The 144,179-nt window shown below is 34.1% G+C and overlaps 5 protein-coding genes and 2 long non-coding RNA genes across 18 annotated transcripts; 2 read left to right on the forward strand and 5 right to left on the reverse strand.

Annotated features, from left to right (window-relative positions):
* Nucleotides 1–4,629: 4,629 nt before the first annotated feature.
* LOC128209173 (uncharacterized) lies at nt 4,630–6,214 on the reverse strand. The gene is made up of 2 exons (XR_008256947.1): nt 5,970–6,214; nt 4,630–5,245 (listed from the first exon to the last, which is right to left on the reverse strand). It is a non-coding gene; the product is annotated as an uncharacterized LOC128209173 (long non-coding RNA).
* A 1,078-nt stretch (nt 6,215–7,292) lies between these two features.
* LOC128209174 (uncharacterized) lies at nt 7,293–10,315 on the reverse strand. Of its 2 annotated transcripts, none has more exons than XR_008256949.1 (3): nt 10,221–10,315; nt 8,802–8,872; nt 7,293–8,136 (listed from the first exon to the last, which is right to left on the reverse strand). It is a non-coding gene; the product is annotated as an uncharacterized LOC128209174 (long non-coding RNA). The 2 variants fall into 2 exon arrangements; XR_008256948.1 differs by lacking the exon at nt 10,221–10,315 and adding an exon at nt 9,319–9,502.
* Nucleotides 10,316–17,078: 6,763 nt separating this feature from the next.
* On the reverse strand, nt 17,079–68,312 carry LOC128210022 (kinesin light chain-like). 10 transcript variants are annotated; one of them, XM_052914325.1, is made up of 22 exons: nt 64,611–64,636; nt 64,266–64,316; nt 55,334–55,577; nt 54,388–54,618; nt 52,940–53,033; nt 52,370–52,598; nt 51,055–51,142; nt 48,137–48,238; nt 47,311–47,394; nt 43,561–43,650; nt 41,961–42,060; nt 41,414–41,463; nt 40,017–40,084; nt 39,534–39,548; nt 38,468–38,494; nt 36,489–36,597; nt 36,267–36,281; nt 34,796–34,990; nt 33,164–33,276; nt 28,867–28,927; nt 22,112–22,236; nt 17,079–21,318 (listed from the first exon to the last, which is right to left on the reverse strand). In XM_052914325.1, the coding sequence occupies exons 1-22, from the start codon at nt 64,619–64,621 to the stop codon at nt 21,291–21,293; spliced, it is 2,130 nt and encodes a 709-aa protein (XP_052770285.1). In that variant the 5' UTR covers nt 64,622–64,636; the 3' UTR covers nt 17,079–21,290. The 10 variants fall into 10 exon arrangements, with proteins under 10 accessions (XP_052770285.1, XP_052770289.1, XP_052770280.1 ...); XM_052914326.1 differs by lacking the exons at nt 17,079–21,318; nt 22,112–22,236; nt 28,867–28,927; nt 64,266–64,316; nt 64,611–64,636 and adding exons at nt 28,962–30,668; nt 67,319–67,368; nt 68,186–68,311; XM_052914329.1 differs by lacking the exons at nt 17,079–21,318; nt 22,112–22,236; nt 28,867–28,927; nt 64,266–64,316; nt 64,611–64,636 and adding exons at nt 28,961–30,668; nt 68,186–68,312.
* On the forward strand, nt 65,110–66,226 carry LOC128210024 (uncharacterized). Its single transcript, XM_052914330.1, has 2 exons — nt 65,110–65,638; nt 65,820–66,226. The coding sequence occupies exons 1-2, from the start codon at nt 65,380–65,382 to the stop codon at nt 66,026–66,028; spliced, it is 468 nt and encodes a 155-aa protein (XP_052770290.1). The 5' UTR covers nt 65,110–65,379; the 3' UTR covers nt 66,029–66,226.
* Nucleotides 68,313–73,891: 5,579 nt separating the features above from the next.
* Nucleotides 73,892–83,303, reverse strand: LOC128208902 (eukaryotic translation initiation factor 5-like). Its single transcript, XM_052912595.1, has 11 exons — nt 83,006–83,303; nt 81,958–82,204; nt 80,860–80,941; nt 79,968–80,140; nt 78,394–78,510; nt 77,629–77,811; nt 77,176–77,340; nt 76,319–76,480; nt 75,641–75,808; nt 75,239–75,361; nt 73,892–74,905 (listed from the first exon to the last, which is right to left on the reverse strand). The coding sequence occupies exons 2-11, from the start codon at nt 82,030–82,032 to the stop codon at nt 74,768–74,770; spliced, it is 1,386 nt and encodes a 461-aa protein (XP_052768555.1). The 5' UTR covers nt 82,033–82,204; nt 83,006–83,303; the 3' UTR covers nt 73,892–74,767.
* A 5,528-nt stretch (nt 83,304–88,831) lies between these two features.
* On the forward strand, nt 88,832–115,512 carry LOC128208850 (transmembrane protein 179-like). Of its 2 annotated transcripts, none has more exons than XM_052912490.1 (5): nt 88,832–88,992; nt 94,807–95,003; nt 97,677–97,811; nt 105,745–105,838; nt 108,781–115,512. In XM_052912490.1, the coding sequence occupies exons 1-5, from the start codon at nt 88,894–88,896 to the stop codon at nt 108,946–108,948; spliced, it is 693 nt and encodes a 230-aa protein (XP_052768450.1). In that variant the 5' UTR covers nt 88,832–88,893; the 3' UTR covers nt 108,949–115,512. The 2 variants fall into 2 exon arrangements, with proteins under 2 accessions (XP_052768450.1, XP_052768451.1); XM_052912491.1 differs by having other exon boundaries at nt 108,678–108,922.
* Nucleotides 115,513–121,735: 6,223 nt separating this feature from the next.
* On the reverse strand, nt 121,736–134,410 carry LOC128208854 (hephaestin-like protein). The gene is made up of 14 exons (XM_052912500.1): nt 134,160–134,410; nt 131,588–131,835; nt 129,804–130,016; nt 129,366–129,508; nt 129,023–129,207; nt 128,706–128,812; nt 128,345–128,492; nt 127,536–127,816; nt 127,140–127,360; nt 126,302–126,452; nt 125,824–126,036; nt 124,965–125,181; nt 123,245–124,170; nt 121,736–123,002 (listed from the first exon to the last, which is right to left on the reverse strand). The coding sequence occupies exons 1-13, from the start codon at nt 134,300–134,302 to the stop codon at nt 123,273–123,275; spliced, it is 3,168 nt and encodes a 1,055-aa protein (XP_052768460.1). The 5' UTR covers nt 134,303–134,410; the 3' UTR covers nt 121,736–123,002; nt 123,245–123,272.
* Between the last annotated feature and the right edge of the window lie 9,769 nt (nt 134,411–144,179).

Raw genomic sequence — 144,179 nt, forward strand, 5'->3', positions numbered from 1 at the left:
AAATAACGAAAATGCAGTTGTAGGTTGCTATTGACCATTTAATGACCCCTAATAGTATTATGTCAGTAGGCTAAAGATCAAGGTCAACAATCTTATGAAAACTTTTTGTGTTCTTAGTTGCCCTTGATTAGAAGATGACTCCAAATGTTTCGAAATCAGCTGTCAAAGGTCAAGGTTAATAGTCCAATGAAAACCTTGTCCGCACAATAACATAGAAACCGTTTAACCTAAGACAATAAAACTTCTGTGTTAGTTTGCCCCTAAAAAGTAAATGACCGCTTTGGTTTTTAAGCTCTGACGGTCAAAGGTTTTTATTGAGGTAATTCAGTAGATGCTTTTATAAACCATTTAGTTATTCAACAAAGTACATCTGACTTCCAAAATGATATTCAACAGGAAGTAGTTTCTCTGATGACCCCATTCATTTGAAGCACCCTTGCCTCAGTACGGATCAATGTGCATGTATCTTGGCTAACCAATCACATTGGGTTTCTTAAACTGTTACCAGCTGTTACAACATCTACATCTACAAGTTACATCGTCATAGGTACACGATGTGTGATTATTGGTCGGAGAAATAAGAAAAGTAATATAAATTGGAAAAAAAAGCTTAAAAGAAAGAAAATAAGGTCTACACTTTAACATTATGTCCAAAAGGTCGAAGTTAACTTTCATTGTGTACTGCAGAGGACAGTATGATAAGGCTGCAGAAGTACTGTCTCAGTGTTGAGGGACCAACAGAGTGACAGTGCTGTATACATAATGGAGGAAAACATATAGTATCAAGCACTGAGTTTAGGAACAAGTTGATAATCTGCCCAACAACCACTGAGGTGCAAAGGAAATACAGTATTAAGTGTAAAACCTTCACAAAAAGAAATTAACCGCATCCCACATCATCTTGCTTATGAAATGTTCAGAATTGTTAAGGCTCAATATAGACTACTTTAAAACAGGTGGAAGAAAAATGTTTTCCCACCTCAGATAAGTAGATCCAAAAATTTAACCATGCTAGAAATTCTTATCTTGCCCACGGGCAATTATAAAACAAGTACCCGTATGAAACTCATTTTATTGTCATCACACAATTACCTCCTTTGTTGAAGACTGTCGTCTGTAGCATCATGGAAACCTTTTTTGTGGCAATATTTAGAATGCTAATTAATTATTTCTCGCTTCAAATGGCACCATAAAAATGTTTTCACGCACCATTCAAAAATAATGCTGGACTCGCCTAAGAACTTTTTAAAGACCGATTCGACTATTTACATAATCTGAATCACGGCGCGCATATCAATGACAACCACGAATTATCACATATCTATACGCTTTTATTTTCACTTGGCACAAAAAAGTTCCAGCGAAAAAAAATACACTTTAACTCTATTTTGTGGGAAAGAAAGCATCTAGGGAGAGACCATAGCCGCTCGTACAAAATAGGTTCATCTCAACCCTCGCACAGAGTGTTTTGCGGAAACTCGGTAAACCTCGATTCCGCAAAACACTCGACGCTCGGGTTAAGATGAACCTATCTTACACTCTCGGCCATGGAAGGTACTTATAGGTTACCGACTGTATCGCATTCATGTACTACCTACAACATCTCACCTACAGAGAGCTACACCAGCATGGGAAAGCACAAACAAATCTTGCAAAACCCACATGAGAACACGATGGGGAAAAAGTGGCCAGTTATGAAGAGGTCTAGTAATTCAATTTAGCTGACTCAAAGTAATACCATTTGGATTGCAAGAAGCATTTAGATTAAACAAATTTTGCTGTCAACCAAAGAGAAATTGTTGAAAAATATCTTCAAGTGTATGATAGTTCCATACAGTTTATGACAGGAATGTTGCAATTGGTGACTTACAAGCATGAATCTTAATGGTGCGGAAGGCGACTTTGTTAACAGATCCTTTTTACTTTCAGGTACAATCAAAGTCCAGAATATCATTTATTCCAATTAATGAACTTAATAACCGTTACCACTGGTAAAAAACAAAATGAACAAAATGCCGTAATGTATTTCCGTAAATGTTTACAGCAAGAAACCTTGGTGTAAGGATTGTAATACAATTCCATTGGTGGCAACATTATTTCAATGAAAGACATGCTAGTATAACACACACAAACTTCATAGAAATGACTTGAGTTTGCTCGTGGTGCAGTTAGTATGAAGAGTACGGAATTGAATACAAAAAATACCCCAAATTATATAAATAGCAGCCATAATGGAATAACACCTTAAACATAATAACATCAGAAATTTTGCATTAAGTTTCTAAAGAAGAAAATACCTGTTGTACAAAACTCTCGCCTTTTTATATTTTAAAGGTAAGCTTTCCATATGCAAGGAAATTTAAAGTTCAATTGTTTCAAAGTAATTTCAACACAAACTATTAAAGACAAGTTGATCCATATGGTATGAGTCATTTCGAGTGACCAATTTGACCGATGGTCAGTCTTGGATCGGAATGGCCGGTGGGCAAGTTGGTCTGAGCTTGCCGTACGACCCGAACACTCAAATTACCAAAGGGTCTTCTGCCCTCCTGAATCTGGATACGTTTATATTCAAGTATAAATTATAGTTTGCATAAATTTGCTATGTAGTTTGAAGATTCGAGAATCGCTGTGATTGATTGTTCAACCCCATTGTCTTTAGAAAGCTTTGCCTCATTTCAATCGTATACACTTACTGAATGCGTTGTTGGTCAAAACTATTTACCTGAGGTCGGAGAAGGACTATAGTTTACTTGGTTGTTCCCCGGCCGAGAGCAAGTGGTTTTGAATATTGACCGATAAACCTTTCAATAAGTGTTTCATAGCATGACGTTAGTAACTATTGTTTTCGTATTGTAAAAAATAATTCTACAAATGATATGCCATTCAGCTGCTTAAAGTGTACCGGGCACTGGCAAATAGTACTGTATCTTATATCTCTGATTGACTTCCCCGTGTTACAAAGCAAAATGTTAAAAACACGATTCATACCATGAAGAAAAAAAACGTACGGACCGCCAAATATACATAAATTGAAGTAATTGAAGAGCGCTTGAAATAATAAAAGACCCTAATTCAATTAAAGAGAGCTCCAGTCGAATTAATGATAACATCAATAAAAATAGAGATATCTCCAGATCATTTGGAAAGCTCTACATTTTAATTAAAGATATTACAAAACACCTGAATAACGCTCTTTGAATAATTGAATTAGAGCTATCTCGAAATCAATAAGGGACATGTCATTAAATTGGAGATATCTTCAAATCAATTTGTTTGTGTTGTTTCAAACAAAGCCAAAAAAATATAAATATTATAATTTAGCTATACATCTAATTGCTACTTATCGTGTCTTTAGGTTCTATATTTAGATGTAACCTTAAACTAAAATGTATACCAATGTATATTCAAACAATTCAACAATCAGGCAACCATTCAATAATCAGGGCTACTTAAAACTGTCAAAATACAGGGTAAATGCCAACTGCTTATTATCAAACTACAGAAAGGTTCCAATATATACATATATCTGATTTGGCCAAATAAATAAGTTTTTGGAGAAATGTCAACGCACGTTGTAGTTGTAAGCAGTTGAAGGAGTCATATTAAGCTTCACAGATGGACCTCAATCGTAACAACTCGGCCATCTCCGGCAAGCTTCGAGATAGACCTCGTAAATAGTAGTAAGGATATACGAAAGTGCGATGCGGCTGCCGGCGATTAACACCGTTTTCAATCCGCGTAAAGAAGGCCCATTGTAACAACAAGGAAATGGATTGTGTTAAATTAAATGTGCTTGTTTAAGAGAAAATATTTATTGTAACCTCAAAGAATGTTCGTTTTATGAATATTTAGATGTTTCCTTATAGTTGAAGCACTCTATTTCCTCTAGAAAAATCGTGAGCACACAGAAAATGTACGTGACAGTCATTGAAATGATCTAACGGTTCATGGCATGCATGAATCATTACATCGGATTAAATGCATGCATGGACTAAATGTCAACATTTTCTCAACAGTTATAGGAATACCCTATTAAATGTAAGTTTTAAGTCATACTTTGCCGTGTTATTTTTCACACCATGCCTTGCCATTAAAACAACATTACTATTCTGTAAAATCATTGATTGCCTTGTGCAGAGTTTTGTGGGTTGTGGTAGGATGGGTGCAGGGATGATAACAGGGCCAAGTTGCCAATCCTGAAAATGTCTGCGTGGGGTTCAGGGGGCCCCTAAAGGCCCCCGATGGGTCCAGGGCAAAGCCCTGGTGGGGGGGACAAGGGGGGCAAAGCCCCCCGAAGCTTTCAGTATTTCAGAGTTTCTAATACCCTTTTTTGTCTTAGAATAGTGTTCAAGGAGTTCACCTTTCGGTTTGGTAGATATAATTATGTCCAACAGGAGACTTCCGCAATCAGAACAATTATCAGGAATCTTAGCAGTGAAGTTAAACACCTTTGTCTTTGAACAAAGTTAAATTTACTTTTTTACCTTAAATCACAGGCATAAGACATGTACCTGACATTTTGGTTCAGTTGTCCACTTCCCATAAAACACAACTGGCTATGATCAAATGCCTGTGTATGAATAGTCTATACTGTGGGATGTTTAATAAATAATAATGAATAACATATCAAATATCAAACTTGCAAATGTTTATTGTAAAGTGTTATTTATTCAAATTTTATATATCAGATATAAGAATATTTATTCCATTATCTGCACATTTGATGAGAATATAATATTATTAATTATTATATATTATACTAATTATTATTCGGAATTCCTAGTAATATCCAAATGGGACTGTAAATGCTTTGGCAGGGTAACCGTTGTGGACATGGCGGGCTGTGTCACCATCAATGTCTATGAGGTGAGGGACAAGTTGACGTATTCTGGTCTCCAAGCCGGATTTTTTCTCCTCATGATGTTACAGGTGTCCAGTAGCACACACCGAATATCACTTAACTCCTCAACAAGTTCATCATTGAAATGGCTTGCCTCTCCGGAAGTCATCTTATATGATGCTGTACACCTTTGAAGTTTTAATTCGCTGAGAGCTTTTGTATCTTTGGCAAGTGTCTTAAGTAAGACTCACTACATGTGCTACCAGGGGTATGGAAGGTCATGTTCAGCCATAAATCCAAGAATCATGGCATCTGAATTGAATTGTCGGTCATTGACAGGAACAACCGGATGCACTGGCTGAGGTGTCTGTTCATCCCTGACTTTTGGAACCATCAACATACCTGGAAATACAAATTACAACTATAGAAATTAAATCTCACTCAAACTGGGTCCTCAAGAAGATTTGTTGAACTGTCTCAAATAGAAAATAAACTGATTGCTCTTACTTAATATATATTACTACTACAAAATATTAATTCATTTTTTCTTTAAATTTTAAACAACCCAATTTTATCTATCTATCTATCTCAATTTAATGTCAACCCCTCTTCCGAGTGTTACTGACATGAACGGTGTGCACCGGCTTGTTAGTGAAAAAAATAAAACACTGATGAGGCAAATCACATCAGAAAATTGAGAACTAGGGTATAAAAGAGAACACAATTTAAGTATCATGATAAAAAGTGATTGGTGAACTGGTAAAAGGATAAAAACACTGCTCGCTTATCGAATGCTTAATGGTTGTTACAGCCACCTTGAATGTGTCAGGGGTGGGGATAGTGATTTTTTTTTAACCTTCCATTATGGTCAACAGCCACTTCTTATTGAGAACAATGCTTCAAATATAATGAGAACAATAAAGAAACGGTTTACATCGTAAACTTCAATCGGCTAAATAAAAATTGTAAAATAAAAATCATTTATTATAACAAAATCCGAATCGGGATGTCCGAAATATTGCTACATCAGTACATGCGCAAAAAGCCATTCTCAGTTTTAACACATTCTATTAACTTTAAAAGTAACGTTTCGGCAATTTCTCTTAAAACTAAATAGCAAATATACCTTTTAATCGACGAATCGATGTTTTTAGAAGTTGTGGTCGTGTTTTTCCAATACTCGTTTATTAATCTTCGTCGTCTGTCATATCCGGATACGAACCATCCGGATACTGTTTTCTTGTCCGATCGGTAATTTCCGTAATAACCCGACGCTATCTTAACCAATCATATAGCTCGATTGGCAAGACGTGACTATGTTCGTTAATTTCCGGATTTACACTTCCGGAAAACTCACCTTTCGTACCCATATTGTTCGAACATAGCTCGAATCGCTCCCTGTACCCCTCCCTCCCTAGAAAAAACTCAACGGATTTACATATATCTCAAAATCGATCCGTGAGGCCTTAAATCCGGAATTCCGGATTAATCCGGAATTTTATCATCCCTGTGGGTGTGAGCTTGGCACCCAGTCAGCTTTACCAGCTGAAATCTACGCATGCCTTTACTTTAGCATTATTGGGTTTGGGCTGCAGATTTTTTTTGTGTAAACAGTTCTGTGGGGTTGGGGTGGGGCGGTGACTATCCACGCAGTTAGTCATTCTAAAATGCCGTCCAGGCTTTTTTTTAATGATGGTTAGCCTGGACAGGCTAACCATCATTAAAAAACAAGCCTGGACGGCATTTTAGAATGACTATCCACGCAGTAAGCTCAATTGTTAGAGTACCAGCACAACGTTCATGTGGATATGCACCAGACAATTGTAACCATGCCCCCCCCCAGGTCTGGGGAATAGTGGGGACTTTGACTTTCAATACAGCCAACCCCGGCTAAAATCCCCACCCTGCGCGGACGATCCAATGGCAAAATCCCTGCCAAATGCCCACACACCCCATGGACTCTAGGTAAGGTCCATTCCCCTCTATATTTTAAGCGAAGATAAAACCACCGCATTCACCCAGCACTGCAGGGCCACCTGATAGGTAAAAAAAATGCCCATTTCCCCAGGTTAACCCCAGTATTCCCCCGGACCTGGGGTGGGGGGGGGGGAGGAGGTTACAATTGACTGGTGCACTAAGTTGACAGAACTTGTCTTAAAATTGTATTTGTTCAAGGCAGATCATGCTTCAATTTACCTCCTAAGCTGTGGATAAACCCACTCATTGGAAGTTTCCTTACACATTATATTTGTCTTAATCTATATAATTATTAGTCTCAATATCTTTGAGTAAATTGTCATTTTTTATCAAAAACAACAACACCAAAAGAGTAACTGATAAGATACTCAACTGATTTATTTTTTTGTAAATAAAAGCCTTAAACAAATATTTAGCCAGGTTACTAAGCTTTTCAGCAATGTATACCAGACTTTTTTTAATAATACTTAAATCTATTTTGAATAATTAGCCTTTAGATCACTCTTCACCAAATGACACTTTTATGTCCAACTCCATAAAATGCAAACAAGAATAATTACAGTTTAGATCAACATGTCTCTTAATTTTATTTTTAATATTAGTCAAGTAATAACAGAGCCATCTGTATGCAATCCAATGTAAAATTAATGATAAATTAGGTTTTGCTCCCATTTTTACTTTCATTTCTGTGCCAAGCCCTTTTAAGTGCATTGAGTCTTTTGGTAGACTTCACAATATTTCTGGCGTTTAATCCCCATATATGGCTTTAAGTTGCCATACAAATTTAAGTCTTCGTATCTTGGAGGTCTTTAACTCACAACCTTGAATTTGGGGCTTATCCTCTAGACCACTTTCACCTTTTCACATTTTAAAGAGCCCAGTTTACAATATGGCATTAGCAAGGATGTGCTCTATAAACAGATTTTCTGAAGTCTTAAAAATTGAACTGAACAAAATAGTTCTCCTTTATTTGGTCTGCCGATGCCATCTGTTTCTGTTTTTGTAGTTATCTTCCCTCCATAATATAGGAAAACCACTTAAAGCGTATATAAATCCTTTATCATTTTACCCTTTTAAAATATATGTTCGGATTTATTTAATAATCACGGACCAACAGATGACTTTTATCTTCAACTTCAACATCAGTATGTAAGTCATCAAATATTTGAGATGACAAGATGTTCCACTGAACGCTTTGTTTCCATCTTGCACAATTTTTTCCAAGGAAGGCGTTGCAGTTGTGTTAAGATGATTGCCATGCATTGCAGGTCAATCCTCATTCAATGGCAATTTTGATTACATTTGGATTCCAGTGCCTGAAATAGAAAACAGAAAATACAACAATAATAAGAATTATATTTTCAGATCAATTATTTTAAACGCCTGTACAACAACAGAAAAGTATTCACAAAACATTAAGTGCAACACCAATTTAAAGCTGCATCCTCACAGTTTTACTGTTCTGACACCTTTTTTATTTTTGTCTTTAAACGAGCCAATTGGCAATTATTGAGCAAATGTATGGAAACCAGTGATATTAGACTGCTGACATAATATCAGATCACAGTCTTTCATATACAAGTTTGAAAATTTGGTAAAAATTCCTCCAACTAGTCATATAAGGTCACACATAATAGAACAGATTTCAATTTTTTGGAAAATATTTTTTTGCTATTGCTTTAAGCCGTATGATTAATTATATGTGTAAATTTAATTTAATTACTCCTTTGGGCTTTTGAAGAATGACCAAGAAGAACTGTCAATCTGTGAGGGAGCAGCTTTTAGCTCTGGACTGCTGGTTAATTAAAAAATATGAAATGAAATTGTTATCATGTTTAAATTCATCCACAATGTTGATATTTTAATATTGTCAATCCTTGTTGGTTAATTGTACAAACATGCAGGTACTTTTGGGCTTAAACCAATAGGATACTTGACTGTTAAATTATTGTCCGAATTTCGAAAATAGCACAACCATTACCTCATCTGCCTTTTTTCATTAGAACAAGCCGGGAATCAGAGTCAGCTGCACCCCTGGTTACATACTCTTCTCTGAAAATGACAATAAGATTAAAATTTAAATGTCTGCATTTCATTGGCACAGTAAAAATGTCAGCATCTTTCAATGTTTCTGCATCACCACCATTGGTGGATATCAAAGAATTTAGTCTTGAAAGAAATGTGTGCTGGTTTATGCGTTCAAACTCATTTTGTTAAACCAATAGAATGAAGATCTAATTTATTTAGAGAACTATATTAGTTAACAGGGCCGAGGTTAGTCTAAAATAATAGACGTGTTATACGGGATTCTTCCAATCCCTAACGTCTAAACGGGAATGTGCAAAAAACGGGGGTGTTTTAAAAATATTGAAATTGTTTTAAGTGAAGTATTTTATGGTTGATATTGATCATAAAGAGTTATATTTATATTTTACCATGTGAGTGAAATGTTATTTTGCACTAAACAAGCATTTCATGCATTAAAACAAGTTGTTTACCTTTCCAATAAAACGAAAGTTGACCGACACTGACAACAATTATGCGAAGGGGAACAACTCGTTACAATCGTAAGAACTCGGCCTCCTCCGACAAAGCTTCGAGAAAGACCTCGTTATACAATCGTAACAACTCGGCCATGGCCGAAATGTTCCGAGCGATTTAAAACTGTGCCCTGAAGCCTTGCAGGTGCCCTTCATGTATATATCGTTATGTTTTGACAGAATGAAATGAAGAAAAGCCGTCAAACTCATAATTATTAGTTGGATATTAATTTTTTTGTGTACGGAACTAATATAAAATAACATTATCTGGTAATAATTCTTGTTTTTATGATATTTTATAGACGCTATATGCTTTAACCCGGAATCCTGATCGGAACAACTACCCACTTTTGATACTAAACAATTTGTACGTGAAGGATTTGCCATATCAAAAATCTAAAAAAAATCCGTCAACGTACAATTATTTGGACTAGGCCGAGGTATTCAATTGTGCCATTACATTAAGTTGTTCGCTACCAACACTCACGGACATATAAACCATACATCCTTGGTTAAAAGAATGTAAATTTTAATTATAAGACATTAAAGTTAATGATATGAAATGTATGAGATAAATACACTGAGAAAGAAAGTCTAACCTATTATCGATCTAAGTAAAGTCAAATTCAGACTTATTTGTTATTAAAAAAAAAAAATAGAGTATTTGTTTTCTTAATTTTTGCCACTGATCACTGGAGCTTCAAAATTGTTATTTACTAAATTAGAATCTGTCAAATTAAAGAAGACTTTACCCCACCCACTAAGAATTAATGACATTTCCAATTAGTTTCTCATTAGGGCTCTTTTAAAACTATTTTTATATTTTATTAAAATACAATAAGTATAAAAATAACACTTACACACAAATAAGTGGTAAAAGTTGGCTCCTCATTCTGTCTTTGGACTAACATATCTCTTGGTTGTTTGAACATCTTCGTGGTCGGCCATGATGGACTATTTTCTTACGACCCGTATTATCATTCGGAACTCCTCGGCCATTTTTTTCAAAAACAACCTCGGATGTATTTGGACGGTTTACATACTCAAAAAGTGGTACGTTTAAGTCCGCTGCAAGTAGATCGCGTAGTAATTTTATTTAGAAGTTAAACTTTGTGACATTACTCTTGGGATTCTTAATTATGTTTGCAATAATACAATTCAATGGCAATAAATTTAAACTTAGATCAATAAATACATCTCTAAAACACTATATTTAATTAATGATATAATTCAAAATTTTACGAACTACTTCAACTGATGTACCTGCATACATCCGAGGTTGTTTTCGATAAAATGGCCGAGGAGCTCCGAATGCCCGTATTATATCCGGGAGCAAGACAAATCGGCCCCTTACCAAATCGGGCCCTAAGACATTTCGGCCCTGCCATTTCGTCCCCTTAATTAAAATGACTCGAGACGTTTCGGCCCCTAAGTGATTTTCAACAGAGACATTTCGGCCCCTTAATTTTATTTTATTTTTTATCTTGAGTATAAAGAAAAACATTGTAGGTCGTCTTATAAATGTAAATGAGATCTGTAAATAAGCTGTAAATAAAATCTTTAATTTTACAAATAAACAAATATGCATGAAAAACATTGATATGACTGATATTGATATTAATATTAAAAAATATAATAAAAATCTAAAGAACTATTAACCCTGATTTTTAATATAAAATGTTAGAAAATCTAAGAAAGTTTATTTGTTATAACTGTTATTATTAATTGATCATTAAAGACTTCAAAGAAAATTTGTCTTTGAACCATGCGTTCTTTTTTGCAAGGCAAACTGTTAGTGTTGTGGGTGTAAAAAAGACATTCAAAGACGTGTGAATGAATAATTGTCTTTAATTTGTTAATGTTATTTACAGTTGATTAAAGACGATTTGAGTAATATAAACAATGTAAGTATATATATTAAATCGTTTCTAAAAGTGGGTACCATTTGTTTTAAACGTGTTGCGTTTTTTTTTAAAATGCCTTTACGTTTCAACTATTAATTTGTTATCTATGTGGTATACTATTGCTCCAGAATAATCATTAATCATTAGTGTTGACAATTTGTGTTTTATCTATACATTATAAGGAAATAATGTTTGTTTTATAAATATAAATTGCAAACAAGATACAACTTGATAGTTCAAATGCATTTTATAAAGAGTAAAACAATATATCCGTAATAAAAAAGTGAAACAATATTCTGTTTGAGGTGCGAAAAGATAATTGGTATTAATCTTTAAGTGTGAGAATTAGCGGTTGGGAAAGTCAGAACAAACCTTGTAGACGTATTTATAAGCTTCTAAACACAAAGTGTCACAATTCCAACGCCTGATACCTCTGTGGAATGTGACAATTCGCCATAAGACCGTCTGTCTAAAAACACCGTTTAAGCCAGTATGGTTTTGCATACGTTTTCAATATAAGATTAATAATAGTTATTTTCATCCTTACCTGATTTGAATATAAATAACTGAATTTTATAAAATTCATAACTTATGTCGAGAGCGTTACAGAGACATCAACGCCAGGATCATGGATGAGTGGGACTCATACGATTCGCATAATGTCACCTGCGAGGAGTTCCTGAAAAATGTTGGTGCCATCTACGGCGAGCGATAGGTGTTTGGTCAAGACTGACGTTAGACAATGGACATGTCATTATACATAATATTAGCAACATAGTTATGTATAATATTTAAATATATATATAAAAAAATGAAGTTTAAACATTTCTTCTTCAACTCTATTTCGTTTTATGAAATATCTCGTGAATAAAATTTTACATGTTTTCAAGTGTACATATAGTTTCTTTAAAACTATTTTTATCTATATCTTATTATGCATGTATATAGCTTTGTCTATTAAAATAAAAAAAAATGAAATTACATGTTTTTTACTTATATTTAGAAATAAAATAAAAATATGTTTTCAAGTGTACAGATATTTTCTTGAAATCTTTTTTTATCTATGCCTTTGTATGCATGTATATAGCTTTGTCTATTAAAATAAAAAAGTGAAATTACATGTTTTTTTACTAATACAATGTATTTAGAAATAAAAAAAATAAAATAAAAATAAGGGCCGAAACGTCTCGGTAATCAGGGGCCGAAACGTCTACGAGATGGGGACGATTTGGTAAGGGGCCGAAAAGGTAACCGTTTGAGCTAGGGGCCGATTTGGTAAGGGGCCGATTTGTCTGGTGGCGTGAGACCACAGTTATTTTTACTATATGTTTCATATAGACACTAACCTGGCTTTTGACTTTATACACACCCCAATTGAAAAACAAGGACATGGCATCTCTAGAACAATTCAAGACACAAAATATAATCACAAGAAAACACCATGTTGACCATTGACCCGACTGTCAAAATTGAGTTCAAATACATAACCCTTCCGCCAGGGAGTCAATCGGCTACAAACAACTAATTTTCAGACTTTCACAAGCTATGATTTTTCCAATATTTACATTGAAAACTATCAATTTCTGCAATAGAGTGTCAAATTCAGTCAAGTTCTCTGCAAAAAGAACATTTTTTGCTTCTTTTTCATTCAATTTTAATAAAATATTGATACTTGAACACAAGCACTCTTTGTTTCTGTATTCACATCCGGATCACATCCGGATCTTGGTCAACGGGGGCAACGGGGGGGGGGGGGGGGGGCAGATAACTGTGGTCTTGAGCCTGGTAGCCTTATATCCGAGGCCATATCTTGATACTAGCCGAGGAGTTCCGATTGAGATGGACCTATGATTCTACAATGTTTATCTTTAAATAAGCAATAATACTTTCAAAAACAAACTTTAAGACAGTAAATTGTCGGCAATAAAGTGCAAGGTTTAAATACTGATGGTTTTAGTGATTTGACATAATCTGTAAAATAGAGGAAAAGTGACTTATTGCAATTAAAAAAAAAAACGTTAATAAAGGTATATGACTTGACGTCACAGATGGCCATGAACGGCCATTTCAGCACGGGAGAGAAAATGTAATATGCAGAAAGGCACAAATGAACTTCCTCTTTTGGAGTATATAGTAGTGCCACAGCTTTTCGCATAAATATTGATGATAAGTTACATGTATTAACATTCTGCAAGTAAAACTACAACGTAATTCTGATTTAAAAATTAGGATTTATTATGTAAAAACAACAACAACACATTATTGAACAATATTTTAAAGCGTATGTATAGTGATCCAAGCAAAACTGATTTATACGAATTGACAAATATTAAAAAGACCAAGCCATGGATAGTGATAGGGAGAGTGAGAGACAGTTTTCCCTGAGATTGTCACATATGATGAATGATATCGGGGTCAACAGCTTTGTAATTGCCAGGAGGAGGAGATCAAATCAGAGAAGGGAGACTATGAACAATGTTTATAATTTGCTGAAAGAAGTGAATGAGACTAGTTACATAATCGGCAGTCAGAGTGAGGCCACATTAACGCCTGGGATGGAATCTGATACAGACCTCTTGTATTGTGATAACAGTGCGCATGTGACCCTTGACTGGTGTCACTGGCAATATGGGAAACCTAATATTCTGGTGTTAAAGAATGAGCTCACTCCTCCACAACACTGCTACTTGCAGCGACTCAGAGGTGACTATCCACTTTCAGCACAAGAAACAGTAGGTCCTGATGATGTGCAGGTTGGGGAGGGGGAGGTAATAGTAGCGAACACTTGGATTGAACAACAAGAATGGATTAGAAAGCTAAGTTAATCTGGTGAAATTATTCGACATGGCCCATCAATGTCATATGATGAAAAATATGACAGTGTCCGAGCATATCATTGTCACCAGCTGCCTGATGAATGTAAGTTCATGTTCAACAGGCCACGTCCCGGACACTGGCCTAGACCCGAAGCACTAGCCAGGGCAAGGGAGACTGGAGTCTTCCTAGTGCCACAGGGCTACACTGAGCGCCCAGAGCAATTAACATGTAGATCTAAAGCATTTATGGTTCCGTCAAATTTAAAGAGTTACCCTTTTTCAAAATGGCAGTGGAGATTTTCAACTTCATTGATGGAACGACTTTTAATGTTTGATTTTAGCCCTGTTCAAGTGAAAGTCTATACCCTTACCAAAATAATGAGGAAAACATTTCTTAAACCTGTGTTTGGAGACAGATTCAGCACTTTTCATATCAAAACTGCGATGATGTTTACAATAGAAAACTATCCTTCAGAAATATGGAGGGAAGACAACTTGGTACAATGCGTGTTTCTTCTTCTGGCGACACTGAAAAGATGGTTGAAACAAAAGTACTGTCCCCATTTTACAATATCTGGAGCAAATATTTTTGTGGGAAAGTTACACAATTGGGAACTTCCTAAACTATGCCACCTTGTTTCTATTATCTTTACCACTGATATGCATTGCTTGTTTTACACACGAATGGACAATATTAATCTGAGACTGCTGCAGTGCCAAATACACGATTTTATACCATGTCAGAATATAAGTACTGAAGCCCAAACATCCAGAAATATTATTCAGGACATGATACATGACGAAATAAGTGGGTTTAATTTCCATCTGGATAATTTGATGAACTGTCAATCAGTTGATGACATTTTTAGTCACTTGTTTATTCTTCAGGGTATGTCTGATTCCCAAAGTGACCTTGAACAGGATGTTGTAGCTCGGTTGATCCCATTTTTGTGCAGCACCGTTGCCTCAATCCTTGCCTCAAGATGTATCTTCTTTGGACTACCAATTACACAATATGTGTTCAACTGGTACCAGCTGTCACTGGACTCTGACCGTATATCCAGTAGGTTGAAGTTTGCATCCATGTTATACTGCAGAGGGCATTATGAGGACGCTGAAAAAGTACTAACATACTGTGAAGGACTTCTGGGACCTGAAGTATGGCAGTTTTGTAAACATTATGGAAGGAAATTTCGGGAACCGAGTGCTGAGTTTAGGAACAATCTGATGATTTGCCCAACGACAGAGGTGCACACAAAGTACACGATGGTGTGTATAACTTTCACAGCTAAAGAAATATACTGCATGCCACATCATCTGGTTTATGAAATGTTCAAAATTATTAAAGATGAAGACAGACATCACGAAGACCAGTGGAAGTACAACGCCGTCACTGACTGTATACCATTCCTCTACTACCTACAACATCTAACCTACACGGAGCTACACCAGCCCATAAGAGCACAAACAGCACTACATAACCTATATGAGTATGCGACGGTAACACCACAAGGTCACATTGACACAACCTTTAACATGTTGGGTCACTGCTTTGAACTTCAGAACAGGCTGGACATTGCTTGGATTTGCTACAACAACAGACCTGAAATCTTTGGCAGAGATAATATTTCCAACTGGCATGCAGCCAGAATACTCTATAAGTTCTTACATTCTTGAAACCAGTTGTCATGAGGTTGACATCTTTAAAAGGAAGAAGTAGCTGAATTCATTTTTATCAATAAAGACAATCAAGTACAAAAACTCTGAAATGATGCATATATGATATGTCAAATTGTTTGAAAATTGACTAATATATATTTGATCTGGTAATTGTTAAGGGTATTACTCAGTTTTTTTGTGAAAAACAGAATATGGGAGAATATGAGTATTAAAATGTTTTGCTAATAAAAACCAACAACAACACTACATGGAACATTTATATTTAACTCTGAACTTTAAAAAAAATACCTTGTATGTTTTATACAGTACTATTTACTCCAACGTTATCGTTTTTACCTTCTCATCTATCTGTGTGAAATAAAAACAAAATATTGATTTTTTGTTTCGTTTAATTTGATGCCTCGAACAACCCAAACTGGAACTATCACATTTGAGTGTTCCATTTTCCATGTTGTAACTTTTATTCACACTAAAAATAAAGTTCATAACGAGCATTTAATCCAAGAATATTTTTTGACGAAGAGAAAATTGGACCTCGACTTTTGACCTTTATATGATTTAAATTTATGCAATGTTTTGTTTTATTAAAACTCCCAGAATGGACGATCAAAATTTTGACCAATGACTTATGTGACCTCCGGTTAATTCAAAATCCCACTATGCTTTGCCAGGTAACCTGTTATACTAATCAAAATACAAGCACTTTTGAAAAATGATCTTGAAGTGTGACCTTGACTTTTGGTCTTACGACCTTCACAATCTCATTATTCTAAGCTTTCGAGTTCGCTCCAATTTCTTAGCAATAATCACTGGTATGCACAAAACATGATCATGATCAAGCTTCAGCAAATGACTTTGATATTTGTTCAGATCTTCACCGAGCATTTTTTATATTCAGGTTGTCTGGTGAACACTAAAGATTGAGGCTCTTGTTCGGATTAAGCGTGATTCTTTCTATTTCTCCGATGTATAAATGTCGGAACAATTTGTTCATACCACTATCACCGAAAGCGACAATGTAGTGAATATACATGTTGTAGACTATTTCTTGGAAGTTGGCCATTTTCCCCCTCGGCTTGCGCGTTCTTTATAAGACTATAGGTGTTTGAGCCATCACGAATCATATTAACTGTGCAAAAAAGTCAAAGATCATCTGTGTTCAACTCATCCAAGTTGGATTTAATTGAATGCGTTTGAACTTCGATCCAGACTAGTCATGGGGAATGCTTTACTGCACGGCTCCTACTTTTGGTTATATACATTCTTAAACTATTGAAAGGGTGTTGCTGTTATTGGGCATAAATCAAAGCTACGCAAATGGAGTTTGTATATTTTAATTGGATATTCAATAAATAACATAGGCACAACACGAACCCTCATACTTAGCTTATAACCTTTTTGCTTTATTATTCCATACATACACAAATAAATCCATAATATCATTGTCGGTTATCCAACAAGAAAAGTATTTGAAATATTACTTAATAATGTTAAAAGTTAACAATATTTTAACCAACATGAAATTGATGCATTATTTATTTTTAATTTATCTAATAAGTTGTATAATTCAAGATAAAAGTAACACAGTCTACAGAAATATACCCATCACTGAATTTATGAGTATGAAGTAAGTCTTAACATAGATTATGGCTGTAAAAACAATGTTTACAATCAGATTACTTAAAAAATACACACACTTTCAACAGTATTTCCATCCATTGACTTGGTTGCAGTTTGAAAAGATTCTAATGCCACGCAATATATAAAGCTGACTAGCATTTCAAGGAGTCCAGCTTCGATAAACCAATAACTACTACAGCAAACCAGGCCCTGCCCTACACAACCTTTGAAAGTATTATAAAGTTAAATTGAACTGTGCAGTTACTTTACCAAATGCATCAAGTTAGTTTTTTATGTAACAACTGGTGGGTGTTAATCAAAAGCAATTTATGAAACATCCTCATGTTCATTGTTTACATTTATGAAACATCCTCATGTTCATTGTTTACATTTATGAAACATCCTCATGTTCATTGTTTACATTTACGAAACATCCTCATGTTCATTGTTTACATTTATGAAACATCCTCATGTTCATTGTTTACATTTATGAAACATCCTCATGTTCATTGTTTACATTAATGAGACATCCTCATGTTCATTGTTTACATAACTTTTTCAATGCAATCAATGCCATTCATAATATTGCAAAGAAACAAAACATGACTTTGCATATCTAAATCTAATTATCTTTGTTTAGGAGTATCAACACAATCTTTTAAGTCTGATTCTACAGATATTTCAGGTAAAATATAGCACTTTATCAACTACAAATTTAGATACACATGCAAATTGTACAGATTTGCCTTTGTTGTAAAAATTATCTGTAAGAGGCAATAAACTCAATATTGTAATAGAAGGCAACAGCCTTGCATTTAGCCTTCAGATTGCTTTTCTGATTGGATAAAGGGATTCAATCACAAATATTGATTTATTCAAAGTCTAATTAAAAGTCTTCAAAAACTCTACAAACCAAAGAAACAAAACAAATAACATTAACAATTTAGTCTAGATATTTTGTTATTTTGTTAACTTGTAAACATAATGTACTAAAATATGGCAATTTCAACAAGTGAACAAATATGATTTAGCGAAATAATAAACATTGACCATCAAGTTGAACATGTGTAAGAATTTATTACAACAGCACATAGAAAAGTGCCTATTATTCCATGCATAAACATTTCTCTGTATATCAATGGATTGAAATGACCGTAAACTGATCAGGTTTTGAACTTTATTTTCATGATATATAAATAAATAAACTAATTGCACATTAACGACAGACATCCTTCGTATGCATCTATACCAAGACAAAAACATCCTTGTTCAAAACGAGTATCTAACAAAAGTTGTGAAGAATTACATACCCAACATATTGCGATTTTACATTTATAATATTTAATATTTACAAGTATAATTTACACTGAAATATAACTGAAAAAAAATGCATACTATTTGAAAGAATGGTTGTCGTACAAAATCACAAAATGGCAAGCTGAATTAAAAAAGCTTAATATACACGCTCACCATAAGGCATTGAATATCTTCAACTAAGCATCAAAATATTACCACATAATGTTCACTGTTTAATTTACAGCAGTGAGAAAGCATGGTGATGAATGAATTACCAACATCAATATGAAATGGAGATCAGAATCCCGAAAATAATGATGGAATATGACTGTGAAACAAACATTTATAGAGATGTTGTGTATAAAAACAATGAAGATAATTGTTTGTCGCTTCAGTTTATCAAATTTGTGTTTTTATTGTTTGAAATTGTAAAAAATCAAGTTATATTTCTATACACCACTAAAAAGAAAAAGAAAATCACTTATGTATATTTTTCATTTTACCGGATGAAATCAATCTCTTCATAAACTGATCTAAAATTCCACAGATGTTTAACCCTTTATTAGCTTATTATGTTCTTCTTTTAAAAGTTTTTGATGACAAGCTTCAACTTATACATTGTGAAAATACATGTTCATGTGTAAATGTATTATTGATGTATACTCTTAAAACTGATGTATAAACAGCTTAAATGTTCCAGTGAACTTGACCTAAACATGATTCAACATGGGACTTATTCAACTGCTTGAGACTTGCATAATCTCATTCCTTCCAAGTCATTAAAATTGTCTATAATGCTTGATGATTAAATAACATTAATAAAAATATCCTTAAATATGAGCAAAGAAAATAAATTATGGTTCTGTGGCTTGTGCTTTATCTGTAATGACAATGCAGTCTGCACAAAAGTTTAATATATATATATATATATAACAGTTTTGAACCCATAATTAAATTAAGAACCCTGCTGTATTCATTTAGCTGGGCCACAGCAATACCATTTTCTGCTCATTTTTTTTTCAAATATCAAAGAAGAGAGATAATTGTCCATATTCAAGAACCTAGTGTGTAACCAACCACCAGGTTATCAATTAACCAGCGGCAAACACAATCATTTCACTATGTGGAGATCATTAGGCTGAGGCTTTTAAGTTCATCCATAGTATGATGCAACAATGTGCTTATATTCATTTACAAAATATATAACCCTATGGTTGGTCAACTGATTGTTTGATTGACAAGTGGCGGCTGGTCAATTTTATAAACATTTATGTTTGTCTAGCATTTAGAAGGCAATATTTTAAACTAGAACTGACTGATGTTATTGTGTAATCTCTCTGTCATTAAAACATGGTAAACAACCTGCAATCCAAATGGCTCTTTGAAGGTAGCCAACTATACAACCATATTAAACTGAATTAAGCTGATTTAAAGCAATGTCATTTGGATTGCAAATGTTCGACTATCTAACAAAACATTGTATCGTTTTTAACTGTTTTTAAGTTGTTTTATCACAGCAAGTAAGGACTCAGCAATTCCATTTTCTATGCTCATTTAAGTGTTAAACTTAAAAAGTTCAAGTAACCTTTATGTGTGTTAGACAACCATTTATTTGTTTATATATAACTCACAACGCATGAGCAGCAAAAAGCTATAATATATCTAATAGTAAATTTAATTTAATCAGGAAACATGACAGCATCATTTCCTGTTCCTAAAAATAGAATGAGGACAAAGAGAGACATGTCATCCAATTTAAACAATCTGCAAACCAAATGATTCTTTGAACGTAGCTAACATTAAATCCATCATCATCCCATTACCATATGAAGATGTCTAGTAATACAATTCAGCTGACTCAAAGCAATACCATTTGGAACACAGAAAGAAAATTCAATTTCAAATATAACAAAAATATTGCTGAAAAGACGCTCTGTAGTTTCATGCAAGTCCCAAGCAGTTTTTGACAGGAATGTTGCCATTGGTGACTTACAAGCATGAATCGTTGTGTTGTGGTAAGTGACCTTGTACACAAATCCCTTTTACTGTCAAGTATAATCAAAGTCTAGAAAAATTGGTTTTATGTTATTACAAGGTCATTTACCATAACATAATTCTAATGAATGAAATGTCAGAATAATTAACACACAATAATTTCATGGAAATGACTTGACTTCGCTCGTGACACAGTTAGGTTGAACAATATGGAATTGTATACCAAAACCAGTACAACCAACTTTTTAGTTTGTCTCTAAATTACTACAATTATATAAATATGAGTCATAATGGAATAACACCTTAAACATAATTACATCAGCACTTTATCCCAACCAGCACTTTTGCATTAAGTTTTTTAAAGAAAATATCTGTTGTCTAAAACTTTCACTTTTTTAAAGATAAGCTTTCCATATATATGCAAGGAAGCTTGAAAATTAACTGTTTCAGTGTGCTTAAAACACCACAAAGTAATTAAAAGAAGTTGATCCAGATGGTCAGTTCGGCTGTACTGCTCCTGGTACAGTCATCACAAGTGACCAGTTTGACTGTTGGTCAGTCTTGGATCAGAATGGCCGGTGGGCAAGTTGGTCTGAACTCGCCGTACGACCCCGAACACTCAAATCACCAAAGGATCTTCTGCTCTCCTGAAAATAGATAAGTTTATATTTAAGTATAAACTACTACTACTACTACTACTACTACTACTACTACTATGGTAGCTTATAAGATCCTGCTTTTCCAGCAGTTTCTCCCTCGCATCAAAATTTCAAACACCAAAATTAAGCATAGTTTTCATGTAAAAATAACTAGCTTAACAGAAAATATCATTGCATAAAGGTTTTGTAAAAAATACTAAGCCAGTTTCAAATGAATTAAACTAATCCAAAAATTTGAACAGAATGGTTGCAATTCTATGCACCTGAGCCATCAGGAAATATATATGACTAGCCTCGCAAGAAAACAATGGACCTTACTTTGGAACAAAATCACATCAGTTGGTTTCAACATAGGAACATGACATTAAAGAAGGCATGTTATGTATAAATAGTCCACCTCATCTAAAAGTTGCAAAAGTAGACATTGCAGGCCAAACAGAGTAGAGTATAATATGTCAAGAAATATAGACAAAGAGTTTGGAACATCATCATGACAACCACCAAATCAAACAAAGTGTAATACACCCTGCCACCAATAAGTGTATAAATTATAATATATATGCCAGAATGGTGTTCAATTGAGTATGTCACCCGCGGAATGATACATAAGATGTATATGATGTCACTGATGTGTATAATACATCCTGCAATCCATGCTGATATAACATACTATGAGGGAGTGATGGGAACCAGTTTGCCTACAACCATGTCGTTGAATCTGTCCCCTAAAGGGCAAGCCATGCCACCGCCCAAGCAGGAGGGGAGACAAACTCCATCCTACCTGGACTGTGGGTCATTGGAGCCAGTGAGGGGGCTGAGGTGCTTGAAAGTGCGCGAGCGGTGCACCACCTCCCAGTCCCCCCAGGAAGAGACACGCACCAACTCACCAGCATCTGGCACTCCGCTCTGTTTGCCAGGAAATCAAAGATAAGGTCAAATACAGAGATTTAACATATACCCGGATTCATAAGTGGTGAATCAGTGGTTTAGTGGTAAGACACTGGACTATCAACCCAGGGGTCGCTAATTTGATCTACCGCCTCTCCACTAATAATACATAAGTTCTCTGGAAGACATCAAACAGCAGTGCCCATATGACAGTGATCTACGCAAGCAAACATTAAAGAACAATAGTAGCTCTAACCAGGGTAACATTTTGCCTTTGCATTATGCCTCACAACTTTACAGGACTCATTCTTTCACTTGCACAGCCCATGCCAATAGACCAGTGGCATCATATACAAAATTTATCTCAACGCCCTCAATCGCGACTCTTATTAACATCATACCATTCTCAGGTGTTTTATTTGAAATCGAATAGCTTGTCCAAAGTAACAGGGTTCGAATTTAGCACTCACACACTCGCAAAATACAAGCCAAAATTGAAAAAAGTTGAATTTAAAGACACTCGCAAGAGTCCAAAATTTGCAGAAAATATGCAATACTCGAAAAAGATATGAACATAATCGGTGATCAATTCCTGCAAAGTAGATATAAAACTAATTTTAGAAATGCCTACTATCGTTTTCCGACAATCACACATAAACTGTTGATGTAGATTAACGTAGGTTATGCGCACAGGCAGGTACTTGTTACTATGTGGTAGGTACTCGTTACTATGTATTTTTGTTGACTGGTCTTTCATTTCCATTTTTGGCGGTGTTACTTAGCGATAATAGTATCGCGATACAGTCTGTATAATGATGACAAGCAAAAAGATAAAAGTTTTTTTACGCGTGTTGATTTTAAAATCGCTGAAGGCTAAAGGCAATGATCAATCAGTTCCAAAAAAGAAGCCAAAATGAAATAATCCGTCCATTAAAACTGATTCGATGTGGAAGAGGGAGTTGAACATTAAATTGACCCTCAACACAGATGACGAAAGGAACGTTTTCAAAATATTGTGCACAGACCAATACTTTACTGGCCTAATCAGACTCAGTACTAATGTCAGTGTTACATGTATGATGATAACATTTAATGTAAAAAGATCAAAAGGGATTTGCAGCTTATAAAAAATATGAATGTAAATCTAACCTACTTAAATGGAAAAAAAACAGAGGTACCAAAAACACTAATTTTTTAGGCCTTAGAAATATTAGTCAAAACAAACAAAGCCAAACAAAGATTTTCCAATAAACTGCAGGAATGCCACCATATGTCTCTTGTTCATAAACTTCTTGGAATATCCATTGCCTTAATCATGTAACAAATGATCATGAACTAAATATATATGACAAACAGTTCCAACAAAACAACATACAGTTTAATACATAGTCAACAGAACACTAAAATAGTTTTATGTACATTGAAGATATTTGAAAAAACAACAATACCTTAAAAGTCTATAGTTTATTTGTCTCTACAGAAAATAATATTACAATAATTATTATTGGATATATTTGTATGATTGGAACAGTAACGAGGATTTGGACAAGAGGAATTTTGTGGAGGATATCTCCATGTCTGGGGAAGAGGTTCTAATGAATGTTTAACAAGGAATAGGAGCTATGTGGTTAAGTTAGTGCATAGAAGTATGACACGACTGTGTAGTTGAAGATTATTACATGTATATAACAATATTTACATATGAAGAAGTTTGGAGGTATTCAGTTTAGGTGTAGCAAAAACAAGTTTTTTTCAAGTTCCCCGATATGCCCTTATTTTTGGAAATTATCCCTATTTTTTTATTACCAGGAGATTATCTATTCTTGACCGGTTAGCGCACTTGCTTCTGACCTAGGGGATATGAGTTTGATTCCCAGCCTGGGTGCATGTGAGTTGGGTTTGTGGTCACCAAGCCAGACAAGTGGGTTCCTTTTGGTACTCTGGTTTTCATCCACAAAACAAGACCAAATTAGGCTATCGCATAACATCGTGCCAACAAAATGTTTTTCCCTTGTAAAAGAATTTTCTGTTGTTTCTTGCATGGGAAAGCTTATCCAAGTACCCAGATGTTAGAGTTATTTTCAGTGTGAAAATAATGTAAAGACACAATTTCACTAGGTTTCTAATTTATGACCTACCCACTCTATATTATTTGTCATTGATGTTGGAAACAAACATTTTATTTCTTTGACCTTATAAACAGTAGTGTCAATATAGAGAATATTTCTTTGACACTTTTTTTTATTTGGGATAATATTAATTTTATGTGATTGCCTTTTGGTGTGTATATAAAATTGCCTTCTATGAAAAACATGTCATTAATGTACTTGGGTAGGACATTTCTGACCTTTGAACTGACTCCAGGGAGCTCCCTGAAATGTAGCTTGGCTCTGGGCCCTGGCTATAAAAGTCTGTCTCCCCATTTATCCGAAATTGCAGTTGTTTTCATTGATTTAGAACTATTAGAAGTATCATTTTGTCTCAAAATATGTAAGAGGAGAACCCAGTACATTATCTTCTAAGCCTGTTGGTTAAACTTTTTCGTTGTTTTGAAAATAAGTAAAATTAGCTCAAGCCCAGAAGTCCTGTACTTGTAAAATACCTCCTAGAATTGCATGAATACTATTGTTTGACATAAATAACAATTAGAATGTTCCATATTTACACCAGTCTGTGGTCCTACAGATCAGATGATTTTAACAATTAAGATAGATGTGCAGATGCAGTTGAAAGGGAAGCAAGTAGCTGCAGTAGCGAACCATGGCAAACATGGTGTATAAAGGGGAAATGAAACTTTTCTCTTCTTTGGTTTCACCAGAAATACATTCATCTTTATTCTGGTACAAAGAGGTCAAAATAAGCACAAGCCTTAAAGCCATGAATTGGTTTTTAATGATTTATGGGCATCCTCAAATTCTAGAAGGACTTGTTGAGTTTTTTTTTACATCATTGAAGCAGGAGGGGAGAGAAAGTCCTACCTGGACTATGAGTCATTGGAGCCAGTAAGGGGGCTGAGGTGCTTGAAAGTGCGTGAGTGGTGCACCACCTCCCAGTCCCCCATAGAAGAGACACGCACCAACTCACCGGCCTCTGGCACTCCGCTCTGTTTGCCAGGAAATCAAAGATATGGTCAAATACAGAGATTTAACATATACCCAGACTCATTTGTGGTGACTCAGTGGTTTAGTGGTAAGACACTTGACTGTCAACCCAGGGGTCGCAAGTTAGATCCCCCACCTCACCACTTAATATAGAGACTTCTGCGACTTCTGGAGAACATCAAATAGTGGTGCAATGTGACCATGATATACACAAGTGAACATTAAAGAACAACAGTAGCTCTAATAACCAGGGTAACATTTTGTCTTTGCATTATGCCTCACAACTTAACAAGACTCGTACTTTCACATTCACCCATACCAATGGATAGACCAGTGGTGTCATAAACAAAATGTATCTCAACCCCAACACTCTCTACTCTATAGACATCATTAACTTCTCAGGTGTTTTATTTGAAACGGGATAGCTTGTCCGAAGTAATGGTTTAATGTTTGCTTCGTTTCAAGACTTCCTGCAAATACTATCCATAACTATCATTCCCAGTCAAAAAACAACAACATGTCCTCCTTAAAACCTACAATATTTTCTGTGTAACCTAAGCAGATTTTATATATTTATATATACATAATCTTCATGTTTTTAAAAAATGGCATGTCAAGAGCGAGAATAATCTATTTAGAGACTTAAATAAAACTGCAGATAAAATAGTTGCTTCCCCTAGGCCACTCCTTTTTTATTTTTTGATTTACAAGAATTTTTGGAAAAAATGTCCACCGGGTGGTCGAAAAAAAAAAAGGAAAAAAGTCACAAAACATACTCTTAAAGGGTGAAAATCAGAGAACAACATAAAAACGTTAAAAATCATTTACCTGACATTTTTAATTTTTTTTACTGCTATTAATGCATGTTTTAATACAGTCAAAAGTTTCAAAGTTCTAATTAAACACACAGTTTAAATCTTACATACTGTGCATATAAAACATCAATGAAATTGACTATAAAACATGTTTACATGTATAAACTACATTTTTTATCAAAGATACAGTGAATATCACTCAGCAAGACATTTGTTTAGCTTTAAGGGTATGCTAAAGCAAAAGTGAATGCAGAACACTTAAAAACTGACAAATATTAAATTGAAAAAAAGAAAGGAGAAGGCGAATTTTACGCATTAAAAAACACAAACAGTGCACTGTATTAAAACAATACATTACATTTTCTAAATATTGTTTCAGTTTTTTCAATATTGGAAAAAGTCAATAAAGTGAAATAATTACCAATTTTATAAATAAGGATGTAACATTTTATGAAGACATTTGAGCTTTAATATTGTGAAAACAATTCCTGAAAAACTAAAAACCAAACTAGACCTAGATTTGAGTTTTACCGTGCGGGGTCCTAGTTTTGTGTAGCCCGATCCATGCTAAGTCCGGATATTTTCGGACAGGGATATTTACCATGGGATGTTCACCAAATCCATTTCAAATTCAAATCTTGCAGCAAATTACCACATCAGTACATAAAAATCACATAGCAAAATAATAAATCTAGCATGTGACTTAACTTTATGTACCAATGATAGCAACAGAGAAATCCATAATAATATTATATATCAGATTTTTTCATCTTCTCCCAACTCCACTATTCTGTGTATACATGCGTTCACAGGGCATCTATACTTCATGCTTGTTTATTTTCATTTTAAAGAGTATTCCTTGGTTACAACAACAAATCTCATTTATAGTGAAATATCAAGTTCATTTCAAATTGAAATGGACTTATTCAAGATAGTTTTCCGTGTTGTTTTATCTAAAATGTCATTGATACATGTGTTCAACTCTTTCATTGTTTTTACTCTACTATTAATCCAAACATGAATAAACATGTAATCTAGATTAAACACAAGCTTTACACTGACTCAATGACAAGTATTTTCAAACCACTTTGTGATTTAAAATCCATAAACACCACCAACCGAACTTGTGAAACTAGGTCACTTTTTTATCTATAAACAACAATATTTTCATGACCTAAATTGGAGGGGAAAAACAACAACCACGTGTCAGTTATTGTTTGTGTCGGCTGTTGAATTTGCCAATGTTTATTGCTATTGTTATTTTAAAAACTCCTGCATATCTTAATTAATTATTTCATACAAAGAATGACTGCTATCGCCAATTCCGCCATTGCCAATGGCGCTGCCATTACAGTTGACTGGCTCACATGCTAGTACTATAAATTGGAGAATACGAATACGGAACAACAAACCAGTCAAGATCTTCTGCATTCGTACTCATATATGTTCGTTTTTCTTTCATTTCGCACCAAAATCAATACGTTCGTAAAAATAATTTTGAAAAAAAAGTGAAATTCATTTTTTATTTTTTTTGTAGTTTTCGGAAAATTAGACCCGCCGGTTTTGTAAACCAATTTATATAAAAGTAGTGGCCCTAGGACTTTATTAATAAACATTCAATACTTAAATCATGCAGGGCGTTTTGACTGTCACATGGCCAGATTATGTGAGCTTCTTTTATTTGCAGAAGAACAGGTTCATTGGTGTTAGACCCTGGAGTTGGAGGTTAGGGGCGATAACGTACGCAAATGGTTTTCGATTTTTACAGCCATGTTTGAGGTTCTTGTACACCATTTCACTAAAGAACTACAGAGAACAGGACTGGTTTATCTATGTAAGACAGACTTTTAGATTCTACCTTTGTATTCAATTATTACTACATAAGGTATGTATTGTTACTGGTCTTGTTTAAGTGTGGACTGTTTTAATCATTCTATTTAAGAAATATAACTCACCACTGAGGGCCATATGACATTATAAGGACCGGCCAGTCAGCCAACGAAGGTGCTAACGCGGACCGGCCAAAAACATATGGACCGCTGACGTCATAAAAACTGGATTTTTATTAAAAAACATTGATATACGGACTGATTAACGTTATGTGTGTACGCAAAGAAGGGACACATTTATGTTAGGTATAATATAATGCAATTATATATACTGGACATGGTTGATTCATATGCACTATATAAAACATAAAACGTGTAGGAGACTTTTTGTTTAGTGTTGTCACACTATCTAACAATCATGGATCTTAGAACCCACTCCCGATCTTACAGCCATAAATTATATTGAATGCTTCATATTTCCATTAGGAAGACCTGTAAAATCTACACAACAACTTGTAAACTCATTCTGGAAAGGATAGTAACAAATCGCAAGCCAAAGAAGACAAACAATGAAATACCCAGCTACTTCGAACATGGCAACACTAAACTTGAAGTATTATATAGATGAGCATGCCTAACAACAACAGTGGTCGAAATTAAAACAAGCCAACAAGCCCTGCACTGGTAAAATGAATTTTATATAGCAGGGCTTGTTTAAAAATTTGAGGCCAAGCAATAGTACAAGAATTCAGGCTTGTTCATCTAAAAGTTAAATTTCGATGACTGCAACAACAGTTACTGTAACATTTTACGTTAATTTCCATCATAAGTAAATTTAGGTTAAATCGCCATGGTAAAATGACCACTATTTTTTTAATTGTTTGTTATTCCTGGTGTACTTACATGTAACTTATCGTCTTTACTGTTTGTGTTGAGCACTGACATGGAGCTTGCCCTTTTCATGCTGAAATGAGAATAAGATGCAATTAAGGTGAGTGAGTACTCAAGGGGAAAAGGTACCAAAAATTGTCATTCCATATTAGGTCGTGTGACAACTACGGTCTGTTCTATTGGCTGGAATAAATTGTAACGTTAGGCCTAGAAAAATTGTCATTCCATATTAGGTCGTGTGACAGCTACAGTCTGTTCTATTGGCTGGAATAAATCTGGACATTAGGCCTAGAAAAATCGTTTGTTTCAGGGTACCTCACCAACCATGCTTTTTTACTGCAGACTATTTCTAGCAGACTGACCTTAGTTTTTAACACTGTCTACCAATTTTTGTTTTCTAAACATAGATAAAAACAAATTCATAAAAGGTCAAAAGGAATTTGCAGCTTATAAAAAATATGAATGTAAATCTAACCTACTTAAATGAAAAAAACAGAGGTACCAAACAACTATTTTTTTAGGCCTTAGAAATATTATTAAGAACAAACAAAGCCAAACAAAGATTTTCCAATAAACTGCAGGAATGCCACCATATGTCTCTTGTTCATAAACTTCTTGGAATATCCATTGCCTTAATCATGTAACAAATGATAATCAACTTGATATATATGACAAATAAACAGTTCCAACAAAACAACATACAGTTTAATACATAGTTAACAGAACATTAAAATAGTTCTATATACAATGAAAACAATATTAGAAAAACAACAATAACTTTATAGTTTATTTATTTCTACAGAAAATAATTTTACAATAATTATTATTGGCTAAATTTGTATGATTAAAACAGTAACAGGGATTTGAACAAGAGGAATTCTGTGGAGGATGTCTGCATTTCTGGGAAAGAGCTTCTTAATGAATGTGTAAGAAGGGGAAGGAGCAATATGGTTATTAAGTGCATAAAAGTATGACACGACTGTGTAGTTGAAGATGATTACATGTGTATAACAATATTTACATGTGAAGCTATTTGGTGGGATTCGGTTTAGGTGTAGCAAAAACAAATGTTTGTTTCCAGTTCCGCGATATGCACTTATTTTTGGAACTCATCTCTATTTTTTATCACCAGGAGACACTTTATATATGTTATTGATTGTCCGGTAAGGGCAGTGGTTAGCGCACTCGCTTCTGACCTAGGTGGCACAGGTTCGATTCCCAGCCTGGGTGCATGTTAGTTTGGTTTGAAGTCACCAAGCCAGACAAGTGGGTTTCCTTCTGGTACTCCGGTTTCCCCCACAACACAAGACCACACTCTCGCGTAAAATTGTGCCAACGATAGTGATTAATATAATGTTGTAACAACTTGTTTCACAATCGTTATAAAATAAATAACTGGCAGTTAAATGTTTTTTTCCTTTGTGGTAAATTTTTGTGCTGTTTCTTGCATGGGCAAGCGCATCAATGTACCAAGACATTAGAGCTATTTTCAGTGTGAAAATGATATGAAGACACAATTTCACTAGGTTTCTATCTGACCTACCTACTCTATGTCATTTGTCATTGATGTTGGAAACAAACATTTTATTTTTTTGGCCTTATAAACAGTAGTGTCAATATAGAGGATATTTCTTTGACATTTTCTTTTATTTGGGTTAATAATTGTGTGATTGCATTTTGGTGTGAATATAAGATTGATTTTTATGCAAAACTGGTCATAAATGTGGGACATTTCTGACCTTTGAACTGACCCCAGTGACCTCCCTGACATGTAGCTTGGCTCTGGGCCCTGGCTATAAAAGTCTGTCTCCCCACTAGAAAACCATTTATCCAAAATTACAGTTGTTATCAGTAGAACCCAGTACATTGTCCTATAAGCCAGTTTGTTCAGCTTATTTGTTGTTTTGAAAATAAGTCAAATTAGCACAAGCCCAGAAGCCCTGTACTGGTTAATTACTTCATAGGCTTCTGGATTTTAATATTATTTGGTAACTTTTCAAATGTTTCATATTTACACCAGTCTGTAGTCCTACAGAACGTATGTTTTCAACAATGAAGATTGATGTGCAGATGCAGTTGAAAGGGAAGCGAGTAGCTGCAGTAGTGAACCATGGCAAACATGGTGTATAAGTAGGGAAACAAAACTGTTCTCTCTTGTTTTCACCAGAAAAACATGATCTTTTTCTGGTACCAAAGTGGTCAAAATTTGCACAAGCCTTAAAGCCCTGCGCTGGTCAATGATTTCTGGGCTTGCTCAAATTCTGACTTTTATTTAGCAGGGCTTGTTGAGTTTTTTTATGTCAAGTACTACTGAAAGAATTTGGGTGACAAGTACAACAATTCTTGTAGAGAGTCACATGTATTTCATTTAAATCACAAACCATGCAAGTTTTGGATTTTCTTATACACCATGTTTTAAGTGAACCCCGTATACAGGTCAAATAGGGCTGTATATCATTGGCTTTACCCCCTGTTTTGGCCAGCCATTGGTTCCATTTCAACTTCTCTAACACTGAAACTGTTAGGTTGTTTTTATTGTGTAATGATGACTCTAATATATAATGCATACTCGATAACACACTGGTGTATAGTAGAGAATTCAATCAAGGGATTAAGTGTATGTAAAATGCATTTCAAACCAAAATACATGAAAACATCTAATTCTCATGGAAGTTAGAAGATGTTCAAGATTAATAAGGAATGATCATACATATTTAATGCTATAACTTGGTTATCATGTTAACAACTAACAACTAATGAAGTATCAAGAAGATAATGAACAAACACACACATGAGAGTACAGAACTATTCAGTAACCCACTGTAACTTTATAGTTAAAACATCAACAAGTCTATAGTTTCCTACACAAGAATAGGTCAGATAAGACATCAGTTTATGGTCGCCTACACAATAATAGGTCAGACAAGACATTAGTCCCACACAAGAATAGGTCAGATAAGACATCAGTCATTGGTTTCCTACACAAGAATATGTCAGATAAGATATCAGTCTATGGTTTCCAACACAAGAATAGGTCCGATAAGACATCAGTCTATGGTTTCCAACACAAGAATAGGTCAGATAAGACATCAGTCATTGGTTTCCAACACAAGAATAGGTCAGATAAGACATCAGTCTATGGTTTCCAACACAAGAATAGGTCAGATAAGACATCAGTCTATGGTTTCCTACACAAGAATAGGTCAGATAAGACATCAGTCATTGGTTTCCTACACAAGAATAGGTCAGATAAGACATCAGTCTATGGTTTCCTACACAAGAATAGGTCAGATAAGACATCAGGCAATGGTTTACACAAGAATAGGTCAGACAAGACATTAGTCATTGGTTTCCTACACAATAATAGGTCAGATAAGACTTCAGTCTATGGTATCCAACACAGGAATATGTCAGATAAGACATCAGTCCATGGTTTCCTACACAGGAATATGTCAGATAAGACATCAGTCCATGGTTTTCTACACAAGAACAGGTCAGATAAGACATCAGTCTATGGTTTCCTACACAAGAATAGGTCAGATAAGACATCAGTCTATGGTTTCCTACACAGGAATATTTCAGATAAGACATCAGTCCATGGTTTCCTACACAAGAACAGGTCAGATAAGACATCAGTCTATGGTTTCCTACACAAGAATAGGTCAGATAAGACATCAGTCTATGGTTTCCAACACAAGAATAGGTCAGATAAGACATCAGTCCATGGTTTCCAACACAAGAATAGGTCAGATAAGACATCAGTCTATGGTTTCCAACACAAGAATAGGTCAGATAAGACATCAGTAATTGGTTTCCTACACAATAATAGGTCAGATAAGACATCAGTCTATGGTTTCCTACACAAGAACAGGTCAGATAAGACATCAGTCCATGGTTTCCAACACAAGAATAGGTCCGATAAGACATCAGTCTATGGTTTCCAACACAAGAATAGGTCAGATAAGACATCAGTCTATGGTTTCCAACACAAGAATAGGTCAGATAAGACATCAGTCTATGGTTCCCTACACAAGAACAGGTCAGATAAGACATCAGTCTAAGGTTCCCAACACAAGAATAGGTCAGATAAGACATCAGTCTATGGTTACCAACACAAGAATAGGTCAGATAAGACATCAGTCTATGGTTCCCAACAAGAATAGGTCAGATAAGACATCAGTCATTGGTTTTCTACACAAGAATAGGTCAGATAAGACATCAGTTTATGGTTTCCTACACAAGAATAGGTCAGATAAGACATAAAACAACAGTCTATTGTATCCTATGAAGTGTAGAAGACGTCCCTTACCTTCCGTTATCTGGATCCGCCTTTCCTTTAAGTTTCTGGACCAATTTAGCACTACTTCTTCGTATAGAAGCTCGTAATTTGGACAATGAGCCACTCCGTTTTAGCTTTCCGGGCTAGAGGATTTTTTATAACATTGTTTCACTTAATAGACAATTAAACTTTATTTGTTGAACATATTTAAAATATTACTGTTTGTTTCATGATTTTGCGAGTATATAATTGAAAGAAATTTATTTCAGGAGCTCTACACCTTATTTTTTACTTTATTTTTTTAAGTTATTGGTTAGATTATTAAAAATGAAAACTTAAATAATGATAATTTCCAAATAAATATAATGGCACAAAAATAACCTTTGATAGACCCGTATGTTATTCAAACATGCAATTCCTATAATCCCAAAAGTTTTGTTTCCCAAAAATTTGCCCTTAATAAAACGTTCCAAATTTTGTTTCCGAAAAATATTTGGGTCTGAATATATATATACATATAGCACAACATTCAATGACAATATAAAGCTTGCAAACATTTCTCTTTCCCAAAGAATAGATATTTTAAAATCAAAATGCTTCAATGCAGCTACAATCAACCAAAATCATTCTCAACTGCTATAAAAACAATAAAAAGAAATTTAGAAAAATATATCTATGGTAACCAACAACCTAACCCTAGTTAGCAGCAAATTAAAGGAAAATAAATAAGAATACAGCAAAGTGAACGCAAACACTCGACTGCTTTTGGTTTCAGTTGAAAAAAGGGGCATAACTAAACATTGGTTTAAGCCAGAGTTGTTGGCCTTGGTTCACGTGTCTTTTCTCTCAGGCAACAGGTGTACCAAATTTCATTTGAATAACTTGATTTTTTTTTATTTATGGCCTTAATTAAAGTTTTGAACACCGAGGACATCGACAATGACACCAAGGCTATGGCAAAACCTAGACTTTTTATTAAGATAAGCTAAAAATGAACCATTCTCTGTGTTTACATTAACTTGATATCCATGTAATGAAACAACCAAATTTGCAAGATGGTGTTTCAGTGTGGTTAAAGAAGGTTAAAACACACATTATGAGCTTTGAAATTGATTATATGACGTAAAATGCAAGGAGATGCTTGGAAAGAGAAATGCTTACAATTTTCGAGAATCATTCCAACACCTTGCTTGCCAAACATATTCAAAAATCTAACCTGACAAAATATTCATTTTTTGTTAAACTTCTTTGTTTACTGGATGATAAATCTATTTGATAATACAACTGACCTCATTACCTTTCTAAAATATCTTTATTGATTATTAACGGTAAAATAAAATTCATTAATGTAAATGTTATTCACGGGAGCAGCGTTCACTAAACTACAAATTGAAAGCAAAATAGATTTTGCTAATGGTAAATTGCTAAAGGAGTAAGAAATCAAACAGCTATTTTTCCCATCGCCCTTCTCTAAAATAAGCTCTCTGTTGTTTTATGGTTCTGACAAGCATGCACACAAACAAAGGTTTTGATTGGCTACACAGCAGAGTGAAATTGACCAATGATGAGCTCAGCTCTCAGGTTGCTCCTCCCACTGCAATCTGATTGGCTAGCAAGTGTGTTGGAATGGTCCCTGATTGGTTGTGCTGTATGTATACTCACCAGGTCAGACAACCAGTGTTTATCAATACTCACATCGTCCCCTTCCCCATAACCGCGCTCGTACAAATTGTCTGACGAGTCGCGGCGGACACGGTTTTGACTATTTGACCGTCGTTGGTAATCCCTATTGTTTTCTTTTGCAAACTCGCTCCCCAAAACTTCGGCCACTTTGCTCTGTCTTACAACGTCTATAGCCTGATGAGGAAACCAAAATGTGGCGTATAAGCCGCCTAACAAAACTAAGATGGTTATGTCGAAATAAGGAATCCATCAGAATTGAACTTAAGATCAAAATTAATATATATTTGAGCAAGAGCGATGGGATGCAGACATGCAAGCATACACCATGTAACATTTATATATGTTAACATTCATTTGATATACTCACAATTGTATTGTAAAACAAACTCATTTATTCAGATATTTTATTCAATGAAAGAAGATTTAGTCATTGATGAGTTATTATATGTACTTTTTTTATTATTCAGCTCAGGTGCAAGGGGGAACCAGTGAACAGTTGGAGCGGCTCATTGCGGAAATTACAGCAATTGTTAGGGTGGAACAGTAGGATGTAAATATCGTTGATATTCTGATATTTGGGGTGAACAGGGTATGTACATGTACATTTTAGTAACTTGTGATATAGGTGAATATATTATTGAACGCAGGGCATTTTTTCTGAGTATCCCACAAATGAAAATACATACACAGGTATGAAGCAGTTTTATTTTTATATTTTTTACCCATATAACTCACATTGCTTCCAATCTTAAATAAATATCATATCTTTCTACCATAAGCTAAGCCCATAGGGACCAAAAGCTCTGTACACTGTCAAAGTCAACACAAACTCGTAACAAACAAACTAACTAAAAATAGACAGTTACCCAGACATGTTATGCATCACAATACTATCAATATTCTTCCATTCGACTAAATAAAATATTAAGAAAAATTGCAGCAATATTCTGCAAAAATATTACATGATGAAATAAATCAAGAATTTTTTTTTTTTTTGTATCTAAAAATGCATAACACGCCTGGATCTATGTGAAACAAGAAGTCCCGTAACCTATATAATGCACAAATCTAAAGAGTAATCTCCCCTATTATTACAATTAACTTTTATCCTTATACAGAATACATCTTACACCTATGATATATGATATCAAAACCTGTAATTACAAATTCTATAAAATACTTATTTACTTAAAAGTTATAAATGTTTAGTGATAAACCGTAAGGCAACACTCTCATTTAAATTTTTACCCAAAAGTATACAAAACTTCAAAGCACTTTTACAAAGAGGGTGAAAAAGTTTGTGATGCTAAATATCCACAAAATATCACATCAAGATGGCCTCATTTACTTGTTTTATTCTGAAAATATATACTAGGTTAAAAAGCATAACTATCAATCTCGTTGGTTTCATTTCAGAAAAGGATGCAAGCACTACATTATTTTTACTTACACTATATCCAAGTCGCTATGGTAATGTGATACAAAAGAAATATGAGCATAACAAACTGAAAAAGTTCAACATTTTCTGAAAAAACTGTTAACAAAAATGTCTTTACTTAATCAAAATATTTATTAAACATCCTTCCTGAATAAACTGATATTTCAAGCGGCCAGACTTGATGTGAATGAGGGTGTTAAAAAAGGGTGAGATAAAGAATCACTCGGGACTCACGTTTTTCTTGGATCTAACGGCCCACTCTTCGAGCATATCGGCGGCAGTACACTTTCCTTGTCGGCGATATAACGCTCCAAGGTTCTTCAGTGTTGTAGTAACTGTTGGGCTGTAATGTAGAAAGGGGGGTATTAGTTAGTGATGTTCCGATGATCGATTATAATCGAAAATCGATTGGTTGGGCCTGAAATCGGCGACAATCGATAGTATTTAGTTATAATCGATTATCAAAAAAAAAAAAAAAAAAAAAAAAAATTGTAAGTGTTCAGACGTTATCTTTAACAAAATGGCTGATGAAAGCCACAATGAGAAAGGAAATGAACTTTTTTTTTATACAACAACACTTAATAACTTCAATCATAGACATAAGGTATATGCATATATTAAGAGTTTAATACTGTACATGAATAAAACTACAACTCAGGTACTATCTAGTATTTTGAAAACTGATTGTACTATCGATAATCGGTTACTTGAGTGGAACCGATCATCGATAGTAAAATTGCAACCGATTCCCAACACTAGTATTAGTTCACTTGGTATGGATTCTCCATTTGGAGCAGTTACCTGCGTTGTTAACCTGGCACTCGGTTTCACATTAAAACTTACTAAGTTTCTAAGAACATATATTTTGAGAGTTGTAAATTGTATTTTAATAACCATAAAACCTGAAAAGCCTAAGATAATTTTGTGATACCATGTGTCTAGTTTTTTTTAAATAATTTGAAACTGATCAGCATTCTTATCAGTTGCTAACTTAACTTAAAGCTACTATTTGTATAACCACTTTTAAATCACAAAGCGAGACTTATAATAAGCATTAATGAGATATTTTCACAGATGAATACTACGATTATTAAAATGTTAGAAAATGTATACAAGTTAATTTTCTGAGTATGTGAATTACTATGTATGGATACACTTCAGAGAACAAAAGCTTTCTCTATCTAATAGAATGTAATGAAACATTTTGTGCCAATCTTAATAGTAAAGAAGAGCGGAGTAAGCGAAGCGAACGAGCTCTTATCTTAGTCATTAACATGTTACACAATTGGTTTTAAACTGGCTAAGAGTAGATGAATTTTAGTGTTTTCTGCAAATTATGACGGCCCGCAATTCTAATAAAAGGCCCAAAGGCAATGTCATTGGCTTGAAATGTAGGTCATAATCTAGGTCATAAATTACAGTAAAACATTGCCTTTTAATACAAGGATTCAAAATTAAGCATTTCAAAGGGAAAGATCTATCTATGGTATATTTAACATAACTATATGTACCCTAAATCCATGAGTTTTATGTGTAAGCCTATTCCAAACACAAGTTGCAAATAATTTACAACAGGTAGCAGCAAGCGAAGACCTTGAACATAACAGTATTGTCTCACAAAAAGGTCGCAAAATGTATCAACTTATGTACTGTAGAACACTGTGCAAATTATAATAAGATCAAACACAGTTGCTTTCACATATCCCAACCAAATTATGACACTATATCTAACATATAATAAGTTAAGCAAAAGAGTTACACGATCTGTATATGGGAGAGGAGTAAATAAAATGAAGAAAAGTTATTGTCATAGCCTAATTAACACTGTTCTTGGTATTCAAAAACTATAACCTTGGCCATAACTCGAGACCATTCAAGATATTCAAGTGGAACTTGGTACACATATTGCCAGAGACAATAAATACTGTAAGTAAAGCCAATAATTCTGGCTTTATCAATTGTTGAGTTATCTCCCTTTTTCAACTGCAAAACAACAGATGAGATGAGTTGACATTCAATCCAATGAGCTCTTGTTTCAAATTAGTTTCAGTTTAATGGGAGACGTCTGTGAACCGCCATTTCAGCTCGGTCAATTCATCAAAGCCTTCACAAAGTATTCTTCCTATTGCTTGCCAGATAAACTTCCTCCATCTGGTCACGGATTATCAAAGAATTAATGAGGGAGGTGGTTACTTTTTATATGAAAAGCTTACGCAGTCGAGGTTGGAGGCGTAGCGTTGCTGTAAAGTACATGCACAACATTCAGCAAGTGCTCAAATAATGCTTATCATTAGGAAAATATATTGAGCTAATGCTGTTGTTTTTGATATCATAAACCCGACTTTAACGATTGTTATATCCTCTATTGCTTTAATACAATGTATACCTTACCAGTTACTTCTAACAATCTCAAATCACTTCATATAGATATACTAAAGCATACTGGATTGATTTTACACATAGCTGTTAAATTGATATGAATCACATCTCTACTCTCTAGTTTGTTTAATCAATAAGGATCCTCTGAAATTTGATCTTTCATCCTCTTATAAATGTGAGAGTTTTCATTGACCAATTAATCTAATAGTCGAATCAAAACAGCTCTATTTCACTTATATCTTTAAGTTAAATCTAAGATGTTTATTGAATACAGGCAACCAATGGGGTCCCTTGTAAACGGCTAGATCAACAATCACTTGAACAGCCATCGATCATACAAAGGTTTTCCCACTTCTTTATATATTTATATGACGATCTTCTGTCAGAAATAAACGTTTCTTAGCATATCAAGAAGGCCATGCCAAATTTATTCTATGTTAAGCATCCGATTCTATTTTCAAAACCTACGTACCCAGCAGGAACCCCCCCCCCCCAAAAGTGTCCTAGAAAAACAAATCTTATTCTCTTTCCAAGAAATTGCCCTTCATAAAGTGTCATAGAAAAACAAATCTTATTCTCTTTCCAAGAAATTGCCCTTCATAAAGTGTCATAGAAAAACAAATCTTATTCTCTTTCCAAGAAATTGCCCTTCATTAAAGACCTTATCGATGAAAATGACAAAGAAAGAACCATAAGTGTTTGCAAGTCCATACATGACATACAATATAATTCTTGTTATTTTAAGCTCTAGAAAAATCATAATTCACTGCTTTCTTGAGATTTGGGAAAAGGTAATATTTTTTTATTCCGAAGACTTGACACCTTTAATGCCCAATTAAATACTTAACATAGGATCAATTTGGCATATCGTAAGCAAACTAAAATTTCATTTTCACTCACTTATTTCCAAAAGAGCTAAAGCCAACAGATGAAGAAGAATGTAAGACTAAACATTCACACACATTTATCTGATTGAATCTATCATCAATTTGCAAATATTGATGTGCAAAAATCCCAGTTGGATTAATTTTTTAAGTTCTGATTCTATTTGAACTGACAATCATTTTCCTTCATGAACATTGAAAGATATCTACACATAAAATGTAAATAAGCTTCATCATGGACACAAAAACGTTCAGTAGCGAGACAGTTTGAAAATGAAAATCCCTGTACTATGCCAGGGGTCAAGGTGGGCCAACTAAGGCCCGTTGAGTTTCCATGGCAGCATGTTGGTTGGGAACACTGGGGTTATAGGCTCCTGGTTTTGAAGCATTTTAAGAGTCTTATATTGCATTTAAACAGACCTGTACTTGTTGTTTAAGAGTCAAAAAGTTGCTAATGGTTAATGGTTATAACTAGATCATTTATCATTGTAGTTCTTACCTATCCACTTTTGTAGTCTTGTGCCACGCCCCGTATTCTGGCGCAGTCTGACCGTCCTTCAATTTCCCCTGAAAAAGATATATAATTTTGAATAATGAAAATGAGCTGATATTGTTATTCAATATCTTAACAACATTTCAATCTGGTTGGTACCGAACATTCAAGAGCTGTCGTAGGACAGCGCATCGGACTATTCACCTGGTATTGGACTTATATGTGATAATGACAATTTGCCCTTAAAGTTTAAATGGACAACGACGCAGTGGTGAGTAGCAAAAAAACTTACACATTTTTTTTATTATTGGGATGACACAACATTTCAGTGTTAAACAATGAGAGAGCATTAGTCATCTTGTATTTCTTATTTTTTTTGGCACGGTCGTTCCCAAGACTGTTCACAATTTCATCCTTTCTCAGCTGTAAATTCCAGCCCAGTATCATGTTATAATCAATGTTTGGCACACAATGTTCATGATCAACCATCCCCAAAAAAACCTTGATGTTTGTGCAGATATTGGCTCTCTATCTGATGAATAATAGATAACATCTATGTATATCTCAGACAAGTCTACATGAAATTACTTCATATGATGTAAGAAAAACACAATAAATGCAAGGCCACAGTGGGAAGTCTATTCTGCTTTTAGCTTAACCACACAGAGTATATTACATCTATGTTTAACCCAAGACCAGTACACAAACAATTACTGAATTATCTGCAACTAAAGCAATTGTCTGCACTATAGTTTTAAGCTAAAAGAATCATGTTTCCAGACAATTTCTGGGTAGAACCAGTGCTGATCGATGTCTATTTTGAGCCATCATGAGTAAGACCCCCTTGTGGGATTTGAACCCATATCTTGGGTGAGAGACTGACACCTAAACCACTAGGTTATCCTTACGTTCCACAAAAAAGGAGATTTTTTGCTGAAACACTGAGAGAAAAAGTTAAAACCCTCCAGGCGCTATGGATCTATATCTATATTTGTATTTAGCAGACAAAAAATCTATGTAAACAATGCGATCTGTGAATGTGTAAACCTCTGTCCCAAGTTTCTCAAGTAAAATCCCTTATACAGTCATCGAAAATAAGACTTTTGGATGAACAAGCTGGAATTCCCTTAAAATTTTTAACAAGCCCTGCTATATAAAATTCAGAATTTTAGCAAACCCGGAAGACATTTCACCAGTGCAGGGCTTGCGGGCTTGTGTTAATTTCCACCACTACTTATTAACAGGATCAAGCTAAACTCACTATTTTTGTGTTGGTATCAATTATGATTATTTTACAAATATAAAATATGATGCTAAAGCCTGTATTGATTTATTTATATCAAGGAATTTTAGCCAGGGTGTGTAAGAAATTCCTAGGGGAAGAATAATATATATAAATATACCTTGTTTTCTTCCCTTTCTTCCGCTTGCATCCATATTGGCTTATTGTCCCCTGAAAGATGTTTAAAACATACAATTAAGAATATTGACCAATGTGTATTTACAGCAATAAAGAAATAATGCAAAGTTCAAAATACAGCATAAAGGTTGGGAGTGGAAAGGGGGCAAGTAAATTCCCCTAAAAAAAAAAAAAAAAAAAATAATTTTGAAGTACAAAATGCAGCATAACGGGTGGGAGTGGAAAGGGGGCGAGGAAAACTTTTTTTTTTTTTTTTTAAAGAACAAAATGCAGCATAACGGTTGTGATTATAGGGGAGCAGGATTTTTCCATATTTGAAGAGTTCACTGCATTGCAACAAGTCATTGAACATATCAAATCCAGGGATTTCTCTAAGGCAGTAAATCTTGAGTCCCTGACACAATTTTTTTTAAAGGACTCCTAAGGCAGTTAATCCTGAGTCCCTGACACAATTATCAAGGACCCATTTTAGACTTACAGTGCAACGCTGGAATTCCAAAAATACTCTCTTTTTCTTTCTAAGGTCTTACCTCCCACTTTTCCGAATTCTTTTTCATGTGCTCGTGTTAAGACTTCTTTATATAGGACTTCTGCTTGTTTATATTTCCCTTGCTTTAAAAATGCTGATGCCTAAAATGAATATACAAGGCATGGTTATGACGTTTTCATTTCAACAGGTTAGCGCAACGTTTAAGCATAACAAAGATATCAGTGTGTGTATATCACGTGATAAATTGCGTCATAAATGCTACGTCGGAAGGCAATATTTTGCTTAAAATGAAAACAAAGATGACTTTACGATTTCTTCACCATTTTAAATGAAACATAACCCAGTCTACGCTGCTTACAGAACCCCCCTTCTATATTTTACCAGGGTTTGATTGAGTGTTTAGTTTCCTAAAACACTTCGACAAACCTTTTCACAATACAGCCGTCTGACGGAGCACTGTCAAAACATTATTTTTAAAACAGGTTTGGTTAAGTGCCTGAAGAAATTAATTACCTTATCAAATTTTGGTAATACAACGAAGGCGGGGCTCTTTAATCCACATAGACTGCCCTTTTTGTCATTTTAAATGGCGTAGAATAAGAAGTTATCTTTGTTTTAAGTTTTTATTTTAAGCAAAATGTTGCCTTCTGATATAGCACAGATGACATAATTTATCACATGGTATACACACACTGGATATTAAAGTGATTTAAGTGCGTCATAATATTTTAAGGCTTCATTTATAGTTTCGATGTCAATTATATAAATAATCTTGAATAAATTACTATTAAAATATGGAATTAAAAGAATCAAATTCACTTATTAACATAACTGAACTTATAAATTAAATTGAATTGAAATATATCCAATATTTAATTTAAGCAAAAGCAGAAACTAAATGCCATGGGAACTAGCAAAAACATAGTTAAAGATGGCCTTAATTGAAGAGTCACAACACAGACACGTATTAATAAGCATTCAGTTCACAAACAAGATTGTTGCAGAGCAAATGCTAACGCGAATCTATTTATTTTTTTCTCAGTCAAACAAGGGACATAACTCAACAATTATTAAAGCCAAAGTTAGGGGCCTTGGGTACCATTTGTGTATTTTCCATGGCAATATGTAAACTGAGCAATATTTGAACATCTTGAATTGTTTTTTAATTAAAGGTTAAAGCTGCAGACTCACAGAAAGAGCGTTTTGACAACTTTATTTTTTGTCTTGGAACGAGCCAATTTTTGCGTAAATGTTTGGATACAAGTCAGCTGACAAAAGATCAGATCGCAGTTTTTTATAATTACATTTGAAAAGCGGTGTTTCGTAGCTTAAAGCTTTACTAACTCTTTAAGAAAAATGATTTTTCTACAGTTTTCTGTATAACTGAGAGCTATTCTATTGCGAGTTATCTTTTATGACTGCATTAAAAGCATTGATCCCAAAATAAGCTGATTCTGAGACAAAAACTTAAAAAAAATGTCAATCTCTGAGAATGCAGCTTGAAGCCCAACATTTAAGTCTTTGCACAACGACACCAACACGGACAACAACACCAACGCTATTACAATAACTGATTTTTATTCTTTGATTATTAAACAGACATGCTTATAACAAAAAGTCATCTTACAAGTTGTTCTTACCAAATTATTTTTAGTTTTCGCTACATTAGCATCATCAGGGCCTAATTCTTTCTGGTATATTTTTAACGCACGAGTGTAATATTTTTCTACCTGTAAAAACGGAAAATAAAAGTAGCATGCACCACGACACCAATAATAAAGCTATATATGATTACGACAAATATACATATGGCGCCACATAACTAGCCCAGGACTGACAGAAATATCCATTTCCAATTCAATCTCCTTTGCGAGGCCATTAAGGAAAATGAGGATCAATTTTGGCGTTTGACCAAAAGATAATCAATATTCTAGCAAAAACAACTTGGCAGAGCAAATAAGGTGGGATCTTATCTCGGACGATAACAATAAAAAGCCAATACTGTGCCCGACAATGATATTCCTTCCCGATATTAACATTTTTTTTATATTATCTACATGACCGAGTGCTTAACTAGCAAACTGAAAAAGCAAAATGCTCAGCTAAAATTAAACGATGCGAAATGTAAAAACAAAAAATTAATATCCATACACACCAACAATGTGAAATGAAATGAAATATTAAAACCATTGGGAAAGGTGGCATGCCTTTCTGCCTCAAGTGGTTGGAAGTTTATCTAAATAAATTTCCAAAGCTCAATCTGGACCAAGTTCTAGCTTGCTAAAAACTTTTATCAACTTTAAGTATATATAGAATACAACCTACATTTTTAGCCAATGAAATTGTGAATAGGCAATCATAAAGTAATAGACTTTAATGATTTAGAATTTCAACTTTCCCTGGTGTTTAAGTATGCCTACTGCGACTCATCCAATATACGCTCCCTGCGTCATTGACAATGAGTCAGCTGATGAAGTTGTATTCTAAGTCAGTTAGATGACCTGAAGTAATATCTTCATGATAAAGAAGGGCTCGTTCGCCACTCCACCCATTCTTCATCATTAAGAACTTACTTCATGACATCTAACTATTACCTAGAAGAGCAATTTGTATTACCTGGTACTACTTTTTAGATAAAGAATAAAAATAATGGAAAATGTCTTTTATCTCGTTTAACTACTGAATAGTTTGGATATTAGTTATTAATACTGCAAATAGGACTTTTAGTAGAACGATTAAGAGCCTAAAAGGTTTCATAATTAATCAATACACTTGAGACATCTAGGCATGAATGCATTCAAAACTATGCAAGGAATGTCAATACAAATCAACGAAGCTACATGTATGTGGCACCAGATGTACGCAATATACAATGTCCGAGTCTTACCAGATTGTTTTTTGTCTTAGCGACATTTGGGTCGTCTGGCCCGAGTTTGGACTCGTAAATTTCTAACGCTCTTTGGTAGTATTGCTCTACCTGAGCACAGCAGCAGTACATATACACATAAACATTTTTACTCATGTAATATTAACACTTAAAATATCCAATGTACAATTAGGCTTATATTTTAATCAAGCCATTGGTGATCATGTTACATTTTGATGACTAGTGACCCAATATAATTTTGCTATCATTGAAAGGTATATGTTGATGTTGTTGTTGAGCTTATTAAGGTCTGTCTTTGCCCTATAATGGCTGCATTATGGCTTGACCCTTTCTCATAGCCAAGTTTGACTTAAAAAAAATTTGAATCCAAAGGGGGAGTTTTGCCTGCACTGATTGATGGAATATTTACCAAAGGAGAAATATTGTACCCAAAATGCCACGAGACCAGCGATGAAAGACATCTCCAGTGGTTCTACAGCTCAGAATTTTGGATATGGTTTCATTTCTCTGGTCTTAACTAGTTGTAATTTAGAAATTTGATATTCCATGTATCTTAAAAAACATGAAAGGTATTTGAATGCTGATAATGGATATGTACAAGAGCAGTCACAAACTGCCATATCCCCCGCTATATTAAGAACAGTATCAACTTCTGACAAAGGATTAAAATAAACATAGTGCACAGACAGAATGTAACCCTGGTTAGAGCTACCCTGGTTCTTTAACATTCACCCGTATATAGCACTATCACACAGGACCCCCATTTAATGTTCCTCCCGGAACACATTAGTATTCTTCTTAGTAGCGCGGCAGGGAATCGAACCTGTGACCCCTGGATTGACAGTAAAGTGTGTTACCACCAGACCATGGATCCGCCACCGCAATCTTTCAAGGCCAAAAATGTTTGTAATATTTTAAAGGTATAATTTTTCTCACATTCTTTCCCTACTCATAAAACCTTTCAAATGATAACAAACTAATATGAGGTTGCCAGGAATCCCAATTCACATAATTGTACATTCTATACCTTAATTAATTTTTAACAACTTTTACTTTAGAAGTATTTTACTATTTCTATACAATAAAGAAATAAACAACACATTGTAAAAATAAGAAATATGCAAATTATCCCAATGACATGACGTCAAACCAGCCCGCTATTTACACATTTATACATGTAACTGTTAAACCAATGGAGCGATTTACTAGTCACATGATGGGAACCACCCTGATATAAATATTTATAACTGTTTGACCAATGGAGAGATTTACTAGTCACATGATGGGAACTACCCTGATATAAATATTTATAACTGTTTGACCAATGGAGCGATTTACTAGTCACATGATGGGAACTACCCTGATATAAATAATCATAACCATTAAACCAATAGAGATTAACTAGTCACGTGATGGGAACCACCCTGATATAAATATTTATAACTGTTTGACCAATGGAGAGATTTACTAGTCACATGATGGGAACCACCCTGATATAAATATTTATAACTGTTTGACCAATGGAGCGATTTACTAGTCACATGATGGGAACCACCCTGATATAAATAATCATAACCATTAAACCAATAGAGATTTACTAGTCACGTGATGGGAACCACCCTGATATAAATATTTATAACTGTTTGACCAATGGAGCGATTTACTAGTCACATGATGGGAACCACCCTGATATAAATAATCATAACCATTAAACCAATAGAGATTTACTAGTCACGTGATGGGAACCACCCTGATATAAATATTTATAACTGTTTGACCAATGGAGAGATTTACTAGTCACATGATGGGAACCACCCTGATATAAATAATCATAACCATTAAACCAATTGAGATTTTACTAGTCACGTGATGGGAACCACCCTGATATAAATATTTATAACTGTTTGACCAATGGAGAGATTTTACTAGTCACGTGATGGGAACCACCCTGATATAAATATTTATAACTGTTTGACCAATGGAGAGATTTACTCGTCACATGATGGGAACCACCCTGATATAAATAATCATAACCATTAAACCAATAGAGATTTACTAGTCACATGATGGGAACCACCCTGATATAAATAATCATAACCATTAAACCAATAGAGATTTACTAGTCACGTGATGGGAACCACCCTGATATAAATGTGCATAGCTATTTAACCAATGCAGAGATTTACTAGTCACATGATAACATAACAAAAACATAAACCGATGTATGTGATTTAATATTATTTGTAAGTAGGAAATTATTGTGGTTGATATCTGATTTGAACGCCATATCAATGATCAAATTCTCAAATCTAAATACTTGTTGTAAATTTGATCAATTAAACATAAACATATGCCTAAAAAGTGAATATGCACTATCCTTTTTCATATTATCTTTGTTTTGTTTCTTTATAAAGTTACTAAGCAACTGGAGTTTGTTTTTTTCGTAGATTAATGATTGTATCATGTTTCATCAAGTAACCATGGCAACGGAATAATGAATTACCTCTTCATATTTCCCTTGATTCTGGCACAACAATGCTAAATTATTTAGTTGCTTGGCAACGTCAGGATGGTCTGCTCCTAAAACCTGATAAAACAAAAAACACAGACAATTGTTAGAATTAATGACAGTTTAACATTTCTCTTATATATTCATATTTACAAAATTAATGAAGACCAATTTGGAAACAGGCCCACAGAAAAATTAACCAGACACTCACAATTCTTACAAAATTACGTAATATTATTTTTTAAGGAGTTAACAAATGTGTCATTCAACGGTTCCATAAAATTAAGAAGAGGTAAGGGAAATTATAAGAAAAATATTGAAGTTATAAAATTTTAAGTATCAAGCATCGTCGGCAACCACAGTTCTTTTTCAGTTACACTCATTACATACAGTTGGAGAATTGTCAGACAAAATCTCGTACTAATGAATATGCATGAGGCAGGGGAGACAACTCTTCTTCCAATAAAACCGTAAGTTACAATTAAAAACATGTCAGTAACCCTATATTGTCAGTTGTCCCCACAGGCGAGTGGTCTAGAAAGCTGTTTTAAAAATTGGGGTCATCTCACAATTACAAGTTCAACTCCAGCTTGTGCCAGAATACTTTTTCTACAGGAAAACTTAAGTAAAAGTGTCTGTGCATATTTCTGAGCTGGTTCTTGGTGGAAACAATGTAACTGCTTCATTAATTATTCATGTTTATGAGATTTTTCTAGCCAAATCAACCATGGTAAACAGCGAAATATAGCACAGTAGAGTATCAAGGGTATTGGACGATGTGTATTAAGCTGTATAAACACATAATTCAAGCCCAACCTACCTTTTCTCTTATTTCTAGTGCACGTTTACAGAGAGGCTCAGCCTCCTTGTATTTTCCACGTTTACCATATAACACAGCTAGATTATTTAATGTGGCAGCCACCTGAAATAGCAAAGTAAACCATAGTTATAGCTACGGACCTCACATTAAACATGAAGCATCAACTGGCATCTTTGATTCTAAGACATTTCATATGACATTCCTCAAAAAATGTATCCCAAACTCAATAATAATGTTACATATTTTAGTTTTACACTCAAATGATATTAATTAACATTAATTATGAGAAAAAATACAAGAGCTCCGCTGAGCAAATGCCAATGCTCGTCTATTTGTTTTCTGTTTTGTTTTGTTTTTAAATTGGCATAACTCAACACTTATATAAGAGTTATAGGCTTTGCTAGACATGTAAGTATTGTCTCTGGCAAAAAACGTACCAAGTTTGATTTGAATATTATGAATGGGTTTTGAGTTATGGTCAAGGGTAAAGTGTTGGCTTGCCAATGCCACCAATGCTATGACAATACCCAGGGTTCTCAATAAGGTTCGGTTGAACCGTCTCAAATAGTAAAGTAACCGACCAGCTTCTACTTATTCTACTTAAAATTAATTTAGTTTTTCAAATTTGAACCGGCCCAATTGTCATTTGAACCGTCCATTTTGGCCGGCAGCCGGTTCTTATTCAAAACACTGAATGCCTCAACATTTTTTTCTACGAATAAAAGATGAGGCAAGCTAATAAAGGATTTCTTTTATACAGCTCAGTTATTCTTTCATATCAAACATTATAGTATAATCCTTATTACATATTCTCTATATTATCTTTTTTTTCGAATAACATTTCTTCTTCTTAAAGGCTCCCTTATCTACATAAACATGCCAATATGAGAAATACATCTACAATCAAAAGCAACATAACCCGCATGATATAAATGACAATCCTAAAGAAATGTCAAATTAATTTTTGGTGGATCCATGAAAATGGCTACAATGAAACTCTTTCCAACAGTAAAACACATTACTGAGAAAACTTGCATGTACAGAAATTTATGTGACTTAAAGTTGCATTTTCACAAATTGACTGTTATGACAACTTTTTTTTTTTTTGTCTTAAGAGTCAGTAAATGTTTGCGTAAATGTCTGGAAACCAGAGATATAAAACAACTGATGAATGATCAGATCACAGGTTTTCATATTTACGTTTTAATAAAATTGATTTTTTTAAGCCAAAAAAACTAATTTTTCATTAAGACATCAAACATTAATTTTCGATAGTAATTATGACAACTGTGATCTAATGTTTTGTCAGCAGGCTTATATCACTAGTTTCAAGACATTCCCCCAGATTTGCTCATTCAAAGACAAAAAAATAAAAAAAGTTGTTAAAACGGTTAATCTGTGAGAGCGCAGCTTTAATTGTTAAGGAAATAAACACCCAAATACAGTTCATGCATACATGTATTTTCAAAATAAACAAAACTTTGACCACAACAATTGAAAAGAAAACCAAAAGAATACCGGTATGTTGAAAATAAATGACATGAAAATCAGCCAAAAAAACTTCATGCTGTACAAACAAATGTCTTTGTTACAAAGTTGTGTCCAATATTATTTAACAAAAGCAAATTTTAATTTTTTACAAATAATTTGTTTTTTCTCTTAAATATTAAGTTTTTTGGAAAAAAATCTTGGAATTTTACAAATTTGCATAATTTGGGGTTTACAGCATAAAATAGAGCATCATGCCAGAATACAACATGCAACTGTTTGTGCTACATAAAAATAATGGACAAAAATAATTAAACTTTCAAGTATTCAAACGGATGCCTCTCCCTCGCAATATAATTAGCTAAACAACTTAAAAAGCTTTAAATACACCAAAAGAAACAAAATCTGACATTGAATTTTTTTGTTTGTCAAATAAAGACAGGAGCTCTGTAGAAACAGATGTTTAGACATAAATGTGTCAAAAGTCATCTGACAGACCAGAAGAACCTAAAATCCAAATATCTAAACAAACAAAAAGCTTTATCAGCCAAATGAAACAAAATTGAGATTTAAAATCTAAGATTGGCAACCACAAAATATAAATTAATAAAAACAAGGGCCATAACTCTGAAGAACATGCAATTGGGTGTGTAGCACAAACATGGTTGTATAACTCACAGCCGGATGGTCGGGTCCTAGCGTTTTCTCGCGGATGCCTAGGGCATCATTTAACAAATTAGCTGCTTCCTTATACTTTCCCTGGTCTCTGAAATATTTTGCACTTGACTATGATAATTCTTAATCATAATATTTCATTACAATCTCCAAGTACAGAAAACTGACCCAGGTCAAAAGTAGCGAAAGGTTTGCTGACTTTTTTTCTTAGTTTCATTTAGCAAGGTTTTTGTAAAAAAATCTGCTTTTGACCAAGGCAGACAGTTTTCTGCATTTGATAATAGGAATGCATTAAATATGGGCTGGATGCTTATAAGCTATCTCTTTCTCTTAAAAGAAAGATCCTTCAGATCTGTTTTGAATACCCCGCATCAAAAATCAAAAGAGAAGAGCTGCTTGCGCATGTCAAAGCTCATCTGTTGTTGCTTTTTTTCAGCTAAACAAAAGGGCGTAATCTGATAATTATTAAAATAATGGTTATGGACCTTGTTATAGATGTAAGGTCTCTGGCAACATGTGTACCAAGTTTCATTTGAATTTCTTTCAAAGTAATTGGTTTGAAGGTTTGAAGTAATTGCCAGAATACAATGTCGATGATGATGCTGACGAGACCAAGGTTATGACAAATACTTTGGAAAAACAAATCTTCTAAAATATGCAAGCTTTTATTCTGCTGATAAGCCCAGCCTCCAGCCCTTATTCTGTAGCATTCCTCAATGTTCAGCACACATTTTTCACACATTAACAACACTCACTGCAGGATGGTCTCTCCCCAGAGTTTTCTCGCGGATTTTGAGAGCATCGTTCAGTAGATTACCCGCTTCTTTGTATTTTCCCTGGTCCCTACATACAGCATATGCAACATACATTTCAGATGAAAAATATCTCAATGTTAAAGGACTAATTGCATTTTTTTGTGTGTTTATACTGTACGAACCCAGAAGGGGATGCGAGCTAATAAAAGAAATGTGCTAGCGGTTCTTTGGGAATTTTCAAGCATGTGCATACATGCCATATACCCCCGCGTGGTGGAAAAATCCTCCGGAATTTCGACAAATCCCCTGGTCCCCCGCCAGGGGATCCATATCCCCTGGATTTTAAAAACTTTCTCAAGGTTGACAGTGGAAAGCATCCATTATATTATGAGTGTGAAATTCCATGAAGGACCATAAAAACTAAGTCCAAAAATTATAGTAATTGGAGTGTATTTCTGTATTTATTCTTATATTATAAATGCAGATATTGCTCAAAATTTCACCGCGTAAAAATCCCCTGGTGTAATATCAAACTCCCCTGGAATTCAGACTAAAATCCCCTAGGAAGTCTCTCAGAAATATGGCACGTGTGCATGTGTGACTGCGTTCACACGGCATGAACACACAAAAAATGTGACCGATCCTTAAGTTTAGATCTAAAATAAGTATTCTTCACAATTAAAATTTATTAATATCTTCTGCAGCTGTGTATCTATTGTTAAAGAATGGTTATCGACAAAATATGTTCATATAAAAGACTTTCCATAATTGAAATGTCATAAACAATTGGTTAAATGACATCGCACTAATCCAATTAGATGGAAAAACTGAAAATGACATTAAAACCTCTTGAGGTTCATTCAATATCAACGTCAGGATTTCTCTACTCAATACACTAGAGGAATAAAAATATAATGTTATTTTTCAATCAACTAGATTGATTTTATTCCAGATTCAGTTGACATTACTAATTACACACAGCCCTGCATTCTATTTGTTGTTAATAATCATGGTCGTCAATAATAAAGACAACTTCACTTTATTAATAGTAACTCAAAAACTATCTTTTTTTTATTGGAAAGTAAAGATGAATAGATAGGATTTTATAAAATGATTGTCTCAAATCAAACATGACATATTTCAAAGCTGTATCACTATTATTATAATGGCAATTAATACCGCTCCAAATCTTGCAATTTTGTTAAACCCACATTGCTTAAAGCAGTAATAAAATGAGATGTCGTATGATGGGAATATAATAAAAACTTCATACTAACATGTTAGCAGACGAGTATGAAAACCCCTTCTTCCATACCTGTATACAAGAGCTAGAATGTTCAACATAGTAGCCACGTCCGGATGATCGTGACCACTTGTCTTCTCCAAATCTTCAAGCGCCTGTTTACACAGGGGCACAGCTACCTCGTAACGACCCTGTGAGGCATACTGGATGACTAGATTGTGGAGTGTACGTAGTCGCGCTGGAATCTCGTACCCTCCGCTTGCAGCCTGCGCCATGGCACTGGGCTGGGAAGGAGACAGGGCTGAAATACAAACAAATTGTTGGTAAATGAGGCAATTAAATATATATCAATGATAAAAAGGGAGACGAAGACAACAGCAATTGAACAAGGGTTGTTTGAACAATAGAAAGAAGGTGGCATTTCTTAGAGGTATATTTATTCTGAAACATTTTATTTTTTGCACAGAATAATTCATGAAAACTCAATCATGTTCCTAGCTTTAATCTTAATTCATAACATAAATCAGTTCAGCTCAATTTAACCCTTGAATACTTGAAGAACCTTCAATAAGACGAATTTTCATATTTTTACATTTTTAAACTATATATACGACAATAATCTACCCTTATCTAGCCACGTACCTTCTGGGTTGTTAGGCTCGTCATCATCCTCTGGGAAGCCGAGGTCGAGGTTCTGTGACGTGCTTGATTCAGACTGGTCTTTGCTCTCTTCAGTCTGTGAAATGGAAAAAATATATGTATATATATTAAGGAGTTTGAATTTTGCAAATTGTGGGAGTTTTTCTAAATAACTGGAATTTTGCAAATCAGATGTCATCTTCCAGAAGCACCCATCATTTCTCCAGTAAAGGTAACCATGAACCTGACCTTTGGCCTACGGAATCCAAAATGAGAATAGGTCATTAACTCATTTACCGTCTATGACAAATCTGTATATCTAGTTTGAAGACTTCACAACAAATCATAAAATCCCTATGTGTCTTTGATGCCTTCCAGGCAACACAAAAATCAGATAGACATTATTTATTATTTATTTACCGGGCACAGTCTGGAGGGTGCCAGGGTACGATTTTAGTACATGGTTTTCAAACAATACAGCAGTTTCACATCTGGTGCTTTTCTGTTTTTTAATTGGCCTTGGAACCTGCTTGTTAAAGTGATTAAAAGGGATATTTGTTCTCAATGTGTTTTTTTTTCATTTGTGATGTTCCCCACCTTTGTGACTTAGCTCACATAATCAGACAGCCTTTTCATCATTTCATTTTGCAAATGATAAAGTAACTTCTGAACTGTACTTGCTTTTGTTTCAGATAATATGGTTCCTTTGTGAAACTTTTAAATAGGGAAGAAACTGTGTATTTACTATTCAATCTCAAGTTCATTTTGCAGCATGAAATGTAAATAAAGATACCAGATAGAAATTGACAATCTGGTACCCAGGTTAAAACTTTCAACACATCTATTGCCATAATGATGTTTTTTTCAAAGCATTAATACCTAAAAGGGATATTTGTTCTCAATGTGTTTTTTTTTCATTTGTGATGTTCCCCACCTTTGTGACTTAGCTCACATAATCAGACAGCCTTTTCATCATTTCATTTTGCAAATGATAAAGTAACTTCTGAACTGTACTTGCTTTTGTTTCAGATAATTTGGTTCCTTTGTGAAACTTTTAAATAGGGAAGAAACTGTGTATTTACTATTCTATCTGAAGTTCATTTTGCAGCATGAAATGTAAATAAAGATACCAGCTAGAAATTGACAATCTGGTACCCAGGTTAAAACTTTCAACCCATCCATTGCCATAATGATGTTTTTTCAAAGCATTTATACCTACTGACTGTGTTTCATTTGTGTCATATCCTCATGCAAAACCCATCAATTGGGTGTAACGTGACATGTGTCATATCATTGATACCCATTGAACGAGTTTCATTTGTGTCGTATCTGCATTACCTATCATTTGAGTGTCACATGTGTCACATCATTTAAACACACTAGGTTCATCTGTGTCATATCATCAATACCAAACAATTGAGTTTCATTTGATTGATATCATAAATACCCACCGATTGAGATTCATTTGTGTCATATTTTTTCATCTCGTTCATAAACTCTAGATGTTTTTTCTCCTCCTCCAGAATGGCCACCCTTTGTTCACTAAGCTGCAGTTTCTGCTGGGTGGCGTCTAGTTCGTCTCGTAACCAGCCGTTCTCCTGACACAAGCGACGGACCTTCGCACGTAGCTTCTGTTTTTCTGCCTCCACATGCTCATGGTGTTGGGCTAGAGACATCATGACCTGTGTTTACCAAATTAGACGGATATAAAATATGTCTTGAATATTTTACACATGTGCATATTGTAACAAGTAAGAATGGAATAAGTTTCATGAGAATATCTTGAAGAAGTTTTTGAGTTATGGCCTTGGTTAAAGTTTCTGCATCGGCATCATGACCTGCTTTTATTAAATAAGAAAGATAAAATGTGTGTCTTGAATATTGTTTATACAAAACAAGTGTGTATTGTAACATGTAACATTTGTACAAAGTTTCATGAGAAAGGCTTGAAGTGAAAGATTTTGTATTTAAGCCAAGGTTCAAGTTTTTGCACGTAGATGACAACTTCAAGTCTATGGCAGTAACTTGATTTCTTCTTTGAACTAATGTTTAGCTAATAAAATTTTTGAAGCAAGTTTTTTTTATCAAAATTCATATTGATTTAAAGTATCATATCACAAAATAGCATGTGTTGTTCATAAGTAGCTGAAACTATATCTCTTAAGACCTTGTAATTTTTTTGACATTTTGAAGCAATTCACCCCTTTTCAGTCATCGAAATTAGACATTTGGATGAACAAGCCCAATTTTGTACACTAGTGCTTGGCATCAAATCTTTCATCAAACCTTACCATACAAAATCAAGAATTTGAGCAAGCTCAGATAGCATTTTACCAGTGCAGGCCTTGTCAGCTTTTGCTATTTCTATCACTGCTTTCTACCCATTCAAAACCTTACCTGAGCTTCACTAAGACCCAGCTCAATGGTCTCGAGGGATTTCTTGAGGATGTTTGTCTTCTCCTCCATGAGGTTTGTGTCTCCCTTCTCCTGCTTCACGGACTTGAGGGAGGTAAGCAGGCCGCTGAGGATCTGCTGGTGCTCGTTTTTCAGGGTGTCCAGACCCTGAATCACCGTCTTGGTGTTCGCCATGATGTCCTCTTGGGAGAGAGACGACATCTTCCCAATCTCCTCTATACGTTTACTGTAAAGGAGAAGAGAAAACATTCTATAAATTTTGTTATAATTTCAATAGAGGAAATGTTTTATACAGCTTAGCAGATTTGACATATGCAGCAGTGCTTTTAAGACAAATTGCTTGAACAAATCAGAAGCGAAGTGACAGGCCATCAAGAAAAGCAATTTCTCTTAACAGATCAATTTTCAAGATTCTTTATCATATTTTACCAGGACAAATCTGAACAACCATGAATCAGACAAAATTTATTTTAAGAAGGCTATATTTGCTTGCGGCTGGTTCTTATTGAAAAAACTGATGCAACTGTTCATTAGCAGTTACCGTGGAATTGATTATGAAATTCACACCAATATCTTATTCATAACAAGAGCTGTCACAGAGACAGCGCGCTCGACTATTCCGCCACTTTTCAGTGTAAGGATTGAAAAAATTTGGCGAAACATGCATGGATCACTGTTAGATTAGATTTCAATGCAATACATGATGTGCGGAGATATTAACATAAATGTGGTTACATGCAAAATTTTAACCAGAATTTTTAAGTGTAATAATAAACGGCCATTATTTGCAAAACACAGTTATCTAACTTGATTATTCAAATAGGTTGGGTGGTTGAATACCATTGTATAAAGTCTCAATGCAATACATCAAGTAGTTGCTGAGATATTATCCTCCTATGTGTGCTAACATGCAAGACCTTAACAAGAATTTCTAAGTCGCATAATAAAGGGGCAACAATTATATAATATGAAAGATAGAGTTATCTTACTTGATTAAATAAGAAGGTTCAATAGTTGGGACCCTGTGTGTAAAGTTTCAATGCAATACATGATGTATTTGCTGAAGCATTGACTTTAAAGTGGTTACTTGCAAAACCTTAACCAGAATTTCCATGTTAAATAAAAAGGGGCCATTATTTGAATTTAATGCAAACTTGAGTTATCTTACTTGGTTATTTAAGCAGATTGGATGGTTGAGTACCATTTTTTAAAGTCTCAATGCAACTCATCCAATAGTTGCTGAGATGTTAACCTATGTGTGCTTACATGCAAAACCTTCACCAGAATTTCTAAGTCAAATAATAAAGGCCTATTATTGGCATTAAATGCAAAGTAGAGTTATCAAACTTGGTTAATTAAGTAGTTTGGATGGTTGAGTACCATTGTATAAAGTCTCAATGCAATACCTCAAGTAGTTGCTGAGATATTAACCTATGTGTGCTTGCACGCAAAACCTTAACCAAGGGGTGACGCCGACGCTTGGGTGAGTAGTATTAAGCTCTCCTTATTCTTCGAATAGTCGAGCTAAAAACTCAAGTAAGCAAAAAATATTTCTAAAAGAAAACTCACAACTTAAAGTCAGTATTCAATATAAACTTTATCCTTAGACTTTGACGTGCCTCAGTGATTCCATTCAGCCTTTTGGTCAGTGAGCTAAATATACACGCCAATCAAAATACTTCTAATTGAAACTGTAAGTTCAATGTAAGGTGTTTATTGAATACAGACCGTGGATTATTATTTTAGATCTTTTAAATGTGCCCAATATCTTAGACTCAAGAGAATCTTATGACATTTCACAGAACTTTTTTAATCATAGAATGTCGTTTTACCATTAACTACATTATCAGGGCTTTATCTATAGTAGGCACGGGTCCGACTAACGGACCGGGTCCGACTAACGGACCCATCCCCCCCCCCCAAAAAAAAATATATATATATATATCTTCAGAAAAAAATCCCAATCAAAAGTAACAGAAATCATTGATTTCCATCACATTCAGAGATCAGTATGAAATATTATCTGTCATGATTTATTGCAATAGATATTTACACCCCAAGGATTGATATTTCAGTTGTTTCAGGTCTTTTGAAAGGGAAAAGAAACTAATATTTAATAATTTCCTCATTTGAAGGATACTGAAAAGCTTGTTCTTTTAACTGTAAAATTTCCCAATTTAGGCATATTTCGTGACGCAAATTTTCACAAAATGTCTAGGGTCTTTTTCCCAAAATGGGTGGAAAAGGCCCTGATTATAAATGGCTAATGTCTGATACCAGAATTATTTGAAACAGTACAAATCATACATCTACAAAACCTTTAATTGAATTTGTTAGTACATGTTACTTACCAAAATTTCTTCTTTGTTTACAATATATGTTAATTTCACCATTATTGTGAAAATATCAATACAAAAACATTGAAATTAAAAGTCAGTTCTAATTTGAACTTACTAAGTTTTTTACCTGTCAATAAACTTCTGCCCTTAGGAACAATAAATATCACACTTGATTATTTCTCTGACATTTACACAGTCTTAGTCATTGCAATTATATGAGACATTCATGTTGCACTTTACTCCAATTGAAGATTGAAATTTAAAGGGACATTGTCCAAAGTTTTGTGTTAGAAATGAGGTTTTTTTTTTAATTTGTTGAAATTGAGTTAAATATAACTTACTTTTATGAATAAACACAAAAAAGCAACTGACAGATGCCCATTCAAAAACAGAATTTTGTAATTTTATCCTGCTCTAAACATCATTCAATTCACAATAGCATTTCTAACATTTTTAGCAAGGTAGAGCATTTTATTTCATTTCTTTTTAACTTTTAAAGATGTTTTATCATTGAATCAAGCATTTTCCTCACATTTTATTAAAAAAAACCATAACAATGTATGACCCTATTAATAGGAATGAATCCCTTTAACATTCTGAAAGCAACATTGTACACAGTATTCCAAAATGCTTAGCTGGGCCTGAATTTGACTTTATTTGAAGTATGACAAAACTTGTCTATCATCACTTCAATATTATCTGCCATCAGGCCCGAATTTTCTTCACATAATCTTCAGCTTAACACTGGTTTTATTATCTGTCTTCATTAAAGCCAGATATTATCTGCTTCAACATGATTTTTTAAACAATTTAACAGCTAATTGATTATATTTAAAATTAAGTGTCATTCAATGTTAAACAAGTCTTAGAACTTATAACAGTTCTACCAAAACTAAAATAGTGTGCTTAGCTTGATACTGTCATAAGAAAATTAAGATTGTTCAAGAAATAAAAATCAAGAGTTATTATAAGATGCAGTGATTAAGGCCTGTGTTTAGATAAGATGCTCATAATTTATAATGCTCTCAGATTCGAAAAAGAGAGCTCTGCAGCTGTTAGCCATTTCCTACCCTATAAACCCTAAAATATGAGAACACATTTTACAAGACAGCTTTACATGATGAAAATATGTTCTGCAACCTACAGGAGCCATGTCCATCAATACATTTCTTATTCAAACATTTCCGAGCATGTCCGACCTCTTGCAGCTGAATCATACAGGAGAATCAATACCATCTAGTTGTTTTAAGCCCAAAACGTGTTGCATATAACTAACAACAGAGTATTACTCACAGTTTGTAGATCCTGGCAGTTTCTGATTCAATCATGGCTAACACAGAAGTTCTGTTATCCATTCCATAAAAATCCTTACTAAGATCACAGATTTACTAACATAACTGTTCCAGTAAAATATGCACTCTGAATCAACAAGAGAAATCCAATTTAAGCTGGGAAGGGAGTCTGCCTAGAAATCAATACCCATGTTCACTGTAAAGACTCCCAACTCACTTACTCACACACTCTGAGAGCTTCCAGAAAGAATATTCACTTAACCGGCATTAAGTACATGTGCAATACCAATAAACGCTTTTTTGTAATCTTGAATGGAAGTTGTGTTAACAACTTAACACTGGGCAATATGCGTAATTAAAGCAAGCTGATGCCCCTATATAGGAAAAATGGACATATCCGATTATGGATATTTCCAATATGGGCAAATCTATCGGGAGACTGGTATGGGGAGACAATATTGATTACGTGATATGGTGCCAGAAATCAATAGCAACAAACCAATAATTCCCATGCATCGGAAATAACTGAGGGTTCTTGACATCCATATTGGGCGAAAAAAATCGAACATTGCTACAGTCAATGTTCCAAAACAACATCTATTAATAATGGCAGTTCACGAGGAAACTATTTTGAATAGTTAATGCTTACTTTAAAAAGAATGAATATTAATCATTTTTGTATTGTTTACACTTATTTAATTCATCTTGATTGTGGAAATAAGCTGATACGAGTTATTCACACACTTAAGTGTCCAACTAGAAAAGGCCAGAAAAAGTGCACCTGTTGAACCCCCCCCCAAAAAACACTTGGGCGAGTGCTAAGATCTTCTATATCAGAATTAGTTCAAACCAATACCAGTAGAACTTTCTCATCCTCACAATAAGGGTGAGATAAAGCATTCTACCTTTTTGAATGCTATTTCAGAATCAGTTCAAACTCTTTCAACTTTCTTTATCATACGACCAACACCCCTGCACAGACAGATTATTGTGAAGATATATTACTTTTACTTACTAACGATTAAAAAGCCTATTGACTTATTCCTATTGACTATTTTTGAGACTAATTTCTCAGAAAGAGTAAAAGTGCTGGAGCCTTTACTTCAGATGACCATTTCATCATACTAAAACCAAATCAGGAACACAGAAAGTGAAAATGCCAATGCTCGCACTCAGGGTATAACTAAAAAAATATTTTTCGCCACAAGGAGTCAACAATGATTTGCTACATATGCAAAATGCACATCTGAATTATTTGTTTCATATTCATGTACTTAGTTTTACAAGAATATCATATTTTTGAGATATGGCTAAAGGTTGGACAGTTATACTATAACTTCACAGCACTATACATGACACAAATAGGGTTTTGGCAAGGCAGTTTTAGTACGGGCATGTCCCCCTGCCCTGTTTTGGTCACCCCGCCCCACACACACCCCCAACCCCTAAGCCGTTATGAGACCAACATGTGCATGCCTTTGCCATACCGAAACTGATAAGGCCTAAAAAAAAAATACATTTGGTTCGGGTTACCCGACCCTACCTACGGAATAGGCGCCGACCCTACCGTTTTTATAGTCAGTTTGAAAAAAAATGAAAAACAAAAAAAAAAAAAAAAAAAAAAAAAAAAAAAAAATCTCGTTTTTTTTTAAATTGCTTTTTAATATTAAGTTTAAACCTTAAATGCTTATACAGAAGATAGCTTTAACACCATTCTCCAATGATGAAAATTATTTTCTTATATAAAACCTAATAAAAAAAATAAATAAAAAAAAATAAAAAGCCTACCTACCCTACCTATTTTTTTTAAGGATGTAACCCTAACCACACAATTTTTTTTTTTAGGCCTTACTTATGATTAATAATCAAATATTTATTTAAGAAATCTTATAATAAGTTATTGTACACACATAAATGTATACCAACAAACTTTAAAAAAACATGTTTGGCAACTATGTGTTTTTTTTCCCCCATTAGCAACTTGTTCTTTTTCTGCAGCTGCCTCCCTTCCCTCGCCCTTTTTATAAACTGGCAAAAAGTCTTAGACACGTATCTACAACAACTTGTCAACCTTAATCTTGGCAATAAGGTGAGTTAATAAAAAGAATACCAGTGTCTCCCTTTCCTAGCACTACCTGGCATTTGAGGTTAGTTTTTGGAAATTTTGAGCACTGGCCCAAACCCATGATAGTCAGTTGTCGGTTATGAATTGGAGTGGTCACTTGGTATGTCAGAAAAAAGAGGGCTATTTGACGAGATTGGTTACATATCACATGCATATTTCAGTGTGTTTTTCACCTTTCTTGAATGGGGCCAAAGCCCTACAATTTTGAAAAAAGTGACACAAAACTATGAAAAAGACAGATTATTAAAACTTAGCTAGAAATGAGATTTGTTCGTTGAAGAAAAATAAAATACAAATCCTTTTCACAGGAAACAAAATGCAAACATGAAAGCAGAAGTTATTTGAAAGAATGACTATTATAAATACACGAGATAATGAATGCAGGAAACCTCAAATTCTGTCCCCGGCCCCCCTCCCCTGAAATATTGAAACATCTTACATGATATCAGTTTTTTTTACCAGACACTTAACTGGCAGGAACGCATTTATAATCCAAACTGTTCCCAGAGTTCTTGGTAATATTTTTCTCAAAGCACTTAAACATGCATTTTAAAACAGAAGGCCCGAGGAGTAAACACAAACACTGGTCTATTTTGTTCTCTCTCAGTCAAGCAAGGGGCATAATTAGGCAATTAATAAAGCAAGAGTTATGGGCCTTGCCATACATACATGATTGTGTGTATTGCCTCTAGCCATATGTGTACCAAGTTTCATTTAAATATCTTGACTAAATTTTAAGATTTATGAATGTTTTTCGAAAATGATGCCAATTACATTGATGTTGTCGTCTACGACACCAATACTTAACAATACCCTAACATTTTTTATTCAGCACAACATAAGAGCTTAAAACATATACCTTCACTTTCAGTGTCAAACAAAAATCAACCATTAACATAATCTAGACCTACCAACCTCTGAACTTTAAAGATCATACCATGCTGTAACCTTACAACCACAGATGTACAATAAACGTAAAACTTCACCAAAAAAATCAAGAAATCAATTGTCAACATTTAAACAAATATGAACAGTACCCTGTCATAATTGATGAGGTATTCCAAATTAATCTTCAAGTAAATTGTTTTCACTTCGCGGGGCATTGCCGACTCATCCAGCGACAAGGCACCAGACATTATTGATCACAGACCTAACAGCATCCTTGCTAGGCATGCAAACATCAATGGAACATCAGGTGACAAGGCAAGATACATTGAACACATTGAAGAAAGGTACCTTTAAATCTGCACTCTCACAAATTGACTGTCTTTACAACTTTTTATCTTTTTTGTCATGTAATTAGCCAATTATTGCAATAATGTCTGGACACCAGTGGTATAAGACTGCTGAGAAAAAGATCAGATCAAAGTTTCAAAATTTACATTAAAAAGTTTTATGTCAAAAATCTCATTTTGCATTAAGCATTAATAACGCTTTTAGCCATTAACATTATTTCAAAAGTAAATACGAAAACTGCGATCTGCTCTTTTGTCAGCAGTCTTATATTAAAGTCCAACATTAAAGCAAAAATTGGCTATTTCCAAGACAAATGTTTTTAAAATTTGTCAAAACGTTCAATCTTTGAGAGTACAGCTTTAAAGGGACTCGTTCACAGATTTGGTGTCAGCAACACAATTTTTTAAGCTTCATTGAAAGTAAGCTTTTTAACTTACTTTTATGAACAAATATCAAACAGCCAGAATGGCAGGTACTCCTTTGAACAGAATTTTGTAAATCCAAGCCTAAAACTATGTTACGTAAAGTTTTTTTTGCAAAATAGCGCATATCCTGTAACATTTTGAAATAATTATTAACAAATGAACTCTCAGTCATGGAGATGAAACATTGAACGAACAAGTCTGAATTCTTATAATATTGCTTGGCATCAAACTTTAACAAGCCCAGCTATATAAAATTCAGGAATTGAACAAGCCTGGAGGTCATTTTACCAATGGAAAACTTGCGAGCTTGGGTTTAAATTTCGACCATGGTTACAATTAACTGGTGCAATTTATATGTATATATATGTATGAAACAAAGTGCTATCTACATACATATATGTGACACAGGGCATGGGATTATTTCATATCTTTCGAGTGAGGGTTGTATTGATGAATGTACAGTGTGTGCATGTTTCTGATTTTCAGTAACCAGAATATAATAAAATCTTCAATTTAAATTACACATATTTTATGAGCTCATGAACAATGCAATGAGAATTTATGAACCACATATTTTATGAGCTCATGAACAATGCAATGATAATTTATGAACCACATATTTTATGAGCTCATGAACAATGCAATGAGAATTTATGAACATTAAGTCTTCTCGAGTATCTAGATAAAAACACACTGATCCATCTATTTAGTCTACTGGAATATCTGGATAAAAACACAGATCAATCTACCAATATGACAGGCCTTTAGCCCTTTATTTTAGGCAATTTTTAAGCATTTACACATACAAATGGGAAAATTCAATGTGTGCACCTTTTTTCAATTTGGAAGTAGCTGAATTACTTACGGCCCCTTATAAAGAAGGTGAAAAGGCCCTGTGTAATGACTATGAAATGTGAAGATGTGCAAGAGTTTATAAATATGAAAGAATTTGTAACATGTTGTGTTCAAACTTCATACAGTCTGTGCCTCTGAAAAGAATTCTAAGATCACAGGTCAAAATTATATTTATAGATCCTTCAGTATTGTTCAGTATATTTAGTCATTTTGAAACATTAATTAAGTATGCAACTGGGTTTTATTGTTTGCATGCTCTGTGATTTTATTAATATCTTAAATGTGCATGAGTTGTTAAATATAGTGTATGCAAATCTGTTTTCATTCAAAATATGATTAATGAATTAATTACAAAATTTAATGCATAAAATGCAAAATCAATTTAGACTATAAGAAATTTAAAGCTGGAAGATAACTTGCAAAACCAACCATGCACACTATAGGACTTTCTGTGCTGAATAATCCTTAAATAAAATCTTTCTTTTTTATTGTGAATTAATGGCATGTTGAACTTAAAATATGTTTTGGGTTCCTTTCTAACTTTGTGCGAAAGGTATGTATACGAAAGGTATGTATACGTGTTACAAAAAGTTTACATATAGGATATCTACAGAATACAGAGGTGGGTATATGTTTCCTAACCTCTCCACCATCTTCCCGGACACATCACCATCAGTATCTAACCCTCCATCACTAGAAAACATGCATAGAATATCAACACTTTTATCTCGTTTATGAGGAAAACCTTTGTCAAAAAATTGATGGTCCTCCTCCATTTTTTATATGACAAACATGCATAACAAATCACAATAGGTCGCATTTCTTTAATACTACTTTTAGCCAAAATCAAAACAAACTTGCTCAAGGGATCTTATCTCTTACTTTTCGTTACTGTATTGGCTGAGTAACTGAGGAATGTTTAAGCATTACAAGAAGGTTATGTATAGAGTATCTACAGAATACAGAGGTGGGTATATGTTTCCTAACCTCTCCTCCATCTTCCCGGACACATCACCATCAGTATCTAACCCTCCATCGCTATAAAACATGCATACATTATAAACACTATTATCTCATTTATGAGACCAACCTTTATCACAAAATTAGTGTTCCTCTTCCAATTTTGATTTGACAAAATTACTTGCATAACAGGGCTCATCCTACCAGGCGACTTAGGCGATTAAGTCGCCCTGCCCGCGGCAACTTCGCTATTTTCTAAGATCAAAGCGAAGTCAACTTCGCCGACTTTTTCAAAGATCAAAAAGTCGATATCGCTAAGAACTAACGCTTGTCAAAACAGAGCGACTCCGCCTCCCGCCTGTCAGCTCGATTGACAAACAGCCAATCGTGTTAAACCTAGTAAATATGCTCCATTGACTTCAGCCAATGAGAACGCTTGTTTTATTCAATCGAGGCACGTGTTTGCACCATTGACTTTGTGTACATGTGCTACGTCATCGATGTAATAAAATTGTAAGGGATTAATTTTTACACTTGCCGATGTTTGTAAATGTCAATTAGTGCCAATTAGGATTTATACTTTATGACAATAGCGGTTTAAACGATGTGCACTGATGACAAATGAACTTAATTGGATGTGATTATCGCGAAGTTAGCGAGAAGGGCAAGCGCAAATCACAGTTCCAGGTTTGTTGTTTTTTTTATTTCAGAAATGCTTCCATTATTTTTTTTTCTTCGAACGGTTCACATCAATATTCTATATACGAGATATTTTGGATTCTGTTGAATAGTAATCATGCTTTCTACGTGGCTTCTGCGGGATTCCCCAGGCCTGAAACGTAAAGCTGACGGTGTTGAAAGTGATGACATGATCGACAGTTCAAATAAGAAATCATTCAAAAAGTCAAATTATCAAAATAATTTCAGTTGGTACAACGAAGATGCAGATAAAAATTGGCACTGCGAAGTTTGTAGAGGTGCTAAGTTGGACAACGCCTACGCCCGTGGACATGACCAACCAGCAAAAACAACCAATCATCAGAGACATGGCTGGTGTAAGTATTTATTAAAACAATAGAAGCATTGCTTAGTCCGCAGATAAATCAATTCAAAGTGGTATTAATTTTAAGGTGTCTGGCTTAATATATTTTAAAACATGTTGTAATATATGCCCAAATTATTTTAAATGACAGCTGAAAATGATGAGATACTGTGAAATATTTTGTGTATTTTCAGCAAATCAGCACAAGGCCACCTTGGAAAAGACAGTTCTGAGTTCCCAGGAACCCATGAAGAAAATTGTACTGGCCAAACTGTCCAAGGATGACAAGCTTGGGGTCAAGCTCCTTAAGACTGCCTACCACCTGGCCAAGCGGGAGCTTCCCAAGGTGGAATTTCAGTACCACCTCCAGCTTGCTGGGGCCATAGGTGCTGATCTCGGCTGACCTTTAGACCTACATTGTGTAGACTGATCAAGTGTATAGTGCTTCTTGTTTTGAGAACTAGGATGTGATGATATATTGACTACTTTTTTGTTTTTTACAATTGATGTCATGTTGTTTGATTTCAGCTAGTTTTGTTTGTATTTATTAGCTTATTTTATTTATTTATCATGTATTTAAATTCAGATATATATTTATGTGTGCATGATAGGTTTGCATGTAATAAAATGTTTGAAACTTGACTTTTTTTTTTTAAAGATATATACAACAAATTAATCTAACTAAAAACCAGTATGACTATTTTAAAACACCTATTTAATTGCATAGAAAAGTTGTCCAGGGCACACCAGAACCCACCATTTGACATTTAAAATCTCAAAATTTTCCGACCTGCAAGAGGGGGAAACCCCCTCCCGCACCCTCCCCCTTTCTCACTTCTCCCTAAATTTTCTGTCTAGGATGAGCCCTGCATAACAAACTTTCATAGGCCACATTTCTTTAAATTTACTTTTAGCCAAAATCAAAACAAACTTGCTCAAGGGACCTTCTCTGTTACTTTTCATTCCTGTATTTATTGGCTGAGTGACTGAGGTATGTGTAAGCATTACAAGAAGGTTACATATAGGATATCTACAGAATACAGAGGTGGGTATATGTTTCTTAACCTCTCCACCATCTTCCCGGACACATCACCATCAGTATCTAACCCTCCATCGCTATAAAACATGCATGCAATATCAACACTATAATCTCATTTACGAGGGAACCTTTATCACAAAATTAGTGTTCCTCTTCCAATTTTGATTTGACAAAATTACATGCATAACAAACCACCATAGGCCACATATATCTTTAAAATTACTTTCAACCAAAATCAAAACAAACTTGCTCAAGGGATCTTATCCGTTATGCACTAGTCAATTGTAACCACTGCCCCCCCCCCCAGGTCCGGGGAATAGCAGGAACTTTCGGCCCAGCCAACCCCGGGTAAAATCCCCCCCCCCCTGCAGCAAAGAGAAGATGGTAAATCCCTGCCAAATGCCCCCGCACCCCAGGGACCTTAGGTTTGGCTGTATTTTTGCGAAGACAAAACTGCCGCATTCACCTGGCACTGCGGGGCCACCTGGAAGGTAAAAACACGGCCCATTTTCCTGGCTATCCTCGGTATACCCCCAGATATGGGGGGGAGGGGGGGGCGTGGTTACAATTGACTGGTGCATTACTTTTCGTTACTGTTTTTGCTGACTTTCTCATGTAAGTCTTAAGCTTTTGAATTTTAGAGTTAATGGCTACCTGTCTGCTATTTTTCCAGACACCTCTCCGTCCGTCTCCATCTCTCCAGCCTATAAAACAATAAACATCATGCAAACATTCACATTCATGCAATTTTGTGCCAGTCAAAGCTGATGGATCAAGAAAATTTTAATGGATTCATTCTTAAAACTTGTATGCACATGTAACTCTGAGTATTAAAAAAAATTGTTTAAGAACAGCAATTTTATCATCTTGATCCCAGGTTTACAACCATTTCACTGATATGCACAACATATTTTGTTCAATACGGTATTCTCAAACAAATAACAATAGTCAGCATTAAAAAAATGGTACTGTAAGTATTGAATATGTCACAGTTGTATGGTGCTTTGGTTAGAACATTAGATCAGTCAGTAGAGCTCTGTTTAAGTGTTCTGACTGTTGTGGGTTCAAGTCTGCACCTTGTTGTACACTTTGCATACTATTTATTATCCACTAATTGTGGGGGTGGATTTCAAGCTTCGCACTTTGTGCACTATACTGAAAGGTTTAATAAACTAAAGGGAAGGCAATTCTGTATATAATAAAGGCAACCCATGTTCAATTCACAGCCCGAACACAGGTAAGATTAATTTGTTTTAATAGTGTTGTCACCAACTGACTAAGAGTACATGACTATGTATTTTTCAGAAAACTGGGGTTTCTCTAAAAAGTCATAGTGCTATTTAACATGTTGTTTTTTCCAAGTTAAAAAATGCAGTATTAATTTAAGATATAAACTCATTTCGATAAATGATGACACATTTCACATCTGTCATATTGACATGCATAGTTTTTGGATTGCAAACAGAACTTCTACAATAATTACATGCCAAGTGAATAATTCCTTATAAGGAGATCAATTACCGTAAATGACCGGCAGTTGGATAGTTTAATAATCGACGCTGTCAAATGGTTTCAGGGGCTTTTTTCCTAAATAATGCTCACTCCCATCTTTATATTCAACATGGAGGAAACAAACGTCACTTTCCGCATCAGTGCACGAGATTTTGTAAAAACCGCTACCGTCTACTAAAATCTTGAAATGGACAAAACGGTATATTTGAATTGTACATTTTTAACAAAAGAACAATAAAACACATGTACTGCTCAAATGTAAATTGTGACAACTTGTAAAAGATGTGAGAGGTGGGGTATCAACACTAGTAATGCTCTGCTGTATGAATGATCTTCAATATAGTTTAATAAACCAAACGTGACAAGGAATTAAGGTGTCAATATCTCCTCCCCCCGCCCAATCTCCTCCCGCCCCGACCCCCCCCCCCCCCACACCTTTGATATGCCGGATTGCGTAACATTTTTGTTCCACTGATTCCATTTCGTACGCTTATATAAGTTAACATGAATAAGTTTAATAGTGACATTTTTCCTCAGATACAACGATCTTGCACTTTTAAACTTTAATCCCTCCAAACACCAATCCTCTTAGCTGATTACACTTTATGTTTAAGACATCTGGGAGGGGACATGGCCCAAGCTATCCGACCCCCCCCCCAATTCCGGCACCAAACGTCAAATACAGGAGTCTTTATCTGAAAAATAACAATAACAAGTCCAACAGTATACTATACCCCCTGAGCGCCGCTGTGTCAGGAACATGTGAGAGATGATTCAGTTGAGGTGTTTTAAGAAAAAAAATGCATTGAATATAGACCTTTGACCTACTCACCTTAAAATCAAAAACGGGGTCAACTACGTACTGGCCAATGGCAAACCCCCACAGAAGTCATTTTCACATGATAATAGATCAATCCGTTCTCAAGTAATTGTGCAGACAATGTTTTCATAAGACTGTTGACCGTGACCTTGACCTTAGAACTAGTGACCCATATACAATAGAGTTGATACGTGAGAGTGGTCCGCCTATCACGCAAGAGGTCGTGTGTTCGATACCCAATATGGGTACTTTCTCATGACCTCTCTAAAAGGTAAAAGTACTGGTTTCTGCCAAGGACACAGACTCGAGAGTGATTCTATAAGTCATCAGCTTTCGTCACAATTGAGAAAGAATAAATTAGTATATACTTGAAACAATAGATGTGATCTCCTGGTCAAGGACAACAAACCACTCAAGTTTGATGATCTTATGTGAAACCGTTTTCGAGTTATTGTACGTGTATTGTAACAACCGGACACATGAAAGGACGGACAATAGGAATCGTAATTATGCCATCCTTCGTGGGCATAGATGTGCATAGCTGTATACGATTTAGCTTTAAAGCTACACTCTCACAGATTGAACGTTTTGACAACTTTTTTTTATTTTTGTCTTGGAAAGAGCCAATTTTTGCAAAAATCCATGGAAACCAGCTAAACAAGACTGCTGACAAAAAATAGATCGCAGATTTTTATGTTTAAGTTCAAAAATCGATGTTTTATGTATTTTTCTTAAACCGTTAGTAACGGTTTAAGCCAAAAAACATGAATTTTCGAAAGGAAATATGAAAATCTACGATCTGATTTCATTGAATCTTATATCATTGGTTTGCAGATATTTACGCAAAAATTTGCTCTTTCCAAGACAAAAAGTTGTAAAAAAATTGTATATCTGTGAGAGTGCAGCTTTAAATAAACGGCTCACATGTTCATAAAGCATTGTTAAACATATGCCCGTCTCATCTTTTATATTTTGCTTCGTATCTTCGTGAATTGCATGTTCTGTTCTAAAAAAAACATATGTATTAGCATATCTTTTTCTCATATAGTCATGCTGTAATGTTATCGTCGTAGTATACTAGCCTTGACTTTTCTCATTCAGTACGCAAATGTAGTGGTCTGTTAACATGTACACGAAAGAAGGCATTGTTGTTATACTAGGCCTAAAACATATGTGTGTTTAGGGTAACATCCCCAAAATTATTAAGTAGGGTAGGTACATGTTGTTGTTTTTTCCAAATACACTTTGCCCAGATCATTTTCAAATGTCACTCATATATTGCTGTTGTTATGGAGTTCTATTCTCTGTAAAAATAAATGACAATAAGGGTCTGTAGCTTTTATTAGGTAGGGTCGGGTCATCCAAAACATTTTCGTTAGGCCTCAGAATGCAGGGGGGGGGGGGAAGTGTTCGATGTTTACGAACAATTAATTATGGGTGACACAGGTAACAATAATTATGCAACAAAAAAAACAATATTTTATGTATACAAAAAGGCCCATTTGATGCCAGTTGTAATGTAATATCTGCAGTACTTAAAATTGAAAAGAAAACCTGCGCCATCCTTCGGGTCGTGTCTATTTACAATCACTTTAAGGGTCTGTCTGTTTGCGTTGAACATGTAAACAAGAAAACGTTCTGACATGTAAACAAACAAACTGAGATCTTTGAAATAAATTGGATAAACACTTTCGGTAAACACATTATTCGCTTATAGAAAATATAGTACATGTATGCACAGTTTTATTGACTTCAATTCTCTGGTCTTTTATAATTATATAAAAAGTGTAGATTTTATATTTTAACAATTTGCTGTCATATGTATTATTAATATATCAATTTATCAATTCTTGTTCAAGCTGGATTATTTCAGTCAAGGACCAGGACACATTTATCTTAGTCAGTTGAGGTATGCTGGAAATTGCTTCTACGTGCATTCTAAAAAACACATACAGGGAAGCATGCCTTCATATCAGTAAACAATGCCGGGTCTACACACGTGGTTTTGTTTAAATACAGTACGCTCCCGGCACATTGCATGCATACATTTTCATTTTTCTATACATGTATATATTATATCTCTCTCTCTTGTATAAGGCGGTATTCCAAACAGCGAAGCATCAAGAACGTAACACTGTGCACTTCACTGAGTTTCCTATTTTGAAACAATAGAAATGGGTTGGCGAAAACATATGATAATCTTGCAAGGAAATGCAACCTTCATCTCTTAACATAAGCACAGTTATATCACCTCATTACAATAAATGTTGGTCATGCTATTGCATGCATCTGCTGGACAGTATAAAGAGTTTACTCCTTCATTTTTCTATCAGAATCCTTAAACTATTTTGAGAGTCTGCGGACCGAATTAGGCAAACTTGCTGCGTACCGCGTACCAACCTTTCCAGTTCTCCGTAAAAGCCACTTTAAACCGCATACTCAAAGGGATGGATTCAGTCTCAGTCACTGATTGACAAAAAATGATTTTCATGATGAAGATGGTAGTTCATAAGTAGAAGTTCTATGCTGGCGTGAGTTGGTTATCACTTGCTGCGGCTTGTAAATGGTTCTGTTCACCGAGTTTCTTCCACGGCAATATGCGTTCACCAGAAACAGCAGATCGCGTGCTTAAAATTACTCACGTATTTTTCAATCCCACTCAGAATAATAAACAAAAACGTACAAAGGGGGATTTATCCATACATGCCATATATCTGAGAGGCTTCCCAGGGGATTTTGGTTTGAATTCCAGGGGATTTTGATATAAGACCTGGGAATTTTTACGCAGCTAAATTTATTGCAATATCGACATTTATGAAATGCAGAAAAATGAATAAGAGTATCCGCTTATATTTGTTTATTGATCTTATATACATACAAGATAAGAATAAATATCATATTATAAAATCATCATGTCAACCCATTGCGTAAATATATAATACATCAGCATTTTATAAAGAAAAACAAGACATTGTGAATTTACAGCACTTGAATGTTTATAAACTTTACTTAACACATTCACTTAAGTCAAGTCTTAAAGCACTGAGCAAGATAATATAATGTTTTTCACTTTTAACTTTATCATTCATTAAATAATTCAGCAATACATTCCAATTACAACTCTTTGCATGGTCTAAAGCATGGTCTTTGATGGAACAAAAAGCTACAGATTATGTGTTCATTGAACTTAAAACTCCATGCTTTCCACTGTCAACCTTGAATATATATATATATTTTACCCCAGCCGGGGGATGTGGCATGTATGTTTTTCCGATTACGAAACCGTGCTTGACAAAAATATCAGTTTAAAAATAACACAAGAAAAAAAGTCGGATACAATGTATGATTGAATCCCAAAGTTACAGGTGGAGCCCGTCTGCGTTAAAAATCATTGAGGTGTTTTACCGGTAGATTAATGTTATCTCAACACTGAATCTTTAGCATTTTTTAAGATGCACGGCCACCTTTTTCCGCTAGTACATGAACAATTTTATAACACATTTTCAGTCATCAAACCTAGCACCGACCTGCTCTGGTCAAATGATAAAACAGGTTTGCTCAAATTCTGATTTTTTTTTAAGGCAGGTCTTATTGATAATTGGTATGCCAAGCGCTAATGCAAGACTTTCAACCGTTTAACATCGATGACTGTTTTCGATAAAGCAGTATTAAAACTTCTTCAATCTGGCAATGGACTTTAAAGGGGCTAGACACCAGGCCCCAATTTCTCGAAAGTTCTTAAGCTTAATCGGCTTAAGTAGCTTATTTCAATTAGCCAAAAGACATACTTGAATGCAATTTTGATTAATGAAAAATGGTTTAATGTAATTAACATATAGATAATTCTTAGCTAAAGTATAAGAACTCTTAAAGAAGTAAATATTATCCAAATTATTGAAAAAAAATAGTGAGCTTAGCTTTATCCAGTTGTAAGGGACTTAAGATGTTTCGAGAAATTCGGCCAGACGGTAATTGAATTGCAAGTGAGAAAGAAAATAGTCAAAAACCTGCATAAAATCTACATCGTTCCGTTCAACGCATTGAATCTTATTGATGACCCCATCCTTTGTGCATTTTTAAAATTAGCAATTTACTGGGTTGTCTAACACGTAAATTCCTCTAAGATTAAAAAAAGCGTCGGTTTATTCATCTGTACTCAAGATATGATTTAAACTGGGAAACGGTTATGCACTATTTTAAACAGGGAAACACATGAGACAGCAACATGATGGTAACATTTATCATTTCAACCATGTAAAGTGACCTCTCATAGGCCTCCTGCTAGCTCGCATTGACAATTCTAGGCTTGTTTTGACGAAATTCAAATACTGTATTTATCGATTTTCAAACCATCTGGTGACTAGCCCCTTTAATGATTGAGGAAACAGACATTTGATTTGCGTTTTATATTTTATTTATCACATTCACATCACATATCACAACAAAGTTTCTGATGGTACACGACACAAAATACTAACAAGAAATCTGTATAAACAAGTCGAGAACAGATCCAAGATCTTTACAAGAGGATAAATGGTTTCTGAAATTTCCATTACTACAAAAAGCATTAATCACATTGAAAGAGAATGATAATATCTTGGAATGAAATACCATTAATACATTAAAGAACGAGGCTTAGTGAAACAATATGCTCTTCAAAATAACGAACTATTTACATGAACATCCATAAACGTTTAAAAAGCTATTTTAACCAATTAGCATTTCATTTTGATGAAGTGCTTTATTCCAATAAAAGCGCAAGTATAATTACAGATGGTATGCGTATGAAACAATTTTCAGCGATGATCAAAGAAAAAACAACAACAATGAATGATCAATTAATTATTAGAATATTTTCAACCTTGTGCAAACGCTTTCTTAAAGACATTTTGTTATCATTATTCATCTAGCAATAAGTAACTCTATTTGTAATAAAAAAATGAGGAAATAAAAGAAGTTATTTTTGCGAGAAATTTTGGGAAAATTTGTGTTTAGAAAAAACAACAACAGAAATTGGGCCGAAATCGTCAAAAGACAGCCCTCAAGGATTCTAAAAATAAACTTTCAATAATCAAATACAATGAAACCACTATCGATAGTCCTTAATGATGAACTTTTCTACCGTTTATTTTTTTTATAATCGATATATGGACACTAACAAGTGCAAAGCAAAGAATACTATACTACATGTAGATGTTATATGCTTTTGGAGTGAAGTGTACATGTTACGATGTATGATATATACTATTAACATGTTTCAACGATTGAAATTAATTTTGACATAAAACCATACCCTAAGTAACAATTGACAATACAATATCCTTTATCTGAGTAACGGACATAGCGGGAAAAGGCAAAGTAAAGATTTTTAAAATGAACAGTATGTGAAATAACTATTACAGACTTAAACCTACTCAGATTTACTGTTGTATGCTGATCTTTTATAGAACTGTCAGCCTCAGCCACCCTTAACTTCACCAAAACACTTAAGACCCGACACCAAAACTGTTTAATTACCACAAATAAAATGATGAACATTTACAAATGTAACCAATTATATATCAGAATGGTTCTTAAACAATATTCAAACCAATTCTGCTCAAATTTAAAAGCAATGTTCATAAATACAAAATGTACTTAACATTTAGGTGATGTCAAATGTATCTGAATAAAAATACCACAAAAGATGTTCCAACCATGAAGTGCAGAGCACTTAGTAATGTCAATTCGCATGGAATATGTGTACAGTAGCTGAAGCCTCAGTTAAATGTTTATATGGCATCAATATCTATGTCATCCTCGTCCTCGTCACCATTGGCAGTTGCAGTGCCGTTGTTCAGAGCTGGAGATGCAGTTTTTTCAGGGGTTACAGTTTGTGCTCCCACTTTGCCAGTTGTAGAAAATGCAACCTGAAAAGAAAAACATTGTTTTGCTTATAAGGTGAAGTATTGCTGAAATAAAATAGAACATCAGCCCATACTAAACACCAGTAGTGAATAGTATTCAGAACGAAACATCAGATTTAGGCTGGGACATCAGCTCATACTAAACACCAGTAGTGAATAAATGAAGTCAGAGCGAAAAGTCATCAGATTTTAGCGGGGGCACCTAAAATTGTGTGTACAAAGGGTCCATAAATTCTTATTGATGGCAAGCCAAAATGAATTGAGATTTTTTTTCAGACTGCAGTATATGTTTATTATTATATACATGACATATCACAGACACTAGACATTACATACCTCAACTTCATCATCATCGTCGTCGCTTTCCTCCTCCTCTGCTTCCTGCAACCACTTGATGAATGGTGTCGCCTTGTCATGAATCTCCTGGGCAACTGCCTTAGACACGTATTTCTTCGACACCTGCAAACAACCCGAAAATACTATAGTAATTTAAAAATCAAGATTGCTTAGACTTAAAAGGTCAGTTAAATCATTCCATAATGAAAAGCACCAAAATAAGGCCAATTTTCACCAGAATTTAAATACTGTAGCCATTTTTTGAGTTTCATCATTTTGTTACTGCGAGAATCCTGTCAATGTTTTGAGTAAAAAAATAAAACCACCAAGACTTCCACTTAGTGAACGACTCCTGATACTATTCTTGAGAAATTTCAAACCATTTCACCACTCTCCACATACCTTCTTATTCCAGTCGATGAGCACCTCTTCCTCAAGGATGTCGTTGTCGTACAACTCCTTGAAGATGTGGGGCACCTTCGGCAGAAGGGAGGCCTTGAACTCGTTACCAATCAGCTGCTCCATACCACCCAACAAGTACTTCTGTGCCTTCTGGTTGTTATGGCAAAACTAAAATGGAAAACATGGAAAATTTAAGAGCAGTCATCCAAATTAGACTTGTGTATGATGAAAAAGTCTGAATTCTTATATTATTGCTTAGCATCAAATTTTACAAGTGCAGGGCCCGTACTAATTTAAACTGCAACAGTGAAGTTAACATAACTGGTTTGTATTTGTCACTGGACATGTATATTTTAAGTGTGACATATATCATGGGAATCTTTTAACCACAAACAGACTGTTATTTTTCAAATAAGGCAAGTCATTTCTACAAACTGTTTGCTTGATTTTTTAAACCTCGCTTCCATTTTCACGAAACATTTAATTATAGCTCAGAATAATATGAACACAAATCTGCAAAATAAACATTTGAGCTTTAAAAAAGACATGATCACCTTGCCAGCTTTCATATTTTTTTCTAATATAAGAGTGATGCTAAATGGACAGGATACGATATTGATATGTCTCGCATATTTTGCAAATCTTTGTAACAACCAACTGTATAGAGTATAGGCTTACTCTAAGTAGGAGCTTCCTGTGCTGTTTGATCTGAGTGAGGACTTTCTGATCCATGAGAAGTTCGACGAGCACAAGGGCAGCTTTGTCCTTCACCTCCAACCTCTCCGCCTCAACCAACACCTCCTGGTCCGCACCCGCCAACGACTTGGACTTGATCTTCTCCTGTCAATATTGAATACATTTTGGTGAAGAATTTTCATTTCGTACACTTGAATAGCTTGATCATTATCTTATTGTTAGATGGTCGGACTACAATGTAGGCATTTCTTGGTTTGCACAAGACAGATTCTTATATATATTTGATCATTATCCTGGAAGCTATCAGAGAAAGAACCATACCTTAAACGTTTCATATTTTCAGATACTATAAGACTTCCAGACATGTGAAGGTGTTGTTATAGACAAGTAACTGATGTTAAGCCAAGGCTTGAAGCTATTACTTCTATGACCAGTGGTCGAAATTACCACAAGCCCATTGGTAAAATGCTTTCGCGGCTGGCTCAAATTTTGGACTTCACATTGTTTTTACAAGTTTCTTTGAACTTGATTGTGCCGAAATCGATCAGCTTAGAGAATCACACTCCAGTCTGTTTCCTGGGTAAAATCCAGTACCAGTTTCCATTTAGAGAAAGGCTTGGACCTACAACCTCTTCTTTGAGTGAGGGGCAGACACCTATGTCAACAAACCACTCTCACCCCAAATTTTACATAGCAGGGTATATAGAATTTTTTTATGGCTAACACTATTAGAAATAGTAGAATTCGGGCTTATTCATTCAATAGTCTTGTTATGATGACTGTTTTACCTAAGATATTATTTAAACCATTCAAAACTTACTATAAGCGTCACTGCTTACCTTCACAAAGCTGTAGAAAAAGTTCATCCTTTCATTTTCTGTTTTCTCCAATTCCTCAGACATGGCCATGGTCTTGGCGGCGTCAGTCAACTCCTGCATACGCTTAGCAACGGCCTCGTCACTAACATCCTCCCCACCCCAGTCATCATCCAGGTCCACAACAATCTGTACAAGGAAGATGGAAAACAGTTTTATTCTCTTCAGTTGTTAAAATCGGAGTGGACCGGCCCAGACCGATTTAGATTTCAAACATTAAGAAGTCCTGCATTAAATTATATGCACATTGCTAAGAATGATATAAGAAACAATAACGGACAAATGTCTGTTATTAAATTTGTTTCTTGGAACTTCACTAATGCCATAATGCTGAACAAAGTTTTTTAAACACCAACATCAGTACCAGACATTCACTTGTGCTTAATCCTAGAAATATATCTGCCATGCCCCATTCACCTCTGGTGGTGCATCAATGACGCCCCCAGATGCCCGCTGGTTGGCCATCTGCTCCTGGGTATTGACTTCTGGGCTTGCGCGGTCGTTGTCCCCATCATCACCATTACAATCCTCCCCTTTCTTACCCTTCCTCCCGCCCTTCTTGCTCTTGGAGCCCTTTGAGGGGGTGATGGTGGCAGGGTCCTGAAGGAAAGGTTACACCCACATTCATTCTAGGCAATTACAGGAGTGAAAAAAGAATTTGACTTAAAAGTGAAGCTAGTGCGATCTTGAAAAAAAATCATCATAAAAATGCAATTCTCACAGAAATTAATGGTTTGTTCCATGCCAAGCCTAAATGGCATCATTCAACTACGTGCGAAATCGGGGAGAAGATTGGCGAGGTGTATTCAAAACAAAAATTAAATACCTACAATGGTCCCACTATGTACATAAGATAAATATCTGAACATAATCTTAACTATATATATGACACTGACACAATTATGACATATCTCTGTGGCAGATTTATTCAACTGGTAAAGTGAGTTTACCATTCATTATCTGAAATGTTAATTCTAATTCATTTAAATAATGCAACTTGGTTTACTGTTCAAATGATAAAGCACCTTTTCTTGTAATGGCTAATGGCATGTAAGCGACACATTAAGTCATCATACTAGTGCTGTAGGCTAGAATTAATATTTAGCAATCTGATTTAAGACTGAATAGGTCATTTTATTTAAACACAAGGTTTCTTGTCTACAATTTACGAGAGCCTCTTACCACATCTGGTGGGTTTTTCAGAATGAAGGTGGTCAGTTTGTGGCGCATGTCCACCATTGACTGGTGACCACAGGCGATGCACCGAGCTTTGATGGTTTGGTTCTTCTGAGAGGCGCTCTGCAAGAAACAGGGTATGAGTCAACAATTTTATCATATAATGCAATTTACCAATTTGAATTATGTTATAAGTTTTGAGTGTCACTAAAAATGAAACATGAACATAATTGTGTACAATAATTGAGGAACAAAATCATATTCTGTGGGTTTTGAAGATAATTTTAGATTGCAAAAAATCATAAACTAAATGAACATCACAGTAACATGTATACTTGTAGCATAAAAAAATCAATACATCTATTTGCTGGTTTCAATATTTGAGGCATCTGATGCACAATTTAATCTCATCATTTCATCTTAAACAGAGCTAGACACCAGATGGTCCAATACATGATTAAAAGAATAAATGCAACTATCGTGTTGCTGTCTCATCCGAGTTTCCCCATTTAAAAGTAGCGTACAACAGTTTCACAAATTAAATCACTTATGTTTATGAGTACAGATAAACATACCGACGCTATTTCTAAACTTACTGAAATTTATATGATAGACAACCGCAGTCAATTTCAAATTGCAAAAATGCGCAAAAACTGCATGAGTCATGACATAAGCAATGTGATACGTTAGTAAGGTTCATATCGCTATACACAACGGTGTCAATGTTAAGGTTTTGACAAATTTCCTTTTTTTCTTGCAATTGTATCATTTGGTGTCTGGTACCTTTAAGGCCAAAAAGGCTGGTTTGTAGTTTATTTTTGTTTGTATGCTTTTGGGATTACAGAATCATATGGGGTCACCAGGTATCCAATATTCACTTAAATGTACATTAGATATATATTTAATGAATAAAAGGGCTTTGAAGCTGCACTATCACAGATTGGCTATTTCGACAAATGTTTGACTTTTTGTCTTGGAACAAGCCATTTGATGCAAAAATGCATGGAAACCAGTTATACATGACTGCTGACAAAAATTGGATCAATTTTTTTTTATTTCAGTTAAAAATTTGATGTTTTATGCATTTTTCTTAAACCGTTAGTAATGCTTTAAGCCATAAAACATTATTTTCGAATGGAAATTTGAATATCTGCGATCTGATCTTTTGTCAGCAGTCTTTTATCACTGGTTTACAGATAATTATTTACTTAACATTAACGGTCGTAGGTACCACTATCATAACTTTAATTGCAACTTTCGAGTTTTCCTCGTAAATGCTTTTTATTAAATTGTCATAGCTAAAAAATTGTTACTTTTTTTGGCTAATTCTACGCGTGCTATGAGGAGCTCGTAAGCATCTCAATAACGATATCCTAATAGTTACGATAATATTTCTGAAACAACCCCCTATGGCATAATGATTATTGTACATGTACGTTAAGACACATCCAAGTCACTCCTTCAGTCTACAGGGAAGTCCATCACCTGTACTGTCAAGTGTTAAAAATGACCCCAGGGCCAAACAAAATAATCAATTACTTCAATATTAATTTAGTGAAAAGTTTAACATCAACGTTTACCAATATGGTTTCAGGGTTGGAGCATTCGTCACAAAGGACGAATCTCTTAATGAAGTTATCCAGCAGTCCTTGCAGCTTGTTGGCATCATGAGAACCGTTGACAATGAAACGATCATTCTTCAAATCAAATTGAGTTTGGGCGCCAAGTTCACAGCCGAAGTATTTGGTTGGATCTAGAACAGGAAACATTGTTAACATGAGTGTACATGTACTAGGCAGATTATCTATTCCATAACAATAAAAAAATTCCAGTATAGAAACTTAAGGCCGAAAAGAGAATAGATTCAGGTTAAATTCCGCCCACATTTGCAAGGGTGGGCAACATCCTTTTCAATAACAGGTAGGGTAGGTACATATGTAAGCTACTTTTTTTTAAGACTGTAAGAATGTTAACATCATAATAGGAGAATGGTGTTAAAGTGATCTTCAGTACAAAGCTTTTAAAAAATATATTTAAACACACATTAAACAAAATATTTTATCTATTTTTACCAGGTGACTATAAAAACAGTAGGGCCTAATTTGTAGGTAAGGTCCGGTAACGCAAACCAAATGTATTTTTAAGGCCTTATAGATGTTCGACTTACATGATAACAAGCCCGACCTCTTTCATTAATCCTTATGAATTTCTTTAACAAACCATGCTGTATAAAATCTCAAATTGCTAATTCAACTGGATGTTTAAGCCTTAAATAGGTGACCGGAAACTCAGGGGGACCTTTTTTTGGCCTGCTTGGCATCGATTTTATTTTACAAGCCATTGTATACAAAATAAAAATTTGATTAAGTTTACAGTCTTGTACTTATTCAACAACTGGATCTTGAAACTTTTAGAAAAATAGGGGACTGGAAACTTATCAAAGGGACCCGATTTTCTTTGGCCTGAACTTACATGTTGGAGGCCTAGACAGAGCTTTAGCCACATCCACCATGTTAACAATCACAGTCTTGATGCCATTGCCTTTCCCCTCAACCTGTGAAATATACAAGGCATTATCATGTCTGACCTATATAGCTGTATCTAAAAATGAAAAACGTTATCTTAGGCTAACAAGTACATAACAACACAAGTATGACTTTCAACAGATGTATGGTACACTGCAAAGTGCATAAATACTGATATCCTGTTGATCATTCTAAAAAGAAATGTCATTGGTGAAAAAATATTTTTAAAGAGTTGAAACATTTTGATAAACATGATAGTTGATAACTTTATTAATGGCATGACATTTCTTTCAGTTTCATTCTAAATGAGTGACTCAAACTTGAATAATACAAGTTGATTATATTTGTTGATTACCATATCATCTAAGTAACAGTTGGTTTTCCTGAATAATTTCCATTTCAATTGGCTTTTTAGAAATCAAAATGAATATGAAAGGTACTTGAACATGTTTATCTAACAGTGTTGTTCCCCTCCCCTCCATTAGGATTCCCCATGCTAATTTATATATTCAAGAATGTGAAAATGCTTTTAACTCATTAACTTTTCCCCAAATGTCAGTGTTTTTTTATTATTTCATAAGAAATCAGACCTCCAAACTGTAAGTATTGGGGAGTTTATTACTAAAGAAACCTGGAGTCATTTATTTTATTAAAAATCCTGCTATTTCCATCCCAATCAAAAAAGGCACTAACATTACAATATGGTGGGAAAAAAACTCCCATCAAAAACTAAAAAGGAACACCACTGCATTGTTTTTTCTGCCCTTTTTGGGCCAAAAGTCAGCCCCATTCCTCTCCTGAAAAAGAATATGCAATTTCCCCCTGACCAGGTAAAAAAAAAAAATCCTCTTAAAAAATAATAATAATTTATTAATATGTCAATACGTTTCTTGAATCAAGGGTTTGAAAACAAGATAAAGATTATATGAATCAAGGATAAGATTTTTTCTCCTTTTGTCAATACAATGCTATTTTCCTGTATCAAAGGGCCCTGGCACCATACCACTTAAGGAAAAAACCCACTGCAGTCTAGAAATTTACAAACCTTCGCTATGATTTTAGGCATCTTGTAGCGGTAGAACTGGTCAGTGACCTCACTGTTGACGTTGACCATAGCCATGATTGCGCTATCAAGTTTTCACCGTCTTTATGTCTCGTACAAATGTTACAACTTCTGGGTAATAGATGGTAGTCACAAAAATCTATGAACTTCATAAAAGTTCTTTTTGTGGGTAAACCACAATTTCTACTCCTTTTTCGCGAAATGGTGCTTGTTTGCCAGCGCAATGGCCCTGCAAGATGAGAAATTTCAATGTCTTAAAAGGCTTTAATCAAGAGAACACATTAAATAACTCATTCTTATGAGGTTTAAGCAATTTTTATTAAAATTGTTTTCAATTACATGAGGTTTAAGCAATTTTTATTAAAATTGTTTTCAATTACACTGCAGTCTATCAATCTTATAGTACAGGGCTAGCATGGAATTTGTGGGAAAAGTCCCTTTACGTCACTTCTTTTTAAAGATTTAAGAAAGTCCTAATTTTACTGTATGTGTTTCTGATCATCAGCAATTAACCTATTCTTTCTCTTGAACAGATGTAATGTAATGCCATGACTCATGTTTTTACTGCTTTTTTTTTTTACTTGTGGTAACTTGGTGCGCCATGTCTGGGGTGGTTTATATGTCTGAGAGTGTGAACACAACTGTTGAAGCATTTACACACAAGACCACTGTTCAAATATTGAAAAAGTGCAGAAATTTAATTTTATCCAAAGTGAGAATGGGATTAATTTCTTTTAAAAAACAAATCAATCAGTAAAATGAATAATTTCCAGGACCACATAAAAAAAAATAACTAGCAAACTTTTAGCAACGACATGGGATCTTTTAAACTAATTTTAACATAAATGTATTGACTGTTAATTAAGCATATATTCAAGAACAGCTGTCAACATGTTCGTGACAAACAATCCCATTTTTGTTCTAGAATCTCTCACGTGGCAACGACTATGACCTTGGCAAAATAACACAATTAATATTTTGTCATGCATCATGTCAACCTGTGAAGAACAAAATATATGTTGTTACATACCTTTTTCGCACAAAACCTTCATAAAAGACGTTAGACCGCTGATAATTTTGTATCAGATTTATGGCCAATATGGCGCAAATTTGGAGTGTCGTCGGCCTTGATCCTAATTTATTCCCGCCAATGTCAGTGAATTTTCTTTTCCTTCTTGAAGATATATACTGAAACAATGCGTCAGTAATAATATTGAATTAAATTTGCAAATAGACGTTCAAATAAGTCGTGAATACGCTGTTCATATGAGAAAAACTATGATGAAATGCTCAGTAAATTTCCAGCGCACCTTCTGGCTCGTTGCCGTATGACGAACTTCCGGTCGATGTATTCGATATTTTTATCGAATAGTTAATGTACACCCAGAACGTCATTGGGAAACCACCGTACTTTCGGGAAACCTTACTTTTTATTTCTTTATTACACATAATGGAAAAAATCCATCATGGGATTCTAACTTCTACGATATAAGACATAAGAATATTTAACAACGTCGGATATACATAAAATGAAACATCAATTAACTCACAACTAGCTGTTTTGACATCGGAGCTGAAACTGGGTAGATCAAATATCTATGTCTATTATTAGTCCCAGTTTTTATAAAATAAAAGATCCGTTTCACATACATTTTATCAGTTATGAATGCAAGAAATATATATATATATATATATATATATTAATATATATATATAAACTATGCTATTTAAACATGATAAGTTAAGTAGTGGGCATTTTTGTTTGAATTATACTACTAAAGGTGTTAAAAGAATAGTATTTGTTTCTGGTTTCCATACCGTACAGTACATACAGTACAGTATGGTTTTACTTCGACCCTAAACATTTGTTATTGCCTTGAGAAATATTTTTAAGAAAACTTAAAAATGAAGTGGTTTGTTTTGCTTTAAAACAATACCAGTGATACGTATACTGATTGTATAGATCGATATATTTATTCAAATAAGAATAGTTCAAAGTTAAATAGTAGTACCAAAAAAGTTAGGACATAAATTGATATCATATAAAAATTGATTATAAATACATCGATTCCAAATAGATGATAGCAAGAGTATTAAGATTAATCAGACGATGTGCTTACATAAGTATGTCTGAATTTAATATTGGAAAAATAGTTTGACTAAATTCCAAAAATGCAAATATGTGATTGAAACAAAAGCAGATTGCCAAATACGATACAAAAAGCAGCAGACATATCTGAGGAAAATGTGACAAATCAAAAGAAAAATGCACTTTAAAGCTGCACTCTCACAGATAAATCATTTAAACAACTTTTTTTTATTTTTTTGTCGCGGAAAGAGCCATTTTTTTTGCGTAAATATCTGCAAACCAATGATAAAAGATTGCTGACAAAAAAAATCAGATCGTAGATTTTCATATTTCTGTTCGAAAATTACTAACGGTTTAAGAACAATGCATAACACATTAATTTCTGAACTCAAATATAAAAATCTGCGATCTTATTTTTTTTTCCAGCAGTCTTATGTATACTATATAACTGTTTTCCATGGATCTTCGCTAAAATTGGCCCGTTCCAAGACAAAAAAAAAAAAAGTTGTCAAAACTGTCCATCTGTGAGAGTGCAGCTTTAAGAAATAAAATTTAATGTAGGATATATATGGTTGATCATGCTAAAAACTACATCAATGGAGATTAGAGGCAAATGGTTTGATAACTTCTACGCATATTCTATAAATTTACACATATGCAATATTACCAAAGCAAAACAACATTTTTAGAGCAATGTTCATTAAGTCTAAAATGCAAATTAAAACTACTTGAGAATGAAGATACATATAGCTCAAAATGTTAATTCTACAAAAAAATGCGTGTGATATGATTATAACAGTTACATAAAAATGATTTATTTTTTAGCAGCAATGTAAAGCACTAAATATAGTAGCTTATGATATTGTGCACAGTGTTATTAAAACGACACATAGAACACGTGCATGTTTGTCCTGGCCTAGTGTTTATAAGTCTTTTAAATTGTCTATTTGTCTAAAATAATTTTGAAATCCTTTTTTAATTGCTCAAATATTTTTTTATTGATCTCTTTGTCAGTTTTAGAAGAAATGGAAAAGGAGACTTCAGCATGCTAAAACTGACACAAGGTATAAATAAGAAACAAACAAAATATCATGGTTAGGCAAAAATATACGGACCAACCCGAATTTTCTTTTTTTGAAAACAAAATATGAGTGTGAAAATGTATTAAAACAGGTTATCATCACACTCCGTTGTAACGTAGAACATTCTACAAAAATAGGCTGGATCATATCAATTTCAGGGAGCGGGGGTCCGGGACAGGCTCCATTGTATAGAACATCTTATCTAGATTGGCACTGGTGTATTTTTGGGCTACTCATTGTTTTTAGTGTTGCCATAACTTCAAACCCGATGAAATATTGTTGTTTAATTGCTCTTTGAACGTTTTGGTTTCGATTTCATTTCACTTAATTCTAATTACAAAAAAACCCGGCAAAATAATAATATTGATTATTGGTAAACTATCGTCTTAATAAGATGTTAAATGCATTTAGAGTATTAAAACACTCAATTGAAATACCTGAAATTCCTGTCTATTAAACAAATTCATCATCGATTGCAGGAAAATTTCAATAGTCGAATAAACCTTTCAAACATCTTTAAAAAAGATACGTATAGGCTAAAAATAAACAATACAGAACGTAAATATATGTATATATGCGCAATAGTCTCGTTGCTTGATAAGCTTTACACTCAATAACCCAATTGTGGGCACATAACAGCACTTGTCTTGAAATACTTGGATCCACAAACCAACGTTCGTGAAAACACGTGTTTAGAACTTTTTTGTAAAACATTACCACGATTACAAACTCGTCAAATGAAGAATTCGTTTTAATCACTTTAAGACATTGATGGCAAAATTACCGCATAGATTCTATAAGATATTAAACAGGATGCTATAAGATGCTAAACAGGATACAATCCCGAATTCTGTTAAAACACGCATGCGTTTCAGGTGATCGATAATTCGTTGTTTCAGAGGCTTGCCTTAGCAACCCTGGCGAAGTTTTATCTTGTTGAGTATTTTTCTAAAACATTCAATCTGCTTAAAGATCAAAATGTAGCACGTGAGGAAAATAAACTTGGATAAACTTGTTAAATAAACTTGGGATGATGCACAGGGTACGTGCGCGTATTTGAGGCTTATAACAGTTATGTTGACCTACATTCAAGATATTTATAAATGGACTCACGCTTTACATTTGCGAATCACATGTTTCGAAAAACAGCGATTGACTTTTGGCAGCTAATTACCAATGAAATTTTTGATATTATTTTGTTTTCGATTTGTCTTCAATTCAGACTTAATTAAAGCACTCATCTGTTTCTACATCCTTATTTCAGAAATCAGCAAATTTATTTTTAGAATGGTGTATTATCTTAGAAAAAAAAAATACTTTTTAAGTGTTCTGTATTTGTGCCTTCCATAAATAAATAGAATGGTGGTCAGTTTACTGTCCATATAAAAGATCGATTTTCGACATAAAATTAATAAGATTGTGAACTTGTACTTTAACCGATGATGACACATTAACAAAGATGTGTCCTACGCCATTTTAACTTTCTACAACAATAACCCTCCAAGATAATTGTTAAAACACTCCAAAAGTGTTCGGATTTGTGACCTTAGCCATTATCATTGTGTGGGAACGGACACCGGATATAGCTCAAAAAGTGATAAGTAAACAGACAATTATGCTGTTGTTTTAAATTACCAGAGGTAAGATCTTGCTGTGTTAACGCATATCTACAGTATCCACAAATGAAGCAAGTTTTTTTTAACTAAAAGCTGAATGCTAAATTTGGCCTATGTTATACTTTAAAGTGCTTACGATTTAGCAGACCTCGAAAAATGTTTCTTCAAATCTGAGATGATCACCTCAAAACTTACAGAATTTCGACAAGTGTTGTTATTTTTAGGAAATATATCGAATAAATAAAAAATCTGAATCGAAGGATTTCACAAGCATAAGCTCAAATATTTTTATTGTAAGAAATTGCAGTGTAACTTTTAAACTGTTAAAGATATGCTCTTAGAAATGTTCACAGTACTGTACTGGGGATAGCCGTATTATGTACTGGGGATAGTTTCAAAGTTGAGAAATGTGTCCTGGTGATAGCATGTAAAATGGGACAAAAAAGATAGTAACACTGTTAATATACAATATACATGTATGTCTATTTCGAACTTTCAAATAATCTGCATAATAATATAATAAATTATAAATTATTGAGCAAACTTTAGTTAACAATGAGTTTGATCCATGCTCTCCTAAATGGACGTATATATGCAAGCTGCTTAAATATCAGAGTTGGTCACAATGCATACTTTCTCACTGAAGTGAACGAGCAGAGACCATTATTCTGTTCTAAGAAATAGCAACATCGACTCAAGCTTTAAAAAAAGCTTCACGTGTTCCACTATGATCACAATATCTCATTCCCTACTGAAGACTGTCTGTGTGCAAAAACGTACCTACTTGATTTACGAAGCAATATATATGAATAGCAAACATCACATAAATTCTACGGCCATATGTTTTTTGTTCGTCAATAAATCAGATTACCGGCGTATTTCAAATGTTTATATATGTGCGACTCGAACATTAATGCTTGTGAAAACACACCATGGTTGACTAATCTGTATGAATGAAACAGTTTTAAGTGCATACAGATACAAAAAACAGCAACATTTTTCTTGCTCTCATCCCTCCATATGGACAACATCAAACCATTTCCCTCGAGCTCGCGTATAGGTAAATGGCCGTAATCATTATCACAGTCTCGTAATTCTAAATACATCGTTACTATCCTCAGTCCACTTAATAGCTATCCCCTGTGCAGTTATTTATTTGCTTAATCTATCCCCAGTACACCGCCAGGGCATCAAAAGGTATGAATATCTCCGTAACAACAAAAACACATCGTATTGATATCGTACACATTACTAGATAATGTAATTACAATGAAATCGCTCGATTCAGTTTTTATTCTTATTTTCAATTTGTTGATTTATGTTTGAAATCGTACCACATAAATGAACATTTGTGAGCGATCATCGAACTTTCGGCGAGATTTGGGCTATTATACAAAAGAGGAGACACATTTCCATCAAAGTCGTAAATTGCACAGGATCAAGCTATTCAAAACTCTCCAATTTTGATAAATATATCACCATAAAATGCAAAAAATGATAGAAAACTTTCCATGTGTCAAAATCAAACGCTTATCGATTTATCACTTTTTGAGCTATATCCGGTGTCCATTCCAACACAGTAATTATGTTATTTTAATTGCAGAATACAAATAAAATATATTTAAGCTGGGTCCTCCGCCCAGATTTAAGTAAATATAACGACCATGGTGTGTAATGTAAACATTAATGTGTCAAACGTTTGCGGCAATAGTATTTTCCAGAGAGGCACTCAAGTAGTCTTTGAAGTGACGGAATAGACCAAAGAAAATATCTCTCCTGCTATTGGTTATTCATGAATGAATGTGTGGCAATTGACTGTAAACTCTGTTTGGTTTCCCGCTTAACGTGTATGAGCTGCGTTGCAACAGAGATACAAAACAAAACGTTTGCGAGCGTTTTGTAAACGCTCGCCTAGTCTGGTTCCCTGCTTACTGATATTTCAAACCGATAACGATAGTGTTAGGGGAAGGAACTCCAGACTAACGCTCGCCTTACTGAACGCACTGCACCATTGACTGCACCTCTCTCTAATAAAAGGTATTGTCTGCTGCCTTTAGGGAGGAGTATTACTGAAATACAGAAAATACAACAACAAATACACAAAACAGTATATTTTAAATAGAAGGCAGTCATGGCAGTCTGTGATATACACATTTTGGCTCAAGCAACTCTTTATCTTGGTGCCTTAGTTGCCGGTTTTGTGATAGCAATTCCCATAGGCGTAAATAGGGTAATTATACACTAACCTGACCGTTTTCGGATAATATATTTTCGGATGATTGAAATGAAATGAAATTTGTTTTTGGAATTAATAGATATGAAGATTTGTTAAGTGTAATCATTAAAAAATCTTTAATAATAAAAGAAAATCGTTTTCACTAAAATTAAGTTGTTTGACAGTGATATTTTTATTTTTCTGTTATCTACAGACTGTTTCACTTAGCAATATTGTTATTTATCAAAAAAAGTTTTACACAAATTAAGCTCATATACATTGTAATCAGATTTTCTCTCTGGAATGTTCAAGACGTTTGTGTTGACATTCCATTAAAGACTGAGCTAGTTTTCCACACCATTTCACTGCCAAGACTAGTCCAAATAATTGTACGATGACAGATTTTTTTACGATTTTTGAAATGGCAAATCCTTCACATACAAATTGTTTTGTACCAAAAGTGGATAGTTATTCCGATCGGGATTCTGGGTTAAAGCATATTGCTTTAATAAAATATCATAAAAACATGAAATGTTACCAGATAATATTATTTTGTATTAGTTCCGTACACTAAAAACTGAATATCCAACTAATAATTATGAGTTTGATGTGTGTTTTTTTCATTTCACACCATCAAAACATAACCATATATATAAATGAAGACACCTGCAAGGATGCAGTTCACAGTTTTACAACAATTGGAACACTTTGGGGATGGCTGACATGTAACGATTGTATTTACGAGGTTTATCTCAAAGTGTGCTGGAGATGGACATGTTGTTACGATTGGCATAATTGTTGTCTGTGTCAGTCAAGTTTTGTTTTATTGGAAAGATAAATCCTGCATTTAAAGCTTGTTTTGTGCAAAATATCTTTGCATTTACATTGTAAAATATGTATATAAACCTTTATTATCTATTTCAAACTTAAAATACTTCTCTAAATTTTTAATTTATACTAGTGTTGGGAATCGGACACAAAAATTACTATCGATAATCGGTTTATGAAACCGATCAATGATCCATTAAGCACCATTGTTCCCTTACAATATTGTTTGTACATTGCTTTGTAAAAATCATAATTTATTCAAAACGCAACTTTCCTTTAGTGTTTACAAGTTACTATTACAGAACATGAGACCACATGCTCTAAGTGTTGTCTTACATTTAGCATTGTTAACTAAATTTTCTATTTTTTTTTAAATTCTTAAATATTCTTTTTAATATTCAGTCAGTAACAAGAATAACAACAAGCAGTTGTATATTCTATATGTTTTGCAAGAACATTTTCTTTCAGAAAACTGAGAAAACTAAATTATTACATGGTAACAAGTTAACCGTAAAATGTTTTAAAAATCACTTTTCAACCACTAACATCTGAAGTTGAGAACCAATTCTTTAGTAGGTAAATTACAAAGAAAATTTGAAATAGGGGTCTGTATTGACTTACTGACTTGTTTAGAATCTGACTAAATAACTATAGCATAGTAACACCTTTACATTTTAACATTAACTAGAATTAACAAAAAAAAGAAAATAAGTAAGTAGCGACTACGTCCCTTGTTTCCATAATCGATTGTTCTAATTTCACTATAGATTGTTGCCGGCGTAGGCCTTTCCGATCAATTGTCGATTATAATCGATCATAGGCACAACACTAATTTATACAATTTCAATATTTTTTCAACCCCTCCCCCTGTTTTTGCAAAAACACGTTTAGTTGTAAGGGATTAGATGAATCCAGTATAACACGTCTATTATTTTAATCTATGCCAGGACTAGCCACAATAATGCACATTTAAGGAACTTTTTTAACTCTAAAGTGGCTGTTTATATGGACTATGTCAGGACATGTCTGATCCCACCACAGGTAGTGTCATAAAACTTTAGTTTATATCTATCATGTGGTCCAGTTTTTCAAAGATACATTTATGGCATGCTGTATGTGTAGGTATAAAGGATATCCGGGCGAACATATAAAAATAGAAATATTTAAAGTAAAGCACAAGCCAACTAGCAGAACGGAATACAGATTTAAGATAACCCTGTTATTTTTTAAGGAACTTTTGGATATATATGATATGGGTACATGATTTATGTTATTTAAGCTCACCTAAGCACAATGTGTCGGTGAGATTTTCTGTCATCTGTAGTTGTCAACATTTTCCTTCAAACAACTCCTAAACTGATGTGACAATTTCAACCAAACTGCAAAAATGTTCCTTGGGGGACCTCTTCTAGATTCCTTCAAATAACGTGGTTCCATGAAGAACTCTGGTTGCCATGGCCACCAAAAGGATAAAACTAAACTAAAAAAATCTTCTCAGAATCTGCTGGTCCGATTTCAAATTATTTTACAGAAATTAACCTTCGGTGACCGTGTCTCAAATTCCTTCGCCCCATTTTGATTCATAAGAAAAGACATGTCCGCCAGGGGTGGGGCTAGTTTTCACTATATATGAAAATCTTCTCTTCGGAAACCATTCAGCAGATTTCCAAACATTTTCACAGAAATGCTCCTTGTTGACCCTTTATTCAAAATTATTATTATTATTATACCCCCGACAAACAAAGTTTGAAGGGGGTATATTGGAGTCACCCTGTGGTCGGTTGGTCGGTCGGTCGGTCAGTTGGTCCGTCGGTTTGTTGGTTGGTCCGTTGTAATTTACCTTGTCCAGAGCATAACTTTAAAACTACTGGATGGAATTGGATTAAACTTCATACAATGGTAGAGCATAATGAGAGGAAGTGCAGTGTACAATAACCATAACTCTACTTTAGTTAATAACTGAGTTATTGCCCTTTATTTGTTTTTTTTTGCTGTCAATTTTTTTTCCGGACATTAACTTGCAAACTACTAGATGGAATTTATTGAAACTTCATACAATGGTAAAGCACAATGAGAGGAAGTGCAGTGCACAAGAACCATAACTCTATTTTAGCTAATTACAGAGTTACTGCCCTTTGTTACTTTTTCTTGTCCGGAGCATAAGTTGAAAACTATTGGATGGAATTAAATAAAACTTCATACAGTGATAGATCATAATGAGATGAAGTGCAGTGTACAGGAACTGCAATTCTATTTTAGCTAATTACAGAGTTAATGCCCTTTGTTATTTTTTCTTGTCCGGAGCATAACTTGAAAACTATTGGATGGAATTTAATAAAACTTCATACAGTGATAGATCATAAAGAGAGGAAGTGCAGTGTACAGGAACCGCAATTCTATTTCAGCCAATTACAGAGTTATTGCCCTTTGTTACTTTTTTCTTGTCCGGAGCATAACTTAAAAAAATGTAACTTAACTCATTTATAGATGGTCATAGGCAATTGTATATTCTGTGCTTTAGAACATCAAATATATCAGTATTAACATCTCAGTATTAGCATCACTGATATTGTTTAAAGCCTTTTTTCTAACTTTTAAAAACATAATCAAAAAATGAATAACTGACGATAGTCCATAAAATAAAGTTGTCATTTATAGGTTGGCTTTCCAAATAGTTGACTGCAATTTCATATCAAGGCGGCGTTCAGGGGTATTAATCACCTTCAGTGATAGCTCTAGGTATTAATAATAACATTATTAACATTTACAATTATTTTATTACAATCATTGAAGATATCAACTTTAAACTTCATGAACTTATTCACAACAACAATTTGCTCTATTGTGACAAGTTAATATTGTAAGAGTTATGGCCCTTCGTAACTTTTTAAACAAATACATATTTTTCATGTATTGATACACCTGTTTAAAAAACCCAAGATAAATTATAGTTTCACCTCAGGCATATGCGTGGGCAGTGTCCAGTATGTTGTCCAATCAATAACTTTAGAACCCTTCGTCCAATCAGGTGAGCAATAAAGGGCAATCTTGGCCCGTTTGTTAAACTATTGAATCAAGCAGGATTTTGGGTAGAGGCAAAATAAAGTAGACCAAAACATATTTTCTGAATCTCTATATATGCTGGAGTCTGTCATCAAGCTATGAAATTTACATCAAACTGCACCATTGAAAAATAAAGTAAGAAAACAACATTAATAAAATTGGAGGTTTTCCAAGTTTTGAAGGTGCAAGCTGGTAAAGCATTAAAAAAAAATCAATGCTTAAATGATAATTTTTGTTAAATATATATATTGTATACCTGTAAACATTACATATAAATATTCACAAATGAAGTGTGTGTTAAGTTTGAATAAGATAACCAATGTTTGATGCATTTTTTTATATTAACAGTTCAGAGTTGCCTTTTTATACTTTAATAATAAATGTTGTCAGAGAATTCTATAACTATTTGGTAACTATGTGTTAATTTTTTATGTAAAGGCATTTTTTCAATATTTACATGTACACTTAATTATCTCAATTCTTTTAAACATGTTGATAAATGGGTCTTTTGTGTGAATGAGTACTTGAAAACTGTTGTTTTCTGATATCCTGTTTCAATGACCATTCCAAGGCTGTAACTACAGCATATTTCAATAAGGAAGTTTTAATTCATCTGTTATCTGACCTTTATATTGTGACATGGGTGTCTTTTAGGCTTTGAATCTTGTGTTTCTTAAAGCTGCACTCTCACGGACCGTTTTGACAACTTTTTATATTTTTTCGGCTTAGAATGAGTAAATTTTTGCGTAAATGTCTGAGAACCTGTGATATAAGTTTACTGACAAAGGAAAGAATAAGATCGCAGATTTTCATAATTACGTTTGGTAATTTATGTTTAATGCTGAAAAACTCATTTTTTGTTAAATCGTTAGTAACGCTTTTAGCCACAATTAAAGCTTCAATTTTTGAACATAAATATAAAAAACTGTGATCTGATATTTTGTCACCAGACTAGTATCACTGGTTTCCAGACATTCAAGCAAAGATTGGTTCATTCCGAGACAAATAACAAAAACATTGTCAAAAAGACCTTAGAGAAATTGGGAAAGTTTTCAATATAAAATTTACAGGTTTGGGAAGAAATTTCAGGCCTTTTTATTTATGTTAATTTGGGAAATAGGACTTGCAAAAATTGAGTTTTTGGCAATATTAGAAATAAAATCATGATTTTGGGCACCATTTATCTGTGAAGTTTATGAAGTTTATGTATAGTACCCCGAATGTCAGCCAAAAGTGCTGATAAATGCATTTATAATTGTAAATGAGCAATTGTTCCAAGTGGGTTGTTGACAGTTCCCACACTAAAACCTTGGCTAAGGTGTAAGTTGAGAAGCCAAGCTTTCCCTGACAGCAATTTCATCTCACTTGGTTTTTTTTTTTTTGAAATTGACAAAGAATATACATATTTGGCATTGGGAATTGGTCATATATTCTGACCCATGGGATGGGCAGAAAAAGGCCTGATAATTTAATTGTTGTCTGCTGGGCTTATTCCGGTAGTTTCCTATAGTAGGTAGGTATTCTATTAGTAGGTCATAACCATTTTTTTGTGATCTTGACCATAACTTAGCAACATTCTCCGCCGGGGTGTCAGGTGTGTTGACAAGTTGTTTACAACACCATTTCCCTTAAAGTAACAAATTAAGGTGTATTTTATCATGTTTGATAGAATTTTGAGGGTTTCATAATGAAATTTTAAGGCCAAAATTGCAATTTCGTTTTCAAAAGCAGTAGATAAAGTCAGGAGAGCGGTGGGGGGGGGGGGTTCTCAAAAGCAGTAGATAAAGTCAGGAGAGGGGTGGGGGGGTCTCAAAAGTGGTAGATAAATTCAGGAGAGCGGTGGGGATGGGTGGGGAGGTCTCAAAAGCGATAGATTTTACCTTCCACCGGAGGAGTTCACATGTCTAATATTTATACTTTTTTATTGATTTTTTTCAGAGTACTTTTCAAGGAGACTGCATACTGTATGCCAGTACTGAGTGGACAGACAAAAGTTTCACCCTTCAACCCAGCAGTGCCATGAACTGCAATTTTCCAATCTACTTCAGCGTGTTTGGGTTGATATTCTATGGGCTCGGCACAGGGCTCTATAACCTCTATGCTGTGCTTCGATCAAGAAAGGACCCAGAGATTGGGTAATAAAGTATTACAGTATTCATTATATCAAAGATATTTTAATGCAGTGCTCAGAATTAGCTGAAGCCCACAAATCTGGCACTGGATACATAAAGTTGAGCCCTGTTGGTTCGAAATCTTTTGGCTTGAATTCCTCGTTTGCGCAAACTGAATGTTAAGGACCTATTTCTTTATACTGAAGGTAAACATTTCGGCTTCGCTTGAATTTTTCGAAGCTCACATTTTTTTCGCTGGTCCCTGGGAGTTCATGCCAACGAGGATTGACTGTAGTCAGACTTGTTAAATGTAATGTAAAACATAATGTTTCGATTGCGCAGTAGAATCAAACAATTGTCGTTAACAACTTGTAGGCTACAAGCAATGTTTTAGGCCTAAACAAAATTGGCTTGATTGTTGAAACCCTTCAATCATGAAATCGTAGTTAAATAATGTGTTTCAGTCTGTAAAAATTGCAAATTCATTTAGTTGTTTAACCACACATCGTGTAAGTTTTTTTACCACTCCTTTTCAAATGAGATTTGACAAGTAATTATAATGTGTTTACAACTAGTTTTAACTGCATATATTTTGAATATATACTCTTAAAGTGACACTCTTATTCAAAATCAATGCATACACATGTATAACAAACATAAATTTTGGCTGATAAACCTTTATCTACTTACTTAATAATGCACTGACAGTCATCGAAATTAGACTTTTGGATGAACAAGCCCGAATTCTTATACTATTGCATGGAATAATATTTTTGAACAAGCCTTGCTATATAGAATTCAGAATTTGAGCAAGCCTGGGTGTCATTTTATCCGTGCAGGGCTTGCGGGCTTGTGCTTATTTCGACCACTGCACTGATAGAAAAAAATTCATACTGATGACAAGATTGTACCTGTGTAATAGCAGAAAGCGAAAAAATATTAAATGATTGGTGAATGCTAAAATATTTACAGTGGTCTACTATAGTCTCATAAGGTAGAAATACCGTGTTTTATGCTCATTTCTTTCAAATTAAACTCTGTGTCCTTAATAAGAACCATTGTTTTCAACATTTATTCATCCTCTTTGGAATATTTAAACAATATTATTAATTGTGGTAAATCATATTTGGGAGTAAGAGTGCATCTTTAAAAGAGACAAACATAGACCAAGAAAATCCAAATGCAGATGGCTATTATCATAAACATTTGCAGCGTTGTTTTTTTTTAACAATTTAGGAGCTTAAAATCCGCAGCATTTTCAATACTTCTTTTCGCAAATTAATTTGATTTTTTTTTTATTCCATCAAAAAGTTGGATAAGTCTTCTTCTTATTTCGTTTGTTTATTGTTTAGGTCTTTGTTCAGTTTTGCAGCTCTTGTAAAATGTATGGGCAGTATGACTCATTTATCAAAAAGTCATGAATGGAATATACAATGTCAGAGGAATTTTATGATAAACACTTGCAGTGAGGTTTTCATTTTTTATAATGCATGCAGCTTTCAGGTTATACTTTTCTTCGCTTTATTAAATATGCAAAATACACAATGCAATTGACTTCACTCTTTTAATATATCGAAAATACAGTGCACAAGACCTGTTACTCTTGCTTCCATATTTTTAGAGTTATTGCCCTTTGTTAATTTTCATGCTTAAAGTTTTGTCCGGGGCATATCTTGAAGAAAATAACAGGTGTCAACTTGAAAACTTCATACATGTAGCTAGATAGATCTTATTGAGGGCAAGTGCAGTGCACAAGAACCGTAACTCTTGCATCTATATGTTTAGAGTTATTGCCTTTTTTTTTAATTTTCAAGCTTAAATTTTGTCAGGGGCATATATCGTAAACTATAAGAGGTATCAACCTGAAACTTAATAGGTAGATAGATCTCATTGAGGGCAAGTGCAGTGCACAAGAACCGGATCTCTTGATTCCAGTTATTGCCCTTTGTTAATTTTTGTCCGGCTTAACGTTTTTACCTTTAGTTCAAATGCCACCTACACTTGAAATTTAAATGGCAACATCATTGCAACATAGTTGCCAATCCAACAGCTATAATGTCGACAGTAAATAATTTGTCAGGCGGCACATCAGACTCGTGGAGTTCTAGTTCAGGATATATTCACAGTTCAATTTTGTATACGTTCCCAGATGTAGATAATGCCATTCTCTGTAGGATAAATTTCCCGTTTTATTTGTTCAGTTTCCAGATGCCGGTAATATCATTTTCTTTGGGGTAAATTCCCAGTGTTATTTCTGTTTAGTCCCCAAATATGGGTGATGCGGTTTTCTTTCGTATCAATTCACAGTGTTAGTTTTTTTCAGTTCCCAGATGTGGGTTTAAATGCCTTCTTTGGTGCAAATTCATAGTTTAGTCATTATTTTGAGTGAGTTTCCCGATGTGGGTAACGCTGTCTTCTTTTGTGTAAATTCCCAGTTTAATCTTTATTTAGTCCCAAGATGTGGGTAATGCTGTCTTCTTTCGTATAAATTCACAGTTTAAGCTTTATTTAGTCCCCAGATGTGGGTAATGCCGTCTTCTTTCGTGTAAATTCACCATTTAATCTTTATTCAGTTCCAAGATGTGGGTAATGCCGTCTTCTTTCATGTAAATTCACAGTTTAATCTTTATTTAGTCCCCAGATGTGGGTGAATGCTGTCTTCTTTTGTATAAATTCCCAGCTTAATCATTTTTTCAGTTCCCAGATGTGGGTGATGCCATTCATTCTGGTGAATGCTGTCCTGGCTGTGGGCACACTGATCGTTGCTTGTATCATCTCGGTGGGCTTTCTGCAGTTCTGTAATGGCCTCACCAAGACGAACCAGATCAAACAGTGCGTATGTTTATGTGTAATATAGTGTTGCTTAGATATAGACGATAATTGTTGTTTCAGTGTAAGATCATAATATATTTCACTAGTGATGTTCCGATGATTGATTATAATCGAAAATCGATTGGTTGGACCTGAAATCAGCAACAATCGATTGTATTTTGTTATAATCGATCATTGAAAAAAATAAAAAATTAGTAAGTGTTCAGATGTCATCTTTAATAAAAGCCACAATGAGCACGAAAATTAATAAGCTTAATACAACAACACTTAATAACTTCAATCATAGACATAACGTATATGCATATATTATAACGATTAGGAGTTTAATACTGTACATGAGCTAAAACAACAATATTCAGGTACTATCTGGTATGTATAAAACGATTGTACTATTGATAATCGATTACTTGAGTGGAACCGGTTATTGATATTAAAATTGGAACTGATTCCCAACACTATATTTCACCGAGTGAGCACTGAATGATGTATTTCAGGAGTTGTGTAGCTACCAGTGAAATATTCACTTTTGGTGTTTACGAGGTGAAATATACATGTATTGCTTTTTTACTCTGAAACCAACAATTTTTCTTTTATTATATGCCTAAAATTGGAATTAAAAGTCATGTACAGTACACTCAACGAGTTAGACCCACTTTCCTCGCTCACTCCTAGGGATAAAGTCGATGATCGCGGGTTTCCTCCGTGGGTAAAACTGTTGCCCTCGCTAAAATCCCCCCGAGTTCCTCCGAGTGGCTGGCTTACCGCCAAGTTTAATATGAACGATAGCGTTGAGAATCGTCCGATTTTATGATCCCGCGGCGGAACTCCGAGTCTAATCAGATAAGCAAGAAATCATTCTTGCTTAGAAGTTATTTATTTATATGCTTATGCACATTGTTAAGCGTAAAAGATTCTTACATGTACCAACGTTTAATTTGTATTTATGTCCGTAAACGCCAATTGAATATTGTCTTTAATTATAAACATTGAATCATTAAAGTATATCCACTAAGTTATTGCATCATTAAGCAGCCGACTATTTACACGATTCTGAACCATGACCTCTGACGTCAAGCGCGTGATCAATACAATGTAGAAAATACTATTTATTATTGGTGGTTAAAAATAGCTATGACGTTTCATGGAATTTTCCACAGAAAACGAGGCAAGAAGGCCATCAAAATCATGCGCTGTGAACTTTGAATGCATGTTTGACCTCCTGATTTTCCGAAAATGTGTTACCTAGAATTTCTCGGAAGAAATCTGTTTATCAGTCATAAGAAAAAACATGTTTATAAGATGCATGTGCAACAAGTGAAATACGACTGCATTCTTGTGGTAAGCTAACTTCATGCAAAACGGGCAGAGGAAAAAGAATAATAGCAATTTACTGGAGCCGTCGTAATCGGTTGAAAATTTTAATAAAATAAATATAACTTTAGCGTAGATTCTTATCTAGTGTCCGCAGAGTTTCGCGGAGTTAACCCCTCCGAGGAACGCCGAGTTCGTTATTCTTCGGTCGACTAATCACCCTCCGAGGGCCTTAAATTCAAACTCCGAGGAACGCGGACAGGCGATAAAATCATTGTGTTGGCCGCGATAGCAAAAATCCGTGGAGGGAAACGGAAAGTGGGTCTAACTCGTTGAGTGTACTGTTATTACACTTTTTAAGAAAAACACAGCAATTTGTATATGCACATAACATCATTTCGGAAATGACTTCATGAAATTGTGTCCAAGCCCTGTGAGTGCTGACATTTGATTCGGAACTGAGAGTGGGCTGTATCTTAAAACCATGAAAAATATTGATTTGATATTTTCACTTACAATGAAATATCAATTTTATTTCACTTATAATCTCTATTAACAACCAGAAAGCATATAATAAGTTTTTCTACACAAGCCCATGACGAACGATGATTAGATCAATTATGTTAGTTCAAAATAAAAAATCACTGATATAATGCAATGATTTGCTTGAAAAAAAAAAAATGAACTATGTTTGAACAGACATCTACAACCAATGGCGTAGCTACCGTTAGGCACAATACGCCCGTGGGTACAATTCGTCGCACAAGTCAGAACATATTTGGGGCCAAAAATGCAATAAAAACTGAAGGGTAAAGGGGGTGAAGCGTTCGCGGGCCGCCTATTTTGAATATGTGAGACAATAAAATATTTTTTAAAAAATCCTATTATTCAGTAAGAGCCTCGTTTACGGTTTAGTTGAAGGAACGCCTATTTTTATTTTTTTAGTTTCCCTTATTGTTCAGTCATGAATGAATCGTCGATAAATACTGAATATATCGGAACGATGTTTACAAAGCGGCAAGTTTCAAAATGTCAAACGCCAACCTTGAACCTCCTCATCTTGACAAGTTTAAAGATAATCTTCAAGCAGTTGACAATGCTGATAAACTAAACATCTTAGCAGCAAAATAGAACATTTCTATGAGTTTTTTAAGAAGGTACATTTTGTTTAGGTTATTTGTGAGGCATAATTAAATAATACTAGAGGACGATAAAGCACACATTTAAGAAAGAGGTGTCTGTTTTAACTGTTCATATTCATGATATATTTTGATTTTAAAGATGTGCTGATAGCTATTTATTTCATATATCAGATAAACAAATATTCTCTACAGGTATTGACAAGACCCATTTCACAAAATTGTCGAATACACTGCGGGTAAAAAGTATGCTTCATGAATGTTCACGACTCGGTAAAATTTAATGGCTCACTGCAGCTCGTGTTTATACTTATGAATACGACAGAAATTGTCGTTGACTTTTTTCTGGAGTATATCTTTTCTAACATTGCAGGTCTTCGCCCAGAAGAAGCATCGACGTATTGCATTACTCTTTCGGGTGTAATTTTTTGGAGTAATCCTTGACAATTTCCTTCAGTGCATACTTTAAACGACCTTTTGCTATGAATTAGAAGTTTGTTTTGTGTTGAAAATGCTAAATGAGCTTAGGAAAACCTTTTAACAAACGTTCATATGCATTTTCATTATTTAAGAAAAATGTCCATTTGTAAATTGCCTATGAAGCTGTTTGAGACATAGCATTTTTGAATTGAATATTCGTTGATAAGAAATTTATTTTGCTATACAGTATCATTCTGACCTATGACTAAACCGAGAGGGGGGGCCCTGACCCCCATTCCGCCCATTTCAATCGCAATGGTGCGTATACTTCGAAACGGTCTAGCTACGCCCCTGACAACTAATACTTTAATAGAAGTAAATATCCTTACTTCACTGAAATATTGAATAGAAAAGTCAATCACACAATACAATCATTAATTAGATGTCCCCAGTTATCATACAATTTACATTTGTATTCATGCTGCTTATTATTGAATGAATCAGACCTACAATTATGTGAATTTTTGGCGCCTGTTGATCTAATGTTATTTTGGTATCAAATGAACAGGTTTTGTATGGAGAAAAAAAAAGTTAATAATGATACCAAAATTTTATGGCATCAGCGGGCATAATCATTTAAAGTTAACATTTAGGACAATGCAATAATCAGAGAACTACCTTATTTCTGGGGCAGATTCCTTATACAGTCCAAATCTGTTGGCTCGATTTTGCTTGGCTCGACTTCCACTTTGGCTGGAACTGGGTGTTAATGACTGATTTTGTTTTACTCTTTGTAAGCATTCCCTCTTGGCTGGATATTGGCGATGCTCAAAGTATTTTGGCCAGTCACTGGGATATGAAGCCAATGGGTTTCGAATGTATTTGAATACTTATGTGAGTGACAAACTCAATTTCGTACAAGGGTCCTTTTTAGCTCACCAGAGCACGAAGAGCTCAAGGTGATCTGTTTTGATCTGTCGTCCATCCATCAGTCAGTCCGTCCGCCCGTCAACAATTGCTTAAAAAACATTTCCTCTGAAACTACCTGGCCAAATTCAATGAAACTTCACAGGAATCTTCCTTGGGTGACCCTCTACAAAAAAACAACAAGGGGATATGATTGATCAACAACAACAACAACAAAATGGCCAACTTCCTGTTTTGCTTTAAAAAACATCTCCTCTAAAACTACCTGTCTAAATTCAATGAAACTTTACAGGAAGCTTCCTTGCTTGACCCTCTACAAAAATACAACAAGGGGTCATGATTGATCAACAACAACAACAACAGCAACAACAACAAAATGGCTGACTTCCTGTTTTGCTTTAAAAAAACATCTCCTCTGAAATTACCACTCCAAATTCAATGAAACTTTACAGGAAGCTTCCTTGGGTGACCCTGTACTAAAATACAACAAGGCATTGAGATTGATCAACAACAACAACAACAACAACAAAATGGCCAACTTCATGTCTTGCTTTAAAAAAACATCTCCTCTGAAACTACCAGTCTAAATTCAAAGAAACTTTACAGGAAGCTTCCTTGGGTAACCTTCTACAATCATGCAACAAGGGGTCGCGATTGATCAACAACAACAACAACAATCTGGCCAACTTCCTGTTTTGCTTTAAAAAACATCTCCTCTGAAACTACTAGGCCAAATTCACTGAAACTTTACAGGAAGCGTTATTGCATGACCCTCTACAAAAATACAACAAGGCATTGAGATTAATCAACAACAACAACAACAAAATGGCCGACTTACTGTTTTGCTTTAAAAAAAAAATCTGCAACTACCAGGCCAAATTTAATGAAACGTTACAGGTAGCTTTATTGCATGACCCTTTACAAATATAAAACAAGGCATCGTCATCAGTAAAGACATGTTTAAATTGCAACATTTTTATGAATGCTTTATCACAGAGTTGTGGCCCTTTGCTTAGGTGAGCGTTTTAGGGCCATCATGGCCCTCTTGTTTCAGATTCTTATTGGCTTTCATTGCTTAACTTTACACAACATAATATTGTTAAAGTTAATTTATATTTTAAATATTGTCCTCTTTGAATGACTCACTTATGGATTGTAAATGCACTTTTTTATTACCAATTAAAGCGTGGCAAATCATTAGGAGTGTTAAAACTCAGGTAGGAACTGACAGCTGGAAATATTGATTATTTGCTCAAATATCCTCTTTAAAGATCTCAACCTTCAATAGCATTACTAACAGGTTTCAGCGATGTGTTGTTGGGTGATTGACATTATCGTGGGATGTTATCAATGTATTGTTAAAAGGTGAAAATATCCATTTATGTTGTGTAAGTCCTTGTTGCCTAGTGGTTAAGGATTTGGTTTACTAATTTTTATTGACTTATTTACTGGCCTGGGTTTTCACCTCACCAACAAAAACCAAAATATTTTTTATAAGAAAAGGATAAAATAAATGTTTTCAGATGCATTACCGTTTGAATGTCAAATAATAGAACAAGCATTAATTCACATAATGCCGGGAAGAAAACTCAATGACATAATTTAAAATAATTTCCGGTATGACATCATTTGATTAAAATTTGGCGCAATTTTCCAATTAAATATCAAATTATGCCAAAACTTGCAGGGAACCACACAATTATCCTATCTCTTTACTGTGAAATCATACATATTCTTGGGACATTAATTTTCGAGTATTTAGTGGGTTGGCTTATCAATGAATTCAAGATCCTAACGAAAATTTTACCTTTAATTCTGAAATCATACTGGCTATGTAAAAGAGTATACATGTATTCACACGACTATACATGGTCGCAGTATGCAACTTGTAGGTACCCAAATCATTGTTTATTTTAAAACTAGTATGTTTTATAATTATATATTTTTAACTATGTTTTATATTTTATATTTTTAACCTCAATGATGATAAATTAAAGTCAATTATTCGAACTTGCATGCAGTTTTTTGTATGACATTGCCAGTCATTGCAGAACATTAAAACAAGCTGATTGTCAACCTCCTGTGCGGCACATGTAAAACATTCTGATTATTCATCTAGTGTGTCTCGGCATCACCACTTGATTTTGTTTCTTTGATAAAATATTTAATCAATTATTTAATTAAATGCTCTTCCTGTGTTTTCACAGTTTGCAAAAATTCTTAATTGACATTCAATGGCTTTACTAATTTATATCTTTATTTTAATATATAATGACCCTTAAATTACCGATCAAGCGATAATTGACATGGGTATCTGCTATAATTGACATATTGTCCCATTGTAGTGTCATAAACTGCATGACGTATATATGATACATAACATGAGGTTGGTGCATGGTGAATTTGCAGACGATTTAGGATCGCAGTTTCGTTTTTTGTTCTTCAAAAAATGAAAATCCATGAATTTATGTACCCACGAAATTATCCTTTTTCGAAAAACCACGAAAGTCAAGCCCACAAATATAAATGATTGCATACTTTATATTATTGCTCTAGTTAACTTTAGAGTCGCTTTTCAATTTTATATTTTTTCTTCTGTAGTTTAAAAGAAAAATTTGATTCAGAATTAAGGTTACAATTTATTAAAAGCTATTTATAAGTGTAAAGTATTCATTTGATATTTATAAAGCCTATTTGGTTTGTAAAATAAGAAGTGTTATATGCACAACACATGACTCCGAATGTAGCATAAATCTCTTAAAACAGTAAGTTTAATATTTAAAATTTTAAATAGTTTACAGAGAGCATTCAAAATAACAATTAGTGTAATCGGCCATGTGCTATGTATACTGATTGGACTGACAGTTTTTAAAGGGGCTGTACTCCGTATGATGAAATAGCGGAAAAAAAAGAAAATTGTCGAAAACTGACAAAAACTTGGTATCTATGTGTAAAATGCATTGAAACTTACTAATTGAAGTACCACATAGTTTACAATTAATTTATTTTTCGCAGTTCTTTTCGTATTTTTCCATTGAAAAAGATTACTAGGTATGTCTACCTAGTAGAATTCATTCCGTATGCGTGATTGGCTAGTCGATGTTATCAACGTGACACTACCAAGTTAGGTATATAGCTTAAATATTCCAAACGCTTAGGGTAAGCCTTCATAGCACAGTGGATACAACACTGGACTGCAATTTTGGCGACACTGGTTCGAACCCGGACTCCAACTCGAATTTTTTTTGTACATTTTGGCATATTTTTTTTACAATTACGATATCAAAGAGTAAAACATTTTAGTAAATAATTGTCCTGAGGTTCATTACAGAAAAAAACTTTTTTTGGTGCCAATCTGGTTTACAGTCCCTTTAAACAAATTAATTGCATTTTTAAATGAGCACAAAGATTCATCGGTGTAATGCCAATTTGTCTATATCATAGACCAATATCTGGTCGAATAAAAATAACATTGTATTCAGGCTTTTAGAAATTATTCTCCTACATTGTTAGGGCCATCTCTAACCTCTTATAAGTATCTATCATGTGTTTCCGGTACAGATAGAAAAATCAGATTTTTCGATTTGGACCGTAAAAACATGATTGATATTTTTTCTTGCATACCTAAAATTACGAATTTGAGGAAAAATTGACGTAGAAAACGCACTATTGTACATTTCACCAAAAAGCGCGTGCAACGTTGTGTACTGATGTCATAAAGCGCAGTAATTTTAAGTCTCTATTGAAGTCAAATTGTTCCTCTAAAAATCGTGCTTTTAGGATTATTCATTTTCAATTTTAATTAAAAGTATTGCATACTTATATTTTTAATTGCGCTTTATCGAAATTGCATAATATACTTTTCATAAACCATACAATAAAATAAATAAGAAGTGGCGCGTTGTTGGGCGTGACTCATTTTACATGGGGGGTGTAAGACGAGTTTTTCCAGCACATGACCGGAAACACACGTCCGGTATGCAAGAAAACATGATTCTATATGCTTTTAGCTTTTGTCACTATCCAGCTAAAAGAAATCAGTATAAACTAAGGGTCTCTCATGCCGAATTAGTTCGTATTTATATAAACAACTGCTTTTGTTGCTTCATCTTGATTCTTCTGCTTGTTTTTTTTAGTTGCTATGACAAGGAAAACGTGTCGTTCAAGTATGAGAAGACGGGGAAGATGTTTAACACGGGGAATTACTTCAAACTGTTGAGTGTCTCTCAGGTATGTATACATCAGATGTCAAGGCCCCAATTTTTCGAAACATCCTAAGTCCCCTATAACAGGATTAAGCTTAGCTCATTTTTTTTGTTTAGGTATAATTTGTTCAATATTTACACTCTTAAAGATGCACTCTTACTCCCAAATAAGGTTTACCACAATTTATAATAATGTTTTAATATTCCAAAAAGGATGAATAAATCTCGAAAACAATGGTTCTTATGAAGGATGCCAAGTTTAATTTCAAAGAAATGTGCATAAAACAAGGTATTTCTACCTTAGGAGACTATAGTAGATCACAGTTAATCTTTTAGCATTCACCAATTATTTAATGTTTTTGCGCGTTCTGCTATTTAATATACGATTACGATCTTGTTACCAGTAATTAATATTTTCCATAAATACATTATTTAGTAAGTAGTTAAAGGTTTATCAGCCAAGTTTGTTATACATTATTATGTACGTATTGATTTTGAATAAGAGTGTCACTTTAACAGTTTTTGGACTTCCAAGGGATATAATAGTTATGCTCACCACCATAAGCTTTGTTTTATTTACTTAAATCATGATTAAATATGAAATAAGGCGTAATGAATTAAGCTATTTAAGCTTGTTATGCTTAAGAAGTTTGAGAAATTGGGGCGTGCTGTGTTTTAGTTTATACCCACTGCTTAAACTATTACATTTTGGTCATAGATGAAAAACTATCAAAGATACATGTATTAACATCAAACTTGGTACAAATGTTCACATTGACAACAATACCGGTACCTTATATTTGTCTGAAGCAAGTTTTATCACATTGGCAAAACTATTTGTTGACTTATGCCCTTGACACAAACCCTAACTTCTGAAGCAGGTCTTATCACAATGGCAAAACTTTTTGTTAGGCCACTAGGAAAATTGAGTAAAACAGTATAGGGCTGGGCATTACTGAAAAACCATCAAAGAAACATGTACATTAACATTAACATGAAACTTGGAACACTTGTTCACTTTGTCTACAATACCATTATATCTGAGCAAGTCTTAACACATTGGCAAAATTGTTTGAGAGTTATGGCCCTTGGAAGTTTGAGTTAAAACTGAAGATATTGACATCTGTTTTTAATGTTTTTGATATTTAGGTAAGGTATTAGTTACATGTACATTAGAAACATTATTTTGTAATAGTCCACTTTTTGTGTCGCCTGAAAAGATGACATATAGGGGTTACTTTTGTCGTCGGTGGCGGCGGCGGTGTCGGCGGTGGCGGCGTCGGCGGCGTCCACGTCCCATTTTTGCTTGTCCGGGGTATATCTCCTAAACTATTAGTGGTATCAACTTGAAACTTCATATGTACATAGATCTAATTGAGGGCAAGTGCAGTGCACGAGAACTGTTACTCTTGCTTCCATATTTTTAGAGTTTTGCCCTTTGTTATTTTTCATGCTTAAAGTTTTGTCCGGGGCATATCTTGTAGAATATAAGAGTTATCAACTTGAAACTTCATATGTAGATAGATCTCATGGAGGGCAAGTGCAGTGCACAATAACAGTAACTCTTGCTTTCTTAGTTTTAAAATTATTGCCCTTTGTTAATTTTCATGCTTAAAGTTTTGTCCGGGGCATATCTTGAAGAATATATGAGGTATCAACTTGAAACTTCATAGCTAGACAGATCTCATTGAGGGCAAGTGCAGTGCTCAATAACAATAACTCTTGCTTTCTTAGTTTTAAAGTTATTGCCCTTTGTTAATTTTCATGCTTAAAGTTTTGTCCGGGGCATATCTTGAAGAATATAAGAGGTATCAACTTGAAACTTCATAGCTAGACAGATCTCATTGAGGGCAAGTGCAGTGCACAATAACAATAACTCTTGCTTTCTTAGTTTTAAAGTTATTGCCCTTTGTTAATTTTCATGCTTAAAGTTTTGTCCGGGGCATATCTTGAAGAATATAAGAGGTATCAACTTGAAACTTCATAGCTAGATATATCTCATTGAGGGCAAGTGCAGTGCACAATAACAGTAACTCTTGCTTTTTTAGTTTTAAAGTTATTGCCCTTTGTTAATTTTCATGCTTAAAGTTTTGTCCGGGGCATATCTTGAAGAATATAAGAGGTATCAACTTGAAACTTCATAGCTAGATAGATCTCATTGAGGGCAAGTGCAGTGCACAAGAACCGTTACTCTTGCTGCCATATTTTTAGAGTTATTGCCCTTTGTTAATTTTCTTGCTTAGGTTTTGTCCGTGGCATATCTCGTAAACTATAGGAGGTTTCAACCTGAAACTTATTCCGTAGGTATATCTGATTGAGGGTTCAAATGCCACCTACACTTGAAAGTTAAATGGCAACATCATTGTCTATAAATGAATAAAATGCCAATCTAACAGCTATAATGTCGACAGTAAATAATTCGTCAGGCGACACATCCGACTCGCGGAGTTCTAGTTGGTAATAATTGGCCCGATGGTAAATAATTTTGTTAAAGTTAACAACATTGTAAACGTCATCGTTGTTTACTTTTAATCTTTAGTTTTCTGTAAGATTTATGGCTACACTTGTGATTTGCAATAATTCTAACAAGATTTCAGACTTGTATTAATTTAATTATATGAGAACATAATACACAAACTCACCATTGCATTGATGTTTACTTTAACCATTGGCCATTAATATGTTATCTCATTTAGACTGGTGCCTGGCTAGTCTTGTTGAAATGGGTGGCACAGATAGTAGTGCGTGTACTAAGGTTGGCCATTTATATGTTATCTTTTTTAGACTGGTGGCTGGGTAGTCTTGTTGAAATAGGTGGCACAGATATTAGTGTGTGTGCTGAGGTTGGCCATTATCTCTTTTAGACTGGTGCCTGGGTAGCCTTGCTGATATGGATGGCACAAATAAAACTGTGTGTGCTGAAGTTTCTTCCATAACCATTGGCCATTTATATGTTATTTCATTTAGACTGGTGCCTGGGTGGCCTTGTTGATATGGGTGGCTCAAATAGTTCTGTGTGTGCTGAGATTCGTCCGTAACCGAAGGCGACGCTCGGCAGCCATGATGGACAATGCACAGCAAAGCCAAGTGACCAGCGACACAAGCCGCATCGCAGAGCTTGAGCCCACTGCTTGAAGTGCAGATGACTGGAGAAAAAAATATTTGAAAAAGGGAATAAATTTTCCTCCAAATTTACTTCCTAAAATATCAACACATAACTCCATCCGACCATACTCATAAAATTGAAAATTTTAAAATCTCATGAAAAAGTATAATGAAATTACTGGTAAAGGTTGAATTTTAAATCTCATGAAAAAGTATGATGAAATCACAGGGACAGGTGGTGCTTAAAGCAGTAGGTGCATATATATACAAAAACAATGAAAAATGCTCTTTATAAATGTCATATTGTACAAAACAAATCTTGAAATCATGCCTATTCCATAACTAGTTATGTAAGATGCATTGATTTTCTTAACAAAAAAGATAACTTAATCCTTCTACATGATAAAATTTGCAAATATTTTTTTTTAATTCTCAATGTATTATGCAATTCTATTGAATGCATTTATTTGCTGTAGTCCTTCACCCCAAGACAATATAGTTTTGATAATACTTAATTCTATTAATGCAAACCTTCAGCATTTAAGAAAAATGATAATTATAATTTAAATTATATTTGAATAATTAGAATTTACAAAATATCCTGCTGATATTAATCTCAGAAATTGGCTATTATTGTTGATGATAGCTTACGTTTGAGCAATACATACCATACTATTAATGAAGATGTGTTATTTTGTGATGAATTTGAATCAAAGGCTCTTGATGTATGCAAATTCATTTTATTTTTTCAAAACATTGATCATTAATGAAGATGTGTTATTTTGTGATGAATTTGAATCAAAGGCTCTTGATGTTTGCAAATTAATTTTATTTTTTCAAAACATTGATCATTTCCACAATACATGTTATTTTTTTCTCACTTTTTATTAATTTTTTCAGATGAAGTTGGTGCTTATGAATTTATAACTTTGTTAAATTTATCGTGAATTAAAGAGACTAGACACCAGATGATACCATTGCAAGAAAAAAAAGAAAATTGTCAAAAACATACATACAATTTGATATCTCTGTGTACAATGCATTGAATCTTTCTGACTGATTTTAATATCGCTTACGACACACGTATCTTTTGCACTTTTTGTGTATTTTTCCAATTTGAAATCTGCTGCTTTTGTTTACCACATAAACTCCAGTAATTTTAAAAATAGTGTTTGCATGTGTATCTTAAATACTGATCATGTGAGATTCACATGCTTAATATGCACACTATGAACTGGGAAAACATTATAAGCTATTTTCAAACAAGTAAATTCAGCTGAGACATGATTCTTTTAATCGTGTAAAATGATGTTTTATCGGCCTCATACTAGTTTATATTGATAATTCTAGGCTTGTTTTGAGGAAATGCTGTATATGCTGATTTTTGGAATATCTGGTGTCTTGTCCCTTTAAATTATTACTTTGATCTTCGTTTTTATCGTGGAAACAGTTCGATTGTTGTATTATATAAAAATTGGATAGTTCTTACTTTAGCAATAAATTGATAATGAAAAGTTTGGATATGAATAATAAAAAAAATAAATATTTTATTAGCCATGTTAAAAAAAAAGTTAAACTTCTAAATATAGTTTTTTTTAAGCATTTTGATGTTTTGTGTTATGGAATTGGAGAAGTGAGATGTTTTGTTATTGTACATAATTATATACATATACATATAACTATTACTTTTTGAATATGTTATATCTTATTTCTATTATTTCACCAAAATATGGAAACAAACTCATAGATCTTTTTTGTCATTTTTGTTTTTTGGTATAAAATTGCATGAAGTATAATATTATGTATTTATCATATGTATAAGAAATATTAAAATGATAGTATTTCTTAATTGAAACTGGTAAATAGTTAGAATTTGAAAATATGAAATTATTATGTTTCAATAATGTTTTTTCTCGTTTCGTTAATGAATGTTTGTCATTTATTTTGATTTAGTTGTTACTTTTACTGAAGACATGTACAGTAGGGATCGACAATCGATCTTAAACCATGAGCAATCATCGAAAATAATCGATCAAATCATTCTGATCAATTTATGCTTATGTAATCAAAAGTACATAAAATGTATAAAATACTCATATTCGTGCACTAATAACAAAGAATGAACATGATAGTAATTATTTATATTATATTCTTGTTATTTTAAAGTTAATTTTCAATAATATGATTTAGCTTTTAGCTGAATAGAAAAAGATTCATTCTGTTGTTCTGCATTTTTTTCCGATTTTAGAGAATAAAGTCATATAGCCATAATTGATTCTGATGTTATGCAATTGATAATCGTTGACAAAAATTGTTAACAATTAATTTTTGAGAATATTTGGTAAACCTTTAATCCTAATTTATATTGTTGTTCTAAAATAATATGATTCTATTTATAGGTAACAATCAAATTGATTATTTGCAACTTCAATTGTAAACAATAAATTTTGTCAAACCTCATTGGCTTGAACTCCCAGGGACCGGTGAAATACCTTGAGCCTCGAAAAACTCGAGCCAAGTGGAATGCTTACCTTTAGTTTAAAGAAATCAAGTCTTTTACAACCAATTTGAGCCAAAGAGGAATTCGAGCCAATTTGGTTTGACCGTACTCCACCATTGGTTTATCCCACAGTAAGATTAAGAGTAAGATGAATGAACTGTTTATGATTGATTTTTCTGATCACATATATACACTTGTAATTAATGATCCTTCCTCTGTACATAATGTCTATACAATACTCATGGGGCCGTTTTAATTAACATTTTAGTCATACATAAATTATCTTAGTGTCATAGATTCATTATTTGTCTACATATTTGAGTGCATGAACTTAAGCCAGTATCAAAAATGAACACAAAAATGAACACGAAAATGAAGGGAACGAAATCAAAACTTGTGGCATTTATACAGATTTAAGATAATTTAACTAACGACTTAAATCCTTATTGAAATTACCTAGATCTAAGTCTATAAGTGTATGTTTCACTTAAAATTTGTTAATTTTATCATAATGGTACTGAATTTTTGAAGTGCTCCAGCTAGGCCTAAATAGCAGGGTGGGGCCCCCACTGCCCTTTTATAGCACCCTGCTGCCTTTTACTACACCCTGCTGTCCCCTTTTGTTTGACAGAGTCATTTTTCAGAAATAAGAATAAAAATAATAAATATACATTATTTATACACTAAAGTAAAGATAACAGCTAAGGTATTCATAGCAAACTACTAGTATTGGTATTAGTTACAAAACATACATTATTAGAATTGAACATTGGCCTTGCAAGAGCCCCATTAAGGCTCATTCAATATGCATCAAAAGCGCCCTTTCTCACCTAGCACCCTGCCCTTTTTAAATCCTGGCTGGAGCACTGCCCGGGTTGCATTCATAAAACATCTTAAGTCATTTCTTAACTTAAGTCAATTTCCTAAGTTTTTCATTATCATAGTCAAATTAGAAGAAAATAATTCGTGTGTTTTTAACATGAAAGTATGTATTTTGATTAAAATCAATGATAATATTAAGTATTTGAGATATTATGAAGTTATTATATTACATGGTAAGTGAGATACTTAACTTTAGATAATGACTTAAGTTAGGAAATTACATAAGATGAGTTATGAATTCCACCCCTGATATATATCCGACTTGAACAAAAATTTAGATTTTTGGTAATGCATATTGTTTGCATTTATATTTGTTTGCATTTGTCACGGTGCAGTATTATATGTTAAAAAATAATGTTCGGCCTCGTGCAATTCACTTATTTATTGATAATTTGTTAAATAATTTCATGCACTTAAAGGATTAATAGATTAAACTCTAAATTTTCAAAAAAATAAAATTAACATATAACAAAGAACAACCCTTAAAATGCATAATATATTTACTGCTGTTTCTGAATTTCCAGCTTCGAATCTATATCATTTTTTGGCCCTGTTTAATTAGCCAAATTCTTTAAAAAGTGGGCTTTATATCTATATCACTTTTTGGCCTGGGGCCGCTTACTGATATAGATATTGGCACTGTTATAGAGGAGGCCTTTGTATTTTTGGGCGAGGCAGATGCTGTATTTAAGGGCTAATAATTAATAGTTATTTAATAGTTTGTTATAAAAATTCTCTGTTCAGTTGATATGGCAAACTTCATTATTTCTAGTCAGATTTGTCAGGTAGTAAATTCTTTATTTCAGTATATTTTCCAAAGAATGATTATTGTTGATAATTTTTGTACTCCGGTTTTTATTAAGTTTATTATCCTAAAAATTGAATCATTGAATATTTCAGTGCTCAAATAGTATTTAAATATAATGAAAAGTGTTTTTTGTTGTACCTAATTCAAATTAAGCAATAATTTTGCTGCAAGCAACTACCTCTTACAGCTAGGCTAACTCAAACCCTAACAGCATTCATTGTGTAACAGCGACCAACACAATACCGTTTCAAAAAATTAAGCATGAGATTATGTTCTGTATAAATGTTTGAAATTGAGTTGAATATTTAGCGTTAAAGTCCTAGTTTAAGGAATGTTTGGCATGAAAATCCCCTGCTGTGCATCTCGTTCTAATTGCACTGGTGTCACATTGGGGGCCAATTTCCTGTGTATTTGTTAATTGGCTCAGGGCCATTAGGGTCCAATTTTATAATAAAACATCCCAGACTGCACAGCAAGATACTCAGATTGGAGATCTGATAAGACAGTAAGGCAATAAGATTAAGATCAATTAACAGAGGTAATGTTCAAATACACGGTTTGGGGGTGGGGGTGGGGGGGGGAGACGATTCACTTATAGAACGATTAAACTAGGCCTTTAAGTATAAATTGTCATGATTATATGTTCGGCTTAAGAAATAGTTATCATTAGGTGTAAATCATCTTTGCTGATGTGAATAAGTAAAGAGGATAATTGTTTGTTCCAATGTAAGGCTGCAGTAAATTGCATAGAGTGAGAACCAAATGCTATATTTCACTAGAGGCATAGCAACGAGTGATATATTTACTTTTGGTGTACACAAGATGAAATATTTTGTGATCTTATACTGAAACAAACAATTTTTCTTTTTATTATATGGCTAAAAAGGAAATGACATTTTATTGTTGATTTTTAGAATAGCGACAAATTGTATGCCAAAGGAACATTATTTCAGAAACAACGTCGTTAAAATTGTGTTCCAGCCCGAGCGCGCTGATGTTTGATCTGGTCACAAGAATGGGCTAAAATTTAAAACAGTCAAAAATATCATACTGATATTTTCACTGTTTGAAACAGTGAAATATGATTTTTATTTCACTGATAAATCTCTATAAACCTCTGGAAAGCATATAATTGAAAGAAATATTCATCCTTAATTATAAATAGTCACTTGAGAAATATTTTATTATTTAGTACAAGTTACTGGGCATGATGAATTGTCCCATTGTCTTTGGAACAAAACAAGAACATCAAACCTTAATAAGTTTGTGACATATCCACTTACACAATAAATCAAATTCATAATTATAAGATATTTATCATGTATCTATCTCCATTGTGATAAAAAATCACCCCACCGATGCTTGCCTTCAATGTCATGAATGTGATATACATATAGTCTGTTTACCTGGGTGCTTTCCTGCAATATTGTATATAATACAATAATCTTTGCGTTTACCATAATATTATACTTTATATATCACAATGTATATCATTATAATAGTTACTGTTAGTTTACAATGTTTTGACATAGTTTTGATCAGCCATAGCTTTCTAATGGTTCACCAAGACCTTATCATATTTCTGTATCTGGAATGACCAATATACTTTTTACTATAATGCCTTTTATAATGTTGACTCTTGCAGAACTATTTTCTCCCTACAGCTGCACTGTCACAGATTAACTGGTTTGACAAATTTTTTATTTTTATTTTTTTGGCAAGCTTTCATATTTCTGTTTGAAAGGTAATGTTTTATGGCTAAAAGCCTTAGTAATGGTTTAAGAAAAATGCATAAAACATCAGTTTGTGAACTTAAATAAGAAAATCTGCGATCTGATTTTTTTTAGCAGTCTTACATCACTAGTTTCCATGCATTTGTGCATAAATTGGCTCATTCCAAGACAAAAATTGTCAAAACAAATCAAAATGTGAGAGTGCAGCTTTAACTGAGTAAATTTGGTTAAAAAAACTCTACTTTTGTTAATATTCACTTACATAAAGATATGATTTAGTTTTCATTGTTTATTTTTACTATAATTTTTGCATATGTAATATCTGAAGGACAGCTGTTATCAAGGGTGTTGTTTTATATGTAAACATTTTTGCATTTTGATGCTGCCATTTGGCCATTTATGTACACATGCCTATATAGTCTTGCCATGAACAAATGTTAGGAAAACTAATTAGCACCCAGAGTTATTGGAAATTCTCATAAAAATAGATATTATTTGAATTATATTAATGTATAAGTCAAAACACAAAACAAAATGGAAACACACGATATGCAACCAATGTTAAGAACCCCTTTATTAATAAATTTAGTAAGTTTATTCAAACATCACTAAAAGGTACTCATTCACAGATTTTATAGCTAATGGCAACATTTGTTTTTCTAAAAATCTAATTTTTTTTTCTCTCATTTTATTGGGCACACAGCAACTAATAGGTACTGTACTCATTTTAAAAGGATTTATTAAGAATTTGTAATTTTAGCCTTAATTCATTCAATTTTCAATAGCATTACTTATGCTTTTTGGCAAAATTGAGCATTTCATGTAACATTTTTCAATATATCTTGAACAATCAAGCTCTTGTTTGATTTTATGATGATTTTTTTTATCACAATAATATTGTTTACAAATATTATTTTGAAGTCTGACCCTATAAATACGGAGCAAGTCACATGAAGTCTTGTAAGCATTATAGTATAATACTATATTTAGGTAAGCTATATACGTTATTATATCTATAATTATTGACATTTGTTTTTTTTCAATTTGACCTGTTTTCAATTTATGTTCTGTTGATTGTATAGTTACAACTTAAATAGTTCTATAATGTTGTTTGTTTTTGTTATATTTTGTTACAGAGTTTAAGCTATTGTAAAGCATATTTCTATTATGATGTATAAAGAATAAAACATATATCATATATATGTGCTTTTAGTTATATTTTGAATACAGCAGCTGGCGAATAATATGGATACACTATTAAATAAGCTTTTCTGTTTTTCAAAGAAGAAATTACTTGGTCTTGTCATAGCCTTATATTATTATTGGCTCCTATCTCATCTCCACTCTCTATATCAAAACCGAGAACCAGTTCCAAGGGGAGCAATTACGCGCATATAGCAACGCAAAGGGAAGCAAGTCAGTCGAGTTATCGGAAAATGCGGAACAGTGGGTAGTTTGTTACAAAACTACTAGCTCATGAAAAAGGATTTATACTCGATATTATCTTGTATTAAACTTAAAAATTATCAATCTTTTACATCGTTATGTAATGATTATTTTGAAATCGGGCTTATAGTTTCTGAAGAAAAGATTTTCAAAGTTTTCCATATGGACATATAGTAAAATGTAGCCACACCCCGGCGGTCATGTTTTTTTACGAATCAACATGAGGTGAAGATATTTTTTAAGAAGACCACCTAAGAAACATTTCGGAGAAATTATTTTAAAATCAGGCAAGCGCTTTCTGAGGAAAAGATTTTCAAAGATTACCATATAGATTTACAGAGAAAAGTAGCCCGCCACAAGATGGCCATGTATTTTTCGAATCAAAATGGGGTGAAATAATTTGATAAAGGATCACCTAAGGAACATTGTGAAACTATTTAAAAATCAGACCAGGTGCGAAATTTCCTTGTATGCATATAATGTAGCTCGCCCCCCCCCCCCCTCTTCCCTATATTGGGTGATGGAATTTAATACAGGGTCACCTCAGAAACATTTCTATGAAAATATTTGGAAATTGAGCCAGCGGCTTCTGAAAAAAAGAGAAACACCACCCAACAAGACAACAAAAACCAACCAAGAGACTAAACGCTACAAGATAACAAATATCCAATAAGAGACTAAACGCTAAAAGACAACAGACAATAAAAATCCATACAAAAGACAAAATGTTTCAAGACAACAATTACCAAACAAGAGATAAAACTCTCCAAGATAACAAACACCAAACAAGTGACACCACGCTACAAGACAGCAAATAAGAGACAACAGGCTAACATACAACAGAAACAAAGCAAGGGGCACAGTGCTAAAAGACAATACGAACGAAACAAAACGCTAAAATACAATAAACATAAAACAAGAGCCAAACAAAAAACAACAAGGAGCGCAACGCTACAAGACACCAAACAAATGATTACGCGTTTCAAGACAACAAAGAGTCAACAAGGAGCGTCATGCTACTAGACACCAAACAAGAGAAAAAGCGATTCAAGACAACAAAAAGTCAACAAGGAGCTCTACACCACAAGACAACAAACATAAATACTAAACGTGAAAAACTACAGAATCAAGCTCAGTAGCAAAAAGGTTAAACATGAACCCGGTTTAATGGCACTGGGTAAACGCCAAATACATAGAACACAAAAAGCAAAAAAATCACAAACAAGAAACGTGGAAGAACATAACAAAACTCCACACGCACGGTGCATATATACTATATAAAAAACTAGGAATGTTTATCAAGGATTGTTAGGTACCGCCTTTGAACGGTCAGTAAAATGTAAATTTACTGGTGTTTAAACCAGTTTACGTGCACAAACCTCACTCTTATCCCAACAATCCTAAATAAAGAAAAAACGTAAAAGTAAATCTTGTAAAAAAAAACACGTAACAAAATATCGTCATTGTCTAAAATCGGTTTAACCATCTTTGTACAGTCAAGAAACATTAAGTTAAAACTCACTGATTGAACCTAGCTTTAGAGCGCTCAACCTCACGTTTATCCTAGCATGCATGTACACGTACAAAGACTAACTGGGGCTTCATACAGGGAGAAACACATACATAAAATTTTGGTAGAACAAAACAATAACTATATTAACTTTAGAAGCAGTACTGAAGAATGAAAACCATACACTTCCTGCAGCTGAAATAGTTGGGCTTGAGCAAATTATGTCAGATTTCTCCGAGGTACCATAAAACCACTCAAAACAAGAGTTTGTTTCTGTATGTTATGTTAAAACGTTTATCAGATACGTCGAACAAACCCGATTTAATCTAGAGTTCACGTTCAAGTTAGAGTTAATTAGGGTTAGCGTTCTAGAAATGACAACATCATTGTACAAAACAGGAAAAGAAAACATTAAAAAGAGTATTCAAAATGTTATTTGTGAATCTTGATATATCCCGAGCGAGCTACATCTAACATATGACACACTATTGAGCAGAAAGACAAAGATATAGGAAGTGTTCAGCATAATCTCTACTCCAGTATTACCGAGAACTACTTTTATCGACCTAAATTTGACCCATTTTGAACATCTCTTTTGGAGCCAAACAAAATTTAAGTTTTTTTTAATTTCACTTTTAATTGCATTAATTCAACCGAAGAAGAGCTGAAGTATTTTATACAAAAATATTCAGATATCTTTCAAAAATCGGGAAAATATCTCGAAAAATAAAAACAACAACAGCAACTCCAAAATGTCCTATAGCTACTCGCCTACTGGTATTGATTATTAGGGTTACTAGGTTTGGCACACTTGAGATTTAGTGAAAACTGCAGGCTTCAATTGGTGTGTGATTCAGTTATTTGTCCAAAGTTACCAAACACATTTATAAACAAAGCGTCGAAAACAATACGAACACAAAACGTCACAATCAAGCGAGACACAAATCTGTAGAATCGTTGTCCTAATTAAATTACTGCACTTAATGTTAATACAACATTGGTTCGTCAACGAACATTTCAGTAATATATTATAAGGGATGTGAAGGACCAATGGCATGCTACTGCATTTTTTCTTCTTATAACATAGTCAATGATTGTTATATCGTTGTTATTATAAGGACATATAAGACACAGAACAGAACAGAACAGAACATAATTTTATTAGACGTATACCATCACAGTACATAGTCAAATAATATGAAACACATTTACAAATATGAACTCAACAAGTCACATACTACAGAACCGATGTAGGTTGTATACACATAGAAATAAATAAGTTGTCATGAGCAAATGCAAAATAATGTGAGGATGAGCATATTACACTAATTATCATAAATAAGAGAAATTCTATGTTTTAGAGATTCTTTGATATATTTTGACAACTTAAATGTTGTAATTTTATTTTGAGATTTAAACAATTCTTTAAACTTAACATGCTTGGTCTAATGTAAAAATATTTCTTAATATACTGTCTTCATGCTTGGTCTAATGTAAAAATATTTCTTAATATACTGTCTTCTAATGTCAATATCAAGAGGACAAATTAATACAAAGTGATATTCATCTGCTATAACACGAATGTTACAAAAATACATAAACAACATGAACATCAAACCTCCCAAACAAAAAGGATGCACGTAAAGAATTATTGGTTCTTGGATATAAATTAAAATCAGCCAGTTAAAAGGTCAATGAAAAACACATGTGGAAGAAAAGTATAACAATTATGCCCCAGAAATCTACATGCAAGTGATTCATTAATATTTGTATTTTAGGAGCATGTTTATGAGCACCAGTGAGTCTTTGAACGTTCCGTTGTAAAAAGCAGACACGTGGAGGTACATACAAAGGTCAAAATGATAATAACGTTTCTCTAATCGCCCATTATTGTGGCTCAAAACAAGGGACTGTTTTGATGTTATCATCGTGAACTTCTATATTTAAAGCTTGACCGATTACAAGACATCTGGGGCGATAATTTATTTATTTAGTATTGATACTGTGAATTTTAATTAATTGATAACCTTTACCGTCTAAGCAACAAATTTTGTATTTTTAATTACATTTAATTTAAAATAAAGGCATTTTTGTAATAATATGTGGCAGAAACATATTTTCCGACAAAGTTTAAGTTTAAACAATCGAGAAGGTACTTTTATTTCACAGCAAGAGCAACAACAGAGGCATACTAGTGTATCGCTCAACTCTATGCAGTTTGCAGTTGATTTATTAGTGTGTGTTTCAGTTGATATGTTCTGTAATCAAAATAACCAAGGTGGAGAGTTGTTTAGAGGTATAGGTGTCCGCCTCTTTTGGGTTCGATCTTTCCAAGGTAACTATCTCATGGCCTCTCAAAATAGACACTAATACTGGTTTCTCCCCAGGAAACGGACTTGAGAGTGATGTTTTAAGCTATCAGCTTTCGTTACAATCGAACTAAATCAAACAAGTAAACACTACACTAAGCACAGACCCCCCCCCCCCCCCAAAAAAAAAAAAAAATAATAAATAAATAAAATAAAATAATAAAAAAAAAAATATCGTTCTTTTAAAGAGATGCGAACTCATTTTGAAAGCAAAGACGGTGTCTCTTGCAGGTATTGTTCCCATGCAGGGGTTATAACAGCACCACCTGGCTGCAGGATTGCTATGAAAGGAGAAGGTTGTTTTGTAAGGACAGTGAACGGCCAGGAAGAAGCGTTGGAATGTTTTTAAGTGTTAAAGATCTTAGAATAAATTACTTGATATGTCTGGACACATTTCAATTGTATTACATATATAGTCATATTTTATGGTTTTGGTTTTCCGCTATTGAGTACCAGGTCAAAGTGGCATTTCTTAGAATCAAAAATTATGTTATTTGCAATTGAATGAGTCTGTTACAGTGAAGCCAATAATGTGCAACAATTGAATTATAATAAAGAAAAGAAATGTCATTTTAAAAATAAACATAAAATGGAAACAAATTACTTGTACGAAACAGGTATAAATAAGTAGTCAATTACTGTATAATATAGTCTCATGTGGTTTGATAATCAGAAAAACGTAATTCATACTTGACATTTTAGGAACTAAGGCATTTTGAAAAGTTCATCTAAGTGGCCAAGTGATGTAAGATTAAGGCGAAGTGCCGTGGGATTAAAATGATTTGTCATAAATTTTGTTTATTTGTGTGTGTTTTTTTTTTACAAAATCGGTTTTATAATCATAATGCTGTGAGAATAAAAGATAAGCTGTCCTATCTATAAGATAAACGTGCCAATATACATTGTGTTCAAGTTGATTCTTGCTCCGATGAGGCGTATATGTTAAATTTTGCATAATTAAATACTAATAAGTGCTAGGATTAGTGTGAGGTCATGCGCATATCCCCCAGTAAACTCGTGTTCAAGCGATTTTAAAATTATTTATTGATTAAGTTATTTTGATGCGTGTCTGGTCTGCTTGTGGTTTTCGTACTTTTTTGTCTCTCGTTCAATGTCGTTTTGGCTCTGATATTGTTTATATTTGACTGTCAGTTGTGTTATACTTTAAATTTTGACTATTCGGCTTGTCCTGTAGTTTTCATTTTATTATTGTACACATTAACCGGCTTTCTTCCCGTTAACTCGTAATTGACCGAGCCAAGGTGGTAACGCCATCATTTATTGATAAAGCTTTTTGATACATGTAGTCTTTCTGTTGTTTGAATGTTGAATGTGTTTCTCATTCAATGACTTTTAATCCCTAACCATTTACCTTCAAACACAGTTTCGGCTGTAAAATATTTATTACGTGGCGTGCCCCTGTACTTTCCATGGTATTATTGAACTATTGCATTTTTTATTTGGAACGACATCCAGTTTTCATAGCAAAAAGGAAAGAATAACTGGGGCGTTATATACTAGTTTAAATAAGCGGATTTATATAACACTGTTTTAACGACTGACACAACGTACATTGTAATATTTATAAAAACACTTCAGAAACAAGCTCAGTAGTCAAAACTTTAAACATAAACCCCGTTTGATGGCACAGGGTAAACGCCAGAGACAAATAACACATAAAACAAAAATATAACAAACAAGACATGAAACAACAACACAAAACTCCGCAAACAACACATAAACATATATACTATATAAAAGCTAGGTGTGTTAATCAAAGATTGCAAGGTACCGCCTTGGAACGGTCAGTAACATTTAAATATACTGAAGGTTTCATCCAGTGTGCATGTGCAAGCTAACTCTTATCCCAACAAACCTGAATCAAGTAAAAACTTAAAAGGTAAATCTGATCAAAGTATGCATTAACTTGAGGAAACTCAACAATAAAACAATACTAAGAAACTAAGGAAATGTTTTGATCTCCGCGTCTCCAAGGCAGTGAGTTTTATTTGAACTGTGTTAATGTAGTCTTTTAAAAACAACCGGGTTTCCAATGACATTTTTAATAATACAATTAAACTACAGGGACAAGACAACAATTCAAATATAAACCCTTTGAGGGCCAAAATGACACTGAACTAGAGCCACAGACTTACAACACGATAACCCAAACAATTCTTGGTAACAATCTTTAACTATTATCAGCGTTTGTAGCCCTTTGACGGTATTATTAACAGTATTACATGTATGCTGCATCAGTCGTACGATTAAACGTTTTTCCGTCATGATATGGAACTCATCAGAGCAGCCAAAACAGTTTAATGGATACAACACCTCTAGCCAAAAACATACCATGTCTAGTTTAAGTCATTATACAATGAAAACTACCCGGAGTAGTCCAGTAGCCTGTCTAAATATCTTCATATGCACTATATTTGACGTCGTCGTAGCAAATACAGCGTTTCAATATAATAAAACACACAAAATTCTAATGTAAATCAACGCATGTTATCAATATACTACCCTATTAACACGTTCAAAAACATCAGCTGAAAACTGTTTATACCATCTCGGACAATTTATTGTTAAATTTTCTTCTTCGATTCTCATGGCACATAAATAAAACATCTCAAAGATAGACACATGAGGTAGTCCCACAGTTCACTTCAATTAAGGTTTCATCTCTGTTCACTTCATAGGATAGAATTGCAATATGCATTAATAAATAATCTTCCACAGGGCGAGAGGATCTAGTGGTTTGTGTGTGTGTTTTGGTATAAGTCAACATTTCAAAGATGATACACACGCTGATAGATGACTGTGACCTTTTTTGTCTCTGGAAAAGAAAAGAGATTGATGAGCTGCACTGAAAACAAATCCAAACACCACTGAACAAAACATGCAACACAAATACACTGTGAACACAATAAGCATGATACAATAAATAGAAAAAAACATCCTGGTATATTCGGAAACACAGTTTGAAAACAGGAGATTTGGTTTGCTTGAGCTATTCATTGACAGTAGCGGAAGAGCATCACTGTTAAATTATTTTAAGACAAATATATGTTATAGTACCTTGAAATCACATTCCTAGGTAAATGGATCATCGAAGAACATTGTAGACGGTTTCCATGCCATTAATCACGTGGCCGCTCACGTGACAATGAAAAAGCCAAGTGCCCGGATTGTATGCTTCCATTTCTACAGTTTCATATGTTCCCGCGAAAACCTCTAGAACATCCCCTCGAAGCGTTAATTTTGTATTCCGGATGTATAACTGTCCATGGAAATGCACTGTGTGGATGTCGTCTTCCATACCCATTCCAAAGACGTACCAAGCGCTCCTCTGTCCTAACCTCATAGTAAGGTCAACTAGGTTTCCATAAATGAGTCCGTTTATTGAATAATACATATTGCTTTTTACGAAATCAGCATTCTTAACGTCTACTCTACCGGGTGCCCGTAGTGCAAAATTGGCTGCACTATGATGACTCAGATTTTCGTCTATGATAAAGTAAGCTGTTGCGAATTCAACACTAATGTCATCAGTTCTTTGGCCATATCCATTAAGAGTTTCTTCCTTGCATATTACCATTGGACCAATCAGACCGCTATGTGCATCTTTCAGTGGATCTACCCGCGAGGTATACATAGTTCCTACACAATTTGGCTGGTTTTTGTTTGGTCCAGATCGTTTAGGGATAGAATATTTATATATTCCAACGGTGCCTGGAAACGTAGGCAATGCACTGCTTATAACTGACCCGTCCGCAAAAGGTAGGTTTTTAGGGACTATATTCAATGGAAAGTTTGCCATATTTTTCAAATGTATTTCTATTGTGTCTCCAACATTTCCGCGTATGTACGGACCGAGTATTCCGAGGTTCACATGTTGAGGTTTCATCTTGGTAAATGTGCTGTCAGTAAATTCGCGGTACACGGTCTTAGTATAGATACTTCCAACAAAATCAGGCCCGCCTCTCACGAAAATGTAACTTGGACTGAAGTAATAAAAAAAATATTTATAATATAATGGCAGTTCATGTGATACGTTTTGTTTACCTTACACACTGACATACATGTACCAATTATGATGTGTTATGAAGGCTATTGCCAAACATAGAACTAGGAGAAATACTCACACAGAACCTGGATAATGATACTCGTTTAATGGAGCACATATTAAATAATAAGACTGCAGGACCTAGAACAGAGCAAAAGAGAGTTGGGAGGGCCAAATATTAAAACAGTTCAAAAGTTCGTGTTTTTATTCAGTTTTGAGGAACACTCATTTTTAGGGGTAAAGCATACTTTGCGAGATGTTTTGGGATGGTAAGGGTTGACCAAATCTAACGAAATAATGTTTTATCAGATTTTGGAGTTTTCGACGGAAAAGTCTGTCGAAAAAATAACGATCTTTTGGTGTCAAATTGCCCAAGACTACTTAAGACTTACAAAAATTGCAATCACCTTTTTAAAAAATACATGCAGTCACAACAAAGCCACAAGAAATAATTGATTGGGTAGTACTGACTATTTTCACTAGATAACATCTTGTTAATGATGAAGACATTTCCGGAAAAAATAAAAAAAACTGTTTAAAGTTCTTTCGTAAAATGTACTCAACTCTTTAATACAAATAGACTTGTTGCAACGGATATTTGCATTATGATTGCAAACAATTGTACCTCAAAAATGAACAAAAAAAAAATGAAATTCTAAAACACCTTTTTATTTGGCAAATTACTTTTGCACTCTGGAAGACCCTTTATAAAATAAAAAATAATAAACTTACCTAGTAGGAGTATACAAACTCTTCCCAGTAATGGGGTGCACTTTGACTGGCGCGTAATCCCATTCCACATTAAATGCTCCGATGTAATACCGGCGCGTGATCCCAAGCTTTGGCAGACGACCAATTCGCAACCGACTATAACATGAATCGACGTTATACCAAGCAAACATCCCTTCTTTCTCAAGACCTAGTTGACCGCAACGCAACTTATTTAATCCTGTAAAATAATGTGTTATACAGCATGGCATACGACCAAACTAAATGAACAAATACAATTTTATAGTAATAGAATAAATTGTCTTGGACAAATCTTTAAAGCCATCTTGTCAGCGAGTGTGCGCTGACAAAAATGTAAGATGAAGATTTTCAAACAAATTAAATCTCTTATCAAATTAGACGTTCCAATTCCAAAAGGATTATAAACAGCGTCTGAACTTACGAATCAAAATTTTACTTTGAAAACATATATTATTAGTACACAGAAATATTGATTCGAGAAAATGATTGTACCATATATCCGTTGTTCAGGTGGTATAAGCCTAATCCTCGGCCATTTCCATCGAAAAACATATCGGATTTATATGGACGGTTTATAATGTAAGAACTCTTTACATTTAACTACGCTGCAAGTAGATCGCGTAGTATTTTCAACCTATCAGTTAAACTTCATGCCTTTACTCTTTCGACTCTTAATTAATTATGCAATCATTCAATTCACTTGCAATCAAATTAAACATGATAAAAAAGAATACACGTCAAAACGTTTTAAAAGTTTACCAACTACTTCCACCGATGTACCGACATACATCCGAGGTTGTTTTCGATGAAAAATGGCCGAGGAGGCCGAAATGGCCCTTACCAAGTTGGTCCGGGATCATGTCGACACTATGCCCCATTCCCGGAAAAACAGACACTGTATCAATATTCATGTCGTCGAACACGAAGTTGTTGCCTTCAAAGGTCACATGGTGGTTGTCAATATCAGGCCCTAACGTGTACACATGCCACGTGACCTGATCTCCATAACACATGTTCAATCCGGGTAGTGTTCCAAATGTAAAACCATTGATGGCTGAAATAAATGTACATGGATGCCGGCAATCGAGATACTGCTATTTGGATTGTATATTATATAAGAAGAGGTTTATAAAATTTACCTCTTGAACAGCTCAAATTCTATATTAATAGATAAATAACACGATTAAATATGAAAAGAGAAATTGATTTTTTGTAGTTTGTTTTATGCTATTTTAACATATATTTTTCATGTTTTAATTGCTTGAATTAGTCTTAAATGTATGGTAGGAATACCAGAAATATATCAAATGTTAGTATACCTCTGATTTTATTAGAAAGTTGAAACCCTTCATCTTCAGGGTCGACAGTTGCGGGGGAGGTGGCAAACATGTTGATGTTCTCGGTCAGATAATGGGAAAGGTTTTCATTAACCACGAGAAAGTTTAGGAAGAACTCCCTTTCAACGCGACTCTGAAAGACAGTTATATTGTATATAAAATAAGAGACATCCCATGGGTTTAAATGGTTTTATTTGCAACTGGTTTCGCTTTATGCTCTCTAAGGCGAATACCGACAACAAAAACGACTGTTAATACACTTTTTTTGTAATTGTGAACTTCCCTGCAGAAGGAATAAAGGAATACTGATTGGCAAATAAAATAGGATAAAACCCATGTGCTGCTGTGTAATGTTTACATTTTAAAACCTGATGAAAATATTCTTTTCAGGTTATCAAAACAAATGCATACACTTGTTGTCTGGTAAGCGCACTCGCTTCTCATTTTGGCCACTCGCTTTCGATTCCCGGCCTGGGCACAGGTGAGATTGGTTTTCGATCACCAAGCCGGACATGTGGGTTTCCTCCAGGTACTGTGGTTTCCCTCACAATACAGGACCACACTTTCGTGTAGCATCATGCCAACGAGAGTTGTTAATTCTTTCAAAATCGTTGTAAAATAAATTATTTTAAACTAAAACACATACTGCAATGCAAATCCTTCTTCATATGTTTTATATTACTGAAATGAATGTACTATTGAATCAAAAGTGACGAGCGTAGTAGGCAAAACGATGTATGCAATGTTGGATACATACTAGGATCTTGACTAATTAAACGCACCTAAATTAAAACTGAAAGGCGATCATATAAGAACGAACCTTTTTGCCAGGCTTGCCAGGCTTGTCGAGCTTCCCTGGTTTACATATAAGCATGGGGCCAAAGAGCCCACTGTAGAAATCTTTTTCTAGGTCTACAGCGGAGCGATAGATGTATGTGAGGCAGTCTTGGTCGATCTTTGTCGGAGCATCAATCGAGGATACAAAGAATTTATACCTGCGAATCGTTCCTGGTGTAACGGTAGCTCCAGTTGTTGTTGTATCTTTTAACGAGAACAACATACATGTAAACATACATCTACCATATTGAAGAATGAAATATTATGTAAGTAAATGTCATTTATATGTGTTTTGTGGGTGTTCCATGCACTATTATGATACAGAATTGTACATGTCGTATTTCTAAACACAAACATAACATATGACTGAAGGACCTACCTTGAACATTTTGCTTATACACGGCCCCTTCATTTTCCTTTGACATGGACACACCTCCGGCCAAAAATGAGTATTCTCTGGACGCTTTATTATAAAGGACAACCATAATAACATCCCCTTCTTCTCCTTTAATAGGAGGACCGGTAAAACCCATGTGAATGTCCTCGGGTCCTCTTATTACTGGCGTGGTAAATGTGCCGTCCGTGTATAGACGGTATACAGCCTTCTTGTACCGGGAACCAATCCGGTTTGGACCTTGTTGGAGGAACTCGGAGCTGGAACTTATCCAAAATATATAATAAAAAAGCGTTCAGGTATATGGCATTTCTTTTGTAAAACTGGTATTTGGTTGCATTGTCATATTCCAATGTTGCTTGTTGAGAAGAATGTTTTTGTAAAAATAAACTTTGCTACTTATTCACTGTTTATTGTTTTCGTTTACAAATTCACATTTAGTATACAACAGCCATTGGACATACATGTATACTCGATTTCCACAACGCAATACATAATCATTGCCGAAGCATCGGATCACTCGAGGTTTTAGCTCGGGCAGCAGCGTCTTCGAGCGATCACAGCACTCCATGTATATGTAAATACTCGTTTCTGGTAGTTTAAAAGATTTTGTTTACACTCTTAGCACAAACTTTCAATAACAAATTTGGTCATTTTTGAGTCTATGATTCCTAGCAACCGTTCTGAGCTAGCCTTATATCGGTAAAGGGCTGCTGATTAATTCGTCTGGCCTGTGAAACGAAATTTAAAAATAAGGCCAGTGCATAAAAATGATCGTCCTTATACCAATATACCTGTCAGGAGTGAGTCCTGGTGCGTAATCCCATATGATCTCTTCAATGGCAAGGTAATATGTTCGCATCCTACCGTACCTTCGACCTAAACCAGCTATGTTTGAAGGTACTGGTTTGTTTTCTACGTCTACGAAAGCAAGCATACCCTCTGAAGAGAAAACACATTGTGACATTATTATTCAACCAAGTCACAGCATTTTTATTCAGGTTGCAAACAAGAATGCGAATAAAGTTTTTTTTTGTTTTGAATGAAAAGTTAAATTCTGAATAACGGCAATAAAACACTGATCTCGAATGCCATCTATTAAGACAACACAAAGACTATAGAAACGTTGATTAAGCTTCATCAATAGCCACTTACCAATGACATGGTCAAGGTTTCGGCAGTAAAGAAGCCAATGACCAGGATGAGCGGCCACAGTGTACGCGCTAAGGAAACTCGCCGAGTTGACCAATGCGTTCTCTGTGCTGCAAACACAAAGAAATGCAGCGAATGTAACATATAATCGCAAGTTGTAAAAATATTTAGGTAAGGTTCTCAATCATTTTATTAAATTATACTCTATTTGATCATTGTTAAATCGTTTAGCTTTCTTCATAAAGTTTTGCATTCAAAAAGTGTGTGTTAATCAATATATTCGATTCAAATAGAGTTACTTGATACGAGAAAGGCCTTACCGCCTATGCTTTATAATCATGGTATGTCCAAGTATTCTCATGATGTGGCTGGCAAGATTCAATGACATGACGTAGAAGACCGCTCGTTCTCCAGGACACATTTGGAACGGGGGCTGGTTGCCGTAAACATAGCCATTGATGTGATGCATTTCGTTTGACAGTTTGAAGTCTTCATCACCAGCATTCTTAATTAAAGCATAACTCGTTATTTAAACGTGCTGTTCAATTTAGTTTTGATGAATATTTATGAACAATATGAATCCCTAAGCAGGTTGGTATATAATACTAACTTTAACTTAATCTAAGCGCAAACAGTGAAACGAACGACTATTCAAATACTTACAGCCCTGGCTTTGCAAGCACCTGGCTTTCCGCACTTCTGGATGCTTTCTTCAAAGAAAAAGCTCTTGCTTTCGTCGGCGATATCGGCGTACACAACGAACTCCTTGTCCACGTCTTTGCGTTTGTCATTGGCATCAAGCGTGCCTGCAGCAAAGAGAACAATACATTATCTAAAATAATACACTAAACAAGTACGAAAAGTAAATAAATTCCTGTGAATTGAAGTGTTTCCTTTTTGTTAAATGCTATCGAATCTCTTCTCTCTCTCTCTCTCTCTCTCTCTCTCTCTCTCTCTCTCTCTCTCTCTCTCCCTCCCTCCCTCTCTCTCTCCCCCACCTCTCTCTCTCTCTCTCTCTCTCTCTCTCTCTCTCTCTCTCTATCTCTCTCTCTCTCCTAATTTCCTATAGGTCATTGTACTGTAAGGAACTGATCCACAAACCTCTCTTGCAGATAAGAGCGAACCCGACCAGTCCAGTAGCAATGTCGAACGGTGAGGCGGTGTGCCCGTGATATCCCCAAGGGACACAGGCGTCGTCGTCGGCCGTAGGGGCGTGTCTCTCAGTGACGTGCCAGGTATAGACATAGGATCCGCCAGGTGGGATACCATCGTCCACCTTATCTGCGCCTGACGTTCCATCTAAGTAACGGGCACCTGATTTTGGACAGAAAATATTGGAATGGAGAACGTGTCATATTATGCCATCGTATGGACTCCCTACAGAGTAGAGTATTACATTGACATTTTGTTTGAAACGTTCCTTTTGGGTCCGAGCTCATATGATATAGCAAGATCAAGATCTAAGCTATATTATTACCATCGCTGTGAAGAATCGAACCGTTCTTCTAACGTATATAAACGAGCAGGTGCGCTCAAATTAGAGTAGAAAAAGTATTTTTTTTATATTATTTGGTTCATAATGATCTTAAAAATATGCTGTGGACAGAATGAGCATTATTGCAACCTTGACATCAGTACATTTTCTGTTTATATGTAAACTGTGTCATTAGGCCATGAAAATCGAAAAAAGTTATTTGAATGTCGGTTCGTGAATTATACGCCTTCAATTTGTCAATATCATGACACCTTTTACGACTCTCGTGACAAGGCGACGCCAAACACAGCAAATAAAAAAGTACCGATGGAATGGCTTTATGAACACACTGTCTATGCACATCATAGTTTGTAGAAAATAAAATTAAATAATTTTAAAGATGCACTTATTTCTTCCTCAAAATTGGGCGCATTTGCTACATTATATTCGTGAATACTGCAGTTCGATTCTTCATCATGGAAATGGATGAAATCTGTCACACAGTTTTATTGCAGTGTCATGTTTACCAGAGTGAATTCCCTTCTTGCGATAAAAAACGAATAAAATTATGCAATACGAATGACTTCTATTTCATCAATCATATTGTGAACCTAATTTCGTAACAGTTGTATTATTATCGCATCCTGTTTAACATGCAAAGAATACAAAAATAAATAAATTGTGTATTCATTGCTTTGGCCAATCCGTGGTGAGTTCGAAACAGTATAACTAAAACTGTAAGAGGAAATGAATACAACTGGGATCAAATCATCACACAATTTGTTCATGCTTGTCTCAATGACATGTTGTGCATTTGATATCCGTGTGTGTATACCACGTGATAAATTGCGTTATAAATGCTACGTCGGAAGGCAATACTTTGCTTCGAATGAAGATAACTTATTCCCTCACCATTTTAAATGAAACATATCGCAGTCTACGGAGCCACGCCTTCGGTCTTTTACCAGAGTTTGATTGAGAGTTTAGTTTCTAAAAAACACTTCGACAAACCTTTTCACAATACGGCCGTCTGACGGAGCACTGTCAAAACAATATATTGGAAACAGGTTTGTCGAAGTGTTTGATGAAACTAACCACCTTATCAAACTTTGGTAATAAAACGAAGGCGGAGCTCTTGAAGCGGCGAAGACTGTCCTTTGTTTTATTTAAAATTTTAAAATGTTGTAGTAAAAAAAGTTATCTTTGATTTAAGTCTTTATTTTAAACAAAATGTTGCCTTCCAACGTAGCATATATGACGTGATTTATTACGTAGTATACACGCACTCGATATGATAGGGGAGAAGTTGTATATCGAAATTAACGAAATTCAATACAATAACATTTAATTGCACTTGATATGATAGATGAGAATCATACGTACATGTACAGCGAAATGAACATAGTATTACCTTCTCCCCGTTTGTCGTAGAAATATCCGTGTGGATGAACTGAGAAATTCCCCTTTGAAGCCATGTTCCTGAACGAAATGACGACGGAATCGCCTACTTCCGCCTTTACAGTAGGTCCGACAAATCCCATCCAGTCCGGTACAGGTATTTGCTGGGTGAATGTCGCGTCCGTGAACTCGCGGTAGAGCACCTTGCGGTAGACGCTGCCTATCTGGTTATCACGGTTCTCAATTAGTCGCCGGGATGTGCTAGAAAAGGATATACACAATGCGAATTACCAACCTTATGACTTTATATAGAACAGTTAATTTTATGATTGAATTTTACTTAAAATGATAATTTGGATATTATACGAATGACAAACAAATCAAGGACAAGCTGAAATGCTCACAATATAGGTTGATGCAAAAAGTATGTTTGTAGCATTTTCACGTTTAACTCATTTCACTTTAATGATAGAAACAACAAAATATGGTAATGCATTACAACACATGCCATCAACCTGTAATGCGCGACATTAATTTAAGTTGACAGTATAACGTGCGACTTTAAAGTGACTCGCTCTAGTTATCCGCAATTCAAGTACAATTCATCAAATTAATATGTTCAGCTATTCATTAATATGTTTTGCATTTAAAACAAAACAAAAACGCGAATAATAATGCTTTACCTTTAATGATATTATCACTATTTTATATTATATTTGATATTACTTTAGAAATATTCAAACTTAGGGACTAGTTCATAAATTGCAGAACAATGCTTTCAATAGTTTTCACGTTGCACGATAAAATATGAAGTTTAGTATGTTTTATAAAACTTTACACTTTAATTGATAATGAAACCTTAAATTGTAATAGCCCTGCTTATCATTTTGAAAATTTTGATTTTAAATACCAACTAAATCATTACAACTCGGCCATCTCCGAGATAGATACAGGCCCAGGTTTTCCGTTGATATCAACTTCCGCCCAAATAATTGAAGGTTACACGGTACTATTACAATATCCTTTATGTTTGTAAACCTCCTACGCAGTAATCTCCCTTGGTGACAGCAAAAATGCCGAGTTTTGAAAAATTAACCGTGAGCTTAATTGTTTGTTTTGAAAATGTCATTCGAAAGAATGAACTCCAGATAATTCCCTCTTGATGTATAGTATTTTTATCCCTGTTCTATATACTCATATGAGTGAAATAAGTTACAAAAAATTATAAAAAATATAAAGCAAGGAATTCACATAACATGCCGGTACAAATAAAAGGTGATTCCATGCTATTGAAATCTATGAATTAGACCATTGACTCTATTTCTTCCGAAGAAACGTATGTATATTTTTGTTATAATTTAGTTTTAACCGGAGGATTGTCTTGGAAAAAACAACAGAATATCTATAATTCCGGGCATAAACTAGTGTAACAATATTATTAACCATAATTAATGTCCTTCGAGCATATGTACACCCAACATAAAAAAATATTATCATTGAAATAATAACCATTTTTGGTTATCTGGCATGCACGTTTTTCTTCTAATTTCAATGCGCCGACTTGATGCTATGCATCAATTTTTTTCTTGTAATGATTAAATTCACTTTAATTAATGTTCTAGACACGAGATCGACAATTATACATACTGCAAAGTAAGAAAAAAGACTGTTAACATTTCATTAACTGTAAAGCACAAAAAAAACGCATACAAGTCACAGTTGAGAAAACTACTTTATCAACAGCTCATGGTGAAAATACTTTCATCAATACTGAAGTTAATTGAAAACAAAACAAATGGGGTGTCTTATTTGTAAAGTAAAGAATGTGACAGATTGTATAATTTTTAATAGTATAGAATACTTTGAGAAAACATTAGCAAATGAGTTGGTAATTGTTCTGTTTTGAATTCTTTTATATGCTATGCTTGAAAATAAATGAGAACAACTGAAAATGACAAGAAAATCTTAACACCAAATACTACAGACTTGTTAATACCAAATTATCTAGAACATTGTTTATATCACTTGAATTTGACTTAGTGTTTCGTCTAAGGTTATTAAGACATTTTATAACAAAATACTGACAAAAATAACGTTTTCGGACAAAAACTCGATCACTGATAGTATCCTCAAAGAAAGTAGCGTCCTTACGGAAATGCCACTATTCCGGTAAGACAAATTTGATCACAGCTTTCGTGTTTTTTTTATAATCAATCTGAAACCTTTACAATGGTTAACGAAACTTGACGCTTTGGCAAAACAAAAGGATATCAAAAGAATAATGGATCCTGGGCTGGTATTCAATACTGGTCTTAAATGGATCTAAGAACAATTTAGCAAGTCACACTACTTGTTATTAAAAACTTGTCAACAGAGTGAATGCCGTCAATGATGTATGACCATAAAGATTAACGTAGGTTAAATATTGAAAAAAATATAAAATAATTTCAGAAATTATCACATAATTGCTTAATATATATAATTACAAAAAACGCAACGCAAAGAGAAAGCGGAATATGTTCAAAATAAATTGGAAAGAATTAAAATAAATAAATAATTGAAATTCTGGCGGTGCCTTTACATACTAAGTATCCGGTCCAACAAGGTTTCGTCCTGACGGAGCATAATCCCAGTTCACTTCAACTGCAGCGATGAAATAATGTCTTATTCTTGCCCAGGACCGAGCAACCAGCAGCAACACAAAGCAAAGTCTTAAAATTAAAAGCATAATTCAATAACTAGTAATAATTATATGATTAAACTATCACAGTGTCTTCATATCTTCTCAAAAATAACTGATCTTAATATTTAAATGTAGTTGATGTCTTTAAATACTTCTCTTCGGATGAGTGATGACTCAGTGCGTACGTGAATATTTAAACAATAACGTAACTTTAACGTTAATAAATTCCGGTAAGGCCAAGTCAAATACGTAAAACGAGTAGCGAACAAATGTGAGCGTGTCTTGTGGTGTCTTTAGGAGGTCTTGGGTCGATCCCAAGATACCCACAAGACTCTACTTATGGTTGCTCAAACATAACATTATTCTGACTTCTATCTAGGAAACGGGCGCAAGTAGAATTCTACAATACTTATGCGAAAAACTACAGAAACAAGCTCAGTAGCTAACAGTTTTAACATAAACCCCGTTAAATGACACTGGGTAAACGCCAAAGACATGGAATAAAACACGGCAAAAAACAACAACACACAAACAGACAAGATACATTGAACAACAGCACAAAACTCAACAAACAGCACAGTGCATATATACTATATATAAAATAGGTATTTTTATCAAGGATTGTTAGGAACCGGTCAGTAAAATGTAAATTTACTGGGGGTTTAAACCAATTTACGTGCACAAACCTCACTCTTATCGCAATAATCCTCAATAAAGAAAACACCCCGTAAAAGATCAATTTTATCAAAGTATGCATAAACTTGAGGAAACTTGGAATTACAACAATTAAGCCAGCTTAAACATACGATGAACAGTGAATGTAATTTTAATTGCATTAATCTCTTTTAACATCGGCAAGCATATAATTTCAAATATTTTATATTCATTTTTAACAAAAAATATAAAACCTATGGTACACTATCCAAATGGCGCAAGAACAATTTTCCCACAAATAGTTGTTTTTAACATATGCGGCATGTTCTAAGCTTTTCCTAATACAAACACAATCTCATTGTTTGCCTTTACATGTCGTAATTTAAAAATCAAGACAGATGGCAACTCTCTTTATAAATCATAATGGCTCTTACAACAAACGAGGACCTATAAACCTATGAACTTTTATTTTGAATGTACTGTCTAGTTAATGTATTTCTAAATCCGTTTTCGTTTTACATAGAGTGTTTGCACGCTGTTGAATTGCACATTCCATGTAGTCGTTTATTAAGGTTAGGCGTTTTTGTTTATTTTCATTTACCCGACCGACTATATTCTTTGCCGTTGATCCTACCCTTTTTGCTTAAGTGTGGATTTGGTTTTATAATTTCTGAAGAAATGTACATTGATTGGGTGAACATGTTTAATATTTTAAACGTTTTACAATAATAATATACCCTGTTATATGTCGGTTTGATACAGAATCCATGTTTTCAAAAAAAATAAAGAGAAAAAAAAGAATAAAAAGCTATGTGAGCGGAAACAATTAACTTGTTTTGCCTTATTAAGGTACGTTGTAGATGTGCAAAACAAGCACATCTCCTTAACGTTACGTTAACTTCATTATTGTTTGTCTTGACTTTAAACAGATTTCACTTAACTTTTCACACTGCTAAACACAACAAATGCTTAACAGAGACAACTGCTATGTTATGTTGAATAGTTAATTAATCATTTTTTTTTATATAATGCATTTGTTTAATATTGCCTGTTAGTTGATGATGGCGACGACGAGGCTTAAGTTGTATTATACTATTCTTTAATACATACTAATTTGATAAATGTTTGGAAAAGTGTGGAGTAACAATTACAAATGTAATCGGTAAACATCGTCGTCCTGCGATAGGTCCTGATTGAATTGACGGATATAATTCCAAATTTGTTAGATAAGGCCAACAATTCTGCTATAATAAACATGTTCATGGGTGTATGTGCAATAATTTAAGAGATACATTTGACCATACGCCTTTTCGGTCAACCTTTTACTCAAGAGTCATATTTTTTTTTATAAAATATAATGTAATTTCAAACAAGTAGGTGAACAAGTGTCAATCCTTTAACATGCAACATTTCCGTTTCATGTGTTTAGGTGCAATAATTTTGTAACTACGTGCACTACATTGTTTTTCTTGGCGTGACGTGACGAACGCAACTGCTTTATGACGGTTTTTAAAGTAAACTGTTCAAAGAATGTTTGTTTATTTAAGTTTGGATTACGTTTCTGCGTCGACTCATTTATTTTGTTGCAACGTCATACTCCACATCATCTGCCTACTTGAGTTTCAACGAATACGATAAAGTCGATTAAGGTTCAATAATTATAAAATAGCATAGCTAGCGCACTATTTTTGTGTTGGTATATATTGTGTACAGTCATTCCTTTACAGAGTTTTGAGGCTGAACTGAAGATTATCACGTTAAACTTTTGTTTATTCTGAAAAATGAAGTGGCAGTTAATAATGAAATTAAGATATGTTTGGAAAATGTTTTCTTTGACCTATTTCACTTCTAGTTTCTATTTACTGCATCATCAAAATGGTGAAGCTTGATTATTAAAAAATGAAATCGCCCTCTTACAACGTTCTTTGTAAGTGAGATGAAATAATGGCTAATACTTTAATATCAATAACCAACACATATCAGTTGCTCATTCTTGACCAGAAAATCGCTTTATTAAAAATACTTTCTTGATAAGGTTTATTCATAGTTCATATGGAGCACTTTATGACAACTTGAACATTTACCTAATGGTATATTTAGGAACAGGGACATATTAATAAAATACGCTCGAAGTCCTGTTGTTTTTTATGATTAATGACGACTGTAATACGTAATTAAAAGTTACATATAACGTCGTTACGCTCTTATATCATTTCAAAATTATATAAGTATGGTGGCTGATAACTGCCCTTTGTATTTTCGGCAAAAATACGCAAAGTTGTCTGGCCAATAGGAAAATATGCCATGTTGTGCATTTTTCACGTGGCGGGGCGAAAATACGAAATTATGAGCCGGTGTATTTTCGCCTCGCCGATTTGCGTTTTATGTATTTTCAACTTACCACAAGGCGTATTTTCTGCCCGAAACATGGTGTGTGTTTTTCTTATTTTTTTTTACCTCCAGGTAGGCATAAGCATCCAACTGTAAACTCGATATGGAAGAAAGATGAATGCAAGGTATAATGTCTGAAATTCATGATGCTGATTATGCCGTTTCGTAGTTGCGCTGAAAAAATACACCATGTGGCGAGGCGAAAATACCAAATAACAATCCGGTGTATTATCGCCTCGCCACTGGCGTATATGACATGTTCGCTACACTTCATGACGTATTTTCAGCCCGCCACATAACTTTTGTCATATTTTCAATCCACCATTTGTCGTATTTTGCTATGTTCGCCTTCCGGTAGGACTGAACAAACGATTAAGAATCCATGAGTGAACCAAACGTTGAAGAATTGCCAATGCAAGGAAACATACATGAACATGAAGCCGTGCATTTTTTCTTGCTTAATTAGTTTTGCGCATGCCTACCGGAAGACGAAAATAAGCCAAGTGACGGGGCGAATGTACGAAATTACACCAGGTGGTGGAGCGAAATCACGACGAAATATTATTTCGTATTTTCGCACTGCCACATAACACATTTCTGTATATCCCCATTTGTCGTACATCGTATGTTTGTAACAGAATGAAAAAATCGAAATGGCAGGAATTAGTCACCATAGATAAGTTTCTCTATTGAACAAGGGCAGTAAAGGTGCATCCAGGTTTCCTGGTTTTAACGATATTTTTTAGAAACGACCTTGTGTACCGAATGAAGAGCAATTGCTTGTTTACGATGACGCTTGATTAAGATGGAAATCATATCTGTATTAAAATAGCTCGTGAATGAACGTTCGTACGAGGCTTACCGACTCTCTTAGTGCACCTTTTATTCAAAACTACGATTTAATACCGTTGTCTTTCGTGTAGATCTCATCCGATGGCCGTAAACAATCAATTACTTTTCATTCGGTGCACAAGGTACTTTCTAAAAATATCGTTGAAACATATAGACAACAAACTCATCGAATCAAGGACGTTTTTCACTCCAAAAATTGAACCAAAATACCTGGCATAACTGTCCTTGTTGAAGATAACAGCAATAGTGTGTAACTAGCAAGCATTTGCGTCGCATCCATTGTAAAAGGGATACATTTCAACAGGGAACAGAAATGGTGCGTGTTTTTTGTTGTATGGACTTATATTACATAATTGGTTGCCCGATTTGCATTAAAATAGCTCCTGATATGTACATGGTCGGTTGCGCACGCCTGCAGGAAGACGAAAATACGCAATATGGCTGGACGTAAATACGATATAATATTCCTGCTTATTTTTGTATTCATGTAAAACAAATCGAAATGGCAGAAATCAGTCACCATAGATATGTTTTTTGATTAAAGCTAACAACTATAATACAAAAAATTGCGTCCGCAATCACTGTTATTAGGATATGTCGCAATAGGAAACAAAAGTGACACGCGATTTTCTGTTGTATGGTTTTGTATTATGTATATGTTATAGTTCATTTCAAAATCTCTTATTTTCAATTGCATAATAACTAAGAGATTATGATCAATACATATTTTTGTGTATTATTTCAAACAATAATGTATCTTTGAAAAATCAATAAAATAAAATCCGTATCAGTCTTTTGTTTACATGAAGACATAAACAACACATTTTTACAATTGTTTTACACGTGAAATCAATGTTGTCGTTTTTATGCTGTAGGTCGCTACGCCTGCTGACTTTTATAACTGTAAATCGGATTATACCATCGCCAGATCAACATAACATTTTTTAACTTTTGACGAATAAATGCGCGCATAGGCGTATCAACTGACGCGCTGTTAGAACTGTTGTTTACATTTACGTTAACATCTAAATTACCTTGTTATCAATCTTGCTCTAATAGTTACGGAGCTTCTTCCTGCATATTAAGTAGCTTTCTAAAAGTTACGATTATTCGTTATTTGTTATGCGTTTAATATAATGCGAATAAGCTGAGATTATGCGTACTTACGCAATTTAACTCAATATCGACCAGTTACAAAACGCAAAATATGAAAAGCAGAACACGCAAACATTTTCAAAATGAACGCGTACTGAATCAAAATAAATACATGTTTATATCTGTGTTTATATTTTTGCCGCGGCCGGGGAACTAGATACGATCGGTTAAATATAGAAGCTTGGTCATCGGATTCGGACATGTTTAATTCTCGGAAATTAACCCCGATAACTCGTTTAAACCCAGAGAAAACATGGATCGTATTGAGAATGCAATTAAATGTTCATTTAGTGTTAGAAATCAAACTTTGCTTAAAATGCCCTAACTTGGATCTTACTTGACATATGTTTTTATTAAGATTGTTATTTAGACCGGCTACAATTTGTGACAATAGTCATGTAATGCCGAATGGAACGATAAGTGTGTGAAGATGTCTCACTTTGTCTCAGTAATTTCAGCACAGAGTCTTGAGCATGTTGCATATGCATTCACGTATAAACTATTGATACGATGTTGTTTATTCTCCCCCCGATTGACATATGTTGAAGGCAATATTAAGATCAATCAATACATACAGGGAATAAATAGTATGTGGGTGATTCGATCCGGAGGCATTTTGCGCGAGAAGGCTTTCATTGTAGAATAAAACCTTAAACATAAACTTAATTAACATGTCCGATGCATTTTGTTAAATTTTGTTTAGCAGTCATACCGTGGTAATAAATTAAATACGACTCGGTCATGTTCGAAGTGTAGAGAAGATGTTACTGAAAAAGGCATATAAATGGTTGATCTGTTTCATTGCATTTTTTTATGAAACCTAAGTTCCCGATATGGTTTCATATGCAATTGAGCATTACTCAATACTTTAGTAATTATTTTGGTATTCCACATATCAAATGAGTATTTCTAGTGACTGATACTACATAGTTTTGATTTTATTTAGCATCAGCATAAGTATTTGTGAAATAATACATGAGTATGCATATTCTTAAGAGGGTTGTGTTAATTTGATTTTTAAGAACATGACTATACTCACAAAACGTAGCAGACCGAAAGCCTTTCAACGCCTTAAGCGCTTTGATTATCTTACTCTGCTACCCCTGAACATATGTTTGCGTAAGAAACGGTACATGCAGCAATAGATTTAAATACCTTGTCAATTACACATCGCTTGGTCGTTTCCATGAGTACCTCCTACGAAATCAATTACGAATTATTAATATATAATAAATTTCAATCTATAAAACTAACAAGCTGTAACGTTACGTGTATATAGTAAGAACGACCAATATGTTGTCGATTCAAGCATTAACCACTGCAAAAAAACGTCGATTAATATGCAAAATTAGTCGGCAAATATTTTGAAAAATACTGACAAAAATAAAATGACATAATCGGTTGCCCGTTTTGAAAGCATTTCTATAATTTCTGATAACTGCTTACATTGCTAACATAAAAAAAATATTTAAAAAACCAACATTATTACACCAAACATTTTAGTCACTACAAATTAAATGTATATTCTTACCATGTATGCGAAACACTTTTTAATACAGTTTTCTGACCTACCCTATTATTTCACGTACCGATGTTTTTCAAATCCACATTTTATTTTTTACCGTTATTTTTGTTTCCAAACCATTGCCAGAAAAATAGGGTAAGTAGGTAGGTTTGTTTTATTCTTTGTAAAGTTGGGTCTTATATCATATTAGAATAGTGAAATTTGTGTTTTATTACCAGCCTTTAGTATATCATAAAATACGTTTCATTCCTCCATGTTAATGTTTTTTTTTCTTCTTCTTAAATTACTCCTCATACGCTTTGAACTAATTAAGCAATGAATTGCGGGATTGACGTCATTATCGGGGATATGAACGCAATTTGGCTAGTCAAAGTACGCATGGAGTCCTTCGGACTCCACACACACACTTTTGGAAACAAAAATAACGGTAAAAACAAAAACAATTCCGTTGGCCATTATGTAAGATATCAAAAGATTATAGTACATAGGTTAAGAAGATAAATGAAGTAGCTAGTTAAACATTATATGAATAATCACAATGACAGTATATGTTCAAAATTATAATTTGCCCATGCTACATATTATTTCAGCAAGATGCACATCCATGATTGATAATTCTTTACTCTCATTTACTGCTGTTAACAATTGCGCCAAATGATTGATCGGATCTCCCATGATAAATCTTTAAATGTACTTATGTCACGCTTTAACAATGTTTCATCCCACACTTACAGTCAAGCAAGAGATTAGAATGGGCAAAAAAGGCTATGCACAAAACCCGTTCAGTCAAACCATCGTAGTGGGAAAGGGCTTTCATAATTTGTTTACCATCTTCCAGTTCAATCATAAATTTTGATATTGTATATATGACCTTGCATTCTTTGTATGTTTCTTTCAAAAATAAAATATGTTTAAACCAAACAATCGCAATTACAACAACACTGAATTATAAAGTGCAAATAACGCGCACAAATATGCGATACGGTGGGAGACTTTAGAGTGCAGCCTTGAAATTAGAGTGAAATATTGCTTGCGCCATTTCTTATTCCTACCCTTAGTGTCGCGAAGAACGCGAATTTCTTATATAAAACGAACTATATTATAAATAATGCTTAATAGTTATTATTGCATTATCATAAGACAACATTTGAAACTAAAATTATTCTTATAGGTTTCATGTATAATAATTATGTATGTGGTATAGCTTACTTTCCCGCGCACAACCATTTAAGATTCGAAATCTTTGTACTTTGTATCTCCGTCTGTAATGGACGGAGATATCTCCGTCTGAACGGAGATCATTGTTATAAAGCACGTGTACTTTCGCGGGGTTCTGAGCGGAGACAGATAGATAGACTATATATAGCAAGGTTGAGTTGTTGTTAATGACTTTGCTTGAAATTTCTTGGATATGAATATGTATTAACGAATTAAATATAAATTGTGAACATAGCAACAAAAACATGAAATTTAAATTACTTAAAGGTTATTCTTTCTTCTTTATTTTACTTTGAATAGTGATTTTGAAAGAACATAAATACAAGCTTTCCAATGTTGGTGAATTAAATACAGTCCAACTAAATCGAAATGAAACTTCACCACACCTAGTTGCTGATTTTACTTAAAGTTTAAATAAAGGAACGTCTACTACGTATATTCGGAATTTCACAAAAGAAAAAAAACACAACAGACCAAAGCGTTATACGTTTAGTTCCACCGTGAGCATTTCTCACAAATGTATAGTATGAAGTTTAGATCTCCTGCTCAAATTGTATATGATACCAGAGTGCCACACTGTATCAAAAGCCTTTATGAAGTCAATGAATGCTAAATATACCTTACACCAATACACACGGGCAGGATTCACAATTTTGCGAAGAAAAAACGACGTCGTAGATCAACCGGTACCAATTACTCGAAACTTCTTAAGTCCCTGTTAACAGGATTAAGCTAAGCTCACTATTTTTGTTTTTCAATAAATTTATAATATTGATTTCTTCAAGACTTTTTTATACCTTTGATAGGAATTTTTCTTGATGATAATCACAATTAACCATTTTTCATTCATCAAAATTTAAATTAAGTAGGTATTTCGGCTAATTAAAATAACATACTTAAGCCTGAAGTTGAGGCCCGATGCCTTCTTCAAATCCACGTCGTTCTTTGTTGATGTTTTTCATGATGCAGTCAATCGAACCACTAGTTTCGCGCATAATTTAGAAAAAGAGCGTTATTGCTAGATAATTGTCCGGATTGTATTTGGTCTTGCTACAATTTTATGTAGCGTTATAATACTTCCTTTTCAGCAAGTAAGGGGTGTATCCAGTTTGTAACATCCAGGTGAATACATCAATAACATATAGATGATAAAAATCTTTGGCGTAAATTGCTCATACTATATGTTTCCGCCCCTGCCACTTTAACGCGTAGGTGTGATGCTATGGTGTCAAGGACGGTACAAGTTTATTCATCTCCTTCAAGACATGTATTAGTAAGCTCCAAAAAAGGCTCGCTTACGCTTAAGTGTGTAAAATATGACAACTTGTGACAGAATTAGTATTTGTATAAAAATTACGACGCCATAGTGGGATTATGTCATATATTTTTATATATAAATTGTTTATCGTAGAGTGTTATAACTTGAGTTGACGTCATAATTCAACATCGGTGAGAATGTGTGCGCTATATGTATTCGGCGCTGTAGATAATTTGAGTAGTATCTATATGTTTCATAAATAAAATATCATGTTTGTGATTGTTAAATACAATAGTTATAATGCTTGTCTTTATCAATTTTAGAAAAACTCGTTTAATAAATTCCGTATATAATGGCCACTCACGTAATATCCTTTATTTATAGAATGAACGGATTTAAACGTACTAGACACCAGATGGTCCTAAAATCGACAAATACAATATTTCCTCAAACCAAATATAGAATTAATTATCAATACGAACTAGTATGAGGCAGATAATACATCATTTAGCTTGATTTAAATAATATTTCGTCGCTGTTTCAGCTAATGAGTTAACTCATTTAAAATTAGCGGACAATAGTTCCCCTGTTAATAGTGTGTATATTAAGCATGTGAAAGTCACGTGATTATTACCGACACTATTATCGAATTGACTGGTATTAACGTTGTAGGCAAACCCAGTAAAAACGGAAAAATACCCAGAGGATACATATGTCGTTAGCAATGTGATAAATCAGTTAGCAAGACTCAATGTGTTGTACACAACAATATAAATTATATTGAAGCTTTTGACAATTTTCTTTTTTTCTTGCATTTGTATCATTTGGTGTCTAGTCCCTAGGTAATGAATCACTTTTGTTGTCTTATC

The sequence above is a fragment of the Mya arenaria genome, chromosome 11 (assembly GCF_026914265.1).
Source record: "Mya arenaria isolate MELC-2E11 chromosome 11, ASM2691426v1".
In the NCBI taxonomy this organism is placed as follows: domain Eukaryota; kingdom Metazoa; phylum Mollusca; class Bivalvia; order Myida; family Myidae; genus Mya; species Mya arenaria.

What these genes read in the sequence shown, in the direction of transcription:
- LOC128208854 (XM_052912500.1), bottom strand. Translation starts at nt 134,302, where the DNA reads ATGCTTTTAATTTTAAGACTTTGCTTTGTGTTGCTGCTGGTTGCTCGG. An exon ending in CTACGACAAACGGGGAGAAG is followed by an intron (nt 130,017 to 131,587) that starts GTAATACTATGT and finishes GTCCAAAATCAG; the next exon opens with GTGCCCGTTACTTAGATGGA. An exon ending in AGTTTGTATACTCCTACTAG is followed by an intron (nt 124,171 to 124,964) that starts GTAAGTTTATTA and finishes TTATTACTTCAG; the next exon opens with TCCAAGTTACATTTTCGTGA.
- LOC128208850 (XM_052912490.1), top strand. Translation starts at nt 88,894, where the DNA reads ATGGCAGTCTGTGATATACACATTTTGGCTCAAGCAACTCTTTATCTT. An exon ending in AGAAAGGACCCAGAGATTGG is followed by an intron (nt 95,004 to 97,676) that starts GTAATAAAGTAT and finishes TCATTTTTTCAG; the next exon opens with TTCCCAGATGTGGGTGATGC. An exon ending in AACTGTTGAGTGTCTCTCAG is followed by an intron (nt 105,839 to 108,780) that starts GTATGTATACAT and finishes TATTTCATTTAG; the next exon opens with ACTGGTGCCTGGGTGGCCTT.
- LOC128210024 (XM_052914330.1), top strand. Translation starts at nt 65,380, where the DNA reads ATGCTTTCTACGTGGCTTCTGCGGGATTCCCCAGGCCTGAAACGTAAA. An exon ending in TCATCAGAGACATGGCTGGT is followed by an intron (nt 65,639 to 65,819) that starts GTAAGTATTTAT and finishes GTGTATTTTCAG; the next exon opens with CAAATCAGCACAAGGCCACC.
- LOC128208902 (XM_052912595.1), bottom strand. Translation starts at nt 82,032, where the DNA reads ATGGCTATGGTCAACGTCAACAGTGAGGTCACTGACCAGTTCTACCGC. An exon ending in TGAAAAACCCACCAGATGTG is followed by an intron (nt 77,812 to 78,393) that starts GTAAGAGGCTCT and finishes CCTTTCCTTCAG; the next exon opens with GACCCTGCCACCATCACCCC. An exon ending in TCATCGACTGGAATAAGAAG is followed by an intron (nt 75,362 to 75,640) that starts GTATGTGGAGAG and finishes GGTTGTTTGCAG; the next exon opens with GTGTCGAAGAAATACGTGTC.
- LOC128210022 (XM_052914323.1), bottom strand. Translation starts at nt 59,045, where the DNA reads ATGGATAACAGAACTTCTGTGTTAGCCATGATTGAATCAGAAACTGCC. An exon ending in CGAAAACTAAAAATAATTTG is followed by an intron (nt 42,061 to 43,560) that starts GTAAGAACAACT and finishes TATTCATTTTAG; the next exon opens with GCATCAGCATTTTTAAAGCA. An exon ending in AACACTGGTTGTCTGACCTG is followed by an intron (nt 33,277 to 34,795) that starts GTGAGTATACAT and finishes AAAATCCTCTAG; the next exon opens with CCCGGAAAGCTAAAACGGAG.